Here is a 144,179-nt window from a genome sequence, read left to right as displayed (position 1 = left end):
ATAAAGTCTTTGAATCTCTGAGGAGTGAGGAAGAGGGAATAATCCAGGTGGTGGTGGGGAAGATTTTAAAAAGAGAAGGCTAGAATTCTTGGAAATTTCACACACTTAACAATTTTGCCCAGGAAAAAGATGACATTGTTTATTTCCTGATAACCACAGACAGTGTTTGAGGAAAAATTCTTCCATCTGTCATTCCCATTGGTTAAAGACACATTTGTGTAGACTGATTAGGAACCAGTGTACTAGATTTCTTCTCACTGTTGAAGTTTATAATATCATATAATATATAGCCTTATCCTAGGCAAAGGATTGAAGAGAAGGGAGGAGCTCAAGTCAAATACAAGCTCATTTACCAATTAAAGCACAGGGGATAGTTTCAGCATCACAATCACCTTTTTATTTTGATATTCCTTTAAGCATGGTGAAAAGATGTGGTTCAGACAGCCTGGGTTTGAATACATGTGATTGTGCCAAGTTTACTTAACCTCTCAACCTCAGCTTTCCTCTCAGTAAAATGGGAATGATTTTACTTGTACTCTTAACTTACAGGGTTATTGGGAGAACAGTATTTGCATATTTAAAACACTATGTAAATTTTCTGTAAAATGGAATGCTCTTACTTGCACTACTTACCCTAGAAGGTTGTTGGGAGAACAGCATCTGCATATTTAAAATGTTATGCAAATATGAGTTGCTTTTGTTTTTATTACTATCCTATTAACTATGCTCTTTGGTTCCAAAGCAAAAACAAAAAAAGGCACCAAAACAATTGGAATAGAAATATTTGTACAATTAACCTAAATTGAACTTCTTTCCTTCCTCTCTGTGATAGAATTCAGCAGCCTTTTCCATTAATAAATTAGACTTTTTCTTTTCAGTTTTATAATTTCATTTTCTTAAATGTCTGAAATGATCAGTCAATAAAACTTAATTTTAAGATATCTTCACCATTAATATGTTTATATGGCATAAAACTTACTATAATAATAAGGAAAGAAGATCATGATGGAAAATACAATGCTAATTTATAAGAAGAAAGAAAATTTAATAACGAATAGAGACAGGAAATCAAGTCAAGTGTCTCCCTCCTATCAGAGTAATGGTATGTGAATTGAAAGGAGACAGAGGCTAATTTGATGATCCAACAGGAAGTTAAAAAGAGGGAATGTGTGCCCAGAATAGTTTTTAAAAAGAGAATCAGCCTTCAAATTGATTCTGTCAGTAACGTAAGGAAATAGATTGTCTTCAATTCATTTAGTAAAGGAACTAAGGTTTGTTGAAGTGACTAAAAAAAAGATTAAGGTAGCAGGAGGGGAAAATCAGAGTGAACATTTCAGCTGACGTGAATTTGGGACAGCGGCACATTATCTTTCAAAAATGATAGGCAGATTTGTGGAATACTTATATGAATCTGTGAATCTAGAATGTTACCAAGGCTACAGGCCATAGAGGAAAAGAGGACATTTAGCTGAGTTGATTAAGTGTGGGAAATTTGAAACAAAATAAAAATCTCCTATCATTATACAGTTAAGCTCCTAGAGGGTAAGAACCTCTTTGGTTTTGTGTTTTCATTGCCAGTGCCAAATGTAGTTGCCACATGAATGATTGTTGGATCAACGAAGGAAGAAACAAAGGAAGGAAGGCTGTAGTTAAGGTGGTCCATGGGGGCCTGGTAAGATCAAAGTGACTGGATTACAGAAAAAGTGCAGGTTTAAAAATGGAACATTCAGAGAATTCATTGGAAAAGAGAATCAAAGTAGCAAAAGTCAGAGTAAGACTAAGTGAAGGAGGGCATGAGCATATTTCATGTTTCATTAGCACCTGTCAGAAGATGAAATAGCCCTATTAACCAGTATTCATCATTCTTTGCCCAGATATCTTTTCCTGCAGCACCATCTGCATTCAGTTAGAGATGTATCTATCTGTCTGTCTATCTATCTCTATCTACACATACATATATGTATATATGCATAAATGCACATATGCATGTATATGTATAGTCTATAATATAGTATAATAGACAGTATAATATTATATCGTATACATAGTGTAATATTATATACAAAATATGGTATAGTATAGTATAATATAATACATACATACTATGTATATACAATCATATTATATTACATCCCTTCCTGAATAGTATTTTAAACATAAAATCTCATATATTTTTCTATAATATCCCATTTTAATATTCAACTCACTCCTTTGATGCCCACTAAAAAAACAACAAAAACAAAACACCCCAGGATTATTATGTAATAATTTCAGAATGCTTTCAACTATATTATTGTTTATATAATGGTTTATGAAAGGAGCATGACAACATTCCAATTTTACATTTAGATATTACTCAGACTAGGCTAAATGATAAATATAAGTGCCTACCATATGCTCAAAGATAGGTGACAATATCCATGTTTTTATTTTTTCCCATAAAAAAAAGAAATCAAAACCAAGTTCTTTAGATAACATGGGTATAAGTAGGGGCAGTTTGATTCAGGGGATAAGGAATTCGTTTTATTTGACGAGCTATTATTGAGTGCCTACTATGTGCAAAAATCTGTAGTAAGTGATAAGTATACAAAGACAAAAAATTTATCTAGCACCTGCTCTGAAGAAGCTTATAGGCTAACAGAGAAGGGTTTATGTGGCTAGAATGTGATTTCCTTATGCCAGGGCATGTTTAGAAGTTGCAGAGGGCATGCCAACTTCCAATTTTTTTTCCTTTATTGGCATTATAAAAGAGTGAGTCTTACATAAAGCTGTAGCACTCATGAACATCGTGATAAACTTTGTTCACAAATTTATAAACATTGTTGACATCTGAAAGAAGCCAGTTTTACCCAGGTATTGATTCTGTTTTCCCTAAGTGAATGTGGCTAAGTTTAATATTATGTCAACAAACCCAGGGCACTATTCTCACCTTCAAGTACAAACGATAACCTTGCCTTTCCTTCCCTCCCCTCCCCTTCTTTCATCTCCTCACCTCATCTCTCCTTCTTTTCTTTTCTTTCTTTTCCTTTGCCCCGCCCTCCCCCACACCCCCAAATCTGGGTTAAGAGCTTGTTTAAACAATAACAATTGTTTGTTTTAAGTATTTCCTTTAAAATGTTTTAAAATATATTTGAGCATTTTCTTAAAATGAAACTGAAGTGCCTATTTTTAGATGACCTACATATTTTCCAACATGAAACCCAGAAAAAACTAAGAGCTGCATTGAGGAAATACCAAATCCTTAAAGGTGGATTTACATTAACTTCTGTGAAGAATCAAAAATGAAGTTCCTCTGAGGGACAATGGAAGTCATGTTGCAGATATAAATACATAAGTATCTGTCTTTATTGCATTTCTGAGAATCTGAGATTCTATGAACTATTTAATGGGAAGTTCACCTTAAAAGGAATTTATAATGAAAACCTTTTCAGCCTGTAACAGTATCACTGTTGGCAAATATCTCCATGATATTTGGATAACTTCAAAGGACTGGAGCCTTCATTGGGGTGTGTATCTCCTCAACCACCACATTTAACCCTGGTGATTCTGGTCCATATCTTCTCAAAATCTTCCCCAAAGCATCTCTACCCAACACTGACCCTTTCACTATCTCAGGGATACCAAGGTTCCAGTCACCTTATCACACTCATGTCTCTCATTCAAAACACATGACTGGTCCATCTCTTTTTTCTGGGTATAAGTATACTCCATCTTGTCCTCTATGACAGAGTACTCTAGCATGCATGCCATTGTTATCTTTATGGGAATGCCGTTTAAATACACGTTCCTTCTGGCTACAGGTGAATAGAACCACTTTTTTGGGGGAGGGATAATGCTGTAATAAACTAGCCTTCCAAAGAGGATCTTGCCATTACTGCTCTCACATATTCCAGGGATATACATGACCATCATATTTGAGATCTATCTCTATTGTGTTATTGTAGCAGGGTGAGAATTGCGTTTTTAGGTTGTCACAGACTGTGAGAATGATTGACAAAAATCACATCTGTCAAAAACAGAAGTCAATGTGTATAAATAGTCAGCACCTGAATGATTCCTTCAAGACCTTCTATTTCTTGTATATTCCTTGCTACTCGTCCAGGAGAGAGGAAAAAACACCATTAGAAACAACCACAAACCCAAAACAGAGGTGAGTGATCTCAGTCTTGGGCTTTGTTAGAATGTTTTTCCAGAGGGGGTCTATATTTAGATTGAGTGTCTGTGGGGTTAATTGTCTAATATGAACACCTGACTATTTTTAACAAAGCATGTGAAAATTCCTAATTTCCAAGCATCTTCTCTAGAAAGCCTAGCTGAAAGGAATTGGCAATGTGAGACGGTATGTTTTCCTCATTAATATCTAAATTATACAATTGTAATGTAAGCCTTAACCCTGACCTTACTCCCTCCCCCTCAAGTCTCTGTCACTATACAGGCTGTGTTGAATCTTAAGAACTGACCTTAAAGAGCTGATTTTACCAGTCATTGTCTCACTTTTGAATCTTCCTCTGGGGAAATCTCTAACATAAGACTGAGGTACAGCTCTGGTGTTCAGATATTTCCAAATGTCAGCAGTCCTGAATTCCACATAATCATTAAATGTACACTCTGGGTAATGGGTATCAGATAGTCTTTATTTCATCACAGTAGAATAGAAAATACACAAGATGCCATGATAGCTAGATGCTGCAGTGAATTAAATTTATTCAGAATTGAATGAAATAATATTTGTAAAGTGTTTAGCACAATGCCTGGCACATAATAGAAACTACATAAATGTTTGTTTCTTTCTTTTCTTCCTCCCTCCATTCCTTCCTCCCTCCCTCCCTTCTTCCCTTCCTCCGCCCCTCCCTTCCTTCCTTCTGTCCTTATTTCCATCTTTCTTTCCTTCCTTCCTATTTTCCTTCCTTTCTCCCTCTCTCCCTCCCTCCCTCTCTTCCTTCCTTCCTTTGTCCCTCCATCTCTTCCTTCCTTCCTTCCTTCCTGGCATTCTCAGCAGCTCAGGAACAAATGAACCGATAAACCAATAAACACAAAATACTTGTTATTAAACTATCATCTGAATATGAATACACTTTCAGTGCTACTAAAGAAGTAGTACATTTCTAGATAGCTCTACCACTCCCAACTCCTGCCTATGATATGTCTTTAGCCCTTCAGCTTCCAGGAAATCCTCTTTCTTTTTTAAGAGACACATTATTGAGGAAATTTTGTCACTCTAGGAAGTCAGTGTCCAAATGCTCAAACTCAGACACTCTTAACTGTGGAAAATCTTGAACCTGAGAGTGTGATGATATAATTTCAAAACCTGGAAAAGGCTATTTTCAGTATATATCCCATCAGGCCATATGTAAATATGTCTACCATGTCCCTATGCTTTTGCATTAACTCCATAAATGCCTTGTTCTTTGTCATATCATGAAATTGAAAGTCCATTCTGAGGATTTCAGTCTTGGAAATGGGTTTGTAAAAGGAAACAAAGGCAGATATTAGCAGAAACATGAAGTCCAGGATCCTCAAACCACCTGGGCAACTACATAGAACTCACTGTGTGCCGTTCCTAGTGGTCACCATTTCTGCTTCTGGGGGAGAATAAGAGAAATCTCCTCTCTCCCACCTTACAGCATTCTAGATTGAAAATCTAAGGGTGAGAAAGCGCAAAAATGGTGTGGGACCATTTTACATAGCAGTCCATTGGGAAAGGGGAAGGGACATCCCTTTGACAAAGCCCATTCTTCAGGCATCTCCTTCCCCCCACTGTCAGTCTCCAATCATCTTGGAGGCAACATCTGTCACTGAGAATCAGTCATCAGCAAAGTGTCAGAGCATGTATCTCTTTTGATAGGAAGTGTTTATCAGACAAATGCCCATGATCCCATCAAACTGGTTGGAGGGTGCGCCATGATGAGGCGCTCCCAGCTTAACCCCAGGTCAACATACCAATCTTTAATGTTTTGTAGTGCCAAAAAGAGACAACACTGTGAAGTCAGCAAATGAACTGGATTTTCCACCATTGTCTCAATCCTTTAAATTTTTCTCATGGATAAGAAAGCTGAGCAAGAGGATTAAGTTATTTATCTAAGGTCAAATAGTCAATGTCAGGGCCAGAACTTAAACTAAATGGCAGGACTTTAGGATCACACATTGAAAGCTGGGAGGAAACTTAGAAACCATTTCAGTTTAACTATATTAATTTTTTAGATGAGGAAACAGGACCAGAAATGTTAAGTGATTTCCCAAGGTTACAGAGACAACTACTAGCCCACATAGTCTTTCCATTACATAAAAAGACTGTCATTAGCTTTAAATGAGAACAGCGTATGTGACAACTCTTTGTCTGTAAAACTGTATACCTATATAAAGTATTATAAATCTGCTATTTTTTTGGAGGGGGGAAGGCAGGGCAATGGGGGTCAAGTGACTTGCCCAAGGTCACACAGCTAGTGTGTCAAGTGTCTGAGGCCAAATTTGAACTCAGGTCCTCCTGACTCCAGGGCTGGTGCTCTACTCACTGCACCACCTAGCTGCCCCTAAAGTAGTATATGTAGGTATCCAGGTGGTACAGTGGATAGAGTTCTGGACCTGAAATCAGTAACAGCTGAGTTCAAATGTGGCCTTAGACACTTACTAGTTCTGTGACCCTGGTCATGCTATTTAACCTTTACTTGACCAAATTTCATCATCTCTAAAATGAAAATAATAATAGTATCTATCTCTTAGAGGTGTTGTGAGGATCAAATGAAATAATCTCAAAGTTGTGAAACAAACTTTGGAAACCCTAAAGGGCTATATAAATACGAGGGGCTATTATTAATCTTGTTACTGCAAAAGATGAAAACTTCAGGATATATGGAAAATTTGGGGCCAAGGAAGCTTTGCTATGGCCCATAAATTGTACAATATCCATAGTATATGCCCATGGGGTTGGAAGCTATATAAATTATGTGGATTTGACTTCTGGCAACTGCTTATTAGTCATGTGATCTTGGGCAAGTCAATGAAGTCACTCTAATCCTCTTTCCTTCTATGTGAGATGGTAATAAAAATGCCTGTACCTGTCATAGAGCTGTTGTGAAAATGAAATGAGATTATATGTGAAGAGCCCTCTGTAAGTCTTAAATTGTTAAGTAAATGCTAGTTCTCACCCGATCCCTATCCCTATCCCCATCCTTTTTCTTATTTGCTCTATAAATTCCTAAACCAGCTGAAGCAGGTGCCAAGAATACAGATGTAGCTGGAGGAACCGCAGCCTCTGAGGAGGGATCTTATTTTGGGGTTTGGTTTCTTCTTGCCTGACCTTGTTATAGGGTCAACACTTAGTCTAACTTCACTAAAAATCCAGAGTAAACAACATCTAACACAAATGGACCCTCTAAAATGGCATGAATCCTTTAATAGTCACTATAAATAGATTAGATCAAGTGATTCCAAAGGATGCAGGAATAATAGTTTAATTGGAGCTCATTTGCATGATGAAAGTTATTAAAGCATTTCTTTCTGATATTGATTATCAAGAATATACCCACCACTAGGGACTTAGAGAAGATAAGAAGTCCCATTTCTATTATCCATCAACAATTGCCTTTGAATTCCAGGTTGTTGTTGTTTGTCCTTCATTCTCAAAGAGCACCATGATATCAGGAAGAGGGTGCCAGGACTTGTGGCTGAATTGGATTTAAATGAAGGAGGGCTGTACAAAGGCACCAGCCTCACCTTTTCCTCCACAGCCACTTGAGTCCAGTGGCAAGATATAGATCAGGACAACTGGAGATGGCTCCCATTCCAGGTTGTACATTTTTACGTGGTTGGTCTTCTTGCTTCAGGTTGAGTGCCTTGATTCTCATCACTTGCTTTTCCTAGAACAACTCTTCCTATAAACCAGATTATTCATCTGCCAGAGCTCCCAATAAATCAGAAGAGAAAAGGAAGTAGCAATAAATGTGGGCTACATCTCTACAATGAAAAGTGATATTAAAAATTAAAAAGGACTGACCTGACATTCTCAACAGACAATCAAAAGATGGAATTGATGGTGGAGAAACCAGCTAGTATTTTCAGGGATATTTTGTATGCTTTTGCTTCAAAACAATTAACATGATAAAAGGGGAAAACTACTAGTTCTGTATTCAAAGGACCTCAGTACAAAACCAGCCTCTGATGCTTACTAGCTATACCACTGGGCAAATCATTTTACCTCTCTCCTTAACTTGCCTCAGTTTCCTGATTAGTATAGTGAGGGAGTTGGACTAGGTGGTTCATAAAGCCTGTTTTCCCTTCTAGATCTATGACCCTTTCATGGAGCATCTACTTGGAGACACAAAGCCAGAGAAAAGAATGCTGGTGCAAGTCATGTCTTGCTTTGCTCAGGGCAAAGCTGAGTGTGTTCTGGCAAAAAAAGAGAAAGAACAGGATAGCAGTTTTTTTTTGTTCAGTTCAAAAGATGGCTGGGCAAGGTCTGGGAAAAAAGAAGGCAGTGCAAGAGTCTTAACCTTCAAGGGGATAACATCTGCCAGGCAATGTGCTTTTGTACTAGAAAAGGGGATAGAGGAGGCACAGGCCTGGGATACTATTGATGCTAGTCATGAAAGGAGTCCCACCAGTAGCTACATTCCTGGCATGTCTCCTCCCATGTGCTCCAGAGTCTTTAAAGTGAACATCAGCCTTCACACTGATTTGGTGGCCCCAAGCAGCAAGCCTGTTCATCTTACATGAAGAGGTGTCCCAAAGCCCCTGGATGCTAGAAATAGAACAGGTAGAAAAGTTATTACAGCTAGTTCCGAGAAGTGGAAACAGGATAAGCTGTAACAGTGGCTGGCAACCAAAGACCAGAACACAACGAAGTGTCAGGACCCTGTCGGGAAGCAAATTGGCCACACAGGGATTAACCTCTGAAGCAAGGTCAGATGGGAGAGCAGAAACTGTCAGGGAGAGTCAAGTATCTAAGGTTTTTGGCTGCTCTCTGTTCTACTGATTATCAGCTTCTCTGGCCTTACTCTGTGGCCCCTGACTGTGAAACCTTTTCTTCTTGGGACTGATTTGCCATTCCTGACTTTGGCTTAGGGCATCTGACTCTGTTATCCTCTGTTCCTGACCTCAGCTTGGAAATCAGATTGTAGTGTCTAATGTTCCTGACTTTGCTTCTCAATACCTCCCATCCCCCCTCTCATTTCCCAACCCTCCTCATCAAGATGTTTATGTTTCCAAGCTCAGCCTGATAGCCTGAGCCCAACTCTTGATGAGCCACTTTCATGGTTGATTCCACTTGACCTTGGAGTGTATGCGTGGTACACTGAGTCTGATGTAGTCGCTATAGTAATTTACTAGGAAGGGCTCAAATCCATTTCACTAACACAAAAGATGGAAGGGCACTGCTTTTTGATTGCTCTTCTTGGCCACTTGAGTCTTACAGCATGGCCCAAATAAGATTACTTTAAGGAAATTGAAGAAAACTATATGTTGAGTGTGTTGTACAATAAAGGCATTCCTTAATTTATGGATTAGAGGTGGTCTTGAAAAAGTTTTCTTTAAATTGAATTTTCCGTATGCAGGAGTAATGAGAGGCACTATTTATTTACTGACTTGGGACAGTTCTGAGGAGCCAGAGCATATATTCAGCTCCATAGGAGATACCCCAGTCTAGAAAATCAGGAATTCCTCTGATGACCCCTGCTATATGTATATTTAATCTATTTCACTGAATTTAATTATGAAATTGGAGAAATATTCCTTAAACTTTGCCATGAAGATTTTTAAAAAATCATCCTTAAAGTTGTAAAACAAACTCTATTAAACAACCAAACATTCAAAGAAAAAATAAGTTCATGATGATTTCAATGATAAAATAGCAAAAATATAAATAGGAAAAAGGATGATTTGCTTCATATGAGAGCTTAAAAGAAGGCATTATGATATGGGGAAAAGTATATTGGAATTGAGTTAGAGAACCTGGGTTTGCCTGGTTCGGGTACCTACTACCTGGAGGATCTTGGGAAAGTCATTTTACCTTGAACATATGTAAACCAGTATTGGGCTGGGCTTAGTGGCACACACTACTAGTCTCTGTTGCTAGAGAGGGAGGCTCAAGCGGGTGGATTGCTGGAGTTTGGGACTTTTGAGCTGCAGCAAGAATTAAAAGCCATTGGGTGTGTGCACTAAGTACAATACCAAGTAATACACCTGCATCATGGCCACCAGGCTGCCTAAAGGGTGGCAAACCAGTCCAAATGAGAGAGAGAGACACACATACACACAGAAACAGAGACAGGCAGATAGAAAGAGATGGGCAGAGAGACACACAGAGAGAGAGACAGAGAGAGAGATAGAGAGAGAGAATAAGAGACAGAGACAGAGAGATACATAGAGACAAACACGAGGAAACACACATAGAGACAGAGAAAGACACACACACACACACACACACACACACAGAGAGAGAGAGAGAGAGAGAGAGAGAGAGAGAGACTGAGAGAGACTGAGAGAGAAGGAAGGAAGAGGAAGGAGAGACAAGGTGAGAGAAAGTCAGAGATACAGAGAAAGACAAAGAGTAATAAAAGATAATCAGAGAGGGAGAAGGGAAAGAGGGAGGGAGTGAGGGAAGAATAGAGAGAATTGGACTAGACAGATGATATCCATCTCTAAACATATGATCCCTTGAATGAATTTTTAAATACTAGCTTGCCTTTAGGTAAAATGCTGGATTAAAATTCCACCTAGATTCTGTCAAACCCCTTCTTCAGTTTTCCAAAGCATAATACATGAAACATAGCTTAAAATTTATACATATCATGTCATATTACAAATGATATTGTAGGTTCAAACTCGTTGAAGGTGATTTGTGTAGTTTTCAGGCAGTGTCTTCCTCCTTAGGTGGCAATTTCCCTGTGACTGCCATTTTCTTCTAGCCAAGTGCACATTTCATCCAGACTCTCTCTCAGATTTAATAAATAGTCTTCTATCAATACTTAAAATACTTCAACTTTCCCTTTCCAGTAGTCTTTGACAGGAAGGGATTATTCACCATTATTTCTCAAATCCTCTCTGACTTTTTGTACCTCTCTCTGTCTCTCTTCACTCCCTTCCTCACACCTAGGATAAACAGGCTTCTATTCATGTGACCTAAGATCAATGCAGCTTTTTTCGCTGCCGGATTCCTCTGGTAACATTATTGAACTTAATGAAGCTCACCTCCAACCCTTCAGAGAAACTGCTGTCCAGCCACATCTACCCCATTATGTACTTATGCTATTGTTTTTTTTTTAATCTAAGAGTAGGAATTTATATTTTTTCTCTGCTAAAAATGATGCATTAGAGTCAACCTAGTGCAATGAGACTTTTTTCAGATTGGGAGTTCTCAAGTATTAGCAATAACTCCCAGCATTGTGTCATTTGCAATTCTGATAGGCATGCCATCTGTAATACCATCTATTTTATCCAAGCAATTAATTAAAATGTTGAATTAAGTACAGATCCCTTATATATTTCACTGGAGACTTCCCTCTAAATGCACATCAATAGATTAAATACAACATAGTGGTTCTAATAGTCCAACCAATTAGGAATCTACTTAGAAATAAATTGATTATTGATCTATTCTTAGAACCATCTTAAATACGGATTTTCCATCATCAGATGTTTGGCCATAGCATTACCAAAGCATAGTATAATAAAAAATGTGATTGTGCATGAAACTGCAAATCTGTTATGTACAACTTGCTATTCTTTTTAAATATATAATAAAGTTATCATGTAAATTTATTTTTTCTTCCCTTCCCCCCAACAGGGATGGTTATCATTAAACACAAACAGGCATATTTATATATCTATATTTGTAAAATTATTCTGTACAACCTTCTATTATCACTTCTTCCTCTGGACGCAGACAGCATCTTTCTTTATATGTCCTTTATAGTTAATTTTCATGATTCCTATCAATGCTATATGTGATCTTTTCTCCAGCAAATTAAGATGTAGATCATCAGCTTTAGTCTTAATATCTTTAATTTAATTGTATTTTCGAAGGTATTACATAACTTATCAAAGGAAAAAAAAGTTCCCTGTGAATCCAGGCATCACATGGAAAACCATATAAATCAAACAAAATTATTGAGTAAAATCTCAGCTTCTTATGTATCTTTGTTAAACTGGGCACTTATAAGATGGAACTGTTGGTTCTTCCCTCCTCTCAAGTGGAGACAATAAGCCAGAAGAAGGGAAGCAAACATTTATTAAGTACCAACTATGTGCTAGGCACTTTTCAAATATCTCATTTGATCTTTACAACAACCCTGTAAGGTACGTGCTAAGGAACTAAAGGTCCTCAAAGAGTACCAAGATAGGTCCTGAAATTCCATTTAGATGCCCTAACCTTTACTCATTTTTTAGCTCAGTCTTAAGAAACTGCAATTTGTTTTGATGGAGGCAATCTCTCAGATCTTAACCTCCGGAATATTCATACGTCTTCATTCCTTACTACCCCCATTCCAGACAACTTCCCTCCTTACTTAATAGGTCTATGCTCAACACCTCCCTAATTTGGCAGGACTTGCTAGGCTCTTCTACATCATTGGCTTAACTTTATAAAACTAAGATTTGCCTCTGTAGATACAAATCAAAAGTAATCTTATAGACTGGAGGATATATGTCATGATACAGAGTGCCTTGTTTAGACTATTATAATTGGGTAAAACATTGGAGTATTTCTTTAGTGGTCATTACCATATGAACATGGCTTTGAATTTCTACAATATGCTTGAATTTTACAAGTCTAGAATGTATGCCCTTGTCCAAGTCACTGTTGACTTCTATGGATCTTACTTTGCCCATCTGTTAAAAAAAAGGGATTATACTGGTATCCTAGTGTCCAGTTACTTTTGACATAAGTGTTTCCATCTTGAATAGGACATGAGTTTGCAGACTCTGAGCACCTGACTATGTAAATAACTTGGTTGTATAGGGTAGATAACCAGATACCTGTGATGAACATGTCTAGTTATCTTGACCAAATACTATTTGTACTGGTCAGGATGATCAGATAAGTCTTTGTTGGTGAGTTATTTACTGAACACTTAATAGTCAACTTAAAGTGTGATGTATATGTGTTTTTAGTACATCTGTCCAAACAACATTGAAACCCAATTATATGACCCAAAAGAGGATTGAGCTCCCTTTAACAGTGGGCTAGAGCCTTTGTTGCTGATTCTTATCATGACAGAATAAACAGTTAATACTGTGCCTAAACCCAAACAAATAAAAACCATGGAATCTAAAATTGGTAATGGTCTAAGATTTGATTAAAAAAATAAACAAAAACAAACAAACACCTTCCACAACCCTTTGGCTTCCTCTGTCTCAGAGCAGATTAATTTTAGCCTCACCAGAATTAGAACTGGACCTGGCTCCTAGTCACCCTTTTTCTTTCTAATTGCATCCAAATTTGGATCTTCTCTATCCTTTATCCTCGGACCTCTTATGTACTATCATTGTTTTTGTAGACCAAAGGTGGTAAAAGATCATGTTGGGCATTTTGAATGAGAGTTTTAGCTAGGTAGAATGCATTGTACATTTCAAGGAATTTGGGTGATTTCTTTGACGTGGTATGGGAATGAGAGTAGGGACTTTTCCCTGTTTTCTATTAATTGATTAGATAAATTAAATGCAGCAACATATATTGAGTGTATATTTTTACTGAAGTGAATAAAATCAATTTTATTGACCAAATCATTGCATATGTTACCTTTGCTTGGAGGATAACTTCTTAGCTTTGCCAGCTTCTTTTCACCCAATGTCTTAGGTACTTGTACTCAAGATGTCAGTGAAAGGATCCTGTCAATCTAACAATTACATAACTCTAAGTTTCCTTTTAGCTCTAGATTTTTATGATCATTTCTATAAAAATACTACGAGTAGTCTTAGCACTCAGGAATCATGAACTAATAAGGAAGATTAAAGGAGTTAACACAATTAAAGAAAAACTCTAGCTCCCTAAAGAAATTAATGAACAATCTTACACAGATGGACTTCTAAAAAAGACAGCTTTGACCAAATGACAACCCCTCACCTCCTACCCAGAAATATTTATGGCTCCCTATCACTACTAGGATTAAAAGAAAAGCCAACAACCCCAAAACAAATTCCTTTGGTTGATATGCAAAATTCTCCAAAGTCAGGCCCCAACTTACCTTTCCAGTGCTATTTCCTTTTACATTTACTAAGGTACTCTCTGTTTCAGTCAAACTGATCTCCCATTTGTTCCTCAGACACAACATTCCACCTGTTTTCTCTGTTAAGGAGAATAACCTTTGCTCTATAATGATAGAACAGCAATGACTTAACAGAGAGCTGATTCTGAAGATAGGTAAGGAGAAATTTAGAGAGTACTTAGCTGTTTTATAATATCTTGATTTCTCATAAAGTCACTAGCTTTCACTTGCTCTAATTTTTAAGGTAGTATTTTTTCAGTGGTCTTTTGGACCTCCTTTTGTATTTGGCTAATTCTGCCTTTCAAGGCATTCTTCTCCTCATTGGCTTTTTGGAGTTCTTTTGCCATTTGAGTTAGTCTATTTTTTAAGATGTTATTTTCTTCAGTATTTTTTTTGGGTCTCCTTTAGCAAGTCATTGAGTTGTTTTTCATGATTTTCCCGCATCACTCTCATTTCTCTTCCCAATTTTTCTTCTACTTCTCTAACTTGCTTTTCCAAATCCTTTTTCAGCTCTTCCGTGGCCTGAGACCAGTTCATGTTTTTCTTGGAGGCTTTTGATGTAGGCTCTTTGACTTTGTTGACTTCTTCTGGCTGTATGTTTTGGTCTTCTTTGTCACCAAAGAAAGATTCCAAAGTCTGAGACTGAATCTGAGTGTGTTTTCACTGCCTGGCCACATTCCCAGCCAACTTATTTGACCCTTGAGTTTTTTGTCAGGGTATGACTGCTTGTAGAGTATAGACTACTTTGTCCCAAGCTTGAGGGGCTGTGCTGTCATTTTCAGAGCTTTTTCTACACAGCAAGCTCTGCCACACCAGCGCTACTCCTCCCCCAAGAACCGCCAACCTGGACCATGACTCAGATCTGAGCAGGCTCTGCACTCCTGCTCAGATCCACCAGGTGGGCCTGGGGCCAGAAGCAATTGCAGCTGTAGTTCTGTAGCTGCACCACCTCCGCTGTCCCTGGGGCAGTGGCAGAACCACGAACTCCTTTCACTCTGAACCCGCAGTTTTTTCCCACTCACCTTCTCTGTTGTTTTTGGTGTTTGTGGGTTGAGAAGTCTAGTAACTGCCACAGCTCACTGATTCAGGGTGCTAGGGCCTGTTCCACCTGGCTCCCAGTCTGGTTGGTCTGGGCGCAGCCTATGCTGGGCTCTGCTCCACTCTGCTCTCAGCTTCATGTGATAGACCTTATCCAGCGACCATCCAGGCTGTCCTGGGCTGGAGCCCTCCTTCCCTCTGCTATTTTGTGGGTTCTGCAGTTCTAGGATTTGTTCAGAGCCATTTTTATAGGTGTTTGGAGGGTCCTAGGGGTGAGCTTTAGGCATGTCCCTGCTTTCTAGCTGCCATCTTGGCTCTGCCCCTCAGAACTGTAAAATTAAATAAATCTGGGGTTTGGATATTTAGCCCCATTTGGGTGGGCCAGAAGCCTGAACTCCACCTTCCCCTACCTATTCTTTGCCACTTCCCCAGAAGCATTCCTGTAATAGAGTTGAGAGCCTGGGAAGAGGTCATTCCAGGAGTGTTAACATTGATTGTTGTTCTGATCCCTTAAATCGTGACCAAGCTTACTACCAGAATAGTCACAGTCCCTCCTCATCACACCCCACCCCACCTCTTACTCCCAGGTTGCTTATGCCTGAAACAAAGTAGATTAGTATGTTATTAATAAGCTTTATTTCCATTATCGTTTCAATATTTTCACCTCATTTCTTATTGAGCATGATTACTGCATTGTTTACTAACTATATTCAGTTTGCTGAACCGTCCAGTCACTAGAACTAAGTAAACTGAGTCACAGAATCTCAGAGTGGGAAGGGAACTTCGAGGTAACTAAATCCCATCTATACCCAAACACGGTTGCCTTCTAAAATATCTGTCACAGGGGATCATCTGCCCTTCTCAAGATGACCTCCTGGGATGGCGAGCCCACTTGCCAATAAAATATTTTACCAGATCAAATTATTAGAAATTTTTCCAGACTGAACTGAAATATGCTCTTCTGAAACTTCCATTCATTGCTCCTGCTTCTGCTCTCTGGAGCCAAGTAGGGCACATCTAATGCCTCTTCCATGTGAAAGTCCTTTAGATGCTTAAAGTTAGCTTTCATTGCCCTCCCAAGTCTTTTGTTCACTGGACTGACTATTCTCAGTTCATTCAGCTGATGTCCTCTGATATGGTCTCCAGTTCTCTCACTATTCTAGCCATGTCAGGTTTGTCAGTGTAACTGCTAAAATGAAGTGCTATAAACTGACCCCGGGACTCCACATAGAGGTTGACCCTCCTGATAGGACTTAACTCTTTTTTGCTGGACAATATTTCTCTATCATTGTAGTCTAGTTAACTTCCCTGTTTCTACCAAGGCATCACCACTCTTCCAGTCACCAAGATTAGCAACCTAGCAATTATCCTCAACTCTTCATTCTCACTCACCTGCCCCATGTCCAATTAATTGCTAAGTTTTGTCAGTCTACTTCCATGTCTTCTAAACCCATCCCCTTGTCTCTAATCACAACACAAATCACATAGTATAGACTGTCCTCTTCCTCTACCTGGTCTACTGCAATAACATCCCAATTGGTGTCCCTATATTCAAGCTCTCATCTTGTTAATTTATCCTCTACCTACATAGCTGTCAATTGATATTTCAGAATTTCCAGCCATCTCTTCATATCCCACCACCAGCTGCTTCACTTAATTTCCACACCTCCAACCTCATGCTTCCCCCAGAAGATGTTTAGATGTTAATACACTGTGTTCACTGTTGTATCCTGTTCTGTACAAAATGGCATCATATCATAGGGGAAGAATGATACTTTATTGCCTCTGGGAAGGTTACCCTTTGTGACAAAGCTCAACAGGTATTTTTATAAGACATTTTCTCCCACGGCAGGGCAATTTCTATTGAGAAAAAAATGTATTTTGAGTGTTTTTTTCTTTTCTGAAATAAAGTACTTTCCTGTCACAAAAGATTCAAGTTGATCTGTATAATTTAGTTTAATACATACAACATAAGCATGGGATTTAAATATTGAATTGGCGCAGAGTTGCTCTCTCCCCCTCCCCTTTCCCACCTCCTGCTTCCCTGGAGCTTTACTGACAGGATGTTACCAGGTGAGTTTTCATAGCCCAAAGTGCCACTGGTTAGACGTAGTATGATCAAACAATATAAATCTGCAGTGGATCTTGTAGATCTGGTAGTTCTTGAGACTGAGTGTTAGGCAGATGATCAGTCAACAGTGATAGCGCTGATAAAATTTAGAGTTATGGCAATGAATGAGAATGTGATAAAAGATCAGAGTTTCAGTTCTAGAACAGTGTATGGAGGACAACAATGGAGAGCAAGAAGCAATGGAAAGAAAGCTAGATTACCTGGGCCTTTACCTATTTATATCACTTGCAGTACTGTGCAAGCAACTTAATTTATGGAATCCTAGCATCTTAGAACAAGAAGGCACCTTAGACTGAGTCTAGTTTCATTTCAAAGATGAAAACAAACAAACATACTGAAGAAGAGAGAAAAGAAGTGATTTCCATAAGTGTGTTCAAGGCCAATTAAAAAATCCCTAACTTAAGAAGCACCAAATAAAATGTACATTTTCATATACACAAAGAAAAAGATCATACACAAAATTGCAAATCTTTATTATATATAGCTCTTTAAATATACAAATTTATATATACATATATTATTTGTATTTGTATATTGTATAAATATATAAAATACACAAATATTAAATAAAAATATTAAATATACAAAAATATACAATTTTCAAAGCTATCCTGTTTGCTTGTGTTTCTTTCTGACCATCTGTGTGTTCCATTCTTTATTAACCAACTCTTCAAGGAATCTCTTTTCTTCTCTCTCTCTCTCTCTCTCTCTCTCTCTCTCTCTGTCTCTCTCCCTTTCTCTCTCTCCCTCTCCCCTCTTCTCCCTCTCCCTGCCTTTTTTCCCTCTATTCCAAGATTCCCTATTCCAACCATGCACCTCCCCACACTGAAATAAAGGAAGACCAAAAAAAAACCTTTAACAAATAGGAATAGTCAACTGATTTAATTCCCACATCGGCCATTTCTTAAAAAATGAGTGTCTAATTCTGTCTTTGAGCAGCTAGGTGCTGTAGTGGATAGAGCATCAGGGCTAGAGTCAGGAAGACCTGAGTTGAAATCCAACCTGAGACAATTGCTAGCTGGGTGAAATTTGAGAAATCACTTAATTCTGTTTGCCTCAGTTTCCTCATCTGTAAAATGAACCGAAGAAGGAAATGGCATATGACTCCAGTATCTTTGTCAAGTGGATTTGCAAAAAGTCAGACACAACTGAGCAACAAAAATTCTGTGTTTTGAATCTATTACTTTTCTGTCAGAAGACAGATAGCATGTTTCGTCATTGGTCCTGTGGGATCACAATGAGGCATTTCACTGATCATATCATTTCACTTAAGCCTTTCAAAATTTCTTTTCTTTATATAGTTGTTATTGCATAAATTGTTCTCTTTGTTCTGCTCACTTTTCTTATTATTAATTTATCCAAAGTTTCTCCCATATCATCCCTTTCATTATTTCTTATGGATATTCCTTTACATTCATATATTGTCATTTGTTCAGCCTAGGTGAAGCAAGGAACTCATTCTGGATTTGAGGCAGCAAGTTAGTGTAGAAGATTAAGAGAGTGAATAGCAGAAAAAGATGTTCGTTAGGGTCAAGATGGAAATTTCAGTTACCAGAAGAATAAAGAAGGTTAGGGTTAAACTCCAAGAACACTATCCACATTCAGGCTTACTAGCACCTCTGTTTTGACAGCCAGACTCTCAGCTCCCTTAAGAACCAAGAGCTGGGCAGATCCCTATATCCAATAGCATTATACTCTATACACAGTGTGATGTGTCAGTGTCCACAGTTAGCACCATTTTAAACTGCCCCTTTGCCTTTAAACCTTCTGACCTTTTGCAATCAACTGTGACATTTTTTTTTCTTCTTGAAGCCCACTTGAATGGCAAATTTACAACCTAAACAATTGAATAATATGGTGCTCTCACATCATTTATGATTCCAGGCTCCATTTTTTCTAACACTGTTCCAGGAATAGGGGTGTGTGTGTCTGTGTGTGTCTGTTATAGAGAACAGCTGGGATTTTTAATGGATTGTATCAAAACTTTTTTCTTCTTAAGGCAACCAAAATTTACATTTTAACTCTGCTCACCGCTTCCCACCCAAACATTTCAAACATTCCTCTTCCCCAAGGGCCATCCAGATTTCCAACCTATTTACCCACCCAAAGTAGAAAATAATATAAGAAGTTCATTAGGAACTTGGTGTGGATGAAGGCAGGAGTTCTAGACCTTTGTTTACCAGAAAGGACTGAAATTAATTCCTGACAATTCCTACAAGAGAGGCCACAACATAGAGGCCGACTAGACCTTGGTTATTTTTATTTCATCCCCCACTTCCATGGCTTGAGAATGGGCTCATTATTCCATTATGCATTCATTATAACAAAACTCTAAATTGGCCATACACTTTGAATATTTCATGGAGTTAATTATAATGGAATTTGACCTATGTCTAATTAATAATCCATGTGGCAGGAGCATGTACTCCATGGTAGTGTACTCTTGAGAAGACTCCTATTACATATTTCATTGTCACTCTACCCAGAGGACACAACTCAACTTACTTTTTTTCCCTTTTACAAATGTTATCAATTTGAGATCTGACAGCAAGGAGCACTGGACTCTAGCAGCATGGGATTGAATTGTGACTCTATCACTAATTTCCAACTGTAAATTGGGGCAAATCAATTAACCTCCCTGAGCCTCTGTTTCTTCTTTTGTGAAATGAAGGGCTTAGCATACCAAGGTGCTTTCTTGAACCAAAATCCTGTGATTTTTCAAAGGCAAATGAAGCCTTTCTATTCACATCTATTATATCTATTCAATTGAGAACACCACATGAGACAGATTTTTTTTTCTTTAACATAGACTGCTTATTTGCACTCTGGTGTCTAAATTGGAGTCTGGAGCGGGAAGGAAAGGTGGGAGGAATTAAAAAAAAGAAAAACAGAAAATTTCTTGAATTCTCACAAATTTATGATATGGATTTATTCCCTCACCTTTCCTCCATCCCCACCTAGATATATAGTGCCAGAGAAAACTGATTTTGAAATTACAAAGCTGAGAGAGGATAGCAAAATAAAGGAGAGTTTTTAAATACACTGATTTTGAAACAGCAGTATTGTTTTAAGAACGACTTTGAGTGAATAAGTTATTTTGACTAACATAAATACCCAAATTAACTATAAAGGCCATATGAAGAAAGATGCTATCTGCATCCAGATAAAGAACTGATAAATAGAAGTATGTATAGAATAATTTCACATACACACATTCATACATGCACATGCACATGTGCACACACATATATTTGTGTCTAATGGTAGCCATCTCTAGGGTGGGGTGGGGGAAGGGTAGAAAAAAAGAAGAAAAATAAATTTACAAGATGATTTTGTTGTGTATTTGAAAGAAATAACAAATTATGCTTAGTAGATTGCAGTTTTATGTACAATCATCATTTTTATTGTACTGTCATGGAAATGCTTGTTTTATTCCATAAATATGTATTAATATAAAACATAAAAAAGAAAAATGAAAAAATAAATTGTATCTTCAAAAAAACATTTTTATAATCTCTAGGTATGATTGAAAAAAGATCTCCTTCAATAATGTCAACCTAATGGTTTTTTTTGTGAAAATATTAATCTAATTCTTACCTAGTGAAATGCATAGAGAGAAAATGTTTAAATTTGCTATTAGGGAGTCTTGTAGTTTAAAATATATGCTGGGAGCAGAGAACTCAGCAGATGGAAGCTTCAGAGGGAGCAGTCCCTGTACTAGCTCCTCTATCAGCATTCCCAGCTGTCAGTACAATGGTGTTACTATTTTGGGATTCAATTTACCCATTTTGAGCCTAATTTGCAGGCTTGTTCTTAAGGTTAAAATGAAATCTGTAGCTAACTGAGACTTTGCCTTTTTACCACAGTAGTCACCCACCTTCCTGTTGAGTGTGCTATGGGATGGAAACAAAGGGAAAGAACTGTTTATGGAGCTACTGGGGAGACAGAGAAGGGGGAGGTGGGAAGACCAGGTTGCTAAACTCTCTGACGTGTTCATTTCTGGCACCTGTATGAAACCAGAGGAAGGAAGAACAGTCAGTTAGCCAGCAAGCCTTTATTAAGCACCTACTATGTGCCAGTCACTGTGTTAAGTGCTGGGTACACAAAGAAAATACAAAAAATAGTCCTTGTGTTCAAGGAGTTCACATTCTAATGGGATAATAAGCATGGAGGAATTATACGGGATTTGGAAAATTTCTTGATAATGCTCCATATCTAGAAGAGAAAAAAAACAGTCTATGTTTATTGCTATGTACAAGTTTCTGGCCCTACTGCTCCTTTCAGAAAATATCATTCATGATTTAATTCTCACTGAATGCTGTTGTCTTACCACTGGAGTCAATACATTCTGTTTTGCCTCCACACCCTGAGGACTGTGAGTTTCCAATTGGCTTGTTGCTGAAATTTCCTATGTATTTTGTCTGTCTCATTAGAATTATGAACTCTTTGAGAGTAAGGATTATGTCTACTTTCCTATCTGTAGACAATGTAAAAAAGCTCTTAGCACAGCCCTCCCCGCCCCCCCCCCCAGTAAGCCCTTAAATGACTTCTCACTTATTTGGGGCTTTATTAAAATTCCTTATGTTAGGCACATTATTTGATGATAGAGTGATGACTAAGATAATCCTTTAGCCTGAGGAGTCTGAAAGTCTATGAATGTCAACTGAATTTATGATTATTTAAAGTCAATTTGATTCAACAAACACTTGTTAAGCAGCACAGGATGTCAGAGAAGGAAGGGACCTCAAAGGCTATCTAGGCTAAGCCATACTTGGAAAAAGATCCTCTCTACAATACACTTGACAAATAGTCATTCAGCCATTGCTCAAAGACATCATTTGAAAGGGAACTCAATGCCTCTGGAACCCACCTATTCCACTTTTGGGTAGCTGTGATTGTTAAGAGGTTTTTCATTATAGAACAGCTGTATTTGCCTCTCTGCACCTTCCAGCCATACTACTTTTTCTACCCTCTGGGGCTAACCAAGGCAGGTCAAATTCCCGTTCTAGGTGACAGCTCTTCAAATTCTTGAATACAGCTAACATGGCCTCAGGCTAAATATCTCCCATTCCTTCAATAGAGCTTCATTGGGCAAGAGCTCTAGGACATCCTGATTGCCTTTTTCTAGTTGTCTTCCTGAAATATTGTGCTCAGAATTGAGCACAATACTCTGGATATGTTCTCAACAAGGCAGAACACAGAGAGATTGTACGTAGCCTTATTGTTCATCTCTGCTGCTCCTTTCTTAACATCATTCAGTTCATCAACAACTTTTTATTAAGTTTACTATGTTATAGGCTCTGAGCTAAAAAAAAATAGGCAAAACTTATAGTTCCTGCCCTCAAGGAGCTCATTCTAATATAAGGGACAACATGAAAAAAAACCCAACATGTATATGTAAGTTACATACAGAGTATATGGAGGGTAATTTTAGAGCTAAGATGCTAGCAACTGGTAGTGATGGTGATGGTGGGGAACCAGCAAAGGCTTCCTGCAGAAGGTGGAATTTGAGCTGTCTTGAAGGATGCTAGAAAATTTATCATGAGGCATAAGTGAGAAGGGAGAATTTTCAAGTTCTGAGAGATAGCTAATAAAAAGGCACAAAGTCAAGGAAGCAGAGTATGACCTCATTAGTTTATTTAGTTGCCATAGCAGATGGTTAACTCCAAATTTAGGTCTTAGCCCTCTAAGACCCCAAGATTATTTTCTGCTGAAGTGCCAACTAGCCATGCCTACCTCATCTTATGAAACTAACTTTAAAAACCCCTTAAATATGAGACTTCATTTATACTTATTAAATTTCAACATATTAGATTTGACCCAATATTTTAGGATGTTAAGATCCTATAAGATCCTGGTTCTGCTATTCAGTGCATTGGCATCTTTCCCAGATTTGTACCACCTGCAAATCAGATGAAGATGTCATATATGCCTTCAGCAAAGTAATTGGTAATAAGATATTCAATAGCACTGGGTCAAAAAAAGATGCTTAGGCCATTCTACTTACAGATACCCTTCCAAGCAGACATCAAACCTACTCTTTGGGTCTGTCTCTTCATCTAGCTCCAAATCTAGCTAATTGTACAGTCCTTTGGCAGTTCATATCTTTTTACCTTTTCCAGAAGAATGGAATGAGTGATTTTACTAAGTATTTGGTTAAACTCAAGATAAGTTCTATCTGCCTCTGACCCATATTGACCATGTGACCCTGTGCACAATTGCTTACTCTTCTGGTACCATAGGAAACTCTCTAAGGCTATCTAGTGCAAAAAGGGTGCTGATCAGCATTTGTAGAAGAAATCTATCCCCAGGAGTTCTCTACACTAAAAAAAGTCCAATTAATAAAATTATGATTTTATTAAAAAGATCAATAGAGTCTCTTTTTATTAGAGAATGCCAATCTGAACTAGGAATAGCTTTTATGATGTCCTTAATAAATGGCCATCCAATTTTTGATGAAACACCAGGGACAGGATGAGACTAATGCAAAAGGCAGCCCATTCCATTGTCCTTCCCCTAATCATCAGAAATTTTTCACTTACATTTACCTGAAGTGCACTTCCCTATTACTTCTACCGCGTAGGCTGAGTTTTCTCCCTGGAGATATAACCATTCTCTAATCATTCCTTTACTTCAGAACCCTTCAGGTATTTGATGATAGAAATAATGTACCTAGCTTCCTACGTTTCTTCTTTTCTATGTTAAACATCTCCATCTACCTCAAGTATATGTTATATAAAGAGTTGCTAGACCCACCACCATTCTGGGTATTCTGTTCAGTCTTTCGATTGGCCAGCATTTAATAAATACTTATTATATGTTAGTCACTATACTAAAGGAAGGAAAATAATTGACTCTGCCCTTGAGGAACTCTCATACTTTCAATGGAAGGATGGACATAATCTAGTTTGTCAATATTCTTCTACAAAGTTGTTCCCAGAAATGAATGCAATTCTACAAATACCAGTGTAGAATACAGTGGGTACTGATAATTTCCTTGGGCTGGAAGTCTTTTGACCTAGGAGAATATTGTACTTATTTTAAAAATCCCATTGTGCTTGAGGCTAAGAAAAACTTATTTCAGTCAAGCCAGGTCTTTGTAGACTTTTTGTTCAATTAATTCTTTGAGTCCAAGGACAGGGCTGCATTTCTTTGTTTAGATGTCACTTTGGTTTTAGCCTGTCTTTTCAATCCACTGAGGTATTTTGGAATCCTATTTTTGTTGTGTACTGAATAATAAGATTTATTCCATCAGGTCAATATGCTCTACAATTTCCTATGATTGAAAATGATTTATTCTGATTACCTGGTCAATGGCAGGAAAGGAAATGAAGCTTAGATATCCACAAAGGCCAATGACACATCATCATTAACCTGGAAATATACATCATCCACTATCTTAATGCTACCATTTTGATGGAATATAATGTAGCCCAATACCAGACTGATAACAGTGAGAGATGATAGAGCAGGAATGACACATTTATTTTGACTTCAGCATATTACATTACTTGAGTGAGAAAGAGCAAAGTAGAACCAGATGATAATTGGGATACATTAGGAGTTGAATTAATATGCACTGTTTTAAAAGTACAGTTCTGCCCCACATCAATAGAAAAGAAATGGTCATTTAATGGCCACTGCTTGATAATAATGAAGACTATTGGAGGTGGGGTGGGGTTAATAATAATTAAGCTACCTACCTTAAGGGTGGTGGAGAAGGTCTTACAAGATAAAATCTGTAAAGCACTTTGTAAACCTTGGAACCTTGGCTTTTACACAACATGTGGTGCCCTTGAGCACTCTTGTTTAAATAAGCTCTCCTCTTTTGATTTCTGTGGTACTGTTCACTATCATTTTTTTTTCCTTATCAGATCATTCATTCATGTTCTCATTTGATGGTTCATCCTCCGTCTTCCTTCTAAGTATGGTTACTCCTCGAAGATCCATTATGAACCTTCTTCTATAGCAACACTCTAACCCTTGACAGTCTCTTTGGTTCCCAGCACTTCAATTTTCAATGAGTCACAGGATCATAGTTTTAGAGATCGAAGTGACCCGAGAGCTAATCCAATGGAGCTTTTGCTTGTATAGATGAGGAAAATGAGACCCACAGAGGCCCCATGGAATTGGATAGACAGGGATGGATCACAGTTTTCACTTTTGGCAGGAACTCTTGAATCAATGAGAGCGCAGATCCATTTAACTATTGAGTATTTTTCATGTAGTAATGTATATTGTTATAAATTTAAATCTGCTCACAATCTGGAGCAACTTGATGATTTTGAGTTCTTAGTGCCAGCATTTAGCACAGTGCCTGACACACAATAAGCACTTAATAAATGCTTGTGGCTGTTGTGGCCTGCCAGATTTCCTTTAGAATCAAGAAAGCGTAAGGCTAGTTCATTTGGGTTGGCATGACATTGCTGTCTTTGTCTGGGTTGAGAACCACCAAGTAAAGTCCTTTGGTTCCTCTTGAGAAGATTTGGGGGTTTGGAGGGGTGGCCCACTGAGGGACAAATCAAGGCAGGGCCAGTGTGGGGGAGTAGTAGTGATATACGAACACATTAATGGGGACATAGGTTGACTAGTTAGCCAACCATCAGAGGCATTTACTGAGAGCCAAAGCCTGTGAATTTGTTTTACCAAGGGTGCCAGTCTATATGTAAAAACTTTCATACCTGCTTCAATGGAAAGAGCAATGGACCTTGGAGTCAGAGAACCTGGGTTCAAATCCTGAATCTGTCACTTAATACTTATGTGAACTTGGGTAAGTCATTTCACTTTGAGAGCCTTTTCTAAACTGTGAAAAAAGGGATCAAACTAGACAGTCTTTAATATCCTTTTAGTTTCAAATCTATCATAATCCTATTACTTTCTGCTTTTACCTTCCTTAGCAGCTGAGCTGTTTCTACTAGGCTTAGTCACCAATTAGGAAATGATGATAAAACATGGTAACTTGGAAACTAAACTGCACACAAAAGCTCTGGGATGAGTAAAGTATATTACAGTAGATGTTTTAAACTTGTTTATTACTGAAACTCATTTGGATTGTTTTACACAGCGGAAAATTGCTTATACTTCATTATCATCAGAAGATAGATTTAGCAGGAGTTATTGTATCTAGTTAGTTGAAGTCAACCTGTTCCTTTACCACACAATTCTTATTCTTCAAAGACATTTAAATGTATTGCTACATGATGATGCAGCATTGTTGCATTGGGTCCTTATAGAAGAGGGGTATATGCAGGCAAAGACACCCTCAGACAGACTGACTAAATGATTGAGTGAAAATGTACACATAAAGGACTTATTCTTGGCCAAGCACTGTATTAGGTGCTAGGAATATCAAAATCAAACCAAATGCAATCCCTGTACTAACCTCTTTGAATTTTCTCTACCCGAGTTTAGCTTTATCCCACCTGCTTCTGATTGGAATGTTTGAAGATTGTTGGAGCTTGCTTGACCTAGATTGGAAGCCAGGAAGGAAACAATTAATTATTAAGTGATTACTACATGCCAACCATTGTGCTAAGCAGGGAGATACAAATAGAAGTAAAAAGAAATACAGTGCCTCCTCTCAAGGAGCTTACATTCTATTGGAGAAGACAATGCATGACAGGGAGATGAAAAGTGTGGTGGCAAAGTTTTGGAGTCTAGAAAGTTAAGAAGAGAGTTAGGAGTAAAACAAAGATTGCCTGGGCCACCTCACAAAATAGAAGTTCTAGGAAAACCTAATGGAGGTGTTATGAAGAACTCACTGTGGGAGAAGAGGGCTGACCTAGACAAGGGTGAGAAAGCCAAACAGAGGATGTTCCAAGGTAAGGAGGACCTAGATGCTAAGGGAAGTTCCAGGATTAGGTAGCAGATAAGTTCTGGTTTCGAGCCTTGACTGGAATTTAGTCATCCACTTGAGTGGCTTCATTTCTTTGAACTTGACCAAAACAGGACCCAGGGCTGGAAGTGTCAGGGAAAACATATCATGCGTCCAAAGGGTTTTGTGCACTGAATTAGTTTATGCACCAATAGTAAAACCTATAGTTATACTAAACTTATTGTGAGGCTTTGTCTATATTACTTGAGATCTCCAAGACTGGCTAGCACAAAGATTGACCCAAATAGAAAAAGTGTTGGAAAACAGATGAGCTTGTTCATTGAAAATGTGAGCCTCTCAGTGAAGCAAAGCAGAGAGCAATGAATAATAGGAGGCAACCTGAATCCCAAATCAAGGGAAAAAAAGAAGAAAAGAGCTCTAACCTGTGGTTTGCTGAACTTATCTAGCACACACATAAAACTAGACATGAGCTCATGATATGAATGAGACTCTCAAAAGCAGCAGCTGAGGGCAGATGCTCCCTCTGGGTACTAGAAGGGAGGGCTGGTGAACATGGAGAGCACTTGTGGCAGTGCCCTGAGGCACTTGGATAGGTGGGCAGGCCCAAGAATATGGAGCGATTGGGGCAGATGGGCCGGGGGTGTGATGCCTTAGCCAAATTTGTCATCTGTCTGTACTTTACCTAATACTCAGAGGGAATAGCAATTTCTGCCAGACAGGAAGCAAGCAATGGATTTCTCTATTTTGCCATCTGTATAAGCTCCTCGAGAGAAGGCATATCGGTAACATCCAGGTGTGATTCTTTTTGAAGTTGTTGATGCAGCTGTCATGAGAAACTCATGTCCATAAATTAATGCTCCCTCTTTATAAATCAAAGTTTTTCATTTGCCCAGAATTGTTTTAGAAGCATGTAGAATCTTTATCTACCTCAAAAACCACATTTCAAACAGACTGTCTTTATATTTTAAATTCTACATCATTTAACTCAAGACAAAATTCTTCTAGACCATTGATCTGCTGTGCAAGATGAAATAGATATTAATTAATTTCTGTAAATTAATCCACCATTTTTAAAAACAGAATGTGCCTATTATCTTAAATTAAACATGATTGTAGAGAATGGAATTAAAATTATTTATGGACATTATTTCAATCTCTTGACACTTTATGGGAATATGACACATGAAATTATGCAAAGATGGAATTAAAAGCTCAGTAATGATTCACAGTGAAAGACTGCTCAGTCTAAATGCAACACATTACGTGTTTTTGCATGTATTTAGGTCTTTATTGGGGAAGTTTTGATAAAAGCAGATAACCCCTACTTTTATTAAGATTTATAAGACTTTAGTAAGGAATAGTTTTATGGAAAGAATGAGTCTTTCAGCAAAATTTAAATGAAATCTAATCTTTTGAGAAAATACCTATGCTTAACTTTAATTTATTCAGAAACAACATAGGTATATTGACCTCCCTGCTTCTACCAGCTGGAAGATGGAACCTTGGGTGTTTCTCCATAGTACCATCACAATGACTTTTCTAATGGTCCAAAGGTCTATATATTTACCTTCACCTATCAGAAAGCTGACCAAATCAGGAAACCTTTAATCAATGAAAGAATCTGGACATGAAAAAATTACTATTATGTTACTAACACCTAAATGGGCATGAAGATCTTGCTTAATAGAACACATAGGATGTTAATAACTAACATGTGAATGCAGTTTTGCATGTACCAATAATTATCAATAGAGGTAGAATAGAGCAGATGAAATTCTGGATGAGGACTCAGGAAGAATTGGGTTCAGATCTTGTCCATTGGACCAGACCTGTGATTTTATCGATAAAGGGAACTCTCGATGAGGAAACTTCCCTTAGCAATGAAAACTGTCACCTGCTGCATGATCTATATTCTTACAGGAAGGGTTGGTAACTTATTGCCTGTTTTAATATGATCCATGAGCTAAGAATCTTTTTAAATCATTAAATGATTGAAAAGATCAAAAGAAGCCTAATATTTTGTGACGCATGAAAATTATGCAAAAGTCATTAGCGATCCCATAAATCAGAAAAAGCATAGGTAAGATCCAAATACATTCCAATTTGTATACATTTTATATAATTTTATATAATTACACTTTAAAATTTTAGCATCATAATGTAGCTAGCCCAGTATTTCATGGGAACATGAGACCTAAGGGCCATAATGAGTTGGTGGAAAAGATGCTGTCCTGCAATTAGAAGATCTGGCTTTAACTCCCTAATCTCACTCTTATTAGCTATGAACAAGTCATTGCATCTCTCTGGGCCACAGTTTCCTTATCCATAAGCAACAGCCTCATCAAGTTTTAAACCTTAAAATGCTATTATGTGAATCTTTCTTATCATTTAGACTTGCAGTCCCCTTTTGAGCAATACAGAATAAAGATTGGGACTGGATTTGTAATTTTGCTGGTATAGGGATCTCCCTGGTAAGGAAATTTTCTTGACATGTGCAAGTCAGTACCTTCTCTTTGACTTTTAAGTGACTTTACCCAGGGTCATATAACAAATATGTGTCAGAGGGGGATTTAAATTCAGGTCTTCTTGGGTCTGAGGCCAGCTCTCTGTCTCCTATACCACCCTACCTACCTTAGAGAATTCTTTTTGAAGATCAACTAAGATAATACACATAAAACTATTTGTTAACCCTGAAGTGCTATACAGGGTGCCCCCAAAATCTTAGCATGGTTTTTATTATTAAAAGACTTGGGGGGGGGACTCTGTAAATGTTACCTGATAAATAAAGAGCTGTTATTTTTATTAATTACTTATATGGTTTAACAATAACAATAATGATAATAATAGTCCCTTAATGTATTAAACACAGTGGGCCTTCGAGAATGCTTTTGATTGGCCTTGACAACTTCGATGGTAATTGATGGTCCTCCATTCATTCTTCATAATGTTCCTAGCTGTTAGAGTTGTGACTAGTATGCAAAATAAAGGGTTAAGATGTCTTTGATACATTCATTGGTAGATTCATCCAAGATTCACTGGATAGATGTCTAAACGCACCCATTCCTAAGGTGTTACCATAATAGATGAAGACAGAGGAAGCCAAAACATCCATTTGATTCCAAGAGCATGGACAGTTATGATGGTTTTGCGGACTTTTCCAAAAATGAACTGATAGGACCTTTTCCTGTCAATTCTAATTATGCAATATTCCTCTTGAAAGCTAAATGGCTGCTTAAAAGTTTACTACTTAGAACACCCAGAAAATTCTCATTCTCCTTTCTACCACCCCAACCTTCCAAGTATTCTCTCCCTTCTGTTAATAAAATTTAATAGCATAGTCTGATCTTCCCAGATGTTGTGAGAATATCTCAAAGTTGCTGTCCAGGCTATACAGATGAATAAGAGTCTATATGAAGCAAATTGCTCATAGGACACCAGATTAAGATCCTGAAAGGACTGCAGAGGCCATATGATACTTCCCCCCTCTCCATTTTACAGATGAGGAAACTGAGGCCCAGAGAGGTTAAGAAAACCTCAAAGTCTCTTCAAACCCACATCTTGACTCCAAATCCACTAAACTTTCCACTGTATCCATAGGATTTGATGAAAAGCTGGACTTGGATAAGTATCCCACCCAACACACCTCTGAGGTCCTTCTAGAATCCTTCAAAGGGCAGATGACCTAGCAGCAGAACTAGGAAATAACATACTTGGGGATGTACTTGGAGTGGGAGAAGGGTGGGGTGGGGAGAGAGAAGCAAGAGAAGCAAGCTGGGATACCTATAATTAATCTTTCCCACATACATCCCCAGTGCCCATGTCTCTGCTCTTGTTTCCTTTTCATTATAGATATTTCCACTAGCACTTCATGAATCTCACAGTCACTAGAGGGGTCTTCTGGAACCCCTCACATTGAAATAGCAATCTATACTTGGTAATTTATCTGCAGGAGGAGCAGTGCATTCTGGGGCACATTATTGCTAAATTATACATGCAGCCTGCCATAGATCACTGGGTCATTAACCAAGCCCAGGGCACTGCATGTTCCTTATGTGAAATAAAAATCTTCTCTTAAGCACCAAAGTGCTGTTCTTGCTTCATTTCCCTGTGGCAGCATGGGAAATTTGTACTCATAAATTCCTACAGCCTAATAGCCTAAGTAGTTTCTGGGAGTTCAGTGTCAACCTTAACTTTATAATAAATACAGATATTATGTATGAGAAAGTAATGAGTAGAAGAAAGTCTAATAATCTCACCATGAGCTCTCTTATGTTCCCTTTTAAAGCTCCACCTTTCTTTGCCTGGTTCTTCTTAGACTGGCGGTAGACCATTGGAGTCTGGGGCAGGGGGCACAGGATGTAGAGAAGGGCCATCTAGGGGAGCTATGGCTGCACTTCCAAGAAAGCCAGGGAGGCAACCAATAAGTTACAGAACAACTCTGTCCTGAACATCTCAGCTGCCACACTTCTCCCAGCACTGCAGCATACACTCACACAGCTCTTCTGCCTGAGGTTTATTAGAGCCCCTGCTCCAGCTGGTGAGACTGGGGGTCAGGGCAAAATCCTGAACAACTGTAGGGTCATTATGAAGACTGACAAACTTCGCAGGATGGGAAGTGGGGTTCTAGTTAAAAGTGTTCTCTTCCTGATCAAAATGATCCTGTAACACTTTTCCTGGCTATTTCTTTTTATGCTTACATTCTATTATGTACATGTACAAGTATATGTGTGTTTATGTATATATATATATATATATATATATATATGTATATATATATGTGTGTGTGTATGTGTATATATGCATATACACATGCATACACATATACATCTATGTATGCGCATGCTTTCACACACATATATACACACATTTATACATAGATATAAAACATGTGTGTTATATTATATTATAACATATATAATATATATATATAATAAATATTACAAATATATTTAGAGCTAGAAGGGACCTCAGAGGTCATTTAGTCCCACACTATCATTTGACGGATCAGAAAACTGAGGCCCAGAAAGGTTAAATTACATGCTCAAAGTTGCTTAGTTGGTAAGTGACAAAGTTAGGATTTGAACCCATAGCTTATGACTTCTAACAGCATACTACAGCTTTATTGCATGCATGCATACACACACACATGTATACACATGCACACATATGAGATATAAAGGATCAGTCTGTGACTAAATTGAACATGTTCCCAACAATCTGCAAATAAAGTATGAAGTGTCTTAGTTACTCTGATAACAAGGTTTGGCCATTTGCTGAAGGCGACTGTGTAAGCATCAGCCACGCTCTTGGTAGACAAGCAAATTTGACAACTCTTGTGTCCTTTAAAGTGGAAAAGGGATGATAAAATTATGGACAAATAGAGACATATTCCATTTTCCACCTACGTGCATTTGCCTAGAATATTCCCCCTGCCTGGAGTGCTTTCTGTCTTTCTCTGGTTCCCTACCCTCTTGTTACTACTCTCTCCCCAAATTGCTTTGTATTCCCTTTCATTTTGTAAATATTTAACCATGTACATGCTTCTTCTCTCTCCTCCTGCTTACTGTGCTCCCCACCCCTCCTCCCAAAGTAAAATGTAAGCTTCTTGAAGGTAAGGATGATTTGATTTTTGTCTTTATATCTCTAGGACCTAGAATACTTCTAGTGCCTCAGTAAAAATACTTTCATTGCGTATTTCTCCAAATGTTACATTATCAAAGTGATGGTGCAATGACTCAAATCTCTTGTTAAGATGTTTGATTTAGCTGACTATTTGGACAGAGGGAGACACAGTTCACACATTTAGGAAGATGCCAAGGTATAATTGCTTCAATTAAATAATTTATGCTTTGTTTTTTACTTAGAAATACAAGCACAATAGAGGCCTGGTCATTTTCCCCAAAAACATATAATGATATATCTTAATTAAAGGAAAGCCAATATAGAAGCCCACATTTTTTCAAATAATAAGAAATGATAACCTCACTGCTCTTAACAGCTGGCCTGGAACATAATAGGTTGCTAGTAGATTGACTTCATTCAAAATTATTTTGTCTTCTGTTTCCTATCTAAATTCACTGTGATACAGCATACCCATTAGTGAAAAATAGAATATATTTCTAAGAGAGAAATTAGTCAGTCACATCAATAAAAATTTAATGCAGATCAATCTTCCTTAACCATATTTTCCTTAATAATGAAAAAGCCTCTAAGTGCCTAGGGAGATTTCATTTAAATTTCAGTCAAAATTACTCATGAAAATTCCTCTAGTGAAAAGTCGGAGAGAGAAATGAATTAGCAGCCTCGAGAATACGTTTTGACAAGAGGGAGAATATATGATATTATACAGAATTAGAAAATGTAGTAAGTTCTCTCCCATCAGAAGTCACTTTGTACATATTTCAAATTTAATTTTCTGTGCCTATTTTCCAGCTTGATAGAATGTAAACTTCTTGATGGCAGTAATTGCTTTTTTTGTCTTTGCAGCCTTAGGACCAGGGACAATGATGAACGTATAGTATAAATATTTTGAATTAGATTAAACTGAATTGAAGGAAATTTGAAGATCCTGTCTTCATTTTATAGGAAATGAGGACCCTAAGAATTTTAAAAAGTTGTCCAAATTAAAATAATTTAGTTAGAGAACTGAGACCAGAAACCTGGTCTCCTGACTTCCAGTCCAGTGAGAAGTAAAATTATATCTGATTCATTTTTTTATAATACATCTTGTGAGAAACAAAAATACAGTTATGAAAATTTGATGCATTTGATCATTGTCCGCATTTGATCAATGTTCACATTGGGAGGCAGTTTGGCATAGTGGACAAAGGGCCAACCTTAGAGTCAGGAAGATCTGAGTTCAGGTCTTGCCTCTGACTCATATTAACTGTCATATGACATCTTGGTACCACAGGCAACTCTCAAAGATGATAAATGACAGGCAAATAACCAATCTTCATCAGTGGCAGGCATTTTAAACATGCGTTTCCTATATCACTATTGTTTAATTTAATCCAACATCTTCTTCTCCTATGATGTAATATACAAAGAGACTCCAGTAATGTTACTAGCGATCTTTCAATGATGATAAAAAATAGTGTGCCACTTATGATAAGTGAAATAGAAATTCAGGTTTCACCTTGATGCCAGCAATTGTTCAGAGAGGACAAAAGATGTGAATAGTCTATGTTGGTGAGATTAGGGAAAGATAGGTATACTAAAGCACTATTAGTGGGACTATGGGTTATTCAACTATTTTGGAAAACAATTTGTAATCATGTGAAAAAAGAGACCAAAATGTCTATACCTAAACATGACATTGATAGAACATAGTTCAGTGTTCAATGAATAACTTGAATAGCAAGCAAATATTAAATAATGTTCTATATACCTTATTTAAGAGGATAGGAATACAGTTTTAATGCATATTACAAAAATTCCATTCAAATGATTTAAAATCTTAAAATAAAGATTTGCTGCTTTGAAGGAGAGAGTTTCCATTACCTTTAAAATTCACTTTTGAGGAAGCATCCTTTCCTTATGTTGCAGTATTGGTGTTTTGGAAAACCTCTCTAAATTTGGGAGTTAGTTTTAGAAAAGTTAGCATCATAGGACACTAAGACCAAAAGGGAACCACAAAATCACCTTAAATCTACTCATTTCACATATAGGGAAACAAAAGAAAAAAAACAGAAAAGTGAAATTATTTATTTAACGTTATACAACTAGTTAGTGACTAAGGAAAAATTAGAACCCTACTCTTTAGACTTTTATTTCAGTAATATTTCCACTATACTATGTAAAGAACAAGAATTCTGGAGCCAGAGGAACTGGGTTTAAATTCTGCCCTCATCATTTACTATCCATGTGACTGCAAACAAGTCACTTAACCTCCCTGGGCCATTGTTTCATTAGCTGTAAAATGAATATGTTAGACTATACGACCTCTGCAGTCCTTTGTTGTTGTAGTTCTTTGGCTCTATGAAATGTTCCTATTAGTAGGTAAAGCAGCATGAACTCCCAGTTTGGGCAATTTATCACAAAATTACATTTAACTGAAAATACTGAGATCAAATTCATGGTTAGAAACAAGCTAAGCACATGCCCTGAGAGCAGGATAAACAAGAATGGCTAAATCATAATAAAAACATTGGAAGAAAAACCTAATACAAATTGTAGTTATGTTTTTTATATATCCGTAGACTGAATGATTTTTAATAGGTGCTTTGGGAGTTGGAGTGGAGAATAAAGAGCAAATTTGGTACCTTTTATAAAATAATTTTCAGTCTTGTTAAATATGTACAAAGTCAGGCAAAGGACATATATTGATTACAGCCTGCCCTATTCAGTAGGATACTGCCCTAGATTCAGAACCATTAACTAGAAATCTTATTCCCAGTATAAATTAGTCTACAAAATGATGAAGAGAACAGCCTGCCCTGGGTGTGGTCAAGAACAAAATGTGATGGGCCATCCCTAAGGCAGTTCAGGCCCTTTCCAGGCAGGACAGCTAATGTTGCCCCATTCTTTTATCTTTAGGAGAAGGTAGACCTGGGAAAGAAAGAAAGGGGCCCAGTTAGAGGACTCAGAGGATGGTGGCTGGGTTGGGTAAGGGAGCAGCCTGGCTCAGGCATGTGTAACAACAATGTTGCTAGCAGCTGCTGTAGGGGGCGTAAGGCCAACAAGGACAGCACACAGGAAGGCTGCCAGCATAAGTTCTTTGATCTGGTTTTCCAAGGAAAGCAACTTTAAGGGGTTAACAGTCTCACTTTACTTAAACATACATGTATCATTCACTTAGTTCAGGAGGAATAGCCAGCACCCTGAACTTTAGAGAAAATACAAACAGAAATTACAAGCATACACTATATAAACAGAGCAAATAACACAGAGAGATCAAGACAGGCCTCTTATCTGTCTGACCAAATCACAATAGTTGCCAGAGAGAGAGAGAGGCACCAACATCTGGGTTTTCAAAGCTGGGGGGATCCTTAAGGGCTACCTCAGAATCTCCTCTGGTCAAGTCACAGAACACCCTTCCAGTGAGTGATAGCTCCAAAACAAAAGGTCAGCCTCAGAGTTCTTATACCTTGTTCAGGGCCCTGAGAGCTCAGAGCCTACTTAGCAAAAAGGTGTGGGGCCTGCGCCTGGCCTGGGGCTTTCTTGTTTCTTAAGCAGGTCAAAGACTCAATTCAAGCAAAGAAGCAAAGGCCAGACTCATCAAAAGTGCTTGATTACTTCAGTGCTCCAAAAGGGAAAACAGTAAAAAAGTCCCACCTTAATTACCAATACAGTATGAAATATATTCTCTCCCCCACTGCTGATACTGGTGCACCGGGGCAAAGCCTTATTAAGCCACAGTAGTAACTCAGTGACAGACACGCAAGGGAGTCAGAGATACAGCTCTTACATCAACTAACCATCAATGAACCATCTATTCAACAGATAAAAAGTGAAGTAAGCAGAACCAGAAAAACAATATACCCAATGACTAAAATAATATCCATAGAAACAACCACTTGCCGAAACAGATAAGAACTAAGACAAGCTACTAAAAGCCCTAGCTTTTCAAAAAAGCCTTCTTTGTCTCAGTGGGCAGACAGGATCCCTGGATAAGAAAGAATCATGATTTTTGTGTATGATTATGAGTTTTTTATATCGTGCTATTAGACAGAAACTATTGTCTCAAGTAGTTTCTTAGTTGAATCTCTACGATTTTCAAAATAAGTCATGGTGTCCTCAGTAAATAGAAACAGTTTTGACTCTGGTTAGTTTTTGCTTTTATCTCTTGTTTTTCCAATATTTTTGGCATTTCTAGATTTATGTCAAGGAACAGCAGAGAAAGGATCATGATTGCCATTCTTCTCATATTCCTCTACATCTGTGTTGATGTAGCCTTTTTTCTTTGCAATAAATCATGAATTTGTATAGCATTCCTTTATTTTTTTCTAAAACTCCATCTTATTTTTGTATTCTAACCTTCATTTTGTGTTATCCTGATTCTATGTCTACTTTAATTAACCTTTTAATGATATGGGGACCACTTGGGTTTCTAATCCATTAAAAAAATCAAAACCCCTTGCTTTTCTCTCCTCTGAGAATAGGGACTATCTTTTATCTTTCTTTGTTTCTTCAGAGCTTAGCATAGTTCCTGGAATATAGTTGATTGCTTAATAAATGTTTGTTGATTTGATATATCTCCCCCCAGAATGTGTGGGAGATGGGGAGAAAACAGGATCTGAAGACAATATCACTGGGATTTGGAGGGCAAGCTGGTGAAAAAGTAATGGAAAGGTCAACTTGAGTGGTGAGGAAGTCAGGATGCTAGGTTCTGTTTTTGGCTTTCAAAACCAGCTAGTTGTGTGACCATGGGGGAGTTACTTCTCTCTAGATGTGAATTTTTGTCTCTTGTCATTAACTCATCGCTGGAATTCTTCACAGCTGCCTCATAGAGTTCTTCATTTTCTTCAAGGTTCAGCTAAAGTACCATTCTTTAAATTTTTAATAATAATAATACCTATTTCCCAATGTTGTTGTCAATAAGGTTTTATGAAACCACAAAGTTAAATATGAGCATGCACAATGGAAAAATGAGTTTTCCTACTCTCTAGGCCTAAGCAACAAGAGATTGAGCTTGGCAAGAGTTCTCTGAATTTTCATATATCGTGTGGCACCTGTTTCTTTTTATATCCTCCTATGCTCTGCGGGCTGTACTTTCCAGCTTCCTCTGGATTCCTTTCATCTGACGAGCTACAGACTAGTGACCTCATTATGCTTTACAATTATAGCTGATTCTAAGGGTAGTGGACAGTTACATCATTAAGAAGGTGCCATCTTTGGTTCCAATTGGTAGATATTTTCCCTGTAATTAACATTTTGTCTGGAAACCTCTGGTTACCTAGAAATCCTATTAAGAAATCCACATTCCAAGCATTGTTCAGTGCCACAATGGGCTACTCTGTGAGTGGATTTATCAAATATTTCTCCATGCTGGGATGTGGTGAATACCAGTGCAGAGAGGCAGCAGTAGGTATGTAACATGCCTTTGGCAGAAATTAAAATCCCCTAAACCAAAGGGCTGTAACAAAACCACCTTGAAATTGGACATTGATTGATTTGGGAAAGAGTTCAGTTGGATTTGCCAGGGGTTATACTTCAGAATGTGGAAAGGTTAGCAGCTCAGTTCTCAGGAAAGTAAAAAACATGAACATAAAAACCAGATGTCACCACAAATTGTGCACTCATGCTTTGTCTTTGAAGTTATTTTCAGCAGCTATTAGTTTGGCCTCTCCATGTTAGTTTGTTAAAATTAATTATATATATATATATATATATATATATATATATATATATATATATATATATATATATATATATATATATATAAAAATAATAAATATATACAAACACTTAATGAACACTTACCACTATTACAGGAGTATTAGAATTATATATATATATATATATATATATATATATAAATAATAAATATATACAAACACTTAATGAACACTTACCACTATTACAGGAGTATAGAAATGTGCTAGGGCACTGGGCAGTGTGCTTGGCACACATTTGTCCCCCTAAAGATAGGGACTATAAGCAATAGTCAAATGGATCTATAACTTTAATGAAGTATCTATTACCAGTAATGATGCTCATCACCACTCCTTTTTATCAGACCATTCCATGGGATTGTTTCCACATTTTCCTATGAGTTCAATTTCCTCACTTTCCCTTGGCATCACATGATTATCTTGGGAGCATCTGGGCTGCCCATAAGTTATCATTTACTTTTACATGTGCCTAGACCATGTTTCTTACTCACTCATTTCTTTGATGATATCCTTTGCTCAGCTTTTCACTTATATTTACTAATTTGTGGGGAATAAACCTCACAAACTTCTCCATTGCCCTTTGGGTGATCCTCCACTTCTGTTCTTTGGCTACTGGAATTTTTAATGACTCATGTCTATCCGTACACCACCTCCACATGAATAGCAGTGGTAAGAAGTTGGGTCTTTATTTCAGGGAGCATTTAGTAGTCATTAAAAGAACATTAAAAAACACACAACACTGTTATTTCTCAAATGCAGTGCAGTCACCTCGCAGCCTCCAGTTCACTTCTGGGCCCAGCTCTTTCTCAAGATCTCCAGATCATCCAATTGCCCATCACAGTCTGAACAATCAGTACTTTTCAAACTCCAGAAGTCTCTGGGGCTTGATGCAATCAGCAGAGGGTCATTACACAAAATAGCATTGAGAGAACTTTACAAACTATAGGGAATTTTTCTTTTAGTTGGACTTTATGATATATCTCCTCCAAGACAATGGCAAACACTTTTGGTAAGCACTCATCTCTGTGTTTTATTACATGTCTGATTTTAATGATCACAAATTTATCTGTGTGGTTACAGAAGGGACTCTTCTGGCATTAGTCAGGCTGCCTATTAAATGGTTGGAAAGAAGTTGATCATTCTTTCTTAGGTCATTTTTAGGAAATTTGAAATACAAAGAAGCTGCCAAAACAATTGAGTCACATGAATTCATAGGATTTTAGATTTAAACAGGAGCTTAGAGGTCATCTCGTCTAAAACTTTCATTTTACTTATGAAGAAACTGAGGCCCAGAGAGATTAAGTCCTTTGCCACCACCACAAGTCACAGAGTTGAAGTTAAAATTGGGTCCATTGATTCCAAATTCAGGGCTTTTCCTGTTACATCAAAGAAACAGCCATCAACTGAAAATAAGCGAGTTGTGGTAAAACCATAATTTAGAACTAAATTCCTAAGGAGAGAAAAGTTTAGCACTTGGTCTGGTATAGATTTGAAAGACCAAAGTATAAAATTGTAGACTAGACTGGGTTCTTTCAGGATTTGTTCCTTGGCCCAAATTTTGGTTGGAAATGAGACTCCAGTAAAATAAGACATGAGTAAGTCCAAGAGATTTTCTTTTTAAATAAACTTATTAATTTTTAGTTTTCAACAATTTTATTTCCATAAGATTTTGAGTTACAAATTTTCTCCCCATCCCTCCCCTCCCTCACCCTAAGACAGCATTTAATTTGATATAGGCTAAATCTATTGTCATATCAGACATGTTGTAAGGAAGAATTAGAACCAATGGGAGAAACCAGGAAAAAGAAGAAACAGAGAGAGAAAGAGAGAGAGAGAGAGAGAGAGAGAGAGAGAGAGAGAGAGAGAGAGACAGACAGAGAGACAGACAGACAGAGAGAGACAGAGACAGAGAAAGAGACAGAGAAAGACAGAGAGACAGAGAGAGAGCAAACGATATGCTTCGATCTGCATTCAGAGTTCATAGTTCTCTTTCTGGATGTGGACAGCATTTTCCAGCATGAGCGTTTTTGAGTTGTCTTAGATCCTTGCATTGCTAAGGAGAGATAAGTCTGTCAAAGTTAGACATTATACAATGTGGCTGTTACTGTGTACAATGTTCTCCTGGTTCGGCTCATTTCACTCAGCATCAGTTCATTCAAGTCTTTCCAGGTTTTTCTGAAGTCTGCCTGTTCATCATTTCTTATAGGACAATAATATATTTTATGGCTATTATATATTTATATACCACAATTTGTTTAGCCATTCCTCAACTGATGGGCATCCCCTCATTTTCCAATTATTTGCTACCACAAACAGATCTATTATAAATATTTTTGTACATGTGGACCCTTTTCCCATTTTTATTATCTCTTTGAGATACAGACCTAGAAGTGGTATTGCTAGGTCAAATGGTATGCACATTTTTATAGCCCTTTGAGCATAGTTTCAAATTGCTCTCCAGAATGGTTGGATAATTTCACAACTCCACCAGCAATGCATTTGTGTCCCAATTTTCCCATATCTCCAGCATTTATCATTTTCCTGTTTTGTCATGTTAACCAATCTGATAGGTATGATGTGGTACCTCAGAGTTGTTTTGATTTGCATTTCTCTAATCAATAGTTATTTAGAGCATTTTTTCCATATAAGTATAGATAGCTTTAATTTCTTCATCTGAAAACTGCCTGTTTATATTTTTTGACCATATATCAATTGGGGGAATGACTTATATTCTTATAAATTTGACTCTGTTCTCTATGTATTTTAAAAATGAAGTCTTTATCACAGACACTGGTGGTAAAGTTCTTTCCCAGTTTTCTGCTTCCCTCCTAATCTTGGTTGCATTGGCTTTGTTTGTGCGAAAACTTCTCATTTCAATGTAATCAAAATTGCCCATTTTCCATTTCATAATGTTCTCTATCTCTTGTTTGGTCAAAATTCTTTCATTCTCCATAAATCTGACAATTAAACTATTCCTTGCACTCCCAGTTTGCTTATAATATCAGTTCAAGAGATTTCCAAAGCCCAGGCAGGCCAATAATTCAATCACTTGAACAAGAAGGTGAGCCTTTAGCAATTTCCATAGCAACTACCAGCACAAACCAACTCCTCTGAGCTTGTATTGGCAGCCATACTTTGGGCAAGGTAGCTCCACATATGAACATAGCAGATCATCCAAATAAACACATTTGAATTATTCCATTAATAACAATTGCTGTAAAATGAGGTACTTTGCAAAGATCTGGGCATATGTTCAAACTACTTCTGATAGATATATGAAATCTAAGGCCTAGAGTCAGTCCCTTTGTTTTTGTGATGGGGGCTGGGGATGTGTCAAAAATGATCAGCGATGGGTCTAAGAAGAGTAGCTTATTCCATAGCCTATAAAGATGGAGAGATGCCATCTGGTCTCTTTTGAAGAGATCTGTTGGTTGGAACACAACTATTGCCTACTATCACTTGAATGTCCAAATGGGGAAAAGACAAGGAGAGAATCTCTCTGAAAGGTCTAAAGAGCTATGCCTGAAGGCAATAGATCCATACTTCTAGGCTGTTCCCTGTTCACATTTATTTTTTCCTCCTTTTGTGAGTAATAAAGTTTTATAAACTGCTAAAAAAAAATAAAGAGCTATGTCTTGCTGGCTGGCAGATTTGAGCTTGTAAGGTTCAAATACACTGATTCCAAAATACCCATTGAACATGTCTACAAAGCTGTCTTTACTTCTAGATGAGTACAATAGGAGTGCTAGGTTATTGTTTCACGTTTTAAGTGTGTGTTCATGAGTCTTTTAAACATTTCTTTTGTGGAGAGGAAATAATAACTATTCTGCCTGATATCTACTTTATTTGTTGAACAACCTTCCTATGAAGGATCCTATTAATTTCTTATATGGGAAACTCTAAACATGGGCTATACCCAAGCTTGTTAAAGACATTTTTTGCCAGAATTTCAGTATTGAAACAATATTCCAGAGAGCAGATTCTAGGCCTTTTTACATTAATTTTTACATTTTACAAAAGACCTGTTCTAGGTCTTTTTATATATTTTTGGTTACCAGTACACCTGTTATCCTTCACTCTATCAGTGACCAAATGGTCTCTTCTTTCAATCATACCAGTAATGAAAGATTTTCCTTAAGTCACTGTAATGGTAAGCCAAGTAGGATTTTTTGCTGTTTTTTTCTTTTGGAGTGCTTCTCAACACTAAGGCAATCAAGTGCCTTTGTTCAAACCTTGCCTTTGATTGAATCAAGGGTCTTTGATGACCTGCTTGTCAAAAGAAAGCCTAAGTCACCTGAGTTTGCGTCATATGGTTGTGGTGCCCTCTGACCCTGAAGAAGTGTATATATACTCTGAGGTTAACATTTTGCTTAGAAGCTCACTCATTGGAAGAGTGTTCATGTGATTTGGCCAGATGAGACTTTGGGTAGCTGTTAAGGAGCCCTCCAGCTTTGAAAACCCAGATGTTTGTGCTTCTGTCTCCAGTAACTATGTATGTATTGCTATGCTTAGACAGAAGCCTGTCTGTTGATTTGTGTTTTTTCTGTTAGTGATTTCTCTTTGTATTTGCTCTGAAGTTCAGGGTGCTGACTTTTCCCCCTGAATTAAATGAATGATATATGTATGTTTAATTAAAGTAAAAATGTTAACCCCTTAAAGTTGCTTTTCTTTAGAAAAGTAGACCAAAGAACCTGTGCTAGCACCCCTCCTGTGCACTGGTATTATTGGCCTTACACCTCCATGGTAGTTGCAAGTAACATTATTGTTACAGTCACCTCTTGCACGTAGGCAATTGGGCCATTTTTAGGAAATTGAAAATAAAATGGATTTAAAGAAATAAGTGAGAGAAGATAGTAAGAAAATTATAGCAAGACTCAGTAATAGTGACTTACATTTTATAACCAAGTATTCAATAGACTGAAATAATGCTGTTTGCTCAAGAATCCTGTTCCCATTATGGTCTATGCTTTACCATGTACTTCAAGGAGACCGAGACTAACAGAATAAGATAGAGACACACTGCATTCTTATGTATTTGATGACTTCCTATGACTACTGAAAAATAACTCCTGAAATAAACTTTCAGTGCTGAATTAAGCTGATTCTAATTCACCTGCTGAACAGACAATTCATTAAGTCATATCTGTTTTTCTGACATATACAGATGTAGCTGCTTTGAGTTCTTATCTGGGAGTCAGGAATACTTGAGTTTGAATCCAGCCTTAGATACCTACTAGCTATGTGAACCTAGGCAAGTTACCTAACCCTGTTTACCTCAGTTTCCTTATCTGTGAAAAAACTGGAAAAGGAAATGGCAAGCCAATTTGGTATGTTTGCCAAGAAAAGTCAAAAAAGGGGTCACTAAGAGTCAGACATGACTATAAATGACTAACAACAGCAGCAAGCTCCTTTGTAAATGTTGTACAATCAACAGTCCCAGAGAACTAGCCTCTTTTATTATTTACCTTTTTATATAATCACAAAATAATAAGTGTGGTATAGTGGATAAAAGGCTAGTATCAAAGACAGGAATAGGTGGGTGAAATTCTTCTTCTGGAACATATTGTCTGTGTGACCCTGGCCAAGTCACTTAAACTCTCAGTGATTTAGTCAACTCTTTAGAAGTTACAGAGAGGAATTTTCTCACCTTGGAGTTTCCTATAATTAGTGAATTACAGTCCAGTCACTAATCAGTCCCTATGCAGATATTAACATATACCAATATAGCCCCTGTCCTTGCTAATTAGTGTACCACAGTTGTGATTTATCCCCTGGGGCACATTCAGGTTCTCCTGATCCTGTTTGCATATCAGGAATCCTGTTAATGGCTAATCTGTTCTTACTCACTGAGGAGTTTTTTTTTTCTTTTCCTTGTATTCTTTGCTTCTTTCAAGGGTAGGATTCATGTTAGTAATGCTTTGCACTTGCATGCTGAATTCTCCTCTAAGCTTATTGTTAACCTTTTCAAATAAAGATCAGAATACAGAATATTAATCTAACTGAATGATACTAGCATTAACACCAAATGGGACCATGATGTTTGCAAGTAATGATAATGATAATACATGCATACATTCATACATATCTACATACACACACTGAAACTTGAAAATTAGAAAAATGGTATGATACATGAAATAATATGCCAAAGGATTAGAAGAAATCAAAATAGACCCAAAGAAGAACAAGTATTAGGCTTGAATTATTTAATATCACGTGCTAGAAGGAAAAAGTCCTGGGTTCTAAACCAATCCACTGCATCCTAGTTTTATTATGCAGGTGAGAGATGAAATGACCAAGGAAACAAAGGTACAAGGGACCAGGCTTCTTCAGCTTCAGCAGTGGGTGTCAAATAAAGGGGGAGACAAATTTTTATATATTAAAAACAATCAATCAAATAAGACCAATTGATTAGAAGAAAACAATCAACCAGGATGCAAAATAAGGTAATCTGATTTCTAAGTGGAGAAAAGATTAGAGACTTTCCAAGTTGTGAGGGGATGAATAGGTGCAATTCCCTAAAATCAGAAAAAAAGGTATACCACTCCCCCAAATGTCTATAAACAATCGAAGGAATATGGAAACAATAATTGATTAAATACTATAGGGCCAATTTTCGGATAAGACACATGGGTTACTTAAGATATATAATTGTGAGAAAAATTTTCTTACCAATCTTTGGATCTGACCAGGTTTCTGTTCAGCATAATCTAGGTCCTTGGTTAAGGGTTTCTAAGAAGCAAGAAGAGATGGTCCAACTTGTCAGCTAGACTCAAACTATGGAATAAGATTTTCTCCCAATTCCCACAATTGAATGAAATTTTCTCACAAAACAGAAATTGAACTAGACCCATAATTGAATAGAAAGGGAATTAAGCTAGCTCTGGAACTTAGTCACAAGATGGAGTCAGTGTGGTTCACATATCACTTGCTGGTTTAATTCCCTAAATTCCCTCAACATGAGCAAGTTGTTAAACTCTAGAATAAGCATACTTTATTTTATTTTTTTTAATGAAAAACTGGGGCCTGGACTATATGATCTCTTGAGATCACCTAGTGACTATGATTCTAACTGGTCTCTATTTTTAATAGTGCTTTCTTTCTCTTTTCCTTCCTCCCTCTCTCCTTCCCTTCCTCCATCTCTCCCTCCTTCCATTTCTTCCTTCCTTCTTTCCTTCTGCCTCCTTCTCCTCCTTCTCCTCCTCCTCCTCCTCCTCCAATGATCAATTAAACATCCTAGTCTTTACAATGCAAGTTGATCCCCAACTTTCTACAATATATGATCAGGGACTGGAATATAAGTTTAAAGGCTTATATTCTCTAGTGACCAAGAGAATAGTAGAATGGGAAAGGGATGTGAGGTCAAAAGTGGGTTATACAGAAAGTCAAGCAATGTTAGGTGGCTTACTAAGAAGGCTTAATATTAGAAGCCTAGTCTTGAGTACAAAGGTCCACTAGGTATAATAAACATATAAATGTACAGCAAATGAAACGACTGGAAAACAAAAAGCAAAACCCTGAAACCAACCCTCAAATGAATAGTTTCTGGTAAGCTTTTGTATTTTAAAGTGCTTGTTAGTACAGCCCCTGAAAGTAAGATTCAGGAAGACCTACATAATATTTTCTTTTTGAAAATATTATGTAATTAACTAACTCAACTTTGTGGGCATCCCAAGCAGCTGGTGTTAAAACTTACGATTTCATAATTCTTTTATTACATTTGACTGCCAGATAATTAAAAAAATTGGAAGATTTCCTGATCATTTCATGAATTTATCTTCTTTCACCATTTTTTGTCATTGCCAGTATACATTGAAATATGATAATCCATCTAGAATTCTAGAAAACAGATGCACTGGAATACTTCAGTTAACATAAATTCCCTAGTCCAGTTAACATAAATTCCATAGTTCAGTTAACATAAATTAACATAAATGTTTAACTGGGCAGCAGAAGGACCTAGTGGAAAAGAAGCTCCTTTAGGACTGTTTTGTTTCTGTTTCTGTATCCCTAGCTCTGGAGTAGTGTCTTGCACCTAGTATATACTTAGCCATATTTAGTTGAATTTTATTGATTGATGATTAAATTGATGGTGTTTAGACTAGGTTTTGCAAAGACCTGTTTCTCCAGAAAGAACAAGGAATTGATTGCCCAAAGGCATTAAATAGAGAATCAGAGAAAATTAGGGCTGGAATAAAACTCCCTCATCTTACAAATCAGGAAATAGAACTTCAGACACAAGTTAACTGACTTTTGAAAGGTAACACAGTTGGTAATTGTCTGAGGCAGAATTCAAATCCAACTCTTCTTGACTCAAATCCAGAGACCTATCCATTATACTATGCTATCTTTCATAATGATTGGTTCAATATTAAAATGATACAAGATTAATTCTACAAAAGGATCTTTAGTATCAAGTTTAGTGCTCTATTCATTGTGGGCCTAGTCCAAACTTTGCCCAAAGCAAGGACCCTTCTGTAACATAAATGAATGGAGGCAAGAGCATTTGCTAAGAACTTTCAATGTGTGAAGCATTATGCTAAGCCCATGGGATACAGATTGTTTGCTATTAAATGCAAAAGTACAGACAGTCCTCAATCAAAAGGAATTTACATTCTAATAGGAGCAGACAAATCACACTGGTATATGATGGCCAGGGAGGAGCATTTGGTCTAGAAATTACCAGGATGGGCAGAGCCAAGATGGCCACTGGAAAAAAGGGACTTGCCTAGGGCTCTCCCCCAGGACCCTCCAAACACTGATAAAAAATGGCTCTGAACAAATTCTAGAATTGCAGAACCCATGAAATAGCAGAAGGAAGCAGGGCTTCAGCCCAGGACAGCCTGGATGGTCTCTGGATAAGGTCTATCATGCATGGAGTTGGGATTGGAGCAGAGCAGAGCCCAGCATGGGCTGCTCCTGGACCAACCAGACCAGAAGCCAGGTGGAACAGGTCCTAGTCCCCTGAATCAGTGAGCTGTGGCAGTTATCAGACTTCTCAACCCACTAATACTAAAGACAGCAGAGAAGGTTAGTGGGAAAAGCTGCCGGGGCAGAGTGAAAGGAGTTTGCAGTTTGGAAACTGCCCCGGAGGCAGTGGAGGTGATGTAGCTACAAAACTACAGCTGCAGTTGCTTCTGGCCCCAGGCCCACCTGGTGGGAGGAATTAAGTGGCAGATCAGAGCAGGAGTGCAGAGCCTGCTTAAGATCTGAGTCCAGGCTGGGTTGGCGGTTCTTGGGGGAGGAGGAGTGCTGGCGTGGCAGAGCCTGATGTATAGAAATAGCTCTGAAAATAACAGCACATCCCCTCAAGCTTGGAACAAAGTACTCTGTACTCTGCAAGCACTCATACCCCGATAAAAAACTCAAGGGTCAAGTAGTTGGCTGGGAACATGACCAGGCAGTGAAAATGGACTCACATTCAGACTCAAACTTTGGAATCCTTCTTTGGTGACAAAGAAGATCAAAACATACAGCCAGAAGAAGTCAACAAAGTCAAAGAGCCTACATCAAAAACCTCCAAGAAAAACATGAACTGGTCTCAGGCCATGGAAGAGCTCAAAAAGGATTTGGAAAAGCAAATTAAAGAAGTAGAGGAAAAATTGGGAAGAGAAATGAGAGTGATGTAAGAAAACCATAAAAAACAAGCCAATGACTTGCTAAAGGAGACCAAAAAATACTTAAGAGAACAACACCTTAAAAATAGACTAACTAAAATGGCAAAAGAGCTCCAAAAAGCTAATGAGGAGAAGAATGCTTTGAAAGGCAGAATTAGTCAAATGGAAAAGGAGGTCCAAAAGACCACTGAAGAAAATACTACCTTAAAAATTAGATTGGAGCAAGTGGTAACTAGTGACTTTATGAGGAATCAAGATATTATAAAACAGAACCAAAGGAATGAAAAAGTGGAAGACAATGTGAAGTATGTCATTGGAAAAACCACTGACCTGAAAAATAGATCCAGGAGAGATAATTATTGGACTACCTGAAAGCCACGATCAAAAAAAGAGCCTAGATATCATTTTTCAAGAAATTATCAAGGAGAACTGCCCTGATATTCTAGAGCCAGAGGGTAAAATAGAAATGCAAAGAACCCACCAATCACCTCCTGAAAGAGATCCCAAAATGAAAACTCCCAGGAATATTATAACCAAATTCCAGGGCTCCCAGGTCAAGGAGAAAATAGCGTAAGCACCTAGAAAGAAACAATGCAAGTATGGTGCAGCCACAGCCAGGATTATATAGGATTTAGCAGCTTCTACAGTAAGAGATTGGAGGGCTTGGAATATGATATTCTAGAAGGCAAAGGAGCTAGGATTACAACCAAGAATTGCTTACCCAGTGAAACTGAGTGTAATCCTTCAGGGGAAAAATGGATGTTCAGTGAAATAGAGGGCTTTCAAACATTCTTGATAAAACAGAAAATTTGAATTTCAAATACAAGACTCAAGAGATACATGAAAAGGTAAACAGGAAAGAGAAAAGATAAGGGATTAATAAGATCAACCTGTTTATATTCCTATATGGCAAGATGATACTTGTAACTCTTAAGGGCTTTATCACTTTTAGGGCAGTTAGAAGGAGTATACATAGAGGTCATAGGTATATGTTGACTGTAATGGAATGATATGCAAAAAAAAAATTAAGGCATGAGAAAGAGGATTGTCCTTGGAGAAGAGGGGAGGGAAAGATAGAATGGGATAAATTATTTCACATACAGAGGTGCAAAAGAGCTATTACAGGGAAGAGAAAGATGGGTGGTGGTGGGCAACACTTGAACCTTACTCTCATTGAAATTTGCTCAAAGGGGGAATAACATGCACATTCAGTTGGGTATAGAAATCTATCTTATCCTGTTGGGAAGTAGGAAGGGAGGAAGATAAGATAAGGAAGAGACTGATAGAAAGGACAGTGGATTGAAGTGGATGGTGGTCAGAAGCAAAACACTTGTGAGCAAGGACAGAGTGAAAGGAAATACAAGGATAAGCAGGGGGAAAATAGGATGGAGGTTAATGTATAGTTAGTAACCATAATGCGATGAACACTGGAAGCAGATAGCAGAATAGATTAAAAAAAAACAGAATCTTCCAATATGTTGCTTACAAGAAATACTTTTGGTATATGATTGTAATGGAATACAATAGTATTATAAGAAATGATGAGCAGAATGCTTTCAGAAAAAAAAAAACTTGGAAAGGCTTACATGATCTGATTCAAAGTGAAGTGAGTAGAGCTAGGAGAACATAGTAATAGTGCTATTGTATGATGAACAATTGTAAATGACTTAGTTATTCTCAGTAATTCAGTGAATTGAGACAATTACAAAGGACTCATGATGAAAAATGTTATCCACCTCTAGAGAAATAACTGATAGAGTCTGAATGCTGATCAAAATGTACTATCTTTCATTTCATTTATTTTTTGTGGCATTATTTTTGTTCAGTGTTTTCTTTCACAACATGACTAATATGGAAATATGTTACTACACAGGTATATCCTATATCAAATTGCTTACCATCTCAGGGAAATGGGAGAGGAAGGAGGGAGGGAGATGTTTTGGAACTCAAAGTTTTAAAAAAAATGAGTGTTAAAATTGTTTTTACATGTAATTGGGAAACATAAAATGTTATTCAAAAAAGAAAGTAAAAGGGCTTTGTTAGATGAAAGGAAATCTTCAAGAACTTTCTTGAAGTCAAAAAAACTAAAAATTATATCATAAGAAAATCTACAAATCATCAGTATGGTATTTTGGAGAGGAGACAAGAGCATTGGCTTTGAGGAAGAAAAGGATATGAACTTGTGAAAGCAAAGTATTATTGCTTGTTATAAATATGGAAATATCTCCATATGCTGAAATATCAATGCAGAAGGTACTACTAGGATTTTAACACTGATGATTACAAAAATAATAAATTAGCCTTAATATGTTAATTTTACAGATGAATTGTTCCAGATTAATACACAAGGGAGCTTTATTAGAAACTATGTTTTTACAAAAAAGAAAATAATCTATTAATAAGAAATGTATCTAAAATACTGATGTAAAGAGGAAAAGAAGTATAACAAAGGGAATACACAATAATTATACATTAAAATTATATTAATATGAATGCTAATTCATACAAAAAAATTGCTTTTGATTTGATTTTTTAAAATATGTGCACATTTCTAAAATAAAGACAAAGATGAAAAACACACACCCAACGGGGCACCCCTCTGGGAGAAATCTAATTCAATAGGAACGTATGTTCTGAGAATTGAAAAAATGAGGATGTATATATGAATAATTCATTTATGGTTGTAATTCACTATCAGAACAGCTGAGTTACTTCTCATTGCTATTATAATATGGAAAATGAATTACTCACTAACTTGCTTTTATAAATAATACATGGTGTATAGGACTGGTAATCAAAAGAAATTCACTTTACCCTTTTGCCTAAGAAGATCTGCTGGGCCACTGGAAGTTAACCATATACTTTTCCAAACCTCTGTTTTCCAACGTGTAAAAAATATTGAAAAAAATGTCAATTGGTACCCCCTTAAAAATTCATGAGCCTCTTTTGAGGATCAGAAATCCATCAAATATTTATTGAATAAAAATTGACCTAATCTAGTGATAATATTCATAGAAATAGTAACATCAGTAACAACAGTATGAGTTTGTTGAGTAAAGAATGGATTGTAGAGTCAGGAATATCTGAGTTTGAATCCCACCTCTGATGCCTAGTGAGCATGAGACCCTTGGGATATCTCTATCCTAATAATATCAAAAGTCCAGTCCCAATCTCTTTTAAGTGAACAAAGTGCTTTCTCTATAACAACCCCGTGAGGTAGGGGCATCAAGAGGATATGTATCCAGAGGCATGGGGCAAAGACTGGGTGTTAACCAACGTCTAAGGCAAAGATGTTTTAAAGCATAGTCGAATACATAGCGCCTAGTCAACAAACAAACGACATTCAAAAGGGCTGAAAAAAGGTGTTCCAGTGGCACAGAAAATACATCAATAAATAAAATCAATCAAATAAAAAAAGCTCTCAGAAAGGTTAGAGTCTAAATTAGGGTCCAAGACAGAAGGCTGATTATTATCAGGCACATGCACAAATAAAGGGGCTTAAAGACAGGAACTCTAGAATGTATCTAGCCAAAGGGAAACTTACTTCACTTTCTTCTGTTTGATGTGCTTATAGTACCTATCTAGTCATTTAACCACTATTAAGCGCCTACTATGTTCTAGATACTCTGCTAAGCACCGGGGATGTAAAAATGGAAAAAAAGACAGTCTCACCTTTAAGGAGTTTACAATCTAATGGGGTGGGGGGGGGAGGGAGGAGACAATATACAAAAGGAAACTGAAAAGTGGGGTTGAGGGGTTAGGTAGTGGGTATGATGTTGGTGGAGTCAACATTAAGCAAAGTAGCCATTAGAAAATGAAGAGTATTGTGCTAAACAGTGTTAGCTGGGGAGTAAACGAAAGAAGCATAAGACATTCTCTGACTTTAAGAGGACTTAGAGTTTAATGGGAAAGATTGAGTATATACTCCTCCTCTACCCCCTCCCCCACCTTGGAGTTTTTATTTCTGTCCCTTATGACTCTTCTAGGACCATTTTCTCTCAATTATACTCTCTTACTCATCTCACAGCTCACAACCAGTTCCTTCCCAATTGAATAAAAAGATGCCCAGGCTTCCTCTCTCATAAAACAAACAAATGGGCATTCAGGCAAACAAAGGTTCTTCCACCTCTTTAACCTACTAAGCTACTATCCCATTCATTCTCTCCTCCCTTTTACTGCCACACTTTAAAAAATGTAGTCTACATTGCATACAGTTTTCTTACTATCCTGCCCATTTTCTAGCCTCTTGCAAACTATTTTCTGTCCCCATCCCACTATAGAAATTATTCTCTCTTAAGATGGCCAAAGAACTTATTATCAAATATAATGGGTACTTCCTAGTCCTCAGTCTCCTTGACCTTATTTTAATTGATAATTACCTCTTCTTCCTAAATACTCTTCCCTTTCTTAATTTCCATGATTCCACTCTTTCTGTTTTCCTTTAACTCTCTGACATATAATCTTGCACAACTCTTAAAGTAGAGATTTTCTATATGGAATGCTTCTTTGAATGGATGACTTGGGGATTACTCAGAGACCATGCAAGATATAGTGCTGATGAGAAGATGGATAAGGTCTGTTTTCTGCCAACCCACTCTCTTCATCTGGCACAACTGAAGAGTACAGCTTTGGCTATGATTTCTTTCAACAAATTCTGATTAAGCAAGTACTATGTGTAAAATGCAAAGAGGTAATATAGTAATTAGCACAATTAATGATGTGGCATAGTGCAGAGGTATCAGCCATGCAATATTCCTAAGTGAAGCTTAAAGCAGATTAAAATACAGTTGGGAAATATTTAACAAAATAAATAAAACTACAATAGAACATAGCTAACATTAATATTTTATTTTCTAAGTCAGTACGCCTTCAGGAATCCTTCTGAATGATTTGGTGGCCCCTTTTTTCTTTGACCTTGACATGACTGTGTGGTGGATAGAGTCCTGAAATTTGAGTTCAGATGACCTTATTCAAACCCAGCTTCTGAAACTTACAAGCTATGTGAAGCTGAACAAGCCATTCAAACTCCATGTGTCTGAGGGGATTCTCTGAGCTTATCAACTAAGTTGTAGATAGATTATAATTTACTTTGGTAGAATATAATAGAGATGAGGAAAGAGGGCTATTTGATATGGCAATAAGGAGGGTAAACTTTGCCCAGAAAGCTAAAACAAAAGTAAAAACATTGTCTAAAAACAATCTACTGATAGAGATTATTGAATAGATCCTAAGAGTTTGGCAACCTTGGCCCTAATGTACATATACACATATAATTTAGAAACATACGTGCATATAATTGATATATTTTATTTTTACATCACCTCCGTTTCATAATGCATACCTGCCCTCTCTCTTTCAGATAGCCATGGCTTATATCAAAGAAGGAAAAACAGTTCAGAAAAAGTTGTTCAAACTTTACTGGAAAAATCTGATATTACATGCAATATGCCACACCCAAAGTCCCCTACCTTAGCATGTGAGAGAGAAGTATCTTTTCACATATTTTATTTTGCATTGTTTGTGGGCATTATAATGTAGCTCCATATAGCTGTGATAAATTTTTCTTCTTTCCATTTATATTGTTACAGTTATCCAATCCAACAAACATTTATTAAGCAACTACTGTGTGCCAAGCACTGTGGTAAACACTGAGGATACAATTAATAATAAGAAAAATAGTTCCTGCCCAAAAGGAGCTTACAATCTAAAAATTCAGATGACACACAAATGGAAGCAGGAAAGCATGGGTGAGGGGGGACATTTAGGGGTACCTGGCACGGGTATGAGGAAAAGCAGCAGATGCAAAGTATAATTTATTCTACTTAATTCCCTTTGGATCTATTCAGGCAAGTCTTCCAATACTTTTCTATATTTATCCTATTTATCATTTCTTATGGGAAAGTATTACAATATTACATTCAAGTACCAGAACTTATGTAATGGATAGGTATCTACTTTGCTTCCAGTCCTTTTCAACTGAACAATGTACTTTTATAAATGTTTTGATACAGAAAGGGCCTTTCTTTTTATCAATGACCTCCTTGGAGCATACACCTAGCAGTGGAACTCCTGGTTCTGAGGGTATGGACATTTTAGTCATTTTCATAGCATAATTTCAAATCATTTTCCTCTGGATATTTTCTATGCATAATCTTCTCAATCGTAGAGGTAATTAATGGAAGAAGGAGTAGAAACACCGCGACCAACAAAACCCAAACCGACAACTAACCAATGCCAAAGATAGCACAGTGGAGTAGGAAAAACAGTGGATTTAGCATCAATGGGTCTTTGTTTAAATATTGGCTCTGCTACATGTGAATTTGGTCTAGTTACATCACCTTTCTGGTTCTCAGTTTCCTCATATGAAAAATGATAGAGGTACACCTGATTATTTCTAACTTCCATTCCAGTTCTCACATAATTCTTAACTCTCAGGGTGAAACAGTAGTTTTTCTGTGGACCTTTAGAATTAGAATATTATAACTAAACAATGAATGATATTTTAGTGAAAAGCAGACACTTGACATTTATAGCCTGACAACTTTGTTATATTTTGTTGGAGTGGGAAACAAAATAATGTTCCTGTAGGCAATGAGCTGAACGAGAGTAACTAGTCATTTACCCAGTTGGTTGGGCCTGGAAGCTGGCATCAACTTCAAGACCAGCTGTTCCCTTTCGAAAGATGAAGGGCAGCTGTACAAACACAGAACCATCTACCCCCACTCCCAGCTCACTCTACGAGCATCATTGCTGTGGGTGGCTACCATGGGGACAGAACAAGGAACACAAAGCCCTGGCCAATCTCTCCTAAATGTTTTCAAATTGCATTTTTCTGCAGGTTTCCAAAACTAAGTGTCACAACCAAGTATCAGGAAAAGATGAGTGATAAAGGAATCAAGAATCAGTATCAATGAGAAAGCAGCAGATAAAGGTGAAAAACTGCAATTATGGAATCACAACTTCTGAGAGGTGGGAGGGTCCATAGCTACCATCCAGTCCTATTCATATGTAGTATCCCCATCAGTGACAAGTGGTCTTCTAGCCTCTGCTAAAAGATTTCCAAAATGAGGGGAACCTAATACCTCTTCACACAGGCCATTCTACTTTTAGATACCTTTGATTGTTCAACTCCCCCCTCCCCCACCACTGAGATGAAGCCTAAATTTGTCTCTTTTCAATTTCAGGCTATTGTTCTTGGTTTTGTCCTGTGGAGCCAAATAGAACAAATCTCTAATCCTTTCTCCATGAGTGACCTTCAAATACTTGAATTGACTATCACCATCCCTCCCCCAACTCTTGTCCCACTCATATGTCCTCTAGGCTAAATATTCTTTGTTACTTAACTGACCTTCATATGATATGGAATCTGGGTATTTACTCAGCCTGGTTTACCTCTTCCAGACATTCTCCAGCTTTTCAATGGGTTTTTGTTGGTTTGTTTTTTGTTGTGGCATCTATGCCAAGAACAAATAAATTCAGAACCCTGGAAAGGTCAGAATTAGGAAATGAGGAGTTGCCTTAACCAGAATCCAAAGTGATGATCATAGTTCTGAGCATGGGGACATATGGTAAAAATAACCTGAGAAACGGTAAGCATAGGACAAGTAGATGGTCAAATACTAGAAAAATGCAGGAATAAGGACTCTAAACTTTCTGTTTTTTCTTGTAGCTAGAGCTGATTCATAGAGCTCATGGAAAAAGTGAACCAGCACTGAGTGTAAATGTACAAGTCATTCTTTCCTCAGTCTCTCAAGTACCCATGCCTGGAAGCTATATCCCAGGAGGGTGGACAGTTGTAATCTTTTCACCAACACTACCTCATTCTTTGTCTTGTTTTAAAGTGCTTCACAGTGATCTTCATTGTTCATTCTTTGAAAGAAACCCAAGTAATAGAGGCACGTTGTACACATCATAACTTATAAACATAGATCTAGAGGGGAAAAGGGACCTCAAATGTCATCTGATCCACCTGCCTCATTTTGGAGATGAGGAAAATGAGGCCCAGAGAAATAAGTGACTATATAGAGCTGAGATTGAAACTGATGTCCTCTGACTCTGAGCCCAGGACAATCTCCACTACACCATCCTACATTACCTACAAAGGTCCTCCTCCAGTACTGCATTTGACATCTCAGGACTTCTTTAGGTTCCTCCTAGAATGCTTCACCTTTCTCTGTCTCTCTAAGGAGTCTGGGTGAGCCATCCTTTCATTCAGTGGTAAATTCCTTCTTGTTTTGTTTATAGGGGGAACATAATGATTCAGCTTCTCAACAAATATATCTATTCACTGAAAAATAGACAAGAATTGTGAAAATAGAGGGCTAACAATCAAATTAAAGTTTATAGATAGCATAAAAACATTAAAACCTTGGCCTATCATTTTAACGCTCTACCATCATTATTGTGGAAGCAGCATGGGGCAGCACAGGATTGAAGTCCATTGTGTATTTTTCTTTGTGTCATTGGTTACCATGGCCAAATAGAGATGAGATGGTCCATATTTAGCTTAATTAATCCTCAAATGTGGACCCACACTGTTACCAAGGCCATCCTCAAAGCCTTTTCAGCATAGTAGAACCTGTCAGAGTTTATAACGTACTCTCATGGTCTTTAAGAACCCAGAATCAGCTCCAGACTACAATGAGGAATCAGACAAGGACTTTATGGAGGAAATCTAACTAAGAATAGTTAACCAAAGGGTATTTAACAATGAAAATGGAAGGAAGACAATAAGTAGAAGAAGGATGGGAAAAGGTCTGTAAGAATACTGGAATATTTTTTTTTAATTTCACTATCAAAGATAATGGGATCACCACACTTGGACCTGATGTTATAGTCTGGGGTGTGCTTGTGGAGGTGTTAGGAATGACACCAAGGACAACAAATATGAAAAAGCAGCTGGATTAGACCAAGGAGACCAGGGCAGGGGGAAATGCCATTGTTAGGGCAAGGAAACTGAAGTCGAGAAGCATGCAAAAGGTATTGAAAAAAAGTCAGACCTTTTGAATGACAAAAATAGGTGACTGAGAAAATACCCACAACTAAAAACCAATATGTCTACTCTCTCACCTATAAAATATCTTTATGTAAGTTATCTATACACAAAAAGAGAGAGTGCACGAGGAAGGTATACAGTAGGGATCAAGCAAGGTTTCAAAAATGATATTGAAGGATGAATCATGTCTTTACTCTTTCACAACTGACTAGAAGATGTTGATAAGATGGAATCTTATGCCCATTATCTGCCAACTATCAAATAATATTTGATTCCACAGAATGAAAGACTACTTTAAATGCTCTCTTCTCACAAGGCATCTCCTATACACATACCAAATCATTCAATTCTTTGAAAGACAATGTGTGCATATACATACATACATACATACATATATGTGTATCGTATGTATATGTATTCATACATATACGTGTATGTATATATGTGTATATACTTGTATGTATATGTACACATGTGTATACACATGCATATATATATATATATGTATGTATATATGTATACGTATATGCCTCTCTTCTCCAAAGGAAGTTAAATTTTGATGGCCAGAAGGTGCCCACTTAACTTGGGGTTTACTGGCTAGATTTCTTTCTGTCTCTTTCCTTCTTTTCTTCCTTTCATCTTTTCCTTCCTTCCTTCCTTCCTTCCTTCCTTCCTTCCTTCCTTCCTTCCTTTCTTTCTCAAAACCTTAAACCCAGTTCACTCTGAAGCTCATAGATTGGACCACAATAGGTCCCTGCCCAACCTCCACTTAAGGGCTGTATTTTGGGCCCTCCTGGCTTAGAGTAAATGTCAATGGTAACTGTTTCTCTTTGGAACAGCAACCCTGAGGGTCTTCCCTTCCCAGATTGATTTTTTTCTTTTTTCTAATTAAAGGGGCCATACCTTGACTCACTTCTTAAAGAGGCCCATTCACTGAATGGATGTTACCTCACTCTAAGTGAGTACATGAAAAGTCCTGAGCCTGAAAGGGCCAGGGTCTCCCATTGCATCCTGGGTCATCTCCAGTCATCCTGATGAATATCAGGTCACTGGGTCCAGATGGCTCTGGAGGAGAAAGTGAGGCTGGTGACCTTGCACAGCCCTCCCTCACTCAAATCAAAGTCAACTGTAAGTCATGCCATTTCCCTGATGTCATGGTCCTCTTCAAAAATGAAGGACAAATACAACAATATTTAACACAGGTATATGCAATGTAGCAAGGAGTTGAAGAGAAGGAGGAATGTGGGATGGATTGTTTTTGGGAAACTGCAAATTGTCTTTCATAACCCTAAGCTTTCCATGGAAACAAAAGCCCATTTTTTAACACCAAAACTTCTATCAGTGTTCCCATGTAAATGGGACCTGGAATGTAATTGTATTCAAAGAATGAAAGCTGAGTGCCAGACAGATGGCAATGGAGAGGTGAACAATGTGATCAGAAGAGAAGATGGGTTGGTCACATGAAAAAGGTGAGACTGACAGACCTCCAGTGGAACCCACCGGATGTCTGGAAAAATTAAGGAAAACCTCCAGCACATCGATTAGACTAATTGTGGTGAATCTAGGGAAGGGCATGGACAGGAGATACACTGGATGGGCAGGCTTAGATGGTTGGCATCATTTGAGATAGGAATATAGATAGAGATTGGACGTATAATTTCATTGGTCTAGGGAACTCCTAGGAGAGGAAACAGCATCTCAGCACCTTCTCTTCACTTTATAGTCTTTGAATTTACTTAGAGCACAGAGAGATTAAGTGACTTGTATTTGGTTATATAGTCAGTATGTGTCAGAGACAGGGCTTGAGCCTATTCAAGTCTTTTGCCTTTGAGGCCAGCTATTTATATACAATTGCCTGCTCCCTCTTACATTGTTGAAAAGAATTCCCAAAGAGATGAGATTACAGATCCGTTGGACTATCTGAATATCCTATTCTTTAGCCCAAGATTAACTTGATTTCTCTAAATAATAATAGTAATAATAATGATAAAAATAACAATTTATATATATAAGGTTTGCAAAAACACTTTACAAATATCTCATTTGATCCTCATAACAACTCTGGGAGGTAGATTATTATCCCATTTTACAGATGAGAATAAGGCAAACATTAAATAACTTGCCCACTGTCACACAGTAAGGAGTTGAAGCCAGACTTGAAGTCAGGTCTTCCCAACTTCAGGTCCAACTCTCCACTACAAAAGCCTAGCTAACTAGTGAATTGAATTACCTTTTTCAATTTGGCCTATTCTATATCATATTTTGTCTGATCCACAGAATTTTGGAGTCAGAGGACCTGCGTTCAAATCCTACCACTGCAATTTGCTTCCCTGAGACCTTAATCAAATCATGTAACATCTCTGGATCTTAGTTTCCTTATCTATAAAGTGATGGCATTAGACATATGACATATGACATATGAGATACTTTCTAGGCTTAAAATTATGATAATATGATTTTATGACTTATATTGATTCAATATATGTACTTATCTATGTATATATTATATATACATATACACACATATATTGTATACACATACATGTATCTGGATATATACACATGTATTTGATACGATTACACTTTTACACATATCTGTAATCATTTGAGGTTTATTTATATTACTGGAAAATGTTAAAACAGTCATACTTCCACATGTATTTGTATAAGTGTGATCTTTGGTGAAAAAAATGTTACACAAAGTTGGTACACTAACTATGGAGGCCACATGCTTTTTCTCATCAAAAAAACAGAGAAGTTTATGTGTTATTGGTTTCTCCTCCCACCAAATCCCTAACAATATAACATTCTATCTAAGAACTTCCAGTAATTGACTAGAATCAAGAAAACATATTAGATGGATTCAGTGCTTTTCATGTATGTATATACATACATATGCAAATTTATGCACACATACATATTGCCAGTTTCTTAATATTTTTAATCATAGTGATACGTTATTGGGGAAAAATGATATAAACCTCTCTCATTTTGAATGACAAGAAAACCATGTGGTCTCCACATTTAGTGTCCCAAACCTGTATGATTTTTTTTCCACCCGAGATCACCCTTACACAATGTGACAGGTTACTCCACTTCCCAAGATTACAAGCCATCTGGCTGAGAGAGGAAAACAAGCATACCCTCTGTTGTTGTTTAAACATGGGACTGTTTTCAAGCTGAGATTAAAATAAATATGTGCCAGTCCATGCAAGGGGCATAAAGACACTTTAACATTACTATCCTGTCCAAGGGATGGCAGAAAATTCTGTGGTAGAAATAAATATTTTAAATAATATCACCTTAAAGGACAATCATATTCTGAGTATAAGGAACTGAAAACACATTTCTTGCAGCTCTTCTTTCCAACCCTAAACTAGGAATTTTAAAATATTCAGGGAATATTTATTAATTTTCTTTTTTTACTATTCATAAGCTAATAAAATATTTCTATGTCATATGGCGACATGGAAAAGTGATGTAATTAAGAATGTACTATGTTTCTTGTATCTACATACATACATACATTCATTATATATACATATATATTCATTTTCCATTGGAATATAAAGTCCTTGAGGGCAGGGACTATTTTCATTTTTGCTTCTATTTTTATCCATAACAGTGCCTGACACATCATAGAAGCTTAATAAATGCATGTTGTCTATGTGCCTATATTTCAAGAGATCAGTCAAGGTGGTTGAGCAGGAGAAAGCAGCTCAGATAATTACCCATGACAACTATTCCAATGCTGGACCAAGGAGTGAATGGGAAATTGAAGGAGAAACTACAGTGTGTCATCTTTCTAGGCCAGGATCAGAAATTTGATCTACAGACAAGAGAGCAAGGTAGAAACTGTGGAACAGGAGTAGACCAGAATTGTGGACTCAGAGTCCGGAGCTAACTGCAGGTTCAACCACTGGATCCTCCAGAGGGGTGAAAACATGAGCTCTGTGTCTAGAGCTCCCATTTAAGTAACAGCTAAGCAACTCCTGTTTGCCTAGTCCTAGAGCAAATTACTGGACTACTAAACAACAACAACAAAAGACAACTATTATTATGCTTGAGATGCTAAAATACAGGCCCAGGAGAGAATAACTTCCAAATATCTAAAGCAAAGTCTTAAAGAAAAAACATAGCTTGGGCACATGATCAATTAGGATTCCTAAAAGAAATGATGCAAGAGTTTGTTTTTTAATGAGATAAAATGAGAAAACTAGAAGAAAGAATACAAAAACAAATGAGAGAGACCCAGAAAGAGAATTAACAGCTTATCACAAAAGGTACAAACTTTTACCAATGCTAGCAAGCAACAAAATCCCTGGAAATTAGAATGGACCAAACAGAAGTTAATTACTCCACACAACAATAATATTAAAATATCAAAGATTGGAAAAGTATAAGATGATAAAAGGTATCTCATATCAAACATAACTGCTCTACAAAAACAAGTTAAGGAGAGATCAGTTAAGTATCCTTGGATCACCTGACTGCCTATTGGATGACTTGAGTGGTAGGTCCCATAAATATAATAAACTCAAAATGTCCCAAACTGAACTCATCACCTTTTCCCTCAAGCCATCTTGCTAAATTTCTTACTGCTGTGTTGTGTACCACCAACTTCCTTCTTACCAAGGTTTATAAGCTAGGGGCTGCTCACTCTCTCTCACCTCCCATATCTGTTTTGTGATGGATAGTCCTATCAACTCTACCTCAACATCTTTCTTATATTTCCCCTTCTTTCCTCTAATACTATCACCACCTGAGTCCAGGCCCTTCCCTCTCCACACCTGGACCATTGCAATGGATTTCTAGTTGGTTTCCATGCCTTAAGTCTCTTACCTCTCTAGTCCACCTTCCATTCAGCTGTCAAATTTATCTTCCTAGAGTACAGATCCTACTGTGTCATTCTCCTAGTCAATAAACCCCAGTGGTCCTTCATCACGTGGTTACCCTCCTACCTTTTCAGTCTTCTTACACCTTACTTCCCCCATTCATTCTTTTATCTAGTGATAAGTGGCCTCATGATGTTTCTCAAACAAGAAACTTCATCTACTGACTCTAGGCATTTTCACTGTATGTCCCCATGCCTGGAATTCTCTTGCTCCTCATTTTTATCACCTGGACTTGATGGCTTCCTTCAAGTCCGAGCTAAAACCCCACTTACTACAAGAAGCTTTTCTTGATCCCCCTTAATACTAATGCCTTCCTTCTGTTGATTATTTCCAGTTTATAGCTTGTTTGTATGTAGTTGTTTGTATATTGTCTCCTCCATTAGACTTGAGCTCTTTGAGAGCAGGGACTGGTTATTTTGGTTTTGTATTTTTTATTTTGTATTTGTTTTTGTATTTCTGCCTTTCTACATAGCCCAGATAGGATATCTGGCACATGGTAGGTAATAAATTCTTGTTGACTAACTGTTGACAGACTGACTGTGGAGTTCTATTCTCAATGTTACTTCTAAGCGTTTGAATAAAGGTGACTAATGTTCATTCTGCCTAATCACACTTTCTCCTTTTATAGTTCACAATAAAGTGTACTTGACTTATCATATTTGCCCAAGGAAAACACATGGTATTTAATGTAGCAGACAGAGGGATGACCTTGAGTCGAGAAGACGTGGTTTCATGGAACCCCTCTGATATTTGCTAGTTATGTGTACCTGGGCAAATCATTTAACTAGCAGGGACCCAGGCAACTCTCAAAAATAAGAAATTACGGAGTGGAGACTTTAAAGGGAGCTTTCACCTGAATGCTCCTGAGACCAATTAAGTTGTCAGAGCAAAAAAAAATCTGGATAGTCTTACTTTATGAAAGTGAGAATTAAGAATTAATTTTTAAAAAACCAGGCTTTTTTTTGGCTGTAGTTATGTTTTTTATTAAATTTCCTCCTTACTCCCCCACTCTCCCCTGCACAAAAGGGAGGTATTTTTTTTCTTCCTGGGAATGAATCTGCCTACCCTTTATTTTTACTTAATCTAAAACTCAAATGAAGGTCCAATTAATTTTCCTAGAAGGATTTATTTTCTTTCAAATTTGCTATGTTTATCTCTTAAAGACATGTGTCAGATAAGAAAGAAAAGTTATAAATTATTATCTTTCTTTATAGGCCAAAGAATGTCAATACATGCGCAACACAACTATACCCACAAGAGAACTTTTTTTCTTTGGAGTTACTGTTTAAATACTTTAAAAAAAATTGTCTTCCTATTTACATCCTCCCCCCGCCCCCACACAGTTGTACCCTGTGGATGAACCTGCCCAATGCAAGTAAGCATCTTCTTCTGGAAGGGAAATTATAGAGGAGAATAACAATAAGGAAAGTGTTTTTCTTTACCTTCATTTTAAAATGGAAAAACATTTCTTATGTTGATCATTTCATGACAAATCTAAAAAAATGTACCATTATTTTTCTAAACAATAATAATTCTTTTCAAAATGTGAAAACTTTAGAGTGCTTTACAAACATTTAATTTCTCCTCTGGAGGGATTGTTATGATTCTGTTTTCTCTTTTATCATCCTATATTTCTCCTCCCTTTGACTGTCAAATTTCTAGCAATATATATGTATGTACATATGTGTGTATGTATGTGTACATATATGTACACATAAAGACATACACACACATACATATTCATGTCTCCACTTTCTTACCATCTACTTACATCTCAATTCCTTGCTAGTGAGGCTCCTGGCCTTACCTGACTGAAACTACGTCTTCCAAGATTACAACAGTCCTTTAGCTGCTAACTCTAAGGTCTTTTCTCAGACCACTCTGTCTACATCTTTATGCAGTTTTTGAAGCTGCTTGCTATCAACCTCCCAGAATTTCTCCTCTCTTCATTTCCATAGCATCATTCTTTCATGTTTATTGTTTTGTTTCTTTTTGTCTTCCTACATGGGCCATCTTTTATCTTCTGCCCCCTTATTTTATGTCTTCCTCAGGACTCATCCTTGGGCCCTTCTTGCTCCTCTCTTTAAACATTCTCAGTTTTAGATACCAAAAGAGTTTATAAGTTCAGGCATCATCGCTACTCAGATAAAGTATTGTCAAAACTATGTACCCAGGCCAGTGGCTTTCCTGAACTTACCAAGTGACTGCAGAATATGTTGTATAGTCACACCAGACTCGAACTCATTATTTATCTCCTACAAACCTGTCACTCTTCCACTTGAGGATAGGATAGGATTCTATCCTTTCCATTGTTCTTTTCAAAAATTTCTTCTATGTTTCTTTTTTTATAAATTTATTTTTTATTTTTAGTTTACAACACTCAGTTCCACAAGTTTTGGAGTTCCAAATTTTCTCTCCCTCCCTCTCCTCCCCCCTCCTCCCCAAGATGGCATGCAATCCAATATAGGCTCTATATGTACCTTCACATTGAACTTATTTACATAATAGTCTAGTTGTAAAGAAGAATCATAACCAATGGAATGAATCATGAGAAGGAAGAAATGAAACCGAAGAAGAAGGAAAATAATAAGAGAACAAATAGTTTGCCTCAATCTGCATTCAGACTCCATAATTCTTTCTCTGGATGTGGATAACTTTTTCCATCATGACTGGAGCTGTCTTTGAACCTTGCATTGATGAGAAGAGCCAAGTCTATCAAAATCAATCCTTACAGATACTGTGTGTCTGTAATGGTGTATAACGATCTCCTGGTTCTGCTTCCCTCACTCAGCGTCAGTTCATATGAGTCATTCCAGGTTATAATGAAGTCCATCTGCTCCTCATTTCTTACAGCACAATAGTATTCCATCACATCCATATACCACAATTTGTTTAGCCATTCCCCAATTGATGGGCATCCCCTTGATTTCCAATTCCTTGCCACCACAAAAAGAGCTGCTATAAATATTTTTGTACATATGGGTCCCTTTCCCACTTGTGTGATCTCTTTGGGATACAGCCATAGAAGTGGTTTTGCTGTTTCTTCTGAGAGCATCACCATCCTTCTAATCACCTATGTTAGCAGTTATGGGGCCATCCTTGAATCCCTTTTCCCACACAACCAATCAGTTGCTAAGTAAGTCTTTTAGATTTTCTCTCTCCATCTCCCACATCTCTTCTCTCCACTTACCACCCTAGTTCAGACCCTCATGCCCTCTCCCTAGGACTATATAAGCCTCCTAACTGCATTCCCTTTTCCAGCATCTTCCTTCTTTAATCCATCTAGCTGCCAAAATATCTTTCTCAATTAGGAGTGGACTACCTTACTTTCTTGTTCAAAAACTCCAGTGTTTCCCATTTGCCTGCATGATAAAATAAAAATGCCTTATGATGGTATTTAATACCATAAACATTCTGAGTTCTTCCTACCTGCCTCTCCAACCTTATTATGCATGACTAACTTTCAGAAATTCTATGTTCCAGCCAAACTAGATTACTAAGTGTTCCTTGAACAGAATACTCCAGCTCCCACCTTTGTGCATTCATGCCAAGCTATTTCCCATGTCTGGAAAGCACTCCTTCCTCATTTCTCTCTCTCTCTCTCTCTCTCTCTCTCTCTCTCTCTCTCTCTCTCTCTCTCTCTCTCTCTCTCTCTCTCTCTCTTTCTCTCTCTCTGAGTCCTTCTTTCAAGGCACAGCTGAGGTAGAACTTATTCTGTGAAGGTTTCCTTACTCTCTGCAGTTGTCTGTACCCCCTTCTTTCTCAATTTTTCTTATACTATATTTATTTGAGTACATATTGCTTTCTCCCTGTAAAAAGTAAACTCTTTGAGGGAATTAGCTTTAAAAAGTTATTATTTTCTAAGCACTTAGCAGATTGCCTTGCACATAAATGGAGAATAATGACTTTCTGTTGAATTAGAGAAATGGGAGTGTAATTAAGGGGTATTTGATGATGCAGAGAGGGTAGGAGATTATAGGAAAATGTAAGTATTGAGTTTCATGCAGTGGTTTGTTCTTTGATTTCTCAACCAAACACCAAAGAGAACTTTACACTCTTATGGTTCATAAAAACTCATTGTTTTCTTTCTGTTAAAACAGCCAAATTCAATTCATGAGAAGGGCAATTTTTCAGCAATTTAAAAAAGTTATACAAATAAAAACAGATCTAAATAGCTGAAGTGATAATTATTGTTCATGGGTAGGTAAAGCCAACATAATTTTAAAAAACAATTATTTTACCCAACTAATCTATGGCATTCCAATTAAATTACTAAAAATATTATCTTACTGAGTTAGGAAAAAAAATAATAATAAAGCTCATTTGGAAGAACAAAAGGTCAGGAACTTCAAAGAAACCAGGGAAAAAAGATGTAAAGGAAGCTGATTCGGTAGTATCAGACCCAAAACTATATTACAAAGTGAGAGCATTGCTGAAGTATAAATTGAATAATTTTGATTATTTTAAATTAACAGTTTTTTCTTGCCTAAACAAAACCTATGTAGTCAAGGATAGAAATAATGCAGAAAATTGGGGGAAAAAACTTTCAGTCTCTCAGATAGGATGTGATTGGGTTGGAATATTGCTGTGGTTTAGCAAATGATGAGCTGTTCAATTTAGAAAAATATAGAAAAACTTTGACTTATGAAGGAAGATGTTATCTATCTTCAGAAAAACAGACAATAGGAGGAAATAAGCATAGTATGTTCTTATATACATATATGTGTGTATGTGTATGTACACATGTATATGTGTATACATATACATATACACACATACATATGTATCCACACTTAATTGTAGCCTTCTTTAGGGTGGGGTGTGAAGCAGAGGAAAAATAAAGTAAAAAATACACAGCAGAGAACAAAAGAAAACCTACAAGGAAACAAAGAGAAGCTGGGCAGTTTTGAAAACAGTGTATAGTATTTATTATATAGGTTTTCTTGAAATGGAAATCTATTATTTTATGTTGAATCCTCTTTTATGTTTTGCTGTGCACATGGCAATTTTTTTTCTTTTCTCATTTTGTGTTTAAGTCTTAAATAAATAATAGATAAAATAATATAAAAAAGAGATATTTTAAAGTTACTGACAGATAAGTAGATTCCCTGCCAAGTATTGTACTTACAAATTTCTCATATACTTTTCCCATACATATACATTTTATTTTTTTCATACTGTTACTGAGAAATTCTTGTATTAGAATAGGAAGATATATGTATGTATGCATGTATATATATATATATATACATATATATGATACCTATGTATTTCTTTATATTGTTTTATTTAAAATAGTTTCTTGTTCCTACTTTCACATTCATCATTGATGTTAAATTCCTACAGCTTATGCAGTCCCTGCTTACTTTATTATTGGCAAAGGCTATGAGCTCATAAAACATTTATCTGAAAAATCCCCCCTCCCCTCCTAGGTCCTTAGGCAGATAAGAATATTTTCTCTTAGTTTCATACCTGAGGATTGTTCTATTTTTTTTAATCTGACTCCTGACATCATGAGTCCCTTGTGGTGTAGTCTTGGAAATGACTAAAACTGATAAAAGCCTTATGACCCACTGAGAAAATGGCACTCTTTTGCAACTGTGAGGTGTGGTTAAAACCACACCATCTGGAGCTCCTTTATTCATGGAAGTTGATACTAATTATTTGAACTTCACAAGATCAGCCTAGGCCTGAAAACCAGAAACACTACCGTCCTAACAGACATATGCCCAACTGAAAGTTTCAAGGACCCAAATCAGTTTCTAGGTTCCTCATCTTTCTAAGAAGTCAATATCTATCTGATGATGACCCTAAATTTCATTCCAATAAATGTGGCTTCAGATAGGTATGTTTTATACATTGGCTACTTTATGTTTCTCTGGTGTCACTCATTAGGCGATCCCCTGAATGGTGGGAATGAAACAAGTTCCTTGTATTTCATTCAGAATGCCCAAGTCCATCTGCTACTGATGTGAACTTAAAGAAGTTAGGGACACTATTGCATTTGGGCAATTTAGACCTTAAGGTGCCATAAAAACAATACTTTTGATATTATCATTACTCAGGTGGTGACTTTGAATGCTATATCTTCTGAATTTTATAAGGAATAACAAATATTCTTTACAGACTAATTGGTCACATCCAAGTCTTAAAGAAAATAAATTCACTTGTAAGGAATACAAGTAACTAACATATGAAAAAATAATGTTGTAAGTTTGGGGAATAAGGACGAGAATGCGAAGTTCTCTGTTTTTCCCTTTATCACATATTGTTGTGCTTTCAGGGAGTTTATACTGATGGGTGAATTTTGATGAGATATATTTGTTCCATCTTAGTCATAGTCAAAGAATTTAACACTTAATGGAATCTTAAAGTTCATCAAATCCAACTATCTAATTTTGCTCAGATAATTTATCCAGTAGAACCAAGATGTTTTTAATGTGAATGTCCAGATTTCATGGCTCTGTTTGGATATAATTTCTTCCCATAGAGTTGTTGAGAACATCAAACATGATAATGTTAATGTAAAGGGGCTAGCTCTGTACGCATGCCCAGATCACCTAATGTGAAGGGACCTTTCCTCCCCTACCATGGTTGGAAGTGGCCTCCTTTGATTGGCTACGTAGCCAATCCGAGGGCAAGTCCCCCTCCCCCTCCACACACAAAACAGAGACCCCAGGCCCATTTCTCGTAGTCAGGGTAAAAAAGCAAAGAGAGATATCCAATTCCCTGATTCAGCTCATGGCACCTGTGCTGTGGGTGAATTACAATCTTCAACTTTTGGGTGCAGTAGGAAACATCATGAGAGAGGAGGGAGGGAAAGAGATGATGGTGCTACCTCTGTGTGGCCAGTTTCGAAGATGCAACTTGTTCTAGCTATGCAGCCAATCAAAGGAAATTACTCCCAGTCACGTAGTACTGGGGCAAGGTAGTGTGTTTCCATGTTGAATAAACACTTTTGAAACAAAATTCTAATGCACTATTATTGTAGAGGAGAATTACATTATAATGTCTTTGTGTAATAATATATCATTATTGTAGTTGATAAAACTGTAGCCTAGAGAAGTTGGTTAAATGACCTACTCTAGTCCTCATAGTTAGGAAGTTTTAAACCTAGGTAACTAGTTCCAGTTCAATATTAAATTAAATTTAGCTTAATTCAATTCAACAACCGCTAATTTCAGCACTATTTTCCGTAAGATACATGGTATATACTCTGTTAAATAAAAGAAAAAGCAATGCTTGCCCTCAAGGAGTTTACAATCTATTGGTAGGGAAAGTTGGGGAAGGATATTTAGGCCACATGATTATGTACATAGGTTGGTGCCAGAACTGATTGAATTACTAGACCCAAAGATTGGTGATAAATGGATAAACATTGATGTAAAATGAGATCTCCAGTTGATGGCTAAATAACTCCATCCTAGGCATTTTTCTTTTCAACATTTTCTCCCAGTGCCCAGGATTGAGGTATAGATGTGGTACTTATCAAATCTATGTTTTACAGGAAGCTAGGAAGAAGAGAATACTAAAACGTTCCATAGGGGTATGGGCAGGGAACAGGGAAAGTAGACCCTTCTCTTGGGTATCTGATTTCTTCTACCCTGCCCTGCTCTGAACAGTTTGCACCCAAAATAATAGAATCATCACTTTAGACATGGAGAAACCCCAGAGGTCCTTTGCATCTACCACCTTCTATCTCCTTACGAACTCTTTTTCTATGTCCCTATCACATTTCTGAAATTTAGGACTTAGGGCCAAGTCTTCCATTGCCACACTCATCTTATCCTCAACATTTGTTTCAATACAAGACATATATATTAAAAGAAAATGGAGTGAAATGTTTGAAGGAGGTGATAGTGGTTATTTTGTAGAGCTCTTTGTGAAGAGTCACTGGAAGGTAAAACTTTTATGTTGATATAGGTTTGCAAAAATTATTCCCATATATTAAAAAGGAAAGAGACAGAAAAAGAACCATTAGAAGGAATGATATTCACTGGAATGGACCTGTAAATCTCTTTACTATTTACCATTCCTGAAATTAATAGCTGTTGTGAACACAGCATCATGGGGCAGTTAGCATTTTTAGAGTATGGATAAACATTACTCTTTGAAAAGAGGGTAGTGGCAACTCCAACATTAGTGTGGTACTGTTCATGAAGAATGATTTTTTTTTTGTTTGAAGGGGAGTGTATAACCTCAGTTACATGCCCAGAAATATAGTGCAGAGTATTTCCATAGCAATTAGTCATTTTTTAAAGAGACCACAGATCCAAATCATTAGGGAAGCTTTTCTCTTTCACATCACAGATGGGCATGAATATTGAAATTATATTCATGTTAAGCCAAACCCATGTCAAGTCTCAATTATTCTTATGTTAAGCTTAATAGGGTACCTGGTAAAGTTTACTGTGTTATGCTTGCTACAGAATTAACTAGGCACAATAAGCCTTCCTTTCAAATTCATCTTCTAAGAGTCTCAACACCCTCTTTATTCATTTATTAATTCATCGAACATTCATTAAGCACCTACTATGTGCTAAGCACTTTACCACGTGTCAGAGAGACAAAGACAAAACCAAAAATAATTCCTGCCTCAAGTGGTTCACATTTTACTTACACGTATAGTAATAAACATAGATAAGATCATTTGGAGGCAACTAGGTGGCCCAGTGAGTAAAGCAATGGAACTAGAGTCAGGGAGACCTGAGTTCAAATCCTGCCTTAGATGCTTACTAGCTGTGTGATCTTGTATCAGGCACCTTTGTCTGCCTGCTTCATCATCTGTTAAATAGAGATAGCAATAGCAGTTACCAGCTATGGTTGTGGTAAGGATTAAAAATGAGAAAATTCTTGTAAATCACTTTGCAAATCTTTTTTTCCCTATCAAATATTTATTTTTATTTTCTTTTTAGATTTTATTATTTGATTTTTTTTTTTTAGTTTTGAGCACTGATTTCCACAAGATTTTGAGTTACAAATTTTCTCCCCATTTCTACCCACCCCCCAATCCAAGATGGCATATATTCTGATTGGCCCTTCCCCAGTCAGCCCTCCCTTCTATCACCCCCTTTCCACTCCCCCCCATCCCTTTTCCCCTTACTTTCTTGTAGGACAAGATAGATTTCTATGCCCCATTGCCTATATATTTTATTTTCCTGTTGCATGCAAAAACAACCTTTTTTTGAGCATCTGTTTTTAAAACTTTGACTTCCAAATTCTCTCCCCTCCTCCCTCCCCACCCACTCTCCCTGAGAAGGCAAGCAATTCAACATAGGCCACACATGTATCATTATGCAAAACACTCACATAAATAGTCATGTTGTGAAAGACTAACTATATTTCCCTCCCTCCTATTCTGTCCCCTTTTATTCAATTTTCTCCCTTGACCCTGCCCCTTTTCAAAAGTGATTGCTTTTGATTACTTCTTCCCCCTATTTGCCCTCCCTTCTATTGTCCCCCTTTTTTATCCCCTTTCCCCTACTTTCATGTGGGGCAAGGTACCCAACTGAGTGTATATGGTATTCCCTCCTCAAGTCAAATCCAATGAAAGCAAGAGTCGCTCATTACCCCTCACCTGCTTCTCTTTCCTTCCAACAGAACTGCTTTTTCTTGCCACTTTTATGTGAGATAATTTACCCCATTCTATCTCTCCCTTTCTCCCTCCCTCAATATATTCCTCTCTCATCCCTTAATTTGGATTCTATTTTTTTAGATATCATCCCTTTATATTCAACTCACCCTCTGCCCTCTGTATATATATATATATATATATATATATATATATATATACACATATATATACATACATATATATGTATATGTATATGTATATGTATATTCCCTTCAGCTACCCTAATACTGAGGTCTCATGAATTACACACATCATCTTTCCATGTAGGAATATAAACAAAATAGCTCAACTTTAGTAAGTCCCTTGTGATTTCTTTTTCTTGTTATCTTTTCATGCTTCTCTTAATTCTTATGTTTGAAAGTCAAATTTTCTATTCATCTCTGGTCTTTTCACTGAGAAAGCTCAAAAGTTCTCTATGTTATTGAAAATCCATATTTTTCCTTGGGGCATTATACTCAGTTTTGCTGGGTAGGTGATTCTTGGTTTTAATCCTAGCTCCATTGACCTCTGGAATATCATATTCCAAGACCTTCCATCCCTTAATGTAGAAGCTGCTAGATCTTGTGTCATCATGATTTGTGTTTCCACAGTACTCAAATTGCTTCTTTCTTAACTGCTTACAGTATTTTCTTCTTGATCTGGGAGTTCTGGAATTTGGCGACAATATTCCTAGGAGTTTTCTTTTTGGGATCTTTTTGAGGAGGCTATCGGTGGATTCTTTCAATTTCTATTTTACCCTCTGGCTCTAGAATATCAGGGCAGTTCTCCTTGATAATTTCTTGAAAGATGGTATCTAGGCTCTTTTTTTGATCATGGCTTTCAGGTAATTCAATATTTTTTAAATCATCTCTCCTGGATCTATTTTCTAGGTCAGTGGTTTTTCCAAGGAGATATTTCACATTGTCTTCCATTTTTCCATTCCTTTGGTTCTGTTTTATAATATCTTGATTTCTCATAAAGTCACTAGCTTCCACTTACTCCAAACTAATTTTTAAGGTAGTATTTTCTTCAGTGGTCTTTTGGACCTCCTTTTCCATTTGGCTAATTCTGCCTTTCAAGGCATTTTTCTCCTCATTGGCTTTTTGGAGCTCTTTTGCCATTTGCATTAGTCTATTTTTTAAGGTGTTATTTTCTTCAGTATCTTTTGGATCTCCTTTAGGAAGTCATTGACTTGTTTTTCATGATTTTCTTGCATCACATTCATTTTTCTTCCCAATTTTTCTTCTACTTCTCTAACTTGCTTTTCCAAATCCTTTTTGAGCTCTTCCATGGCCTTAGAGCAATTCATATTTTTCTTGGAGGCTTTTGTTGTAGGCTCTTTGACTTTGTTGACTTCTTCTGGCTGTATGTTTTGGTCTTCTTCATCACCATAGAAAGATTCCAAAGTCTGAGTCTGAATGTGAGTCCATTTTCACTGCCTGGCCATGTTCCCAGCCAACTACTTGACCCTTGAGCTTTTTGTAAAGTTATGACTGCTTATAGAGTAGAGAGTACAGCAAGGTTGGCCACACCAGTGATCCTCCTCCCCCAAGAACTGCCACCCCAGACCACAACTCAGATGTAAGCAGGCTCTGCACTCCAGCTCTGATTGCTTAATTCCTCCCACGTGGTGGGCCTGGGGCTGGAAGCAACTACAGCTAGAAGCAGCTCCAGAGCTGCGCCACTCCCACGCCCCCGGGGTTGGGGCCTACCCGCAAACTCCTTTCACTCTGTTCTAGCACTTCTACCCACTAACCTTCTCTGTTGTCATTGGCAGTTGTGGGTTGAGAAGTCTGGTAACTGCCACAGCTCACTGATTCAGGGTGCTAGGGCCTGTTCCACCTGGCTCCCATTCTGGTTGGTCTGGGCGCAGCCCACATTGGGCTCTGTTCTGCTGCATTCCCAGCTCCATGTGATAGACCCTTCCCTGTGACCATCCAGGCTTTCCTGGGCTGGAGCCCTGCTTCCCTCTATTTTTTCGTTGGTTCTGCCATTCTAGAATTTGTTCAGAGCCATTTTTATAGGTGTTTGGAGGGACCTGGGTGAGAGCTCATGCAAGTCTCTGCTTTCCAGGAGCTGTCTTGGCTCTGCCCCACCCCCCACTTTGGAAATCTTGAAGCATGATATTGTTGTTCGTTCACGTTCAACTCTTCTTGACCCCAACTTGGGTTTTCTTGGCAAAGATAGTAGGGCTGTTTCCATTTTTTTCTCCAGCTCATTTTACAGATGAGGAAACTGAGGCAAACAGGGTTAAGTGACTTGCCCAGGATTGCACAGATAGTGTCTGAATGCCAGATTTGAATTCGGGAAGTTGAGTCTCCATGACTGCAGTCTTGGCAATCTATCCACCGAGCCACCTAGCTGCCCTATGAAGCATGATAAAAATACTGCCTATTTATGTAGAAGAAGAGAGAGAGAAAAACACTTGGCTTTTTGTAGGACATGGTACCTGAGCCTTAGCTTAAGGAAGCTAGGAGGTGGAGGTGAAGAAGCACCAGATTACAGGTATTGAGGGCACATTGGTAGGTAACAGAATACTGATTAATTTAGGGAGCAGTATGAATCATTAATTTTGCTGTGTTGAGATCATGTAATACTATATGTCAGCCTACAATTTAACTTGTAATTAATAATATTCTTCAGTTATTTGGGTCAGATTTCCTCTAATCAAGTATTTCATCTTAGTTATTATTACCAATTAATGTTTCGATGCCCTTGACTTGTTTATTACCCAAGGTATCAGAATATGTACTAGAAATGAATTGGGAAGTACCAAACTTCGAAATGTATTTTCAAACTAAAAAAATTATATTTTCGATGAATTCACATTATTTGTATTACTCTTATCATGTTTTCACAGCACAAGAATTCATGGCTCTTGTATTTTATTAATTAGGCTATTTCCAGAAATTTAGGGTTTTTTTAATCATATTTTAGTGAACAGCCTTAACCATTATCCAGTAATTGACTAAGAGGAAATGGATTTTTTTTCCTTTGGCATCACAGTCTGAATTTATCCCACTTGGGTAGTGATCACATACATGTGAAATGGGGTCAGGTTTCACATCAACTTTTCCTAAAAAAATCTTCATTTTTGGCTTTTTGGTTGATCCTTTGGTTTATGAAAAAATCACTGAAAGATAAATAGTCTGCATGGAGCTTTTAACAGCATAATTTCACTAAATATCTTACATTCTAATTAATAAACACTAGCATTTTAGGTTTTGTAGAAGCTCTGTTGTAACCCATTAATAATAAATTCATGTGATTCCTTCTGACCTTTTCTAATCTTGTAAGAAGGGAAAAAAGGAGATAAATGAGCATCTTTCCAATGAATTTAAGTGTGAACATAGTTTGATAGTTTAAACCATTTTGCACAGGCTCAGACCTTAGATCATAAGTAGAATTCACCAGAATAATTTCATCCACAGAAGACTTTTGGGATAAAAATGATTGCTAGATTACTATAGGTAAGATATTAATCTAGTCTGACAACCAATAGGAATATGTCATGCTTTCATCTGTCAACACATATATTTTCACCTTGTTTTAAAATAAAAATAAATTTTAGGGATTTTGGAACAAGCATATTGTTTCATAAATTCAAGTTACTGGATCCAATGAATTCCCATTGTCTGACAAACCAACAATGCTTGTGGTTGGCTTACACATATAGACTTTATTTAAAAATACACAGAATTAAAATTTAGCGGTCTCTAGGTGACCCAAAGCACCAGCAAGGGTTCCGTATGATTGTATCTCCTCTGGAATCTTCTCAGATCTTACAGATGAAATAGCTAGTGCTAGGAATTTGTCCCACACATATCTGAGTTTCTCTTAGAGCTAAGGAATTCATACTTTAATGGGTGGAGTTTGAGGGTTTTCTATATAAACTCTAGATCAGCAATTCTTAAGCTGGGGTCTGTGAATTAAAAAAATCAATAACTGCATTTCAATATAATTTGTTTCCTTCATAATCTCATGTATTTAACTTTATGAACTTAGAAACATTAATGTGAGAAGAGATTTACAGGCTTTACCAGACCTCCAAATGGTACCACAACAATAAAAGAGTTAATTACCTGATGTTATAGACTTTTGGAATAAAACCATGTCTAGATTACTACAGGTCAGATGATACCCTAATTGATTATGTCCTGATTTTGCCAGTCAACACATATATCTTCAGCTAGTTTTTAAAAAAAAGGAAATTTGGGGCATTTTGGAACAAGTATATTTTTTATGTACCAAAGTAGCTTGGCTTAATCTCTGGAATGTTTATCCTTTATTCTTTTCTCCAACATGGGTTCAAAGACTAGGTACATTCCCAATTTTGAGTTATTTGTGCAAGCCATGGCAGCTCCCTCTGGTCTGTAGAACCTATAGGCATATAATGAAGAATATATGTATGTATATATATATATATATATATATATATGTATATATATATATGTATATATAATGTATCTAATATCTTTTTACAGTATTCATAGATATGGCAAACACACTGAAATCTTTGAAGATAATTGAAAATAAATGGATTTTGACTAATGTTTTCAAGTCCTCATCAGTTTCATATTCCAATGACAGTATGAAAGGAGTACTAATGGGATAATTTGTAATTACATTTAATGATGTTTCTTTTGGAATATGTAAGTACAACAGAACTATTTTTTCTATTCAGGGAGTGCATTACAAACTCATGTTGCCTCTTTACTATATATACTGTATATGACCGAGATAGATGTGCTTGGCTGTTCCAGCCAATGAGCATTCTACAACATTTTTTGTTGTTGTATGTGAGATTTATCACCTTCATGCTCTAGAATTAATGATGTGTGAATGGCTTAATAACTAAACAGTATTAGATCCTCCTGAGGATACCATGTTGAAATAAAAGCAATTTTATTTTGGAGATCTGTGATTCTCTTGTGAAATGACTATGCCTACGGTGTTTTATCTGTCACTTTAATCCGTCTTGGAAATTACTTCTCAAGTTAGCACAGAAATAGAAACTCCTCAATTCCATGAAGGGCTAACCCTGAGTTCCTAGGGATAACTGAAAGTAATAGGTATTCAGATTGTTTCCATAGGTAATTGCTCTGGGGACAACTTTCAATGCTATTGGTACATGAAGATTTGTCAGTGAAAAGAACACAAGAAGGGACTAAACATTAAAAAAAACTGAGGAAGACCGTGTGTGATCTCCTTGCTAGATGCTTTATGACCTATTTTTACAAAATAGAAAGGAGCTAGCAGATATCAAACAAATCCATCGTAAAGAATACTTAGCCTTTGGGCACTTCCAAATTATTTGTCTCAGTTCTAACAGTTTGAGCAAAAGCACTCTTGGATTTTGATTTTCCTCATTAAATATATTTGTCATTTCCCCTTGCCTGGGGCTGCTTCCAACTTTCATGTGGTTCTTGGCTATAGATATAGGTAAGTCTTAACTTCTTGACCTAACAGCTTGGCTTACTCTTTAAAAGTTGCTGTCCATCCATTGATTGAAGCCCAGGCAAGTTGTTTAAAGGTAACACTGAGGAAGGAGTCTGTACATTTGTTCAGGGAAGAGGTAAACTGATGAATGATCTGCGGAGAGACTGGTGGATATGCCAAAACATATTTTGTGTAAGTAAATTAAAAAATAACATATATTTCATTTAAATATCCTCAAATTTGTGAAGGCATAATTTACATTCTATTATTTCAGGGGACCTTGATGTGTGTGTGTGCGTGTGTGTGTGTGTGTGTGTGTGTGTGTGTGTGTGTGTGTGTGTGTTATAGACCCCTTTGATAGTTGTGAAGCTTAGGGGCTCCTTCCCTAAATCTTTTCAAGTATTCATAGGAAATGTTACTCTTTATTTAGAGCTTTGTTAAAATAAAAATGTGGTTTTTTTTCCTATCCAAGTTCACAGATCCACTGAAATCTACCCATGTTTCTGCTGGAGCTGGGGACCTAAGTAAAGAACTCCTCGATTATTTCATTCATTTCTTGTTTCATGTATAGGTTATTAACAATCATTTGCATCATTTCAATCCTTCAAAAATCAGTATAAAACCCTGTTATTATTGTCATGGACATATTTTACAGCTGTTTTCTCCTTCCTATTTTTTTCTTTTTTTCCAGTAATCCTTTTTTTATTTTTAGTTTACAACACTCAATTCTACATAATTTTGAGTTCCAGATTTTCTTTCCTCCCTCCTCCCCTCACTCCCCAAGACGGCATGGAATCCGATGTATCTTTTATGTATAACTTCACATTGAACTAATGTACACACTAGTCAAGTTGTGGAGAATTATGACCAATGGAATGAATCATGAGAAAGAAGAAACAGAACCAAAAAGAACCCCCAAAAACAAAAACAAGAGAAAAAAGGGGGAAAAAAGGTGAGCATAAAGTGTGCCTCAATCTGCATTCGTATTTCATAGTTCTTTCTCTGGATATAGATAGTATTCTCCATTGTGAGTCTTTTGGAGCTGTCTTTGCATCTTGTGTTGCTGAGAAAAGCAAAGTCTATCAGGGTTAGTCCTCACAGAATCCATATATCTGTGGTGGTGCATAATGTTCTCCTGGTTCTGCTCCGCTCACTCAGCATTATGTCGTGTAGGTTTTTCCACGTTGTTATGGCGTCTGTATCATCCCCGTTTCTTATAGCACAGTAGTATTCCATTACCTTCATATACTACAGCTTGTTCAGCCATTCCCCAATTGATGGGCATCCCCTTGATTTCCAATTCTTAGCTACTACAAAAAGAGCCGCTATAAATAATTTTGTACATATGGGTTGTTTTCCCACTTGTGTGATTTCTTTGGGATACAACCCTAGAAGTAGTATTGCTGGGTCAAAGGGTATGAACACTTCTATAGCCCTTTGGGCATAGTTCCAAATTGCTCTCCAGAATGGGTAGATCAGTTCACAACTCCACTAGCAACGTTACAATGTTCCAATTTTCTCACATCCTCTCCAGCATTTATAATTTTCCTGTTTTGTCATTTTAGCCAATCTGACAGGAGAGACATGCTATCCTTCCCATTTTTCTGCACATGAAGAGATATATCATTGATTACTACATTCAATTCAATAATAAGTGAATGGAACATTTATAGAGTGTTTTTAAAATTTGCAAAGCTGATCATATTCATCATCTCATTTAAGCCTTATAGCAACCCTGTGAGGCAGATAATTTAACTTTGATCTTATCGAGGAGGAACCTAACACTTAGAGAAATTAAATGATGCACCTGTGGTTACTTGGCCAGTAAGGATCAGAGGCAGAATTTGAATCTATGTCTCACACTCCGTATGGTAGGCCATGCTGATTTTTATAATGCCCATGACATCACACAGAGTATGGCTCAATCCTGGAATAGCAAAGCATTTTATATAATGCAATCTACCATATTTTTAACTAATGGCATTTTATTGGGTTCAGGCAGGCAGCATGTTATAATTGGAAGAACATTGAACTTATGGCTGGTTTAAGCTCCAGCCTTACCAGCTATGTGAAAATGTACACGCTTAATCTCCAAGCCTCAGTTTCTTTATCTGCAAAATAGGGGAAATAATAGTCACCCTATCTATTGAATGGTACTAACGTGCACTTTAAAGATCATATAAATAGGTACTATTTATCTATACCTTACAGACAATGTATTATAAGGAAGAGAACCTTCAACTAGTAGCCAGAAGTCTTAAGTCTCAGTTCTGCTACCTACTAAAGTATCATGTGACCATGGGCAAATTGGGTGACCTTTCTAGGACTCAATCGACTAATCTTCTATGGCCTGGGGCCAGTTCATGTTTTTCTTGGAGGCTTTGGTTGTAGGCTCTATGACTTTGTTGTCTTCTTTAGGCTGTATGTTTTGGTCTTCTTTGTCACCAAAGAAAGAATCCAAAGTCTGAGACTGAATCTGGGCGCGTTTTCGCTGCCTGGCCATATTCCCAACCCACTAACTTGACCCTTGAGTTTTTCAGTGGGGTATGACTGCTTGTAGACTAACGAGTTCTATGTTCTACGTTTGGGGGGGAGGTGCCAGCTCTGTCAGAGCCGCACTCCTCCTTCCCCAAGGACCCCCAGTCCAGACTGGGCTCAGATCTTCGGCAGGCTGTGCACCCCTGCTGTGATCCGCCACTTAATTCCTCCCACCAGGTGGGCCTGGAGCCGGAAGTAACAACAGCTGTAGCTGCCCCACCTCCGCTGCCCCCGGGGCTGGAAGCCGAACCGCGAACTCCTTCCACTCCCGCAGCTTTTCCCACTAACCTTCTCCGCAGTCTTTGGTGTTTGTGGGTCGAGGGGGTCTGGTAACTGCCGCAGCTCACATATTCAGGGCGCTAGGGCCCCCTCCGCCCGGCTTCTGGTCTGGATCGTCCACGCCGCTCAGGCTGGGCTCTGCTCCACTCCGTTCCCAGCTACCAGCTCCGAGCTCCCAGCTCCGTGTGGAATAGAGCTCACCCAGAGACCATTCGGGCTGTCCTGGGCTGGAGCCCTGCTTCCCTCTACTGTTCTGTGGGTTCTGCCGTTCTAGAGTTGGTTCAGAGCCATTTTTTATAGGTTTTTGGAGGGACTCGGGTACGGAGCTCACTCTAGTCCGTGCTTACCAGCCGCCATCTTGGCTCCGCCCCCACAATCGACTAATCTTTAAAAGGAAAATTCATATTGTAGGCACTGCAGTACTTGGAGTCACAAGAACCTGAGTTCAAGTCTAGCCTCAGACACTTACCAGCTGTGTGATCTCTGAACAAGTTGCTTAACCTTCATTTGCCTCAGTTTCCTCATTTGTAAAATAGGGATAATAAAAAGACTTACCTCACAGAGTTGTTGTGGGGATCAATTGAGTTAACATGTGTAAAACTCTTTTCAAACCTTAAAGTGCTATATGAATGCTAGGTGTTCTTGTTGCTGTTCTTCCTTCTCCCTCTTCCTCCTCCTCCTTCTTCTTCCCCTTCCTTTTTCTTCTTCCTCTTCCTTTTTCTTCTTCCTTATTCCTCCTCCTCCTCCTCTTCTTTCTCCTCTTTTTACTCCTCCTTTTTCTTCTTCATTTTCTTTCTCCTCCTCTTCTTCTTCTTCCTCCCCCTCTTCCTCCTCCTACTCCTTTTTCTCCTCCTTCTCCCTCCTCTTCCTCTTCCTCCTCTCTCCTCCTCTTCCTCCTTTTCTTCCTCCTCTTCCTCCTTTTCTTCCTCCTCTTCCTCCTCCTCCTTCATCTTTCTTCTCCTCTTCCCTCCTCTTCATTCTCTCTTCTTCCTCTTCTTCTTCCTCCTCTTCTTCTTCCTCCTCCTCTTCCTCCTAATCCTTCTTCTCCTTCTTCTTCCCCTTCCTCCTCCTCTTCCTCTTTCTCCCCTGGAACATATAAAAGCTTAATAGATCCTTGGTAACTTCACATAACGGGTACTTAATACATCCTTCATAGGACTGAACCTCTAGATGGCATATTTGTAAGTTCCTTGAGAGTGGGAACTCTGTTTTGGCTACAATTGATTTGTTTCTGAATATTGTTTGTTGCTGTTGCTTTGTCTGCAGTTCCCTAGTTCCTAGGGCAGTGTCTTCTACATAGTAAGGATAGGAACGGGGACTAGACCTGGATTTCATTGGGAATAAGGTATAGGAAATTCCTGAATGAGGGAAACCCTCTACCAATTCAGGCAATACCTTCTCTCTGCAACTGATGCATTTCAAGAGCTAGCCAGAGCACAGCAAGGCTAAGTGCCTTGGCTAGACAGTCACACAGGCAGGATCTACCAGAGTCAGACACTGAACCCAGGTTTTCCTGGCCTGAAGTTAGCTCTCTACCCACTACTTTACTCTGCCCCTCATGTACCTAATAGGCCCTTGATAAATATTTGCTAAGTGAATGGATAGATTCATTTTAACATACAGTAAGTACCTATTCTGAGTAAGCATAATGCCTTCCCAAGTGTTTCTTTTACCTAGAAATTGTTTCTAAGGGGGTCACTGTACTTTATGGGCTTATTCTTTATTCTGACAAACACTTACCTACCAGCAATGAATTAGGCAGGTGCCAGGAATCATTGCCTCCATTTTATAAATGAGAAAATACACCTGGTGATGGAAACACTCAATTATTTTCATATAGGAAGTGGTTTTTGGAACATAACATATGCTCCAGCATTTTACCTAGTGCTCTAGGACAGTGGTCTCAAAAGATGAACTGACCTTCTCAGGAGCAGTAACTGATCTGTGAGAGATCTCCTATTTTACAGATAAGCCAACTGGGAACTAGAGAAGTTAAATGTCTTGCCAGAGATCTCACAAGTAGTACTGGAAGATTCAGGATTTGAAGGCAAGTCCATGGTATCGTAAGGGTCATAGAGCTAGAGCTAGAAGAGATACGAGAGTTCAATTAGTCAAACCTCTCATTTTACCAATGAGGAAACTGAGGAACAGAGAAGTTATATGGCTTGCCCAAGTTTACATAGCTAGTAAGAAGTAGGGCTCAGATTTGAACTCAAGTCTTAAGATAACTTATTCAGTACTCCAAGGTTCACCAGGAGTACCTAAAGCATGTTCAATGTATTATAGAATGTCTGAGCTGGAAGTAACCTCAGAGGTTAAGTAGTATTATATATACCACATACTTGAAGTATCAATTGCCCTTGCATCATCCCCAAGTGGTCAGTTGGTCTCTACCTAAAAACTTCCAGGAGAAGAGAACTTTTAAGTAAGGCAACCTAATTCACTTTTGGACAACTACACTTGATAGAAAATTTATACATTGTATATTACATCTCTCTCTCTCTCTCTTTCACTGCCTCACTCTCTCTCCACATATATATATATATATATATATATATATATATATATATATACACACATACATATATATGTATACACACAGATATATACAGATATATAGATCTAGATATAGACACATATGCATAGACACATATATAAATACTACATATTTACATACACACATACATATACATGAGTGTGTATTCCACTAAATAACCTTATTACTCCCAGTCCTTCCTTTAGGATTCAAGCAAAACAAGTATTCGGGGATTTTTACCCCTATCTTGAATGCGGAGATGTCATAGAAAAATAACATTCTTCTTCACCTTTCTTGAAAATTAGCGGACCAATGGGCCATATGATGGAGTTATAGTGTTGGGTACAACATTATGAATGGCTGCAATTTGGAAGAAGCCAATATGATCTTTACTGAATCATTTACCCCTTTGAATGCTAGGGGAGCCCTGGGTAAAAATACAGAACAGCTCCTGAGATAGTGGAAAGCAGAGATCAGATCTTCCCTTTTATGTATATCTTTTCTTCTCTAGGCCAAACATCTCTAATTCTTTCAACCAGGCTTCAACAAATCCTCTCACTGCAGTGATTGCCCTCCTTTGGATAGCAATCAGGAAATAGATATTTCTAGCAGGCAAGCATCCCTAGTGCCCACTTAACCTTGACTGTAGACTTCAACATTGAGAGCACTGTTGGGGAGACTTCAATCAACAACAACAGTGTTGCTGGCCAGCAGAAGTGGAAAATTCAGCCAAAGCTAGAATTTGACAGGAGAAATACAGCCACATTTCTTAGGTTTTAGGCTTTTAAGGGAAAGCACATAAATAGATTATTAACCTCCAGATAAATTCACAGTATCTATCAGGAATCAAATGCTTTGATCCACACCCACATATTTCTGATAACAGTCAAAAATGGAGTTTTTGCGAAACCTCTAACAGCCATGTTCAGAAAGGCTGAGTCATTCCATTACAGAAGGCAATGGAGTGAAGGAAAATGCTCTCTCTTCAACGACTGAATCAAAAGATTATCCTAATCTTGGAAATATAAATAGAAAAATAAGAGAGCCCCTACTCTCAAGGAGCTTACATTCTAAAGGGGGAGATAATCCATATGGAAAGTTTAATTTTTAATTTCTCTAAGTGTTAGGTTCCTCCTCTATAAGATTGAAGTTAAATTATCTGCCTCACAGGGTTCCTATAAGGCTTAAATGAGATAATGAATATTATCAGCTTTGCAAATTTTAAAAACACTCTATAAATGTTCTATTCACTTATTATTGAATCGAATGTAGTAATCAATGATATATCTCTTCATGTGAAGAAAAATAGGAAGCCGAAAACAGCAGTTAGGCATGTCCATGACAATAATTACAAGGTTTTATACTGATTTTTGAAAGATTGAAATGATGCAAATGATTTTTAGTAACCTATACATGAAACAAGAAATGAATGAAATAATCAAGGAGTTCTTTACTTAGGTCCCCAGCTCCAGCAGGAACATGGATAGATTTCAGTGGATCTCTGAACTTGGATAGGAAAAAACCCATTTTTATTTTAACAAACTTCTAAATAAAGTTTAACATTTCTTTTGAATACTTGAAAAGACTTAGAGAAGGAGCCCCTAAGCTCGTGCGCATGTGCACACACACACACACACACACACACACACACACATCAGGGTCCCCTGAAATAGTAGAATGTAAATTACACCTTCACAAATTTGAGGGTATTTAAATTAAATATATGTTATTTTTAATTTACTTAAAATATGTTTTCTCGCATGTCGTCCACCACTCTCTCTGCAGATCATTCATCAGTTTACCTCTGGCCTGAGAAAATGTACAGACTCCTTCCTAAGTATTACCTTTAAATAACTTGCCTGAGCTTCATTCAATGGATGGACAGGGACTTTTGGAGAGTAAGCCAAGTTGTTAGGTCAAGAAATTAAGACTTACCTATACCTATAGCCATGAAAGTTGGAGGTAACCCAAGGCAAGGGGAAATGACAAATATATTTAATGAGGAAAATCAAAATCCAAGAGTGCTTTTGCTCAAACTGTTAGAATTGAGACAAATAATTTGGAAGTGCCCAAAGGCTAAGTATTCTTTACGATGGATTTGTTTGATATCTGCTAGCTCCTTTCTATTTTGTAAAAATAGGTCATAAAGCATCTAGCAAGAAGATCACACATGGTCTTCCTCAGTTTTTTTTAATGTTTAGTCCCTTCTTGTGTTCTTTTCACTGACAAATCTTCATGTACCAATAGCATTGAAAGTTGTCCCCAGAGCAATTACCTATGGAAACAATCTGAATACCTATTCCTTTCAGTTATCCCTAGGAACTCAGGGTTAGCCCTTCTTGGAATTGAAGAGGTTCTATTTCTGTTCTAACTTGAGAAGTATCATCAGGTATGATCATTATTTTCAACATTCTTATATGCATACATGCATTCATACATACAAATACACATATGTACATGTATACACACAAATATGTGGTAAATCTATATTTTATGTATATTTCCATTTATATATTATACGGAGAGCTAATTTCACAACTGCAAAGACACCTTAAGTTAACTGCATAAGACTCTAACACAGAATGGCTGTGTAACCCTTGGCCAATTTATTTAACCTCTTATATATTTAAGACCCGAAGTTGTAGAATAAGTGCCCTGTACTCTATGTGCCAGACACTGTGCTAAACTTTGAGGTACAAATACAAGTAATCAAGGCAGGCTCTACCCTCAATTAGAGAATTTTTACATAGAGGAAGACACACACACATGCACACATGTATGGGGGTGAGGGCTGAGGGTGGAGGGGTGAGGGATGAGATTAGCCACCCAAGAGTATGATTCGAAGCTGTGTGAGAAGCAGAATAGTGGCCTGGTTCTTGTCAAAATAAGATGAAATCTCATCTATTAGAGTAAAATCAGCAGAGTTGAGTATCTTAGGCAATGGGGGCAAAGAAGGGGTGACATGAATACATGGAAACATGAAAGTAGATTACGACGCGAGAAAATCTGACAGCCCCATTTGGCTAGAATCCACTGTATTAGGGAGTAATATTATGAAGTAAGGCTGGAAAGGTAAGAATCTTATTGTTGAAGGCCTTCAATATCAGAAAAGGAGTGTGTGTGTGTGTGTGTGTGTGTGTGTGTGTGTGTCTGTGTGTGTATGTGTGTGTGATAGACAGTTGCAGTCATTGAATGTTTTTGGAGCAGGTTATGACCTGATCAGGCTGCTAGGTGGTGCAGTGGATAGAGTGCTGGGCCTGAAGTCAGGAAGACTCATCTTCCTGAGTTCAAATCTGGTCTCAGACACTTACTAAAGTTGTGACCGAACACAAGTCACTTAATCCTGTTTGCCTCAGTTCCTCATCTGTCAAATGACCTGGAAAAGGAAATGTCAAACCACTCCAGGATCTTTACTAAGACAATCCCAGATGGAGTCACAAAGAGTTGGACATGACTGAAATGACTGAAGAACAACAATATAACATGATCAGGAGGAATTTGGGGAGAAGTTATATGGGAGCTCTTTGAGGGTAGAGACTGTCTTTTGCTTGTTTTTGCATCCTCAGCTCTTACAATTGTATCTGACACATGGTAGGTGCTTAATAAATGTTAATTGATTGATTGGGATGGATTGGGGAGAACAAAGGCCAAGTAGGAGGCTGTTAGACTTTTCCTCAAAAGACTTGAACTAGGGTTGGAAATCAGAGAAATTGTGCAGCAGATCTTAGCATGTAGAATTCATGTTCATGGCCACGGCCATGGCCATGGCCATCTTTTCTCTCTGCTGCTCAATGCATTTCATATAATATCTCCTCTCATTGCTTCTCCATCATAAGCACCATCAGGACTCCTAGTGCAAAAGAAGTTTTGCTTCAATTTTGATTTTGGTGACCATCTAGAGAAGGCAATGAATAGGGCATTGGATATAGGCAATGGGCAGTGACACATCTTGCCATCTAATATTCCAATGGCAAAAACAAAAAGTTGAATTAATTAACACTTCTGGGAAGGGAGGTATTTTTTACTAAGGGATTATGAAATCCCAGGTAACTTGAAACTCAAGTAGAATCAATGTCTTCATTGGCTCCAGGCAGTTCTGAGCCTACATGAGGCACTTTCTGATCTTGAAAGGGTGTGCGAAGGAGTAAGAGGGCATGTGTACTTCTCTCTATGACCCTGAGGATGTCATGTAGGACTAAATCTATATTTTTGCTGCCAAAGCCTTACAGTTTATTTTAATAGGTGAAGCTTTTTATTAATCAATTATGAAAAAGCTTCAAAAAAGTAATTTGGAAGAATGATGAGCTGCCACAAACCCTCCTCACAATTTCTATTCCCAGTTTTTGCTGTGTAACTGCCAGGTAGATTGCCAGGGCATGCAGAGAGGACAACAAGGGCTGTCATTTTCTGAAGGAAGAGTGACAGGTATGGTTTCACTTTTTGCTTTAAAAAGGCAGCCAGTGATCTTCTAGTCCATGGGACTAATATGGATATGACTTAGGGAGCTGCATTCAGGAGGGTGCCTTTCTTCCCTCTTTCCTTGTCAAGCACACACATGTGCATGCACACACATGCACATAAGCCTGGACTCTAGTTTTTCCTCAGGAGGGTAAAAAAACACAAAACAAAACAATCTCACACATGTCATATATAACATGATAATTTCCACCCCCCAAATCAAAATAAAACCAAGTGAGGGCACCATACGGTGGTATGGAAAATAACACCATCAAATAATATTAATTCTTCTATGTAATATGGAGCCTATTAATGTTTACAATCACAGATCTAGAGGAGAAAAGGGCCTCCAAGGTCATTTAATACAATTTCCTCTTATTTTTACATTTGAAAAAAGTGAGGCTTAAAAAGACTAAATAATCTATTCAAAGTTATCAGGTAGTATAAGAGGAAAGATTTGAATTCGGGCCCACTGGCTCCCAAGACAGTGATCTTTTAACCCTATCATACCACCTCCCTACAGAACACTTTCCTTGCAGCAATTCTGTGAGGCAGGGAGAATTTAATATTATATTTGTTTTACATATGGGTAAACCAAGACTTAGAGAGGATAAGCAATTTCCCCATAGTCACATGCCTAGTGATTATGCTGGACCTGAAACTGTATCTCCTACCTTCAGGTGTAGAATTCCTTCTAGCCCATAGGCTCCCCTTCTCCCATTAAAAAAATACAATGACATAATACCCAGCCACTTGTGATGTACATTATGTACCATAACTCTGTGTAATGGAGAACACAATGATTGTGACCTAAATTTCAGAGATGAGGAAACTGAGGTGACGAAGATGAAATTATTTGCCAACAATCACACAGCTAATAAGTTACTGAGCATGGATTTGAACCCAGATCTTTCGACTTCAAGCCCAGTGCTCTGAAAGTCCAGCATTTTGTGTGGTGATCTGGAATGGGAACAACTCTTTTGACCAGTGGACTTAAGGCTGACTTTTATGTGAAAGAAGTTCATTACAAACTGCAGAGGCTGCTAAACATCTTGTACATGTACAGAATTTGATCACCAGTTGACCTTTATAGACACACTACTACGCCCAGATAAAGTTCGTCATCGCTAGCATGACCCGCAAATATGGAAGAAAACATTATATGTTGGTTGGCTAAGCAGGTGCCTTTGTTTGGTGGGCACTATAACTGTAAAATAACTAGTAAAATGGTATGGTAATAATAATAATAATAATAATACCAATAATGATGATGAGGATACCCATGGTCACATGACCTGTCCAGCATCACAAAAGTGAAATAATTTATAAATGGGGGTGACAATATTTACTTGTTTGACTACTTCACAGGGATGCTCTAAAGCAAATGTCTGGCTAACATTAAATTTTTATGCAAATGTGAATCACTATTATTGGAAAGCAGGGAAATCGAGAACTCTGGGCCAGTGTTTCTAAATGCACCCTTACATAATGGTTACCAAGCTGAGTTCTTCCACAGGAGGGAGAACAAGGGATCTCTGCTGCAAGCTCCCTGAGGACCTAGACATTAAATACGCCAAAGCAGTCTGATAGTGCATTAACCTCTGAAACATGACTCACTCTAATAGACTTATGTTGTTGTGCTTTATCATTGCCGTTGTTTCGATTTTGGACTGGAGTGATTTCAGTGATTTTACTGGTGTAGGGAGGTCCCAGTAAGGATCTTTATCACTGCAGAACTATATATATACCTTCTCGACTTAAAGAGCTGTTGGAAGGGGTGAGAGGTTAAATGACCTGCCCAGGATCATTCAACCAGTATGTGTCCAAAGACACACTTGAAGCGAGGGTCTTTCTGACTTTTATAAAATGCACTTTTCTAGCTACTATGGCATCCTATCTCTCCTTATGTTTACATTTGATACTTTGAAATAATTTATTATGGTTTTAAAATCCTCTCAAAACAGAGGCCAATCCATGTTGTTTTTTTTTTTAAACATTGTTCCTGACACTGACATTTGTTCTAGGGAAGCATTTTTTTCCTATCATTATTTTTATTTATTTTTTCAACTAAATAATGAGCTTGTTTGTTTAAAAGTTGATCTTTCTTCAATTCAGCCAGTTACAAACAGCTGCTGTATTTTATTCTGGGGGAGATCGTATAGGATGTTCCCATTCAGGCTTAGGACATTTTTAAGGGACAGGAAGGAGAACTGAACCCCGATGGACCTGGGCTGTGTTTACCATGAAAAGGCCAGGCAACGACTGCACAAACTTCCTATAAGAGGGGCATTTGCTTGATACAAACTGATTTTTTTTCCTGTGCTGTTGTTAGTTCATCGAAGAAGGAAAGTGATCAAAGTTCTTTGTGCCTTTGAACTTGAAATCCCTAAGAATGGTGAGTAGCTAGAAAGACTGAGCCCTGCTAGACATGCCACTGTAATTCAAAGCATTCAGGATGAAATCAGTGATTTCCAGGCTGGTGTGGAACACATCTATACTATAATGCTCAGTGCAAGAATCAAGCATATCAAAGATAACACCCATGTCTAAGTACAGAAATGTGTTTAAAAAATCAAAACATCCTTGAAGCCAGTACATGGCTAACACCTTGATAATTAACTACATTTTCAAATACCACCAGAATGCAATTAACTACAACTCATTTCTAACAGAGATGTTGAAAGTGTAATTTTAAAAGGAAAATATTACTAATGGAGGGATAGAAGTTCAGCAAATTATTTTAAAAATGCTTGGCTGTTCAATCAATCTCTTTTGATCTGAACCCAATAAATATTTTAGAAGGCTTACAAAATATTGATCAGACTTACATGATGATTATAGAACCCAGAAATAGATTCTTAGAGGAGGGCAAGGCTCTTAGTATTTGGATGTGGAATGTCATCTGTCCTTGGTGATTAGATGTTGTTGTGATGATTTTTTTATTGTTGATACACACACACACACACACACACACACACACACAATCCCACTGTTGTAAAGGAAAATGAGAAACCTCTTTCTCTGGACAACTTTATAATTCTTTAAACAAATTTAATTTATGCTCTTAATTTTCATATCATTTTCTTTTCTAGATATGTCCCCAGACTTCAGTACCACAATTAACTGACCCCATCTTGAACTTGAAAAACAGTTCAGCTATAAGAACCAACAAAATGACCATTTTGGACAATTCCTATAACATCAAGGGCAACTAGATAGTGCAATGGACAGAATGCAGGCCTAGAGATAGGAAGACTCATCTTCCTGAGTTCAAATGCAACCTCAGACACAAACTAACTGTGTGACCCTGGACAAGTCACTTAACCCTGTTTGCCTCATTTTCCCTATCTGTCAAATGAGATAGAGAAGGAAATAGCAAATCACTCCAGTATCTCTGTGAAGAAAAGCCCAAACAGGGTCATGAAGAATCAGACAAGACTGAAAGCAACTGAACAACAACACTTCATCTGTAGTTCCCATCCTCTCTGCTGAGGGAAGGGAGACATAGTTCAATACTTCTGCTGGATAATTTTAAAAGAAAATATCACCTCTGTTTGTAGAGAACTTCACAGTTTATAGAATGCTTTCCCACATGTATCAATTGCTTTTCACAGTAACTCTTGGAGTAGATAGAGCAGGCATTATCATCTATATTTTGCAGATGAGGAAACAAAGGTTTGGGGAGATTAAGGGTGATATCTAATAAACAGTGGAACTGATAGGTGAGCCATGTTTGTGGGGCAAAGTCCAGCTCGGTGTACTTTCCATTATTCCACAATGATAATGTGTATGTCCTAGACACATAGTCTCTCTCCCCTCTCAGAATCTAAGCTGTTCCATCTTTCACTTTTATGCCTTCATCACCTGGCACAGTGCCCGATACGTTATATACATGTCTTGTTGTTTGATTGACAGGATAACTGCCCTCATCTGCCGTTATTGATCTCCTTATGAGCCATAAATGTCTCTGGATGTCCCTGGCAACTTGTGAGTTAGGATAAGTTGAAGAGAAAAGAAAAAAGGGGAAGAAGGGAGAGAAAGAGGAAAAAAAATGTAGTAAGGGAAAAATTAGAATAGATGATATTTACACACCATTTTAAATAAGGTTTGCAAAGTGAATCATGTAAATTATCTCATCTGACCCCTTACAACTACCCTATGAATTAAGTTTTACAATATCCATTTTAAAATGAGGAAACTGAGGCTCAAAGAATGTAAATGATTTGACTAGGTTCACATTATTAATTATTATCAGAGGTAGAATTAAAACCCACCTGGGCACCACACCTAGTCTTCTTCGCCCATACCATACTGCTTCTCCAGAGAGAGAAAGAAAGGGAGGAGAGAGGTAAATAAAGAGAAAGACAATGAATGATAATGAAGATGTGGAGAAGTAGAGTGTCACCAAAAATCATAGTTTCCAGTTGTGTACCTTTCATATGGCTTTTCTTTCATATGACCTTTCTACTTGACTCAAGTGAAAACTGGGCTTTTTTTTTCTTACCTTTTTTTTATTTTTATTTTTTTCCATTTTTTTTAAAATTTATTTAACATATTTAGTTTTCAGCATTGATTTTCACTTCTTAGGGAGGGTGGGTGGGAAGGGAAGAGGGGAGAGAATTTGATTTGGAACTCAAAGTTTTAAAAACAGATGTTCAAAAACAAACAAAAATGTTTTTGCATGCAACAAGAAAATAAGATACACAGGCAATGGGGCGTAAAAATTTATCTTGCCCTACAAGAAAGGAAGGGAAAAGGGGGTGGGAGGGGAGTGGGGTGACAGAGGGGAGTGCTGACTGGGGAACAGGGCAACCAGAATATATGCCATCTTGGAGTGGGGGGGAGGGTAGAAATAGGGAGAAAATTTGTAATCCAAACTGGGCTTTTAAACAGATTCTATTTTGTAGTTCTTTTCTTTTGGGGTCCTTCTTTCAAGGAGGGCCAAATGTGTTACCTATACATATTGAAAAAAAAACTCAGCATATCTCTGAGGTATGGAATCCAACAGAAATTGGATTCATTTACACAAAATATGAATGGGGAAAAATTGGGATTTCAAATAACTTCTGATTATCTTTATGTAGTTACATAATTTCAGAAAAAAAAACACTGCAATTTATTTGGAAAGGATCTTTTCTAAACCCTGTTGGCTTTGATGACTTGGTAGATGCACATCAAATCATCTTTGCTCCTTAAATGTCCTATCTGCTCCTGCTGCTTGCTCCCCACATGAAGCTATGTCTCTTCATTTCACAATTACCTACAATATCCATCTGAGATTGCAGCAAAGGAAGTGGTAGAAGAGAGAATGAGGCACTAACCAATGGCAATTCAGGTTTCATGAAGATACTCACAATAGCAAAAATGGAGGAAGAGAAATGGATAGACTTGACAAAGTGTCATTGAACTTTCAATTTCTGCCAAACTTCATTTACATAATGGGATCCAGCTTACAGAAGGGAAAGAGGCATGGCTGTAGGCATGATTAGATATTTTTGTTCATCATACAGTTTATACATTAATCTGCTTATATAAACCATGCCGAATAATGTGGGATGACAGACATGAATTCAAATCGAGAACCAACCATTGACTGTGTACAGGCCATTGGCTCAGTTCTGAAATGTGGGAAGGATACGAAGATGAATAAGCCAGTTTGGCCCATCCACCAAAGAAGCTGGCAATAGTGGAGGCAATAAGAGAAATACTATTTATTGATTGATCTGTGCTCTCATCTGTGCACTTCTGGCCTCCAACAATGTTTATTCTAACTCTTGCATACTATATCATCTTAGGTGATTATTGTCCCCATGTTTCTGCCAATTCTCAATGGAACCTCTGCTCACTGTGTTGCAAACCTTCTAAAAACATGTGTAAAAGTCATATTTTATAAATATATATATATATATGTGTGTGTGTATATACACACTTAAATATATACACACACACATATATATATATTATATATACACACACATATAAAACTATTACTCATCTTTTCTATTAATATGTAATTACATATAGTCATATAATTAACAATTTATCATGTATGATTATATAAGCTCTAATTTTAAATTCTATTAAGAAAAATATTGATTCACAAATTTATATGAATATACTTTATTATAAAGTATGATTAAATGCAGAGGAGAAAATAAAACAATATATTATGAAAGGTATGAAGAGAGAGATTATTTCTCATTGTAGAGACCAGAAAAGCTTTGCGGAGGAGAATAGTGAAGAAGTCAATTTTCAAACACAGGTACATATATGTGCATACCATGCACAGACATATGTAGATGTTGATGCGTTTATACGTATACATACACACATGTGTGTAGTGTATATATGTATATATATACACACACACACATATACACACTCACATATACGCACTTACATTTATATGAAGACAGAGAGAGGGAGAGGGAGTAGGAGAGGGGAAGAATAGAGAGGCAGAGGCAGAGAGACAGAGGGAGAGGGGGAAGGATAGAAAGATGGAGAGAGGAAGAGGCAGAGAGGTACAAAGAAAGACAGGGAAAGAGAGAGAGATGGAGAGGGGGAAATGGAGAGAAACAGAAGGTAGGCCAGTCATAGACATAGAGACAGAGAAAAGACAGAAGGACAGAGTTACATGGAGGTGAGAGGGGGAAAGAGAGAGAGAGAGAGAGAGACAGACAGAGAGAGAGAGAGACAGAGAGAGAGAGAGAGAGAGAGAGAGAGACAGAGAGAGAGAGAGAGACAGAGAGAGAGAGACAGAGAGACAGAGAGAGACAGAGAGAGAGAGAGAGAGAGAGAGAGAGAGAGAGAGAGAGAGAGAGAGAGAGAGAGAGAGAGAGAGAGAGAGAGAGAGAGAACCTTTATTATTCCCCCCACCCAGCTACTTCTTGTTTTGAGAAAGGCAATCTATGTCTTTTTCTTTTTTTGACAATGCATCCTGTTTTAGGAAGGGTGATTTATGTCTTTTTCTTTCTTCTCTTTTACTTTCTTGGTGATGCTACTTCTTTGAAGACATTTCCTATGAAAGAAGATACTATCTGCATCCAGAGAGAGAACAATTAAATAGAAGTATGTATATGATGATTTTACATTTGTGTGTATACATATACATGTACATGTGTGTCCGGGTGTATCTTTAATGGTAGCCATCTCTCAAAGGGAGGGAGAGGAGGAAAAATACATTATAACTTTATTATCTATTTACATGGAATAGCAAATTGTATGTAATAGATTTAGAGTTTCATGTGCAATCATTTTTATTATACTATGTTATGGAAACTCTTGTTTTATGCCATAAATTAAAAATAAAATAAATAATATTTTTTAAAAAATAGATTACAACAATGTATGAAAAACAATGCCTTTGACACAATAACCCCACTATTAGGAATGCACAATAAGGGTGTTATGGTGAGGGGAGAGAAAACACCTATCTGAACAATGATATTATTCATAATTTTTAAAAAACCCAGAACTAGAAGCACCTTATGCACATAATGATTGGGAAATGACTGAAAATAATGGAACATATGAAAGTAATGGAATGCTACCACATTATAAGAAATAATAAATATTAAGAATGAAAAGAAAAATAAGAAGGCTTATATAACTGGTGAATGGCCAATGTAGGCAGTAGAAAGTATGGTGAGGGATTTTGTGCCTAGGACCTAATATATGACTTGCAGAAACAGTCATACAATGATAAATTTTAAAGCTTAAAGAAACCTTTAAATCAATAAAGTCAGATGGATATTGGGAAGGAGGCTGGAGGAATTTGTTTAAGAGAGTAGAACTGAGTCGGTAATTTTATTTTTAGAAAAATGCATAGAACATTCTAACTGTAACATTGGGTAGTGGTATGAGGTCCTTTAAATTTGGGGCTCCAGGAGGTGTTTGGTTTCAGTTTTATGGTAGTCATCAGCGACCTAGCCAGAGGAGCCAGAGGAGGGTAGGAGGCTGCCTAGTTTTGTATTTGACACAGTGGCAAGAAGGGCATTCATTGGTAAATACTAGAAGATTATCAGAAAACTGCTAAAACACCCCCAGCCATGATGGGAAAAGGTAATGCATACAAGCATAAATATCGATGTGGATGGCAAACTTCACTGGGCTCCAAGTTTCAGACAGTTGTGGAAGGAACATCAGTTCAATGGAAGCTGTGACATAATGGATGGCCATCTTTCTATACTCTGTACAGCAGTTAAGGGAATAGCTCCTGTCACCAGCTTAGTTTCATAAGGAAGGTGAGACTCTGTTTCTAAAATGATGCTATTGGGTAGGGGAGCCAACGCACAACCATTGAAAGAACTTAGCCAATCACTGGGAGCAGTTGTTTCCAATTCCTTCCGGTGATTGAAAGCCTTCTATAGAAGAAAGCAGCAGAACATCTTCTGGTAGTGGTGATCTTGAGACTGACCATCTGGGTTCTGGAAAATACAGAGCACATGTGCAGTATGATGGAGTTGATGGAACCAAGGAAGCTTTTACACTCGTTGTGATCTTGGTTTTCCCTCAGGCATGTACTGGAGCTATCTTGAACAGGCTCACAAGAGCTAATTATTAAATTTTCAGTGTGAGTATTTATGCCATGGAAATCAGTGAATGCAACAAATTGGGAGTTAATTTTTGGTTATCTTGATTGTCTAGACATAAGTAAGCCATGGAGAAAATGTCAACAATCCAGCTTTAACTTAACAATGTCTGTTGCATTTTTAAAGACCCAGTTCTTGAATATTTGCCAGCACATCCCTGGCTTCATCCCTTTATGTTTATATCAATGTTAAGCCCTGAAGTTTACTTCAGACAGATTTAGAACCCAAGGACTATTGCTATCTATTTTGTTCCAGGAGATCAGAGAACCTAGGTTGGTTACTTGTTTATCTTGTCAGTTTTTGCTCAGCGGAACTGAGACCGAAGTAGGATTTAACTTTCTTACCTCACAGTGGGAAACAGCTCACCCTAGGTTCTGCTGACAGTATATGCCATATTTTTTTTCTCTATCATTTCCATTAGAAGAAAGTATCACACAAGATAGGGAGACTTGGACAGTAATTTTGTCACAGAGGGAGAGGAGGTAAGCAGATGCCAAGCCTCTAGATTTGTCAAAGTGATAGTCACATGATCATGATGAATTTCTATACATTTTTAAGCTGCCTGTGTTTAGCTGATTCGAGTGCCTTGTTTTGGGGGTGATTTAATAAAATCATTGCTTGCTTACTTTCTCTGAGGTAAAGAGAATATAAAGTTGATTTTACTTTAATGTTCTGACCCTCTCTGTCACTATGCTTAACCATATTCCCACCCACAGACCATATGATGTCTTCTAAATTCTCTCCTCCAAGGAATTTCCACTGCTGCTGAGGCTTTGTGTATTTAGGAGGATATAATGAAGTTTTAAAAGTAATTTACATATTAATTAGAGCAGAAGAATTCATGTATTAATGCTTTTGATTTTGGACCAACCAGGACAGCATGTTACAGGCAGGAATGTGGAGTGGTGCTGTGATATAGTAGGAAAAGCACTAGATTTTAAATCAAAAGTCATGTGTTTTGAACTTGCTTTGTTATTTACTCCCTGTGTGGCATTGGGAAGTCATGAAGGCAACAATGCAGCAGAATGGACAGAATGCTAGAGATGGAGTCAGGAGGACCTGAGTTCAAATCCAGCTTCAGAAACTAGCTATGTGACCATGGGCAAGTCTTTTTTAGCTCTGTCTTCGATTCCTCAACTTTAAAATGGGGATCATAATAGTACCTTTGTTGTTGTTTGTTGTTCAGTCATTTCAGTCATGGCTGATTCTTCATGACTCCATTTGGGATTTTCTTGGCAAAGATACAGATATGATCTGCCCTTTCCTTCTCCAGCTCATTTTAAAGATGAGGAAACTGAGGCAAACAGGGTTAAGTGACTTGCCCAGGGGCACAAGCTAGTAAGTCTCTGAGGCCACATTTGAATTCAGGAAGACTCATTTTTCTGGCCCCAGGCTAGCACTCCAGGCTGTACCATTTAGCTTCCTGTAATAGTACCTACTTCTCAGGATTGCTGTGAGGAATACGTGAGATGGTGTTTGTAAAGCTCTTAGACTTAGACTTAGTGTCTGGCACTAAGTGCTTAATAAATGACTGGATTTTTTTCTTCCTTCCTCTGGGGACTCATTTCCTTACCTATAAATGATGGGATAAAGACTAGATAAAGTCAGTGATCCTTTTTAACTTTAAATCCCACAATCCTCTCAAAGTCTTCTTTGGGTCATAAATGAATTTCTCTGTCTTGCAGTTTGACCAGCTCCAGCACTGAGCTCACAACTGCCCTCTTTTTCAGTCTGGGGTGGGGGAGGGGGAATACTTCAGCAAAAATATGGAGAGGGCTAACAAACTTGTAAAAACTCACACACTGTTGATCCATTATATTATTTCAATCTAAGGCTAAAACCAAGTACAAAGTGAAGGGGAATGTGTCTCTCAGCAAATCAAAGGTAATAATCTCCTCTGCTTGGACTAGTTCCTTTCAGGAGGAAGCAAGGTATCAATTGGTCCTCCATTCAAGTTCAGTGATATGGAATATGTTAGCCATCATAGATCTGAAGTTTATTTCAATTTCACATTCATCTCCTATTTTGTCACGAACTAGGTATTTATATACATGGTGTATTTTGAGGGAGCCTTAGAAAATCTAATAAATTGTCATTACATTTTTCCTACCCAAATGCCACTGAAACTGAAAATTGTATCATTAGAGATCCTAAGAATTAGAGAGGAACTTGGAAACCATTATTCCAAAACATTTTTTAAATTTTTTTTATAAAATTCTGAATTTAACATGCACCAAATAAAATGAACACCTCCAAATATAAAACAGAACAGAGGAAAGAACTGTACCTGCAGCTACAAATTCATATAACTTTCTTCTTCCTCCAGGAACATAACAAATTCAACATGTCATTGTCAAAACTGTATTATTTATTTGTTTGCTACTGGTCTTCTTTTTCTGTGAAATTAAAAAAATGCTTCAATGACTCTGTTTTTTTACTTTAAAAAAATAATTTTCGATCTCATTGTTCTTGTAAGAAATAAAAACGGAATCATTGTTTCAGATATGAAAATTGAGCTAAACAAGTGTCCACATTGATCATGTCTTATTCAAAGCTATATTCCTCATTCTGCACTTGTATTCATGACCTCACTGTCAGAAGGGAGGTAACACATTTCATTGTCAGTCCTCTGGAATTTTGGTTAGTCCAACCCATTCTTAATCAAGAATTCCTTCTTTAAGTGGTAATGAAGTATGTACTTGGAGACCTCTAGTGAGGTGAAAAGCCTCTAAAAACACAGTGCATAGAGTGCTGGAGTTAGAGTCAGGAATACCTGAGTTCAAATCCAACCTCAGATGTTTATCTCATACATAACTCTGAGCAAGTCACTTTATCTGTTTGTTTCAGTTTCCTTATCCGTAAAGTGGGTATAATAGTAGCATCTACCTCCTAGAGTTGTGAAGAGGATAAAATGATAAAATCAGACAATATATATGAAGAGTTTTGAAGACTTTAAAGATCTATAAAAATGCTCATAATCACCATCATACATTCCCTTAATTCCATTTTGCCTTAATGAGCCAATGGCTTTCATTTGCGACTGATAGTATTGAGGGTATTGACAGTGTGGGTTTTTTTGTTTTATTTTTAAATTTATTTATTTTTAGTTCTCAACATTCACTTACATAAGATTTTGAGTTCCACATTTTCTCCCCATCTTTCCCCTCCCCCCACCCCAACATGGCATGCAAATCGATATAGGCTCTACATGTACAGTCATATTTAAACCCATTTTCATAGTAGTCATGTTGTACATAAGAATTAGAACCAATGGAAGAAACTATGAGAAAGAAGAAACACAAAAAGAAAAAAAGAGAGAGAGAGCAAATAATATGTTTTGATCTGCATTCAGATTCCATAGTGCTTTTTCTGGATGTGGACAGCATTTTCCAGCATCAGTCTTTTGGAGTTGTCTTAGATTCTTGCATTGTAAGAAGAGATAAGTCTGTCAAAGTTAGTCATCATATAACATGGCTGTTACTGTATACAATGGTTCTGCTCTCTTCACTCAGCATCAGTTCATGTAAGTCTTTCCAGGTTTTTCTGAAGTCTGCCTGCTCATCAGTTCTTATATTACAATAGTATTCCATTATATTTATATACCACAACTTGTTCAGCCATTCCTCAACTGATAGGTATCCTCTCAATTTTCAATTCTTTGCCACCATATAAAGAGCTGCTAAAAATATTTTTGTACATGTGGGTCCTTTTCCCATTTTATGATCTCTTTGGGATGTAGAACTAGAAGTGGCATTGCTGGCTGAAAGGGTATGCACAGTTTAACAGCCCTTTGAGCATAGCTCCAAATTGCTCTCCAGAATGGTTGGATCAGTTCACAACTCCACCAACAATGCATTAGTGTTCTAATTTTCCCACATCTTCTCCAACATTTATCATTTTCCTGTTTTGATATGTGAGCCAATCTGATAGGTGTGATGTGGTACCTCAGAGTTGTTTTGATTTGCATTTGTCTAATCAATAGTGATTTGGAGCATTTTTAAATATGACTATAGAAAGCTTTAATTTCTTCATCTGAAAACTGCCTGTTTATATCCTTTGACCAACTTATCAATTGGGGAATGACTTGTATTCTTTTAAATTTGAGTCAGTTCTCTCTACATTTTAGAAATGAAGCCTTTATCAGAGACACTGGTTGTAAAAATTCTTTCCTAGTTTTCTGCTTCCCTCCTAATCTTGATTGCACTGGCTTTGTTTGTGTAAAAATTTTTCAATTTAATTCAACTGTGGTTTTTACAAAAGATCTGGGGGTTATGGTAGACTGCAAGTTCATTATTAGTCATCCAAGTGATGTGACAGCCAGAAAAACTAATGAAATCTTATGCTGCATTGAGATAGAGAAACAGAGAGAAAGAGAGTGAGGGAGAGAGAAACAGAGACAGAGAAAGAGAGACAAGAGACAGCAAAAAAGAGACAGAGAGAAACAGAAATACAGAAAAAGAGAAAGTTTCCAATAATAAGGTGATAATTCCATGGTATAAAGGATATCTGTAATATTGTGTTGAGTTCCAGGATACCACAATTTAAAAAGGGCATTGAAAAATTAGAAAAAGTCAGAAAAGGGCAACCAAGAAAGTGAAGGGCATAGAGTCCATGCCATATGTGAACATGTGAATCTGTTAAAGAACCAAAGATATTTAGTGGAGAGAAGAGGTGGAGAGATTATGGCTTTTAGTATCTCCTTTTTTCTGAGTGGGGAAGGCAGGGCAATTGGGGTTAAATGACTTGCCCAATGTCACACAGCTAGTAAGTAGGTCAAGTGTCTGAGACCAGATCTGAACCCAGGTCCTCCTGACTCCAGGGCCGGTGCTCTACTCACTTTGCCACCGAGCTGCCCTGACTTTTAGTATTTGAAGGGCTGACATGTTGAAGAGGGCAGAAGCATTAAGCAAAAATTGCAATTTAGAATTGATATCAGGGGAAAAAAATAAACAAAATCTTCTTAGAAATTAGATCTATTCAAAGTGGAACTAGTTGTCTCAGGAATAAGTTTTCCTTTATGGAGATGGTCAGGTTGTGAGGTATGTTGCAGAAGGGAATTCCTTTTTGAATATGTGTTGGAGTAGATGGTTATTTGAATTCCTTTTAACTTTGAAATTTCATGATTCTACTGTGCAGTGCAACATGTCCACCAAATCTAACTTGGCCAGTTGGGACCTGAGCACATTTTAGACTCATGAACACCATGCACTGAGTCAGTTGACCTTGAACAATATATTACAGCAAAACACATATTCCTAGGTTATTCACATATCCATCTAGTAACCTCACCTTTCTGGAACACAACCTTAAACCAGGATGTAGATAACAAAGTCTCCAGAGCTACCAAATCTCTAAGTAGTGTCCTATTCAGGGCTATTTCCCAATTGGTTTTCCATTAACTAATTCTCCCCTCAGGTTCTGTACCCCATAGTTTGACTGGTTGTTGGCGGTTTTTTTAACAGTATTCCTCACAAGTTCCCATCTCATGTGTTGTCCTTTGATTATCATTCAGAGTTAACTAGTTTTTAGAAAAGGTGTATTTACTAATAGGGTATACTAAAAATAGCTGATTTTTTAAAAAGACTTTCTAAAAGTCTTGGACACACTATCCCACAAATCCATACAGAATCTAGGGGAAAATGGGTTCAAGCATAGCAAGTATACATAGCAAGGTATAATTCACATTTCCTGTTTGTATGCAAGCCCTTTTCTTCCTTTGTATTCTCATCAAGTTTCTTGAAATAGCCTGGGGAATGGCAGAGCCAGTTCTAACTGGATCTCAAGAGCCAATTGTTAAATTTTCAGTGTGAGTACTTATACCTCAGAAACAGGGAAATGTTGTTAATCAGGCCTTGCTTTAATATTTTGTTGACTGTCTAGACTTAATAAAGTGATTGAAAAAAGGCTAATGATGGAGATTAAATTTGTAAGTGGGTCATGCAGTCTTGTATACTTTAAAAAAGAGCCAGTTGTTAAATATTTGTCAGGAAACCACTGGGTATAGTTCTTTCTTGTGTCAATACCTGAAGGTTAGTGCCTTTGTCCATAGGTTTTCTTTTCTTCACTCTGAAGAGATCACAATCCTTGAAGCTTCCTTTCCATGGTGTGTCTTGTAATTTCTCATCTCCTAGGTGGATGTTCTATTTGTTACTAGTCTAGTTTGTAATGATCACTGGGGTGGGGGGAGTATGAAACTTCTAGGCTCATTAACCTCCTCCATTTCCTGCCCACTGTCATAAACATAAGGGTCAGCTTCCCTGAAAGTACTATTGAAGTTTGGTCCTCAAAGTAGTTTCTAGAATGCTTCCACAGGAATTTCCTTTTCTCATCTATATAGGCCCATTTAGCTGATACATCAGTCTTCTGCTTTCACTCAATGACTGGAATTACTTCACTCCTTCCAAACTTGAATAAGGATTTGATTGGTCTATTCAGTGGTGATGTCTAGGAATTATTCATACCCACCTTATACTTTTGGTTAATTGATTCAGTAAGTCAATCAAAGAGGTGTTCTTATCTGTCTAAGACATCTAGGTGTAAAGCATCTTGCTAATTACATTTATCATCTTGGGATTGTGAGGCAGCTCACAAAGATTGTTTTGTTGTTGTTAGTTCTTCCTTCTCAAAGAGGACCAATAATGTCAGGAGGATGAGGTCTTAACTTGAAAGTGAAGTGGATCTAAGTGAGACAGAGTTGTGCAAAGTCATCAGCCTTACTCTCTCCTCCAGAGTCATTGGAGTCCAGTGACAAGGACAACTGACAATGGCTCCTGCAATACCTATTTACACATATATTTAAATTCATGTACTTTATAGGTGTTTATACCTTCAAACCTTCCTTAAGAACCCATTCATTCTCATTTCAACCACAATTCTCTAGCTACAAAAACATATATTAAAATTTTCTTCAGATTTGTTCTTACATGTGGAAAAAGATTTTAAAGTATAACAAGGAAATAAAAGACCCAGTCCTCATCAAAGATATAATTGCACATTTAAGGTCAAGGATACCCAGATTCAAGAAAGATTAATAGAAAGCCTATTAGATGTGGAATTAGAGGACCTGAGTTTATATCCCAACCCTACTCTCTATTAGTTACATGGCTTTAGACAGGTTATTGAACTTTTTGCACCTCAATTCTTCATCTGCAAAATGAAGGGGCTTCACCTCAAAACTACCTTCTATCCTTATACAATAATCTAAATCTATAATCCCATGAGCATAGGGAACCTTAACCTTTAAAGGAACACTGAGCCCATTAACCTCCACAGGCCTGCAATGATCATTCCACTAAAAAAGAACAGTGAGCCCAACTATTGACGTAGTTCTGTGTAGAATTCTTAAATTAAAACAATATTTTCCCTAAAGTGGTTCTTTTAGCAATAGTCATTGTTTTCAGTGAGATCATTTCTTGATGCGTCATAAATGAAGCAAAGTCTAGATGACCTAGTAAAAAGAATAACAATTTACATAAGAGCTTTTCAGGTATTATGAAACCTGACAAACGGTGTTTTTGATTTCTCCATTTCCTTATTTTAAAATATTTCAAATAGCATTTTATTTTTTCCTGATTACATGTCAAAATATTTTTAGAATTCATTTTTACAAGATTTTCAGTTCCAAATTTTTCTGCCTCTCTCCCTCTTTCCCCCTTCTTCCAAAAATAGTAGGCAACTTGATATAGGTTATACACGTGCTATCGTGTAAAACGTATTTCCATATTAGTCATAGTTGTGAAAAAAGAAAGAGATTAAAAGAAAAAAACAAAAAATAATGAAGTAAGTGAAAAAATGTGCTTCAATCTGCATTCAGTCCACCAGTTCTTTATCTGGATGTGGATAGCATTTTCCTTTGGGAGTCCTTTGTACTTGTCTTGGATAATAGTGTTGCTGAGACGAGCTGAGTCATTTATACTTAATCATCATACAATGTTGTTGATACTGTATAAAGTGTTTTCCTGGTTTATTCATTTCACTTTGCATCAGTTTGTACAAGTCTTTCCAGGTTTTTTTCTGATATTTGCCTATTCATCATTTCTTATTGCACAATAGTATTCCACTACATTGAAATGCCACAGTGTGTTCAACTATTCCATAATTGATGGGCATCCACTCAGTTTCCAATATTTTGGCAGCACAAAAAGGGCTGCTATAAATATTTTTGCATATGTAAATCCCTTTCCCTTTTTTTCTGATTTCTTTGGGATACAGACCTAGTAGTGATATTGCTGGATCAAAGAGTATGCTCAGTTTGTTTGCGCTTGGGCATAGTTCCAAATTGATTTCCAGAATGATTGGATCAGTTCACAATTCCACCAATAGTGAATTAGTGTCCCAATTTTCCCTCATTCCCTTCAACATTTTTCTTTTTCTGTTTTTGTCCTATTTTTCATATTAGGCAGTCTGATAGGTATAAGGTAGTTTTTTGGAGTTGTTTTAATTTGCATTTCTCTAATCAGAAGTGAGTGATTTAGAATACTTCTTTATACTCTTATAGATAGCTTTGATTTTTTCATCTGAAAACTGTCTGTTCATATCCTTTGACCATTTATAAAATCAAATAAATTTATAAAAGTATCATTTATCAGCAGTCTGACCACTGCAGGTTGCTTGTTTGCCCAGGGCTATCTGAAGCATGTGTCAGGTCTCAGAGCTGGCATCTTCCTGTCCCTCTGGCTTTGCTGAGACATATGGGGGTGTCCTGGTGTTGACTTTTGCCCACTCCACCCTACTGGGGCTCCAGAATCTACCACTGGATTGCTGGGGTGGGGTTTGCTGCTGGCTTGCTCAGATGCTTCCTGTTGTTTATTGTATGCCCTTTTTACCTGAATGAGACAGACCTTTCCTGCCGATCTTCCAAGTTTCTTGGGAGAGATGAATATGGAAGAGTCATGGTGATTTACTGCTTACCCTGCTACCCCCTCCTGGAGGTCAAAAATCCATTTCCTTATTTATTTACTATCAAAATGTGTAACACCTCCTGTGGGCTAATTTCCAACTCTCAATCAAATCGGGATATTTACTTACAGCTACAATCATGATTTGTTGTTGATAAAGAAGTGATTACAGTTCCACAAGCAGCTGAATATTCTCCTGAGTGAAAATACTGCCAGAATGGCAAACCTCATATTGTAATTGTGATGCCCTCCAAGGTCTGATCCTGAGGGGTTCAAATCCAACCTTTAGGTATGCATCCAATTTTTGCCTGCCTGAATAATTAGTTTTTTGTTCAGTAACTGACATTTCTATTGTCCTTTTCCAAGCAATGGCAGATTATTAAAAGAACAGAGCAAATTTTATGGTTAATTGTTTCTGTTTCTATTAGTGCATGTCCAAATGGAACAAAGATTTCATTGGGGCTTTTTAGAAATGGTTCCCTCTTGAAAGTTTCAGAGGACATTAAGAGATGTACACATAATTTGAAAATAAAAACCAAAGAAAATCTTGATTTCTGAAATGGAATACAGTACAACATAAATTTAGGGATCATTAAAATATCCACTTTTTAAATGATGTAAACTAAATTAAAATAGTTATAAGCTTTATTTTTCCAGCTTCTTGGGGGAAGCATTTATCCATTACAGTTAAGGGGAAATATTCTAAAAGTAACCACCCCTCAGGGGCAGTTTGGTGGTGTAGTGGATAGAGCACTGGGCCTGGAGTCCAGAAGACCTGAGTTCAAATCTGGCCTCAGAAATTTACTAGCTATGTGACCCTGGAGAAATAACTTAACCCTATTTGCCTCAGTTTCCTTATCTGTAAAATGAACTGGAGAAGGAAATGTCAAACCACTCCAGCATCTTTGCCAAGAAAACCCCAAATAGAGTCACAAAGCATCAGACATGCCTAAAAATTACTGAACAATAAGAACACATGTTCTTCCCCTGTAACTACCTAAATCTATGAAGTTTGAAGAAAAAAAATATTCTGGGAAAACAATGTGTGCTCATCTGGGGTAGAACATATTTATAGAACTTTAGAAGCTAGCTTATGACCTATCTTATATTTTAATGATATCTAGTGCATGCCAATCAATCAATAAACCTTTTTTTAGTGATTATTGTTTCAGGCATTATATTAGATTAGAACTGGATTTCCTCTCTTTCTCTAGCACAATACTAATATGAAAGGCTCATTTTCTCGTGCTTTCTACACAAACAACCAATTTTTCCTTATTAGTGAGAATCAGATCCAGACTAGAAATCCCTTCTTTTTGGTTCTTCCACCTCTTTTGGTTTAAAATTTTTGATATCCTTTACTTTTATATCACCTGCATTTCCCAGTATCTCTCTTTTCTCTATCTCCCCCAGAGAGCCATGTCTTACATAGTAAGACTTACTGAGTAATAGTAAAATAGCAAAAAAAGTCAATTAAAATAGTTTAACAAAATTTGATACTACATCAACCTATTCTGACAGTATTTGGTGCTGCCTATATCTATAGTCCCCTACCTCTGAAAAGAAATTGGGCGGATACATTTTCTATTCTTTCCTCTGTGACCCATGTTAGGCATTATAATTACATATCATTCAGTTTTGTGATGGGGGGGTCTTCATTTTGTCCTTGTGTATGTTATTTTTTCTGGTTTTGTTTATTTGGCATAAATTCATATGTCTTCCCATTGTCCTCTGTACTGGTCAGATTTACCATATTCCTATAGTGATATGTCATTGCATTTATGAACCACAATTTGTTAGCTATCTCCTTGTCAATGAAATTTGGATTTTTTTTATTTTGCTTTAATTTATCACTTAATCCTTAAGCATGAGTGAGGGAGTGTAGTATTGTGGAAAGACTTATAGATTTAGAATCAGAAGACTTGAGTTTGAATCCCAGCTCTGACACTATCTGCAGGACCTTAGGTAAGTCACATTTAGTGTGAGGGCCTTAGTTTCTTCATCTATAAAATATGGGGTTGGATAAGAAAGAAGGTCTCCTCTTCTATGATTCCTTCTAACTCTAAATCTAAGATCTAGGATCCAATCTACTGACAGTCCATTCACAACAAGCCCAGTAAGGAATGGTTTTTACTATGAGAAGCTTCTTAACTCTGTGCCATGAGAAATTATGGGGTTTGCAGTATTCCACATCATTCAGTGACCCCCAAACTCCCCTACTTTTTAAGTTACCAGACATATAAGTCAGAGTAATTTAGGTTAGTTTCTCTGACAGTAGTAATTAACTTTCAGTAACCTTGCAAGCTTGGGCATATTTTAGGATTTCAACTCTGTATAACTATTTTGGTTATATATATAGACTTCCATTACAAGCCTCTATTTTCACTGTCTCATTACTTAAAAAAAAGTTTCCTCCTCTAGGGCTGAAATGCCACATATCAGATGCCAGCCTCAAAGGTGAAGGTGTGAGCCGATTCTTTTCAATGTTTTGGTGGGGTGAGGTGGCAAGAAAGAGTGTAAAAATCCCTTTTTTTAAGTTTAAGAGAACCAAAGACTATCCCAAAACCTAAAAATAGATCCATAGATATAATTTTTTAAATTTGGGAAGCAGTTTGAATTTTATGTAGAATATTACTTTGGTTTTAATTTGTGTTTATAATTTGATTTATTAGCAAAATCTCAAGTAATACTTTTCCATGAGGAAACATTTTACGGTGAGTTGGTAAAATGGTTTTCCAGTATGTACCAGTTAATAAGGGATTTTTGTCTTTATGGAAGGAAGATGTGATGGGGGAGCAGTCTTCAAATAAGAGGTGTTCATAATATATAAGAACTGTTTGGAATAACCAAAGATGTTAGGCCTGGAGAAGAGAAGATTTAAGATCTGGTGTTTGGGTTGAATAAGTGATTCAGTCCAATGCTAGAGTAACAAATCATTAGAACTAAAGCCAGAGGGTTTTTTCCAAGGTGAGATCATGTTAGGCCCATACAAGAAAATAAATTAGCAACATCATTTACATGTGAAGAATGTTGGAAAAGTCCTTAACGCAGTTTAGTCTTTTAAGAATATCAAATGTACTTCCCACAATCCTGTTTATATTCTTCAATTAATTACCAAATATTTCTCCATAGGCAAATTCAAAGATAAACTTCATTACTGATAGAATTATTCAAATTTGGACTTAGTAGCAGCTGAAGTAATGAGATTTTACTGCACAAACTTAAAAATAAAAATCCCAGCTTCTTAAGCCCATCTAATACAGTAGGAGGGAATTTAGATGTCACTATAAATAGAAAGCTTCTTATTGCTGGGTTTAGGAATTGTAGTTGAGTCTTTGCGGTAATAGTTTATGTGAAAAAAATGGTTCACATTTTCCTGCGTTGCAGCTACTCCCCTCCCCCAATGCAGATCTTTATTTTGGTTGCTGGGATTGTTGATGAAGCAAAACACGATGGAGGCATAAGAAAGACAATAAATGCAGATGGAAAACGAGAAAACCCATGAAAACATGGAGGAGAGCACAATCCAATTCCACACAACAAACATTTTAAGTGTCTACTTTGTGCAAACACTTTAAAATGTCTCCTATGTGCAAACACATTAGTATCTACTATGTGTCAGCACTGGAGATAGAAAGCGAAAAATGAAACAGTTTTGACCTTCAAGGAAATTCTGCTGGGACATGAATGAAAAAAGCACTTACTAAGTACTTATGTAAGATGTGTGTGGCTATCTCTGTTCACAATATAGGGCTTCTTGCCTCTCACACAGGACATTTGGACACCTACTCACCCTCTGGGTCAGTTTGTCCTTGGGGACAAAACAAATGAACAATGAGCAAACAATTTTTCAAAGAGGAATTGCAAATTACAAATGATGACATGAAAACATGCTATAAATGGCTAATAGCAAGAGAATTGTTAATTTAAAACAACCCTGGCATTTCACTTCACCATCTGTAAATTGGCAAAGTGGCAAAAATGGAAAGGTTCAATAGGGTTATTGTCAGTCAGGTGGTCAATAAACACTAATTAAGCACCTCCTGTGTGCCAGGCGTTGTACTAAGGGCTGGAAATACAACTATAAAACAAAGACAGACAGATACTGTCCTCAAGGAGCTTACAATCTAATGGGAGAAAACACAAAAAAGACTTGAAAGCTGAGGTAAAGAGAGGTACCTGACAAGGAGGCCTAATGGAAAAAAATTCCTTTGACTGTAGGAAGACAGGTACACTGGTTCCCTATTCATGGAGCTATGACTTGGTTCCACCATTCTTAATATTAATTTGTAATGATGTTAGGAAAAGAGGCAAAACCATTGAAACCTTTTGACACAATAATTCCATTACTAGGTGCTGGGAATATAAAAACTATAACAAAAGGCTATAATAAAAACTATAATAAAAGAATACAATAAAATACCCTGTCCTCAGAGAGCTTATAGTTTACTTTGGGAATGTAATATGTAAAAAGAATATAACTTAAAGAGTAAAAGATCGCTAACATCTGGAGACTCAGGAAAGATTTTAAGTTGGCATGATTTCATTGATACGGGCTAACCTAAGCTGAACCTACAAGGAGACTAAGGCCCAGAAGGAGGCTAAGGATTTCAGAGGCTAAGCAAAGAAGGGAGGTACATCTCAAGCTTGTGTATTTTGTTCAGTTATCAGCACTACACTTTAGGAATGACACTGATAGGCTGGAGAATGTCCAGAGGAGGACAACCAGGATGGATGGAGCTTCTAAACCAGGCCATAAGGGGGATCTACTGAAGACAATTAGAATATATGGCTTGTAGAGGAGGGAGTTTGGAGTGGCCGTGAGCATTGTCTGTAGGGATCTAAAAGGGCTGTCATATGGAAGAAGCATTAGATTTGTTTTGTTTGGCACCATAGAGCGAAACCAGAAACAGTGGTCAGAATTTACATAGAGACAGATTTAGGCTTAATATAAGGAGGATAAAACTATCCAAAGGGGGAATGGGGTGACTCAGGAAGTACTGACCCTTCAGCAGAAGAGAATTCCTTCACTGGAGATTTGAAGGTAGAACTTAGATAACATCTTGTCAGGGATGATGCTGTATGAAGGATCCTTGTTCTGGTAGAAAGTAAACTTCATGGCCTCTGAATCCCTTTGAATTTTGAAAGTCTTGCATTCTGTAATTCTTTTTTGTACCCCACTCATACCTGCCCTTTCTAGTCCAGTCCACCTCACCTTCCCCTCTACTAACCCCTTCCATTGTGCCCTTCAGAAGCTCTGCTCTATGAGACAGTTTTCCCCATATCCTTGATATGTTCCTCAATAATTATTTCCCTTCCCCCCTCCAGCCCAGTACCAATGAAACTTGGTTATCCCCAATGTTGGCATCTTTACCCAATGAAGGCCACTCCTATACTCAATGCCTACCCCTTTATCTCAGGTTACTGGTATCCTCCTCTTCCTCTCTCCTACTTTCAGATCCTAGCTCTGTTTTTATCTTTCAATAATTCATTGAATATTTTTTAAAAAAAGCCTTCTCTCTTGCCATCATTGTCTATTATCCTCTATTCAGGAGTACCTCCTTCCTTCCTCAATGATTATAGCACTGGCTCACAATATTCCCTTCCATCCTGATTCTAGCCCTTACACCAATACAGCTCTGCCCTTTACTTTTTAGGTAACTTTGGACAAATCCTTTTTGCTTCCTGGGTTTTGGTTCTTTGGCTATAAAATGGGAGGTATGGAAATGAAGACTTTGTAGGTAACTGAAGTGGAGTGAAGGTAAAGGTTATTGGAGATGAGCAATTCAAGAAATGATGGGGGCAGTGTAAAAGAAGGATCATCAGGATGATTCATATCATTAGCTGCTATGACTCTTGAAAGATGTTGGAGTCTTGAAGAAGAAGGAGTCATAGACAGAGTTTGAACAAGTTCTCTGACTCTTTATACAATGCATTTTTGCTACATCATCCCCCATCCCTCTATAGTAACCTCGCTAGATACATGTTGCTTTCATTTACCAACCTCCAAAACATCTTCCTTCCTTCCTTCCTTCCTTCCTTCCTTCCTTCCTTCCTTAGGCAATCTGGGTTAAATGACTTTCCCAGGGTCACACAGCTACTAAGTGTCTAAGGCTGGATTTGACCTCAGATCTTCCTGACTCCAGGGCTTGTGCTCTATCCACTAGGCCACCTAGTTGCCCCCCTTCCTTTCTTAAGGAATTCAGCACCTGGCTCAGAGTCAGATCTTGTGAGCCACAGTTAAGCATAAGGGCTGGACCTTTGATTTCATTAATAGAGGGAACTTTCTAGAAAAGGAAACTGTCTCTACTAATGCAAATAAGCACATATTCTACAAATTATAGTTTTAGAGAGTTTTGCAGAGCACTAAGCAGTTTAGTGAATTGCCCAGGGTCACACAGATAATATGTGTAGCATGGTAGGACTTGAACCCAGTTCTTCTTGCTTAAAAGAGCAATTTTCTATCCTCTCTGAAAAACTGCCTCTGTAGAATCATTATTTTGAATTGTACCAATTGTTTGTTTAAGATCCCTAAAAAACTTCTATAGGTTAATTCTCTTTAAGCTTCCTTGGCAAAATTAAAATGCATATATAAATGAGTGGATGAACTTGGGATCCTTTTTACAATTTGAATTAAGTACCCTCTTATCATTACTCTTTGGTGGGGTGGGGTTGTCAGTAACAGTTCCCTGCATCTGGAACCCGGATAATTACTTCAACTCCCCATTTTGTTTTGCTAGGGAAACATACCCTGAGGATGAATACAATTGTCTGAACAAAGAAAATGACTACATCAATTTTAGGTTTTTTTTTCTTTTCCTTTAGAGGAAAACAATGACAACAAAACTTCTGCCTTGCAGAGAATCTTTACATCCAAAGAAATTTGAAAATAGACACAATATTCCCAGATGCTACATGCATTTTTACCTGTTTTTGTATTATCTGTCCCTACTATTGAGCGAATGGGAGAAGAATTTTGCAATAAAAAGTTTCAGAATCTCAGAGGGGGAAGGGACTTCAGAGGTCACTACTCCAACTTCTACCTGAAAAGATATCAACATCCCTGACAAATAGGTATCCATCCTCTGTTTGACTTCTCATCTGGCGGTGGATGGGTTAGGGTGGTGAGAGGGAGGGAGAGTCAAAGAGATCATTCTCTGGAGGCAGCCCTAGATGGAGCTAGCTATAGTTGTTAGAAAGTGTTTCCCTTCAATGGAAGAAAGAAATATAGAATGATAACTAAAGTTTGGTTTTTAAGGTGAGAGAAGACTTGAGCATGTCTATACATATTTGGAAAAAAAATTAAAGGGAAGAGAGAGAAAGAGAGAGAGAGAGAGAGAGAGAGAGAGAGAGAGAGAGACAGGGAGAGAGAGAGAGGCAGTGACAGAGACAGACAGAGACAGAAAAAGTACCAAACTTTTCAAGAATACATGAAGGGGGTGGGGTGGAGCCAAGATGGCAGCTGAAAAGCAGGGACTTGTGGGAGCTCCCCCCCAGGTCCCTCCAAACACCTATAAAAATGGCTCTGAACAAATTCTAGAGCTGCAGAATCCACAAAATAGCAGAGGGAAGCAGGGCTCCAGCCCAGGACAGCCTGAATGGTCACGGGGTAAGGTCTATTGCATGGAACTGGGAGCGGAGGGGTACAGAGCCCAGCGTGAGCCATGCCCGGACCAACCAGACAAGCAACCAGGTGGAACAGGCCTTAGTGCCCTGAATCAGTGAGCTGTGGCAGTTACCAGACTTTTCAACCCACAAAGACCAAAAATAATAGAGAAGGTTAGTGGGAAAAACCTCAGGGACAGAGTGAAAGGAGTTCACAGTTCAGCCACTGTTCAGGGGGCAGCAGAGATGATGAAGCTATGAGGCTGCTTACAGAGTTACAGCTGCAGTTGCTTCTGGCCCCAGGCCCACCTGGTGGAAGGAATTAAGTAGCAGATCAGAGCAGGAGTGCAGAGCCAGCTTAGATCTGAGTCCGGTCCAGGTTGGTGGTTCTTGGGGGAGAAGGAGAGCAGGTATGGCAGAGCTTGCTATGTAGAAATAGCTCTGAAAACAACAGCATAGCCCCTCAAGCTTAGAAAAAAGTACTCTCCACTCTACAAGCAGTCATACCCTGACAAAAAACTCAAGGGTCAAGTAAATTGGCTGGGAACATGGCCAGGCAGTGAAAACAGACTCAGATTCAGACTCACACTTTGAGATATTTCTTTGGTGACAAAGAAGACCAAAACATACAGCCAGAAGAAGTCAACAAAGTCAAAGAGCCTACATCAAAAGCCTCCAAGAAAAATATGAATTGCTCTAAGGCCATGGAAGAGCTCAAAAAGGATTTGGAAAAGCAAGTTAGAGAAGTAGAGGAAAAACTGGGAAGAGAAATGAGAGTGATGCAAGAAAACCATGAAAAACAATTCAATAACTGGCTAAAGGAGACCCCAAAAATACTGAAGAAAATAACAACTTAAAAATGGACTAACTCAAGTGGCAAAAGAGCTCCAAAAAGCCAATGAGGAGAAGAATGCCTTGAAAGGAGAATTAGACAAATGGAAAAGGAGGTCCAAAAGACCACTGAAGAAAATGCTACCTTAAAAATTAGATTGGAGCAAGTGGAAGCTAGTGACTTTATGAGAAATCAAGACATTATAAAACAGAACCAAAGGAATGAAAAAATGGAAGACAATGTGAAATATCTCATTGGAAAAACCACTGACCTGGAGAATAGATCCAGGAGAGATAATTTAAAAATTATTGGACTACCCAAAAGCCATGATCAAAAAAGAGCCTAGATATCATCTTTTAAGAAATTATCAACAGGAACTGCCCTGATGTTCTAGAAGTTGAAAGAATCCACTGATCTCCTCCTGAAATAGATCCCAAAAAGAAAACTCCTAGGAATATTGTTGAAAATTCCAGAGGCCCCAGATCAAGGAGAAAATACTGCAAGCAGCCAGAATGAAACAATTTGAGTATTGTGGAAACATAATCAGGATAATACAAGATCTATCAGCTTCTACATTAAGGGATTGAAGGGCTTGGAATATGATATTGTGGAGGTCAATGGAGCTAGGATTAAAACCAAGAATCACCTACCCAGCAAAACTAGGTATTATACTCCAAGGCAAAATATGGATTTTCAATAAAATAGAGCACTTTCAAGCTTTCTCAGTGAAAAGACCAGAGCTGAATAGAAAATTTGACTTGCAAACACAAGAATCAAGAGAAGCACGAAAAGGTAAACAACAAAGAGAAATCATAAGGGACTTACTAAAGTTGAACTGTTTTGTTTACATTCCTACATGGAAACATGATGTGTATGATTCATGAGACCTCAGTATTAGGGTAGCTGAAGGGAATATACATATACATATACATATATATACACATACAAACAAAATATATATAAAGAGAGAGAGAGAGAGAGAGAGAGAGAGAGAGAGAGGGTACAGGGTGGGTTGAATATGAAGGGATGCTATCTTGCTCTCATCAGATTTGACCTGAGGAGGGAATAACACACACACTCAATTGGGTATCTTGCCCCACAGGAAAGGAGTAAGGAGATAAAAAATGGGGGATGATATAATGGAGGGCAGATGGTGAAGGAGGTAATCAAAAACAAACACTTTCAAAAAGGGACAGGGTCAAGGGAGAAAATGGAATAAAGGGGGGTAGGATAGGAAGGAGCAAAATATAGTTAGTCTTTCATAACATGAGTATTGTGGAAGGGTTTTACATAATGATATGCATGTGGCCTATGTTTAGTTACTTGTCTTCTTAGGGAGGGTGGGTGGGGAAGGAAGAGAGGAGAGAATTTGGAACTCAAAGTTTTAAAAACAGATGTTCAAAAAAAGTTTTTGCATGCAAGTAGGAAATAAGATATACAGGCAATGGGGCATAGAAAGCTATCTTGTCCTACAAAAACATAAGGGAAAAGGGGATGGGGGGAGTGGGGTGATAGAAGGGAGGGCTGACTGGGGAATGGGGCAACCAGAATATATGCCATCTTAGAGTGGGGGGGAAGGTAGAAATGGGGAGAAAATTTGTAATTCAAACTCTTGTGAAAATCAATGCTGAAAACTAAAAATATTAAATAAATAAAATAAAATAAAAAGAATTCATGAAGCGGTGGGCAGGATCAAGACCACAATTAAAGTGTTCAGTTTTGGCAGTGACCACCTTCTCTGAGAATGAAATAAAGGATAATGTTGTGGATGAAGATATAGAGAGACTTTAAGGTATAAGGTACCATTTTCTCAGGGAAATAAGAGCTGAAGTCATTTGCTGAGTGAGAGTTACTGCATTATTGAGGGCTTATGGAAAGAAGGTTTAAATTAAGAAATGAGTTAAGTGATTATCATGCAACATTGAAGACTCAGATGAGGCTAGCTCATATGAATTTGCACTGCGTGTGGTCTAGTTGTATGATTAACATATATAGTACCTTGGAAATAGTAGTGGAGGAAGGGAACATGAGTCAAAGTTTGGGATTAGCAGGGCATGGATAGAAGGACAAGGGCTCAAGGCTACAATACAATACCTTGTTGAACTGGTTGACTATGTGATAACATCTCTGTCTATCCATCCATCCATCCATCCATCCATCCATCCATCCATCCATCTATCCGTCTATCCATCTATCTGTCTTTCTATCTATCCATCCATCTATCTATCCATCTGTCTGTCTATCTATCTATCTATCTATCTATCTTTCTGTCTGTCTGTCTGAATGTCTGTCTGTCCATCCATCTGTCTATCCATCCATCTATCTATCTATCTATCTATCTATCTATCTATCTATCTATCTATCTGTCTGTCTGTCTGTCTGTCCATGTATCCATCTATCCATCTATCTATCCATCTATCTATCTATCTATCCATCCATGTATCCATCTATCTGTCTATCTGTCTGTCTGTCCATCTGTCTATCTATCTATCTATCTATCTATCTATCTATCTATCTATCTATCTCTATACCTACATCTATTTATGTGGGAAAATGAGTTTAGAAAAGGGGTAGAAGGCTGGAAGAAAAGATGAAGGGATAAAGGAAATGGTGGTTTCAGTGAGAATCAAGGGCAAGATTAGGAGGAAATAGGATATGAGGTAAGGAAAAAACAGCAGCATGTGATAAAGTAGAATTTCATATTTCAAGATCATTGAGATAAAATGAATAGTTTTTAGAGGTGAAGGAACTGAAATGGAAATAATATGGAGTCTTTGAAATCTAGGGAGTTGGATGAAGCTGGAGGTCAGGGTACTCAAAGACGCATTGCCAGGAATATTGAAGTCATGTTGCTATGGGACTCACTAGTTATTGAAATTGGATTACTCCCTCTCTGGCACTCAATTTTGTTTTCTACCGAATGAGAGATGTCAAAAACTATGACCCACAAAATACCCTTTTAGTTATTTAATTCTATAATTTTATGACTTCAGGATGAAATATAAACTTATTTGTTATTTAACAGGTTTCATAATCTGGCCCCTTCCTACATGCCTAGTCTTCTTATATTTGACTCCCACACAATCTATGATTCTTGCTATTCTTCCAAATTGGTATTACATTTCTTATCTCCTTACTTTGCTGTCCTTTGTCACTTCCACCTTTTAGTTTCCTTGGTGATCTTCAAAACTCTGCTTAAATCCTACCTTGAGGAGAAGGAGGCCTTTCCTTGCTTATAGTACCTTCCCTTTGAGATTACCTTCCATCTACTCTGTATAAATCATGTATATACTCATGTTATCTTACTCATTAGGATGTATTTTCTTTGAGGGAAGGCACCGTATTTTCTCCCCTCTTTCTTTATATCCCCACAGCACTTACCACAGCTCCTGAAAACAGTAAATATTTATTAAGTTCTTGTTGAATGACTGATTGGCTTTAACCTCCAAATAAGTAGAGTAAGCAAAAATCTTTTTATTCTCTCACCATGCTATGTTTATATGACTATTGTCTTAAACTGATCAGAGCTAGTCAAAATCAAAGAATTATCTTTTTCTCTCATATTGCCATGGAAAATTTGTAAAATATTTATATAGCACCGTATTTTACAAATATCATCTCGTTTAATCTGCATAATTACCTTGGCATATAGACACTATTATTATCTTCATTTTACAGATGAAGAAACTGAGGTCAAGAAGTTAAGTAACTTGCTGAGGGTTGTGCAACTTGTAAATTTCAGAGGCAATACTTAGAACATGCGTCCCCAAATCTAAGTCCAGTGCCTATCCATCACACCACCTATCAGCCTGTAACATGGAATACTGGGACTTGATAGAAAATGGAAAAGGAATTTTAAACTTGTACCTTCAATATGTACTGAAGGAGTGGAGTCATTCCAATAGAGATTACCTTGGGATAGAACCCAGGGGTGCTGAAAAGAATGGGAAAAGAGAGGAAAAGAGACTTCATAAATGTTAACAAAAGCATGTTTTTTTCTAAAAGAGAAGAAATGAGTTTAGTAAACTGAAAATGTAATCAGAAAAGAATCCATAACTTAGGTTAGTTTTGTTTCCTCAGTGTCCATGATGCTCTGCATACTAAGCAAAAACTTCCACCTCTGCCTGCATGTGTCCCGGCTGGTTCCCTGGTGTGGCTACATTTTATATCCCATCCAGGTTTATTGAGAACTTTATGCTATTTGGGAAACATAAACTATTTCCCTCTAGTGCTATCTGCTTATAACACTCTGCTTGGAGCTTTGTCTCCCTAAGAGCCTAAAGTGCAATTTGTGAAATATATGAGGTAGTCAGATTATTCCTAACGGTATCTCAGAACGTTTGAAGAAAAAGGAAAATACACCATTAATGAAAACAGACATGAAGATGTGGTAAATAAAAACATCATTTCATACCTTGGGCCCCATTCATTACTCAACTAAAATTCAAAGTGTCACTAAAGTTTTGAGTCTACAGTAATTGAGGAAATGGCTTTCTTTTTGCACGTGGACTTCTATTGCAGTAGGAAAAAAATGTACAGGAAGATGAAATGAATTTCAGCCTTTGTTCTTTGACATTGAGAAAGAGAACTGAAATTCACATTTATGGGGTGAAAATTTTATGAATTCAGATACTTTGCAATGCATATTTATATGCTTTATTGTTATTGATATAGAGAACTCTTAGTGGGGAAACTTCCTCTATTAACGCAATTGCAGCACCTGGATTTTGTCACCTTAGAGAGTGACCTGGGGAACTGATAGTTGCAATGACTTTCCCCAGGTTACTTAGCCAATACCTATCAGAGGCAGGCTTTGAACTTGGTTCTTCCTGATTCTCAGCTCAGGTTCCCTCTCTACTATGCCATACTGTCTCTTATTCTGAATTTATTCAGAGATAAGGCTTTGTGATTCATATGACCACAGAATGTTAGATCCAGAAGATTCTTAGAGTTCACCAAAGCCAGCCTCTTTTTATACTACAGATTTTTCAGCTCCAACCTATCTTTCCACCCTTCCTTTTCATCTCCTGTTATGCACTCTATGAAGCAGCTAAATAAACAATTTTGTTCCTCACATACGACATTCCTTCTTCCATCTCCACATCTTTGTTCAGCTTGTCTCCCATGCCTGCAATACCCTCCCACTTAACTATCTTCTCTTGAAATCCCTAGGTTCCTTCAAACTTTTCCTGATCCCTTCAGCAGCTAATTCCCTTCTCCAAACCTATCTAATATTTTAATATATTTTGTATGTTTTTATTTTGAATCTACCTACATGTTTAAATGTCATACACATTGTTTCTCTGGGTAAAATATAAGGTGTCTGAGGGCAGGGGCAATTTCAAGTTAGTATTTTTATCCTCAGTATCTGGCAAATGGTGCCTGGAACATAATAGGGGCTTCATAAATGCTTATCAACTGATTGATTTATAAGTGAGGAAACAACAGAGGAAGTAATAATTTCCTCCAATGTCACTTTCCAAACTTCTCTGGAACTTATGAGTTGCACATATATTTCTGGATAGAATTTCTGGTTATGCAGTCAAGTATTTTTTTTGCCTTCATTGATATTCATGTTTTTATTCGTATATTCTTGTAAGTTTGGAGAACTAGAACTGTATTATCTACTTGGAATTATCTTCTCATACTATGAATGTTCAAGAAATATTCACTATCCAAGTTGTATAAAAATGGAGGCAGTGCCTAATATGTTGTGGGCATTCAACAGATATGGTGGAAATGTGATTTCATCAGTGTATGTACTCCATCCAACCTACTATATTACAAATCTTCCATGACCTCTCATCTTTTTTTTCTAGATTTGTCTAGGTTTTTTCATAAGCACTCCATTAGAAAATTCATCCAATGGACTGAAAGGTGTACTCTGGTTATATCATCATCATTCATCATCATCATCATCATCTTCAACTTCACAATTACCATTATTACTGTTCTGAGAACAAACTTCTATCCTGAATATTTTATTTTATATTTAATATTCTATTCTAATTTTTAAATTTGTTGTACAATATTTACCACTTTATTGGATAATATATCAATAAATAAATTCAAAATCCTTGAGGATAATTTCTGGTGTGAACTATTTGATTGTGAATCACCATCATAAACTTTTCTGTTTCTATAAATAGTTGCAGCTGTACAGTTGAATGAGATGAGTGCCTTTTGCAATGTAATAAGAGTATTTGGACATTAGCCATTTGGATAAAGTCAAGACAAAGCAAGGATATGCCTTACTTTGCTCCAGTGTAGCTTTTATTTATTCCCTTATGTCTCAACATTTCAAAAGCTTTTCATATCAAGTCATTTGCAAATTATGAGCACTTAGCATGGTGACATCTATTAAAATGCTTCCTTATCCAAATTTTATGAATAAAATATAACATTTGGGTAGTTTTCAGCAAATGTCCAGTCTTTAATTATGCACTAATTTCAGTTCAGATTATTTGTTGAATTCTCAAGAGTAGTTTGGGATCTATATAATGCAGAGTCATCATCTGTTAGTTTATAAAGGATAGTGTGCTTCTGGTTTATAATTCTAGCCACTTAAATGTGTCTTTCTGATGTAGTCGGGCTCTTTTCTAATACATATATAAAAATGCATGTGTTCAGATGGTATGAGGTACACAGAACCTCTTATTTGTTCCTGGGGATAAATACACCAAATCCATACCCCTCAGCATCTTATTTCACTAATTACCTTATTAAACCTCTTACATCAGATTTAATGGCAATCAAGAAATATATTATGATATCTTTTCATAAGTTACTAAATGCAGAAGCTATCTCATTAGTTGATTAATTAGCTCTGAGCCCCCACTCCAATTTATTGAAAAAGAGGTAGTTTTCCCCATAAACTTTCTTAACCCATTCAGTTTCAAACCTCAATCACATAGGTGTAGGCAAACACCAGTGTTGTCAGCTATATAATTTATTGAGTGTAACAAAAACATATAAATATCTCACAATTTATCTGATAAGAAAAATCACAGTCACTTACAACTATTGACTGTAATTGATGACTCTTTTACTGACTCAGTAAATATATTCTAAGCATTAAGCTCTCTCAGAATAATGATTACAATTATCAACAATTCTCCTTAAAGTATATTTTCCATAACATATCTTTCTTACAGGATATCTTCCCCACAAAATAAGAGTTAAATCAAGTCAACGATAACAAAAATAATTACCATAGTACCTTCACAGGCTCTTCACAAATGCAAGTTAATTCATTCAGTCTGTATCTCACAAGATGATAGACTATTGCTAAATGATAATTAAATTTTTGTAGTCTTCCTCATTCAATGACAATTGAGTTGTCATTCCTCTCAAGATTGAATTACCCCTCTTTAAAAATACTATTACATTACTAAGAGTCTCTGGAAGATGGTCTATTTAAGTTGGGTTTATACCAACTATCTAACAGATGTTAAATTTTGGCTATCTGTTGCATGCTTAATTACATAATATGCATCAATCAATAAATCCTGTTTTCTTAAGGGTAATTTCTGGTGTCAATTACCTGACACTAAATCACCATAATAAACTCCATGTTTCTATAAACAAAGCTTCATGACAAATATGATTTCTTTTGTGTTTCTTTGTTGATGTATTGTTGGTTGAATTTATGTGGATGTCACCCATGAACTGGCTTTTGATTACACTTTTTAATCTTATCCTTTGAATTTAAATCTGACCTTAAACACTTAACTAGCTGTGTGACCCTGGGCAAGTCACTTAACTGTTTGCCTCAGTTCCTCATTTATAAAATGAGCTGGAGAAAGAAATGGCAAACCCTAGAAAACACCAAATGAAGTCTCAAAGATTTGGACATGACTGAAATGAGTAAAAACAACAACAAAATGATTAGACATTCAAAGGATAGTTTGACATCAAGTTCAAAGGAAGGTTTTCTTGGTAAAGATATTGGCATGCTTTGCCATTTCCTTCTCCATTGTGTCCCCATTTTACAGATGAAGAACTGAGGCAAATAGGGATTAAGTGACTTGCCCAGGGTCACATAGCTAATAAGTGTCTAAGGCTGGTCCTCTATCTGTTGTACCGCTTAACTGCCCCAATTTATTTAAATTTTTTTATTTATCCAATCTAATTGTGTTTTTTTTTGTATCAGAGAAAGATTCCGTGAGATGGAACAGCTGTATAATGTATTTCCATTGGAGCCATATAACTTGACATCATACGTGTACATTAAGTGATACAAAAAGATTTCCTAGTATGATTCTCTATAACCTGGAAGCTTACTCAGTCCTATTTAGGAAAGATACTGCAGTAATGGGTTTAAGGCTTAATAGAACCATGATGGGCTGTCTCCCTGAAAGATGACACTTTTATATCAATGTTTATTGTTATTAATATATCGGTGGTGTTTTTTATTATTTGGAGAACATCTTTCCATATGAACACCAAATACTCTGGCATTCTCACTATATTCATATTTATTTTCTATATTTTCATGGGGGCTAAGTCATGGGTCATGGACAAACAACTGAATCAAAGGTGTTGTGATAATCGATAAAGGCAGTATAAATGTTCTGGTACCTTTTGGCAACTTATTCAATAATTACTGAATTTATAATAAGTTGCTTTTTCTACTCCAAGGATTTTATAACACATTTTTTGCTTATTATACAATATTTTTATGTGTTTATAGCTTTTTTTAGTGATATAAGCAGTGAAGGCTTTGCATAAAGTACAGAAGTATATAATTGGCCTATATTTAGAGCATCTACTTGTTTTCTCATTTTTTAAGACAAGGCATTTATTAATCACTTAACATGCATCAGACACTATGCTAAGCACTAGGGATATAAATGCAAGGAATGAGACAATCCTTACTTTAAAGGATCTTATATTCAAGGAGAAGACAACATTTAATGGGAAGCCAGAAAGTGGTGAGGGTGTAGGGAAAAACATACCTGTCCCACAGCAAGGGAGCTGTAGAGAAGGTGAAGAAATCCAGAGTGAAGTCCCGGGCACGAATTGAACCACAAATTAAGTGAACATTGATTGGGGGCATTCATGAAATGGTGGTCCAGACTAGAGTCACCCTTGAGAGGAGCAGGCCCCAGAGTAGATATGTGGGAATAGTAGATTTATTTTGGTAAAAAGTATGCAGAAAGGTGGAACCCAGCTTAAATCTGAGGGAATCTGGTGAAGTGTTTTATCACTAATTTATGTATTATGAAGCATTTGGACCAATAACTTTCAATCTTATCCAGCCCTTTTGCCTTCCAATTTTACAGAGAACCTATCATTCTTTTAAGGTAACTTGTCTGTCTTTTATTATATTGATGATGCATAAGTTAGAAGTTTTACTGGATCCAACTTGAATTTTTTGCTGTTGGACTCATGACCATATAGATGATTATATATTTTCTCTATTATACTTCTTTGGGAGTTCTGTGACTCCTTTGGGGTCATGTCTTCCCAAACCAATGTAGTAAAGTTTTAGATTAATATTACATTGTTTATTTTGTTCTTTGTGGCGCTTTGACTTTGTCTTGCCTTCACTTTTTACTTTCACTTTCATTAAGGGAATCTGGAATTTATGATAGGCTTTCATTTTTCAGATTCCATACTATATGTTTACTTTGGGGTACATTTAATTGTTATACGGTATTTAAATTGTCTTTAGTGGGTAATATTTAAATTTTGATGCTATCTTTCAATGTTTTTCCATCTGTTATTGTTCAGTCATTTCAATGGTTTCCAATTCTCTGTGACTCCATTTGGAGTTTTCTTGGCAAAGATCCTGGAGTGGTTTGCCATTTCCTCCTCCCTCTCATTTTTACATATGAGGGACTGAGGCAAACAGGGTTAAGTTACTTGCCTAGGGTCACCTATCTACTAATGTGTTTGAGGCCTAATTTGAACTCAGGAAGATGAATCTTCCTGACTCCAGCCCTAGCACTCTCTCCACAGCACCACCTAGTTACCCCTTTCCATAGGTCTTTGATATATTTCTCAAGTCACTTCTGTGATGAAGTTTGGCTCTTGTCATTGTCTATATTCCTTCATAACTTTACCTTTACTACTATGGTTACTACCATGACAACAGTTATCACATGTATGTTTATGTTTGGATCTGGAAATATTTTTAAAGTCTCCGTGGAATATTGTGGAATTCATTCATTCATGATTGATATAACAAATACCATTTTAAAAATTACTCTACTGGTATATAAGTTCTCTGCTAGTTGTAATCATGCTGTCAAACTCAAAAAGGGCTTTTTGAAATTCCAGTCTAACTATGTTCATCTGCTATTCAAAAATCAATTGAATCTTCCATATTGTTTAGTTAAGCATTTTCAATATTAGATAAAATTTCTGGACATTGCCTTAAGTGCAGATTGTCAGTATTTGTTTTTGCATTTTAGAAACTCCTCAATTTCAGCTGTTACTCAATCTAATTTGGATTTAGGAATGAACTGAATTTTTACACTTCCCCGTATTGGTCTGTAATACATTGTTCTTGTGATTTGGAGTTGAGCATATCGTTGGTAAAAGCAATATGAAGTCCTTGCTTAGAACTGGTCAGATCTGTTTCAAGCTTTGTTCTAATGTAAAACTGGTACAAAATTAAAGTACCTGAGTGTGAAGAGGAGGAGAAAACAAGATCTATTAAGCACCTACTTGTGCAGAGTTCTGTGCTAAGTACTTTATAGATATTATCTCATAGCATTCATATTCAGTCTATTCATGGTCTGTCTGCTTTGATGTTCAGTGTCACCTGCCATATAGCATTTCATCAGGTGGCACATTGATATTTTTATTTGTTCTAGTGCACCTTTGTTGTGGAAATAACACAAAAGGAGTTTAACTTACTCTATTGTCTTTTGTATCAAGTAATTACCAAAATAGCTTTGAGCAAAGTGTGCCAGCAACCCTCTGCCACCTTGTCTATTTATTTAATTCTTAGGAACAGTGTCAACACTCTTCCAGGGGTGCTAAGCTAATTAGTGGCATCATTAGATCTCTATTCTTCAGCATTTCCATGTTTCTGCCCACAGTATTCCCCTACTTTGTCACTTTCCCCATGTCCCAAGGCATGGATGAAGGGTTATGATTATTATTGTAAGGCCCGATAATAATAGCTAACATTTAGATGTAGTGCTTTAAATTTAAAAAAAAAGTCTTTATACACATTCTCTCAATTGATTCTCCTGTCAATCTACTATGATAAAAAAATAGAGGTATAATTATCCCCATTTTAAAAATGAGGAAACTGAGATTTGGAGACATTGATTTGCCCATGGTTCAAGCCACTAAGAGTTGGAGTTTTGATTTGAACCTGGGTTTCTCCAGACTCTAAATAAGTATTTGCTGTCTTTCCACACAGGGGATACCAATGTTCCCCTTGGACTGGTATTCATCTGTTGCCTCAAATCCTTGCTACATACTTCTTTCCTATGATTTCCTACATGACTTCTTCCTTAGTCACATATATGTTCAGTATTCTATTTTCTTTGGTTTCCATTCACAACAAAAGTGTCTTATGGATTTGATACAATTTTTCTTTCATTATATTCACTCAACAGCTATTCAACTGAGATCACAAGGGGACCAATAGGGAAACTAACCTTTGTAGATTATCTACAAATAGTCTAATCCTCAGAACCCCCTCTTTTCTGCCCTCCTCCCTTTGCCATATTTCATCATGATCACTGTCGGAGCAGAAAAAGGCTACACAGCCCTAAAAACTGCTTTGGGTTTTTGTCCATTTTATGTGTTGTTATGGTCAAGTATTGATGGATAGATAGAGAGGTAGATGATAAGAAGAAAGAAAAAGAAAGAAAGAAAGAAAGAAAAAGAAAGGAAGGAAGGAAGGAAGAAAAACATGCAGATATATAAATGAACAAAAAGATAGGTGGCTATAGGTAGAAATATATATATATATATATATATATATATATATACATATGTGTGCATATATCTATCTATCACTATATTTAACTATACAGATAGATCTAGATCTATCTATATCTATCTCTAAATCTATACAGATAGATATTGCTAACTATCTGTATGTACAGATATCTAGATCTATCTGTATAGATCCATCTATACAGATAGATTTAGATCTAGCTATAGATATGTCACTCACCTGGTCATAAGCCCCTTCTAAGTTCTCTAGGATCATTCATAGACAACTAATACAATCTGTCATTGGGCCCAAATTAGAAGCATTCATGGCTGGTTGAATATGCCAGAGTTTGTACTGTCAACATATCCTTATCATAGATTTAAAGTTGGAAGGGATTTTAGATGCCATCAGATCCAGTCTCCTCATTTTACAGATGAGAAAACTGAGGCCCATAGAGGTTAAGTGACTTACCAAGGGTCATGTACCTAGCGAGTTTCTGAGGCAAATGTGAATGAGGGTCTTCATGATTCTAAATCCAAGACCCTATCCATTCTGTCTGCCTCTTACTTGTATCCAAGCTACTAGGAAGTATTCTTAAATGTATTTTATACTTAAAGGTTGGTGTACCATAGGTGCCTTGAGAGTAAGAACTCTTGTTCTGTCTTCAATCACTAGAATGAATCATTCCTTGCACATAGTAAGTCCTTAATAAATGTTTGTTGGCTTGGGGACCTGCAGCTATTCCATTTTACCTTCTTTGAGCACATACCAATCATAAGTCACCTGAAGGAAACTCTCTACCTTACAAGGTAGCCAATTAACATTCTTGTACATCTCCAAACATTAGGAATTTATTCCTGGTGTTGACCTGAATCTGTTTCCCTGATGTCCATTATCTTCTCCTTGAGGATGAGCATAACACATCTAATCTACATTTCCCATGGCAATGATTCCATTTTATAAAGATGGCTGTGTTGCTCATTCTTTGTGAGCCCGGCACTAATTCTGTTTTGATGATTTTTTACCTCTTCCTCTTTTTTTTTAAATTTGTCATTGTTCTTATAAGGTATGTTTCTCTGGGAGTGGTGAGGAGGGATACAACGGAAAATTTAGGCAATGTAAAAACAGAAGATACCAATAAATATTTTATTTAAAAAAAAAGAAATTTGAGGGTAGCTAGCCACTGGATCACTGAAGGATTGACTGTTTTCCTGGTGACTCTTACAAAGCAAGACATTCTCCAGGGTAGAGGGGTCAAACATTGGGCCCCAGAGTCTTCCTGAACCAGACTAAAATGTAGTTGGGAAATATTTACCAGAATAAATAGGAATACAATAGAACATAGATAATGGCAATATATGGTTTTCTAAGTCAGTTCTTGTATGCAGGTATCCTAATGTATAACTTCGTGGCCTCTGTTCCTATTTGAACTTGACATCATTGGTCTAGGGCATTAGTCAAGGAAGCCCATAGCTTGAAGGTGAGCTCTGGCAGTCAAGAAGAGAGCCACCTTTATAAAAAAAATACAGCCTTTGTAAGGAAATTGACCCTTGCCTCTTAGGAATTGGTATTTCTCTATCCTATTCCACAATTATCAGTTGAGGCATTTTAAAGTTTAACTGTTTGACTAGTAGGGGAGAATACACCCACAATAAAAAGTAAGCCTAGGGAGTCCACCTGTCCAGAAGGCAAGAGTAGAGCTCAGATACTAGGAGGAAAGAATATACAACATTCTCCACTTTGCAGGACATGGGAGTTGTTGGGTCACAAGTCTTCCCTATCTGTGTGCCTCTCTCCTAGTGTGTGTGCACCCATACTTCCCACTGATGTTGTATTTAGTGGTGGGACAGTATGAGGCAGGCTGTAAAAGGGGGTGGTGGTAAAAAACATTTTGTTCCTACAGTTTATGCCATGCCTTTGTGAGAATGCTTTTGATTTTGGGCTAGTTACATCTTCTGGCTGACTATTAAAGGAAACACAAAGAGATGGGGGTGGGGCAAGGCTTTATGAGCTTGACTTTTATGACTGCAGAACCACAGAGTACTTGGAAATGAGGACAGTATCTCCGCAGGGAATGAAAGTTGTCACTGTAAGTTGGAGGTTGGGGGGGTGGGATTGATTGACTTCAACATCCTGTTCAGTTTCCCCTAGCTATACTTCCATCTGACAATGTCAGATTTTTGCTAGAGGAGAAAGATGGAGGTGATCCCATCCTATAACTAAAATGGTGTGCCAGAAAGTTTGCCAGACCCTACTTCCCTGTGGTTCTACAGGCAGGGCATGACTAATGGGAACTCCTGCAGCATTTTATATGATGGAGAGAAGGAAAATAGTTTCCACTATGCCTAGGTTTCCTGGTATTATTGCACTTAACTCAAAATCTGAACAATCTGATACAAATTGTTCTTAACCTTAAAACTCTAAATAAAATGAACGGTTTCCAGTCCATTCTCAAACTTAAATGGATTGCTGTGAAAATCAAACTTCTATTGTCTATGATGAGTCTGTCGAGTTTGATGCAATGTATTTTGATATGACCTAATTATTTTCAACAGTTTTCTATCAGCCAAATAGGGCTGATGCACACACACACATACGTATATGTATATATGTACATATGTGTGTGTAATTCTACATATATAATTCTATATATTATACTATATATATTGTTTTCACTATATGATTCTCTCTCTATGTTATTCTATATATGTATTTTAAATACAATCAGCAATTCATAGTACGAGGGACAGAGAAGGTATTATATTTGGAAAAAAAATCTTATTTTTTTCTATTTTAAGTGTCTGAATAATCTGTTTGTGAGCTGTTCTCATAGTCTATATTCTATTCGTGGAAGAGAGAAAGAGAGGAAGATTGTGTTAACCATTTTAAGATTCTGTCGGTTTCTAAAAAGATAAAAATAGGCCATGAGTTAGTTGTGATGTCATCCTGGTCTAATGCTGAGGTTTACCCTTTGGCATTCAAATGGCTTTGAGACAGAAAGTGAGTTGGAAAGAGGAAAATTTGAACTTGACCTCAGGAAGTGGTGTAATGGAAAGAACAATGGCTCTGGAGTTGGAAATCCTGGGTTCAAATCCTGTCTCTGATGCTTTCTGCCTCTTTGGGCTGGGGCAAGTCACTTTACCTCACATGACCAAGTTTCCTACTATGTATAATGTGTGTGTTTTAAGTCTATGACGCAAAGAGAACTGTCCAAAAGTGGAATGTGCTGCCTCTGGAGATCTCCTTTTATTGGAGGTCTCTGAGAAGCTGGATGATGATTTATTAGCTGTTATAGTGGAGATTCCTTGTCAGGCATGAGTTGGAACTAAATGGCCACTGAGGTCCCTTTCAACTATAACATATATGGTTTTATGCCACAAGAGAGGGAAAGAATAAGGGCTTTATCAGCAATTCAGTGTAGATCAGAAGGGTGGAGAGTTTGACCTGCATTACCTTTTAGTAAAGCTAAAGAATAAACTGACAATATTAGTTATGATTAATGTCAACAACATTAATCAGATTAGTTGGTTCCACATTTATTTTAGTCCAGATTTGTGATTTCACTTCTGGAGGAAGTTCCTGGTAAGGAAACTGCCTCTACCAAACATCTAGTCAACAGCTTTGCGATTTATAATCTTAAACATTTGCCTCAATCTTTGAGAGATGCAATGATTTGCCAAGCCTGCAAAGCCAGGATGTGTCAAAAGTAACTTGAACCCAGGGCTTCTGGACTCTGAGTCCCACTTTTTCTCCATGATGCTATGCTGTCTCTCTATTTACTAAGAAGAGTATTCCAGAATGAAATTAATATACATCTAGAATCAAGATAAGGCAGCTAGGTGGCACAGTAGATGGAGCACAGCCAAGGACAAGCGTCAAACTTCATCAGAAAAAGAGTGACTTGAGAAATATATTGAAAATCTATAGAAAGGGCAGTTAGGTGGTGCAGTGGAAAGAGTGCTGGATGTGGAATCAGAAAAAAACTCCTCATTTTCCTGAGTTCAAATCTGGCCTCCAACATTTACTAGCTGTGTTACCCTGAGCAAATCACTTAACCCTGTTTGCCTCAGTTTCTTCATCTGTAAAATGAATTAGAGAAGGAAATGTGAAAGCACTCCATTACCTTTGCCAAGGAAACTCCCCATGGGGTTACGGAGAGTAAGACAGGATTAAAACAACTGAATAACCACATTTACTTTTAAAAAAATCAGGTAAGCTGAAAAGTGTTTATAAAACACCTACTATGTGGAAATCATTATTCTGGGTTCTGGAAATATAGAGCCAAAGCAACAAGAACAAAAGTGGCCCCTGTCCTCAATAAGCTTATATTCTACCACATCACCCATAGTAATAATGACTTGCCTTCCTGAAAAACAGCAATATATATTTTCATTTCCATTCCCCAAATTACTTTTCATTTATTTGTGCATTTAATGATCTATGTGCATGTTCTAGCTTCCTCTTGGATTATAAATTCCTTGAGATTAAGAATTTTTCTGTTTTTTGTTTGTTTCTTTATGGTTCAGTATAGTAAGGGGCACAAGATAGTTACTTAAGAAATGGTAAATTTCTATCACTCTAGACACACCAGACAATCAAGTAAAAAAAAAAACTACTAGAAATAATAAACAAATCTAGAAAAGTTGCAGGATATAAAATAAACTCACATAAATCATCAGCATTTCTATACACTACTAACAAAGCCCATGAGCAAGAGATAGAAAGAGAAATTCCATTTAAAATTACTGTAGACATTACAAAATATTTGGGAGTGTACCTGCTGAAACAAACCCAGGAACTATATGAACACAATTACAAAACACTTTTCACACAAATAAAGTCAAATCCAAGTAATTGGAAAAATGTCAGGTTGCTCATGGATAGGCTGAGCTAATGTAATAAAATGACAATTCTACCTAAATTAATTCACTTATTCAGTGCCATACCAATCAAACTACCAAAAATTATTTTATAGAGCTAGAAAAAAATAGTACCAAAATTCATCTGGAAGAACAAAATGTCCAGAATATCAAGGGAATCAAAGAAAAGAAATGCTAGGGAAGGTGGCCTGGCTATACCAGGTCTTGAATTATATTAAAAAGCAGCAATCATCAAAACTACTTAGTACTGGCTAGGAAATAGAGTGGTGGATCAGTGGCATAGGCTATGTACACAAGACACAGTAGTCAATGACTATCATAATTTACTGTTTGATAAACCCAAAGACTCCAGCTTCTGGGATGAGAACTCACTATTTGACAAAAACTGCTGGGAAAACTGGAAAATAGTATGGCAGAAACTGGGCATAGACCAATATCTTACACCATATACCAAAATAAAGTCAAAATGGGTTCATGATTTAGGAGTAAAGGCTGATAGTATAAGCAAACTGGGACAGCAAGGAATAGTTTAACTGTCAGATTTATGGAGAATGGAAGAATTTATGACTAAACAAGAGATAGAGAACACTATGAAGTGCAAAATGGATAATTTTGATTACATTAAATTGAAAAGTTTTTGCATAAACAAAGCCAATGCAACCAAGATTAGGAGAGGAGCAGAAAACTGGGAAAGAATTTTTAGAACCAATGTTTCTGATAAAGGCCTCATTTCTAAAATATATAAAGAATTGACTCATATTTGTAAGAATCCAAGTCATTCCCCAATTGATAAATGGTCAAAGGACATGAATAGGCTGTTTTCAGATGAAGAAATTAAAACTATCTCTAGTCATATGAAAAATGCTCTAAATCACTATTGATTAGAGAAATGTACATCAAAATAACACTTACGTACCACATCACACCTATTACATTGGCTAACATGACAAAATAGGAAAATGATAAATGCTGGAGATGTGGGAAATTTGGAACACTAATACATTGTTAGTGGAGTTGTGAACTGATCCAACCGCTTTGGAGAGTGATTTGGAACTATGCTCAAAGGGCTATAAAACTGTGCATACCCTTTGACCCAGCAATACCACTTCTAGGTCTGTATCCTAAAGAGATCATACAAATGGGATAAGGACCCACATTGACAAAAATATTTATAGAAGCTTTCTTGTGGTAGCCAAGAATTGGAAACCAAGGGGATGTCCATCAGTTGGGGAATGGCTGAACAAGTTGTGGTATGTGAATGTAATGGAATACTACTTTGCTGTAAGAAATGATGAGCAGGTGGACTTCAGAAAAACCTGGAAAGACTTATATGAACTCATGCTGAGTACGGTGAGCAGAACCAGAACATTGTACACGGTTACAGCCACATTGTGCAACAACTAATTTTGTTAGACTTAGCTCTTCTCAGCAATGCAAGGTTCTAAGACAACTCCAAAAAGCTCATGATGGAAAATGCTATCCACATCCAGAGAAAGAACTACAGAGTCTGAATGCAGATTGAAGCATACTATTTGCTCTCTCTCCCTCTCTCTCTTTTTTTGTTTTGTTTTGTTTTGTTTCTTCTTTCGTGTGGTTCATCCCATTGGTTCTATTTCTTCTTTACCATGGGACTAATGTGAAAATATGTTTAATATGGATATATATGTAAAGCCTATATCAGATTGTATGCCATCTTGGGTAAGGGAGGGGTGGGAGGGAGGTGGAGAAAATTTAAAACTCAAAAGCTTGTGGAACTGAATGTTGAAAATTAAAATTAATTAATTAAAAAAGAAAGAAATCGTAAATTGACTTTGAATATCATGTCCTGGACTACATTCTTACAAATGCATACATATTCCAACATATTTCCATATATATACATATATGCATATATTTCCTAATATGTGTGTGATGAAACTTTCCCAAACTCTAGATTTAGGATATCAACTAATAGAAATTTCACCCTAAACACTGTTTGAATATTATACCTTTGTGGCGACTATGAAAACCTTCTTTCTGTAATCACAGTGCTAGAATATTTTCGTGCCTAACCTATGAGTCAGTCATTATTTATATTTTCAAATTTAGATAGGAAAAAATATCACTATAGCAATAACTTCCTTCAATCATTCTATCCTTTTCTTACATCCTTGAGATACCCTTGTACAAAAGGTATTAGTGGTTTCCCACTCATCTGCCTCAATAACTTATTGATTTGATTTTAATCTGCTATTTCCTCCCTTCCACATTCAAATCTTCATCATGGAGATAACGTCTATTACCTGCACACCAAAACTGAAAATATGTCTCTTCTTGCCATTCTCTTTCACCCTTTAAAAAACTAATTAGTCACATAGTTTGGGAAGGCATGGATGGGTTATAGTATACATAACTGAAAGGAACACCTATATTGATACAGATCCCTCCCTTCATTTGGCTAAAAGAAACTTTTTTTTATTACAAAGGAAAAAATAATCAATGAAGACCAACAGATACATGAGCCCAACCCTCATCCCAATACCTCCATCCTTTCAGTAGACATACAAAAGGATGGAGATATATTTCATCATATCTGTTCTCCCAGATCAAGTCTGGTCATTGAAGGTACTCATCTTTTTCAAAGACTTGCCACTTAATTCTGTGGAAAATGTTAAATCTGGAGCTACTTGAGACAGTAAACATAACTGGATAGGAGCACTCTGTAATAATGGGAAGGGAAGCTTTATGGGATCACGAACATGGTGAAATGGTCTTTGGTGGGAGAAGAATGGAGAGCTGTTTTCTAAGCCATTCAACTGTGCCATTTAGTGATTTATTAGAGATTAAGGACCTGTATAGTTCTATTTTTTATTTTAAATGTACATATATATATATTTCAGTATTTCCCAATTATATTTTAAAAAAATTTAACATTCATATTTTAAAATTTTGAGTGCCAAATTATCTTTCTCTCTGCTGCCCTTACCCCATCCCTTGAGAAGGCAAGCACTAAAATAGCAATTTGTAAAGTTTTATTTGTACTCACATGCAATACATATTTGAACACACATTTGGGATATAAAAGTGTTATATTACACACTTAAGCCAACACTGACACATATTGACTCTCTAGGTTCTAGGCAACTCTTTAAGACTACAACTGTAGGAAAGGTGCCAACCTACTTTGGTAGTTTCCTCATGTGGGAGCTCTTTATATCAATGAATGGTCCAGTCCTTGTCCATGTCTCCTATACTTAAAATTCAAGGATCTACCAATAGTCTCTCCACCCAAAGAAATGACAATGCCACTATGCCTTCATTAGATGCACTATGGTAGAGAGTAAATAACTAAATGTGGAGTTAAAGGACCTGGATTTGAGTTCTGGCTAAGGTAGGTCACTCCACTATTGAGGGTTTCATTTCAGTATAAAAAGAGGGTTTAATTAAACCACTGCTAGGATTCCTTCCACTTTTAAATCTATGATCCTATGATTCCATGGTTTATGAGTTGCAGTGGATGAAAAAATCCCACACCTTTTCAATCTGTGTGTGATTAATTTGCTTGAAAGCTTGCCCACACCTTACAGCTTCATCAAGCCCCTACAAAGCTTGCCCTACACTGGCATGATCTTCAAGTACCCAAAGCCACTTTAGTTGGTATGAAGGAATCTTAGTGGGATCCAAATACATATACCTAACTATGAATTTCCTTTTGATTGCATATGTACCTTCTGCATATGGTCGGATTTCTTGGTGATTGATTGATTGACTTCACCTACCTCTTATGAAACATTATCATGGCGGAAGAGATTTAAAAAGCTTTTGACGTGAAGCTACCTGAAACAAGTATTTTCAAATGCCAAGATTCTTACATGATATCTGTATAATGCAAAGGTTTAGAATGCCTTCCATTCTGGTCCACAGCAAGAGTTTTTTTGACAAGGCATTTGGTGGGTTCATGTAAATGATCTGCATCAACCTTCCCTTCATCTATGACCACCTACAGACAATGAGCCCATTCATCAAATTGCATTTCTCTAAGAAAGGCCTTAATAAGAAATTTGAGCTGCTTGTGATAAAGAAGCATGCAATGCCTGTACCCCAACCTGAATGATTCTGGGTGCTGTCCTGTAGCAACAATCTGCTAGCAGCTGCTGTAGGGGTGTAAGACCCACCAACAACCAGCACACAGAAAGCTGCCAACACAGGTTCTTTGATCTGCTTTACTAAGGAAAGTAACTTTAAAGGGTTAACAATCTCCATTTAATCAAGCATACAAATATCATTCACAATTCAGGGGGAAAAGATCAGCCCCCTGAACTTCAAGGCAAATACAAACAGAAATTAGAAACATTGACAGACAGACCTTGTCTGATTCAAATCACAATACATAGTTACCAGAGAAGAACCAACATCTGGGTTACAAAGCTGGGAGACAGTTTTTTGGGAGGCAAAAGTCAAACGCCAAGCTCTCCTCAATTATATCCTGTTCAGAGCCCTGAGGGCTCTGACATCACTCAGGCTGGGTGTGGGAAAGTTCCTCATCCCCAGTATCACATCATATACAAATCAATGACTCCCAATTGTCTCAGTGTTGAGAAATATTCCAAGACAAAAAGACCCCACTTTATCTGCACCATTCAAACAAAGGCCAGAATCATTAAAGGCATTTAAGAGAAGAACAGCAAAAAGTCCCACCTTAATTACTATTACACATCCCCAATGTTTTGAAGACCAGGCCAAGGCAAAAGCTATAGGTGGTGATGAGGCAATGATGATAGATGACATCTTCTGTACTGTGTTGGAATATGAGCTGTCCCTCCATCCCACCTCACCCCACAGCTGACTGGGGAATGGACATGATGAACTCATGATGTTTCTCGGAGGCTCCAACAATAATGACATCATTCTTATTCCCCTTTCATGAAACCTGAAGAGAAGAAAGAGAACCCATCAAACAGGAGTATATGTTAAGGCAGAACAGCAGTCATATCCAAGTAGAGAAGAATAGCTCCAGGTACCTTTTCTGATGTTTTTAAAAGGGATTCAGGACCAGAAGAGAATGATACTTGGTTTTTTTTGTGATCTATGTGACTACAGCTGAGCTCAACTCTGACAGAATGTTATTAGAGTAGGGAAATCTGGCTAAGAATTACCTTCTACTTCTCATCACAAAATAAATATTTCTGCCTTTAAAAAAATAAAATGAAATCAATTAATAACTGTCTTTGTCCCCTAGAAAATGATTGTCCAAGATTACGGTGTTATGAAAAGGCTAACAGTTCTAATTTGGTGATGAGACAAATTAAGGAGAAATATGAATAGATCTGCATGCACACTTTCCATTAAAGTCCTTCCCTGCATCATTATGGCACCTTATTTGTTCTCCTCCACTAATGTTTTCAATGGATTTGGATTACTATGATTGATTTCATATTTAAATATTCTTTGTTATCATTCTGTGTTTTCTGAGCCAGTGAAGACTCAGCGAATTTTGCCTACAGGGAGCCCAGTGAGAGGTGGGAGTGCAAATCCATTGCTTGATCCAACTTTGAGGTCACAGTAGCATTCTGTAGAGCATAAGATGGGATTTATTAGGTTGAGTGTTTAAAATATGCATGCATGGATCAAAGCACTGCAAGCACACGTACTGGATTAGAAATCCATCACATATCAATCCCATTTCTAAAACTTTCCCTATGGAGGCAACAAAAAACAAATCCAATGAAATATAGTTATTTAGAAATAGATTGACCATAGAAATACACACAGATACATAACAGAAATGGAACAATAATCCCCAAATATCCACACACTCAGCATGTATTGCAGGACTGCATGCATTTCATTTGAACATTGCAGTGATATGCAGGCTTTTAAAAGGCTGAGAATAACTTTGAGGAGCTGTTAAGTAGTAATCTGAGTTGATGCTGTCTGTTTTTGCACTGGAAAGGGCAATTGATAGTTTGGCGAAAAGGATTATTTGTTGTACGCGCCCTACCTCACAAAGGTGCCTTTGGGGAAAAGACACAAAGTATGGATCTTGAAAAAATTGTTTGAGTTTATTTAAATAGAAAGTTAAAAGATAGATGGGTCTCCCAAGTACTGAATATGAGCACTCACCAAAATGGGAACTTGGAGACCCAGGCAGTAGAAACTTACTGAAGTATAGGATTCCATAAGGGCACTTTTCGAGACTCAAAACAGGATTGCTGATTTCCATTCTATTCAGAGGGCTTGTGATGTGCCAGATTTGGGTTTATGTGGTGGGGGCAAATCATAAGGATATGGTTTGACTGTAGGCTGACTGTATGATTTTGTTACGCAGTGAGTTAGGGTGTAGGGTGTGTGTGTGTGTGTGTGTGTGTGTGTGTGTGTATGTGTGTGTGTGTGTGTGTGTGAGAGAGAGAGAGAGAGAGAGAGAGAGAGAGAGAGAGAGAGAGAGAGAGACAGAGACAGAGAGAGAGAGAGACAGAGAGAGAGGGAGACAGAGAGACAGAGAGAGACAGAGGGACAGAGACACAGAGAGAAGACTGAAGGGGAGGGAAGGAAGGTAGGACAAGACTTAAACACATGGAACAATAAATAATTCAATTCTAGAAACATTAAAAGTCTAACCATGATCAATGCTAGACTTAGGAGAAGGAAATGAAGGAGAGAGGGAAAAATAAGGTTCCTATTCATGAAACACTCATCAAATTTATAAATAGCTTCATTAAGAAGAGAATGAAATCTTAGCAAAGAGCTGATTGGGAATAATCAATAGTATCATTGTACCATTCTTGGAGTTTTGCTTTATTGATGTAACTGCACTAATAAATATTCAAGCTCTTCAACTCTCAAAGTTTTATTAGAAATGTGCAACAACTTTAATTTTAATTAAGAAAACTAAAAACTCAAACCTTCCTTATAATTAATTGGGTTTGCCCATACACTTTGTTTTTTTCTATTCAACTACCATGTAATCATGCTTATTAAAAAGAAATATATATATATGTACACGATTCTTGAAAGAGTTTGAAACTTTGTCCAGTCCCTAAATTTCTTTCTAAAGTTTACAGGCCTTTTGATGGACACTTCTCTTATTATCAAATTTCTCTTATTGTTAGAGAGCCCATGATTTAGAAAAGCTATGAGTGTTCTTTCCTTTAAAGCTATAGCATTTACTCTAACTTTATAGATCTATATTTGCATAAGCAGTATGTATGAGGCTACTTAATTCCTTTGACTTATTAGACTTGTAATTCATAGGATCATAGAACCCCTGAAGGGACTTTAGGGGTATCTGATGGAATCCCCACACTTATCAATGAAGAAACTGAAGCCCAGGAAGTAAAAAAAAGGGACTTGGCCAATTCAGGTATACTGAAACCAGTTTTCCTATAAACATGATAATACAGCCTTGGATTTTACAATATACAATTCAGTTCGTCAAGCCAGGGGTGGGGAACCTGTGGCCTTAAGGCCACATGTGGCCTTCTAGTTCCTTGGGCACAGCCTTTTGACTGCATCCAAGTTTTACAGAACAAATCCATTGATTAAGGGGATTTGTTCTGTGAAGTTTGAATTCAGTCAAATCAACAAAACTCCAAATAAAGCCCTGGTCTGAAACATTTGCTGATTTCCAAGGTGTAAATGCTCAGAGTGAAAATTTAATGGTTGGCTCCTCTGATCCTATATTAGCTAGATCCAGCACAGCTCTGACAGCTATATGGCCCATCACTCCAATTTAACCAGTACTTATTAATTGAAGCCTCTACTCTGTGGAGGTAATCTACTTAACATTGGTGTGAGCCCTAAGGAAGAGCCTACCTGCCTGAAGATCATAGGGTACCAGCCACAAACATGCTTCACTCCTCTATAAACAGCCAGAACCTAGGACTCTATCAACAACTGCCTTGACCATCAAGACCAGTAATTCCTCATCTTTCATGCCACCACTAATATTATAGTAAGCAGACAAGATTAACTGTTAGGTACATTGCATATGGGACAGTATTGTCCAAGATCAACCTAACGAATAGGTTTAAGCCAGTTTGGGAAAGATTTTATATGCCAAAAAAGGGACTTTGTCCTAGAAGTTTCTTGAGCAAAGGAGTATCATAGGCAGACCTATGCCTTAGGCCAATCACTCTGACAGCTATGTGTTAGAGAATGGATTGGGCAGAGGAGAGACAGGAATCAAGGAAACCAGTTAGGAGGTTATTACAATTTTTACAGTAATCAAGGAGAGAAATGATGAAGAAGCTGAACTAAACTGGTGGCTTATCTGCTATTTATCTTGGTGACGATGATCTCTTCTATGAGCTTCATTTTCTCATTTGCTATATGAGGGCAGTGGGCTAGATAATCTCTTAAGTTTCTTCCGTATGTAACTCTTTTGATCTGAGAATAGCAAACTAGCCTTCCCAAACATCAGACAATTTGAGAAGAGAGGAAAACTCAGAAATAGCCTCATTGGCTTTCTGTGGCACTCCAACTCCCCTTCTCACTTGTGCTAGGAACACCCCTTCTTTCATTTGACTCTACAAATGTTTGGATTCAATCTATACAAATACAACAAATAATTTTTCATTTTTGTCAATAAAATCATTTTAGTCCAGTTGCGGAATTGCTTCTTATTTTAAGATTTCTATTATAGTAACATACAAACACATATTACAGCCAAATGAGCTTACTTGAATTTTTAGACAGGTATTTATGATTAATCATCCCAACTTAAGTCCAAAATGCTCTTAATCTTACTGAAATTCTATGCTGAAACTTGTTTTGATCATAGTTATAAGAGCCTCAGTTTCTTTATTAGATCTTTTAATAAGAAATGTGATATTTCACCTTTCTTTTTCTTAGGTATGTCAGTACTGTAAAACTCTAGCAGTTTCTGCCAAGCTAGAAAGCCTTTAAATATGGCTCTAGAGAGATACTACATTTGCTGCCTGAGAACCAGCCTAGCTATAACCAAAGAGGGCCATCACTAGGTGGTAAATTTGCTTGGTAAGGTTGACAAGCAAAAGTAATTTAAATTCAAACACCCCTCCCCCCACAAAATTATGATCTGTGGTATCACATTCCACTTCCAAAATTACAGTGGGAGTCAGGGTAGCAGAAAAGAGGTTGGCACAAGTGGGGGGCTGGCGAGAAGTGTCCTGGAGAGCAGAGGTAGGAAAGAAATCACACAAGTCATAAGCTATCCACAGATACATTGTGTTGGAGGTATGAGTGTGCAATGACTCATGACATGCTTTTGGAAAGAGCTAAACCAGAGCCTCACAAGTATATTTGCTAGAAATAAAATAAGAAAACAGAAAAAAGTTTAGATCTTAGAAGCTTATTACTGAGAGTTACTGAATCAAAGAACTATTTTGGAACAATAGGAGTATAGTATTTTAACTTTTGTGTCATATTTAAAGAATATAGATTTAGGGTTTCTAAACCCAAGATACAGGTGGGTCACTGCACTTGAGAAGGGCCTGATATAAAAGCTTGATAGCGAATATGGAATATGGAAAGCAAATGGTTAAAAACAACTTACATGACTAGCATGTAGAATATCACTCTGATAAAAAAAAACACAACTTCTGTACTGCAAAGTGCAACATTTTGGTAGTATTGTCATTGATTTTTAAACATAGGCATGACTTAGGCATTGAGCACTGAATATTCCTCTATCTTTTTTTTATATTGCTTTTGCATTTTTCTTTGTGAGGCAAGGGGGTTAAGTGACTTGCCCAGGGTCACACAGCTAATAAGTGTCAAGTACCTGAGGCCAAATTTGAACTCAGGTCCTCTTAACTCCAGGGCTGGTGTTCTATCCACTGCACCACTTAGCTGCTCCAATTCTGTCATTCTTTAAAGAGCACTATGTAATTGAATCTATGTAAGTCTTTCATGTGCTTTGGGAGTCTGATCCTCAGAAATTTTATGCATTTTGTAGTTATTTGGAATGGAATTTCCCTTTTTGTTATTGCTTTTGGTGTTCTATCATTATTATTATATAAAATGCTGTAGATTTTGGAGGATTTATTTTATACCTTGCAACTTTGCCAAAGCTATTGTCTCAATTTGTATCTTCGCTGATTCCCTGGGATTTTTCAAGTAAGACATCATATCATCAGCAAACAGTGATAGTTTTAATCTCCTCCTTATCTATCTTTATTTCTTTCATTTCATTCTCTTGTCTTATTATTATTGGTATCATTTCCAGAACTATATCAAATATTAGTGGGGAAAGTAGGTATTCTTGCTTCAGTTCTACATTGATTGGAAAAGGTCTAGTGTATACCTCATTACATATTATGGCCTTTGGTTTTAGATAGGAGTTTTTATGATATTAAAAAAAGATCCCTCTATGCCTATATTTTGTAGGGTTTTTAGCATAAAAGTGTTGTACTTTATTAAAGGCCTTTCCTGCATCTGTTGAGATGATCATGGTTTAGGATGTTTTGGTTTTTAAGTTGATTAATTATGTTCATTGTTTTCCTAATGTTGAACCATTTTTGTTTGCATTCCTAGTGCAACATTTGGCAGTATTGTCATTTATTTTTAAACATAGGCATGACTTCGGCATTGAGCCCTGAATATTCCTATTCAGTCATGATGAATGGTTTCTTGGATGCATTGCTGTAATGTTTGATAAGATTTTTGTTTAAATTTTTTAAGTCAATGTTCATTAATGATGTTGGCCTATAGTTTTCTTTCTGTTTTGTCTTTCTCTGGTTTAGGTATTAGGACTATGTCTTATAAAAACATTCTTCTAGGGTTGTTTCTCATTTCTTTGAGAATAATTGCAAAATTTATGTAACTAATTGTTCTTTAAAAGTTTGACAGAATTCTCCTCAAATCCAGTAGTTTTCTTCTTTGGTAGTTACTTTATAGCCAGATCTATTTCCTTTTTTTGCAATGGATTGTTTAAGACCTCTATCTGGTATTCTGATAGTTTGGGTATTTAATTTTTTTGAAGATATTCCTCTATTTCTTTTGTGTTCTCAGTATGGTTAGCAAAAGTGTGCATAATATATTCCAATTATTCTTTTCATTTCTTCTGGTTTTGCTGGGATTTTACGCTGCTCATTTGCTATTTTATTGATTTCATTTTCTGCTTTCTTTTTAAACAGATTAGCTAAGGGTGTATACATTTTATGTCTTTTCAAAGAACTAACTTTTAGTTTTATTTATCATTTCTATGTTTTGTCTAAAGTTCCTGTATTTTCCCTTTAATTTTTAATATTTCTTCTTTTGTCTCCATTTTAGGTTTGCTTATTTTCCAATTTTTAAAAAATGCACATTCAGTTCATTAATCTTCTCTTTTTGTATTTTCCTAATGTATGGTTTTAAGGACATGATTTGCTTACTTAGGACTGCTTTAGCTGCATTCAAGAAATTTTGCTATATTTTTCATCATTATTTTCTTTTGCATGGTTATTCATTATTTCTGTGATTTGTTCTTTGACCAACTCATTATTTAAGATTTCCTTGTTATGGTGCCATTTGGGTCTGTATCTTTTATTTGTGGCACCTAGGCAAATTTCTGTTTTTATTGCACTGTGGTTTGTGAAGGATTTATAGACAATTTTTGCCCTTTTACATTTATTTGCAATATCTCTAATACTGGTCAATTTTTGTAAAAATTCCACGTGGTGTGGAAAAATGTGTATATTGTTTTACTTTACCATTTAGAAGATGCCAGAAGTCTTTTAACTCTAGTTTTTTCAGAAATTTGATCAGTGCCACATTTGCCCTTTTGTTTATCTTTCTGTTAGGTTTATGCAAAATGGATAGCAAGAGACTGAAGTCCCCTATAACTATTGTGTTACCATCTATATCTTATTGAAACTTAATGTTTTCTTTATGAATTTGGATGCTAAAGCATTTGGAGCATATAAGTTTATGACTGATATTGGTGTGTTGTCTATGATTCCTTTTAGCATAATACAGTTTGCTTGTGTATCCTTTTAAATTTTTTGAATGTTTGTTTTTGATTTGTCTGCTAGCATGATGCCAACATCTGCTTGTTTGGATTTGCTTGAAGCATAGTAATTTTTCCCCATCCCCTCAGTTTTATTTTGTGTATATCTTTATTTTGTTAAAATATATTTTTGTGAATAACAGAGTGTACGGTTTTATTTTCTCATCCAATCTGTTATTCTTTTTTTGTTAATTTATTGGATTGTTTAACCCGTTAACATTTAAAATTGTATGGGTAGGCTTCTTTTCCTTCAATCTATCTCTAATTTTTTAGCTTATAATTTTTCCCAATTCTACTGTATTATGTTCCTTCAGTTACTTTACTTAAATCTTTTTTTAAGTTGGCCTTGTTCCCACTGGCTCTCTCCCCCTCCCCTTGGATCTCCTCTTTTCACTTATTATGACTTTTCCTTTAGGATTTTGTTTCTTAGTTCCTCTCTCTCACTTTTATCTAATTCTACATTTCTTCTTATCCTTTTCCCTCTTAGGTAGAGTCCTCTTTCCTCTCTTCCCCTTCAGCTAGTCCTGTTGATTAGGTTTTTTTTTAATTTCATTTTTGTACCCATTTCTAAGAAAGATTTTTTTTCAGTCTCTTCATTTTATATCTTCTCTTTCTATTTATCTATATTCTCATCCTCTAATTGATGACCCCCCTATAATCATCTGGTGTTTCTCTTTTTTCTGCATTCTTCATGTGATCAAAGCTTCCAGGGTATCCATTTTATGCACTCCCTTATAGGGGCTTATCACTACTCCTTCCTGTAGGCTTTGCTCCATTGATTCTCCCTTTCCACTGTGCCTCACTCTGAGCCATTCCGATTATTACTGGTGTCAGAAAGGACACTTCCTCACATTAATTCTCTCCCCCTAACCATCCCCCAGCCAAATGATCTATACTTTCTTGTTGGCTTCCAAGTGCCCCCTACATTTGCCTGGAAATTTCCTTTCTGTGTTCATACTTTTTCATTCCTCCAAGTACCAGTCACCCCCAGGGATTTGAACTCTCCACCCCTAGGACAAGTAGACTTTTCTGGCACAAATCCCCCCAGCCTCATCCAGTGTAAGGTCTTCATTTCCCTTGAGCCATAGGAACATTAATCAGTGGAATTCCTCCCATATCCAAAGTAGGGCCTCCTTCATTTCCTTCCCTTTTTAGTTCCCTACCCCCTTCCTCATCCACTGCCCTATTGGTTCTTCTCTTTCTGAGACCACAGAGGTCACTCCCTCTCACTTCTAGCCCTTTATGTGACTTCAGTGCATCTCTCACTCCTCTCTCTCACCTTTTTTTACATCTCCCTTTCATGTATTCTTCCATGTCATAATGTAGTCAACAAAAGAAGCATTCACCTAAGGGAGGGTGTCATCAGGTTCTAACTATAATGCTCCGTCTACCTCTTCACTGTTTCCTCTACTGGATTGTTTCATTGACTCCTGCCTCTTCTTACATACTTTTAGAAAGAAACCTCTTACTGGTCTTTCTGTTGTCATTATGTTGCTGTTGCTGTCTGCATTCACTCCTCCTGCATTTCTGTTGTTTTGGGTGTTCAAGAAGCAAGTAAGCTCTTCAGTTCTGGTTTTCTTTCTAAAAAAATTTTTGAACTTCTTTATTATTGAATGTCCACATTTTGTCCCATATGCTTAAGCTCAGATTTGCAGGGTAGTTCATGCTGGTCTGCATCTTGAACTCCAGTGCTCTTCAGAACATCATTCCATTCCCTCTTCCTGTTTTCTAGTGGATCCAAAAGAGTCTTATATTATTTAAATGTCTTTTGTATTTGAAAGTCTTTGTCCTGTTAACTTGCAGAACTTGTTTCTAAATTAAGTTGCTAAATTTAATCACTTTGTGTTTTGGAGTTTTCAGCCTTGATTTTATTTTCCTGGAGGTGATCTATGACTTCTTCCAATTGGAATTTTATTTTCTATGTAGAAAAGTTCTGAACAGTTCTCTTCTATTGTTTTTCATTATGACATCAAGATTTTTTGTCCTGTCCTATTCTTCTGGAAGACCTATTATCGGTATTTTGTCTCTACATGTCCCGTCTCAAGATCTATGTTTTGCTTTCATAGTGAGAATATTTTTATTGGTTTTGTTTTGTTGCTTCTATTAATCAAATAGAAATATCAAATTATTTAAAATATTTCAAAAAAAATCAAATATTTTATGTATTAATTTCCTAATAATTGAAAATCCCACATTAATCCTTGACTTTAAAAGACCTCAAAGCTAAAGAGATTAACTGACTTGTGTGTGTGTGTGTGTGTGTGTGTGTGTGTGTGTGTGTGTGTGTGTGTGATCTGCATATGAACTAGAGCTGTGGTTTCATTGGCATATAGAAATTCCAAAGAGGAAACTCCTTTAGCCAATAAATGTTGGTACCTATTCTGCAATTTATAGATTTAGAGTATTACCTGGATATATGGAGAAAAAGAAGATCACTGTACACTCCTGGAAAAGATTACCCATCAGTGTTACAGATATAATTGAGACCTAGTCAATGAATTTTTCTTATGTGCCTAGCACTGTGTTGGATACCAGATACAGGTCACGGCACCTATCCTCAAAGTATTTGCAGGGAGACACTAATAATAATTATAATGGGCATTTACGTTGTTCTCTA

The sequence above is a fragment of the Trichosurus vulpecula genome, chromosome 4 (genome assembly GCF_011100635.1).
Source record: "Trichosurus vulpecula isolate mTriVul1 chromosome 4, mTriVul1.pri, whole genome shotgun sequence".
In the NCBI taxonomy this organism is placed as follows: domain Eukaryota; kingdom Metazoa; phylum Chordata; class Mammalia; order Diprotodontia; family Phalangeridae; genus Trichosurus; species Trichosurus vulpecula.
The sequence above is the reverse complement of the archived record's forward strand: the minus strand, read 5'-3'. Positions refer to the sequence as shown.